The following is a 144179-nucleotide window of genomic DNA, read 5'->3' as shown; positions in this document are numbered from 1 at the left end:
TCCTCTAAATTCAAGACTGTATGAGCAACCAACCGGAAAACTCGGGATAAGCCTTCTGGTACCCACCCAGGCAGAATTAATCCAAGGGTCTTCTCTCAGCACTTTGTTCTTTGCATTAAGTAGAGCCCATCACATTGTATAATAGGAAGCTGGTTATCTGCCTTTCTACCCCCATCTCCACCTCACAAGACCAAACTCCTGGGTGGTGTTTAATATCTATTGGTGTGAAATGCATGAGCAAAGGATTGATGCCACCGCTACCTATTTCCTCTATGTTTCTTTCCATCCGTTAGTACGGAGGAACCTTGCCACTGTTTTCATATATTCAAGCCAGTTTCTTTCCTCTGGCCCCATCCTCACTGCCAGTCTTGAAGCTCAGATATGAGGTCTGAGTCTTGTGCTTCTTCTTCAATTGCTAATAGTAATTTATTGAGGTTATTTAATACATTATTTAATACTATGAGGTTATTTAATACATTTTGGCAATTTGATTGACAGGTGGAATGGGTAAAAATGCCACTCTGTTACCCATTGGAATACAAATAGAAAGTGAATATCAAATAGAAGCTTGAAATAAGTGTTTGAGGTATATGAATATAGATTTCTCTAAACCTGTTAATACTACGCAAGATGAACTAAATGGAATCCTTTGAGAAATTAGTTTTTTGAGTTTTTTCCAAACATTTTTATGTCCCCTTTCCTTTTCATCAAGGCTTTTGGCTCCCACCTTTGGTAAAAGATTAAAAAGCCCTGGTGGTCCTGCTTCTCTCTGTATGTACAGAACAAACAGTGACTCATTGTACAGCTAACATGTCCAGACAAAATATGAAGAGAGATCAAATGTGTGTGTGTGTGTGTGTGTGTGTGTATGCACATAATCCGTATATACTTGTGGGCCCATTCAGATAATTATTCTTTCTCCTGCTATAAAAAAAAGTGAGTATCTCTTATGTCTTCAAACATTTGCTTCCCAGAAAGCCTAAAGAAAAAAAATATTGGAATGGTAAATGCACAATACAATATGCAGATGATGTAGAATTGTATACCTGAAAACTGTATAATTTTATTAGCCAATGTCACCCCAACAAATTCAATTTTTTAAAAAGGGAAAGAAAGAGAAAATAAGTGATTTTCTAAAGACAGTGTTGATGGGGTGGTACTAGAGGATGCAAATTACCTTTGTTCATTTCATCCTTTTGGAGAGTATAATTGATAAAAATTGAGATTATTGTAACAGAGGATTTCTCCTACTATTTGAACTACATAAAATAATTCAAAGTTTAAGGCTTTGTGGTTATTTGCATTTTTTATTTCTTAATATTATTTTGGTCATATTTTTATATTTGTCCTTATAGATACTGGTTTGTATGATCTGATTCAATGATACTGATGACAACATTGATAATGTTTATGGTGATAGTAAGATCCAGGCAAGGTAGCAAGGGCCTTTTACATTATACTTAAGTATTTGACACAGGTTTTATTATTCTCCATTTTACCAATGGGAGACTAAAGCTCAGAGAAGTCAAATGACTTCCTCTAAGTCACTTAGAAAGCTGGGTTCCATCCTGGCATATCACTTGTCTCACTTTATCTAATGTGTCTGATAAAATTCATCCACATTCCATGGTCTCAACTTCTACAAAAATATACTGATGATTTTAACCAAGATCTCTCGGCAAACTTCAGACTTGGATACGCAAGGGCCAGCTGGATATCTCTACCTGCATAGTGCAAAGATCACAAGTCCAGAACTGAATTTATCATCAACACAACATCAAAGTTTTCCCTGCTCCTCTATTCTCTGATTAGTTGATGTCTCCACTTTAAGCAAGAGGAAATGATGGTCAGATTTAGAAAAAATGATTTTTAAAATAAATTTGTTTCAAATATTGCATGAGTTATACTATAAAAAAAAATCCTTGTTTATCTGAAAAGCAAACTTAAGTGTGTGTCTTCTATTTGATCTGGAAATCCCACCACACAGCCCACCAGTAAGTGTGGGAATTGTCTTTGACTTTCCCCTCATCCTATCGCTACATCATCAATCAGCTCCGTCTGATGTTACCTCCTGAATACTCTCAAAAACACCTCCTCCTGTCTGTCTTAAATTCTACAACTACTGCTCCAATTCAGGCCCTCAACTTCTCTAGTGGACAATCATTTCCAAAGTGTTTTCCCTGTTATAAAGCTGACTAGGCCATGCCTTTATCGTATACTCTTCAGTGGCTCCCTGACCCCGACAGCAGCAATGCTCAGCCCTGAGTGCACATCAGCCCCCAACTTCAAAAACAAACAACACAGTCAGGACCTTCTTAGTGGGGCCTGAATATGAACACCTTAAAGATCCCCTGGATGATTCTAATATGCAGCCAGAGTGGAACGCACATTCTTGCCATGCAGCCCCTCAATCACCTTGCCCTTGGGCTCTTCCCTGCTTGCTCCAGGAGCACTTGCTCCTAGTTCTTCCCACATGTGGGCTGGTCCTTATCTCCCTTCCTTTCTCCTTTGCCTGGCTTAGTCTCTTCTCCCCTTTTGTCCCCCCTCTTCTGACCTTCCAGGTTTCATTCGGGTTTAAAGTTCAGATTGGGGTCATCTCCTCTAAGAAGACTTCTCTTATCATTGACTACACCATCTGCCCTGCTCTGTACCCTTTTGCATATCGTTCCACCTTTACACTTGTCCCATCTTTAAGAGCAGCCAGTATGTCTTCACTCATTTTTGTATGTCGAGAACCGTGCTTATTGCCTGACAATGTAGTTGGGTGGATGGATGACTGAGTGACATGACAGAGCCCAGATTCTAACCCAGTCTTTTAAAATCCAGAGCCTGTGTATCTTGATACCACATAGTAAACTCCGTTTTATCTTCTAATAGATTACAATTCTATACACTCTACATTTGCAGAAAGGAGCAATGATCATTTATGTTCAGAATGATGGTCTGGAAACCAGTCAGTCCCCAAACACATCAGGCCCCTTCTTGGTTTCACAATTTTTGCATATGTTTCTCTCTCGGCCCAAAATGCCCTTCTCTCTACCGCTCTGCCACTCATCCTTCAGTATTCAGCTAAAATATTGTATCTTAGGGAAGACTCTGAGATTTTTCTCCCCTCCACCAAACAAAGTCATCCATCCCACTGTTTCTATAGGATTGTGTGACCACTTCAACTGTAGTTCTAATTGTTTGCGGCTGCTATTGTTCAATGTCTGTCTCCCACTGGAATAGAAGCTCTCTTGGGTCTTATGTAACTTTTATGCAATGTACAATATAGGTGTTCAGTATATTTTTTTATTTTGAATTATTATATTCCATAGAATTTTGTTAATTACATTTTATATACTAGTAAACTATTTTTTGAAAAATTGGTCAGATTATCTCATTCCATGGTCCTGTTAAATGCCTAAGAATTTACACTACTTTGATCTGTTGTTATTTTTTAAAGCAGTTTTAACTATTTGGTCAGGATTTTTTACTTACCAGTGAAAGTTGTAAGAATTTAGTAAAAAGAACCTCTAAAGCTTTTTGCACCATCCACTACCTGTCTACCTATCACCCGTTGTGATTGGATTGGACAAAGCTGGGAAAACAGTTTTTGTCGTCCACAACAGGATCCCCCCAATCCTTTTGCCATGGTTAATTTCATACAGCCCAGAAAGCATGCAATTGAGACCAGAGCCAGGAAGAAGCAGTGCACACTTCCCTGCTGGTCTTTGATGTGCGGTCTTGGCTCTGTTCCATCTCCACCCCGGGCGGGAGCCACAGCTGGCCGCCATGTGCAAAGGCGAGCATGGGGGAGGGAGCTGGTCCTCCCTGAGCCAAATGTGGATTCCACAACTGAAGTGGAAAATCCACATCCTCAGTCTTATAGCGTACAGTGTGGGCATCACAGCAGTCAGGCAGTCCTGGGTGAACTCTGAAAGCTCTGTGTTTGAATCCTTGGTCTGTCATCTGTTAGCAGTGATCCTAAGCAAGTTTGCTCAGTTCCCTCAACTGCGATCTGCACAATGCAGTCAACTTTCTCTACCTCTAGTGTTGCTGTGAGGACATATGACTGAGCTACGAGGAAAATCCCTACAAGACATAAATCACAGTAGGCACCTGCTGAAGGTTAGCAGCCTTCCATTCCAATGGACAATTAATAGAGGCCTCTTCTACAACAGGGTGTCCAGCAAGCAGCTTCCATCTTGATGATAACATCTGTCCCCTTGGCATCTGAGAGCAATAGCATGCTCAACCCCTGAGCAGAAAAGAGTCCCCTTCCTTCCTCCTCTGGGTTTTTCCAGGAAAGAGACCCTCAGAGCACCCTAGTTACGGCCTTCCCCTCCTCTTTATCCTGTTTATCCAGGTGGAGTGATCAGCAGCAGGTGACCACCTGAGGGCCAGGTCTGGAAGGAGCAGAGTGAGTGCACAGAGTGCGTGGAAGGGATGGTGTCTTCCTCCCCTCTCTCCATCTCCTGGCTGCTGGGAAAGTATTCGGAAAATGGGTCCTTTGCAAATCCTCAGGGTCTCAGGAGAGAGTGAAATCCAGGCCTTTCAACACAGGATACTCAAGTTAATCTCTAGGCCTAATCCACTTAGAGCATTGCTTTTAAAGCCCATTTGAAGTGACACAGAGGCCAGGACTAAGGCAGATAAGCCCTTCCCACTTGGAGGGGCTCAGCTCACTAGCACCCCAGTCACCCTTTCCAAGGCTTGTCTGGTTGCAGTATCTGTCATGTTATTTGTCACGATTTGATTTCTATGTTGACCCTGGGGACACAGCCCAGAACTGAGTCTCTGTGATGTAAGGTCTTTTTTTTCACCACTGGGAACCAGGGTGGCACTAAATAAATGACTGTTAAACACCATCGTTCTATCAGAAACAGCTCAGAGGCTGCATGAGCAACCAAAGAAAATGCTAAATGCTCTTGGGGGCCACTCGGGATAGTTTCACTGATGTGGAGGAACAAAGGTCTCTCAGGCTGAAGCGGGCGGGGGTGTCGCATTGTCAGAAAAATAATGACCACACTCTAAAAACAAATAGATGACTGCTCTGCTGGGCTAGGAGTTTCTGGCAGATGTTCATTCAGATGCAGAACGTAAACAACACTCTCCCAGCACCCTTCCGGACAGGCCCAATCCCAGTCCCATGAACAGGCAGCAGGCGGCCAGACAGAGCTGCCAAAAAATAAACTGATAAATAAGTAAAATGAAAATAAACCTCCGAAGTTATTATTTCCAAAGACATAATAGAACATGAACAACAGAGACATTAACTCATAGGGAGGAGAAATAGATATTTAAGTCATTTCCTCTTCTGTCCCACCTGACTTTTAAATTGATTTCCACTTTATTTTAAGAACTTGAGCAATTTAAAAAATAATAATAATATTTTAGATACTTTAAGCCAACGTAGGATGTGAAAGTTGGAGTCAACAGTTCTTTTCCCAATTTCCCTTCCCTTTGTAAAAATAAACACGTATGTGCAAATGCCAGTGTGTGTGTGAGCACAGGCACACATACGTGTATCTTTTCTCCTACCATGAAGTTTATAAACGGCTAACCTTACTTTTGGCCCCTGAAACGATGCAGAAAGTTCAATGTGTGATCACATCGTACGATGTTGGGTCTACATGCGAACATTCTGCTTTAAGCACAGCCTGGATGTGACTACAGATACTATCTATGAGGAGCCTTTAACCTATCTGGTACCAGTTTCTCATCCATCAAACAAGCCCATTGGAGGAGACAATCTTGAAATCCACTCTCCTATTAAATTCTATGAGGGCTAGAAAAGTCCCGATTTACCAAGCAGATATGTGAAGGGCTTGCAGCCAGAGCACTTTATGTAGGAAGACCTTCAGCCATGCCCATTTCCAGAGGCTGAAGGGAGGGTCCACATTTCAACACTCATACTGATCAATGACTCAATCTGCCAAAACGCCATTCATTTTAGGAGCATGTGGGTTGCAGTAATCCAGTGGTTCTCAACCTTCCTAATGCCGCGACCCTTTAATACAGTTCCTCATGTTGTGGTGACCCCCAATTTCATTGTTACAAATTGAACATAATTAAAGCATAGTGATTAATCACAAAAACAATATGTAATTATATATGTGTTTTCCGATGGTCTTAGGCGACTCCTGTGAAAGGGTCATTCAACGCTCAAAGGGTCGCGACCCACAGGTTGAGAACCGCTGCTTTAGACTCACCAGAAGCAAGTCAGATCAATTAAAAATTAAACATTGAGGACTTTTTATAAATATGAGAATCCTGAGCTCTCAGTCCCAGAGCATGTCTTTCTTCTCTTGATTTCTCCAGTGCAGCACCTGGATCCAGGAGGTATGCAGGAGATGTTTGTGATTGCATTTAGGCCACTACCAAGTCACAGGTGAGAATCAGACATAAGCAAATATTATCTCACCCAACTTTAGAATGGCTGGTGCCCTTTCATAAGAGTTCATTGCTCTTTGGGGGGGATTAAAGCATTTCATATAAATCCTGTTTATGTTTTCCCAAGAGTGTGTTTAAAGTATTCAGACACAAGTAAATGTGCCTGGCCTCCTAATCTTACCACTGAAGATAAAAGAGACTTTTCCTTTTGAAGTGAGTAGGTAGCCGCTCCATTTATTCTTCTGCTTCCCTGGAAAGGGCCCACTGAGCTGAGGGTGTTAGAATGTGGAAGAAAAAACGAGAGAAGGCAAATCATTCCTACTCACTCCACACCCCTACATCCACACCCAGGCTCTCTCTGCTTTAACTGCCATGGGGTCTGACACCCTCTTCGGGTGGGCTTATGCCTTGCTGATCTCAGCTGGCAAGGCCTGTCCATTTTCCCACTGACCCAAGTTGCCTTGAAGACATGAACCCAACAGGATTGGTTTAGGGGTCCACCACCAGCCTGAGTCAAGGCTGCACCCCATTCAGTGGAAGTGTGATTATGAGGGCCTTAGTCAGGCAAGGACTGGTGGAAATGGACCCAGGCTCCCCAGAAAAGTATGCGTTCATCCCAAATCCTGCCCAGGCAAGTCAGTCTCTCCTTGCTTTCTGAAACTTTTAAGGCTCTGAAACACTGTCCCTCTCCACAACCATCCCCTACACAAACCTCATCCCCATGCCCCCAAAGACCTACATGCCTGGTGCTGGGAGCCCACTAATTTATATCCACATCAAGGTGTAAATTATAGCTATAGGCTCTTTTAAGAATCATTTCGTAAGAAGACTAGAGAAGAGATGATAATATCAACTCCCAAAGTGGTGGGAGAACAGTACAAAAGTGCAGACTGAATGTGACAACCACAGATGCAACCAACCTCCCAACTCTGTTCCCCCAGGAATGATGATCCAAGGACACCATGCACCCCAAGACCCTCTGGATCATATTTCTTTAACTCACCAGAACCCAGTGCTAAGGGTCAAGAAAGGTCACAAGTCTAACCTCTTACAATGAGGGGAGTTTCCCCAGAAGTGTGAGGATGTGGCCCTGCCTTCCCTTGCAACAAGCTCCCTTGCTCAGTGTCTATGCTAGCAAGAATTCCCAGGATGCCTGAAGCTGGAGCAGTTCTTTGGTTGATGCACCTTGCTTGAATAAATAAAAACAGTTTCTTGTTTGTGTTGCTGACTGAGCTAAGTCAAAATTGTTTATTCATTTGCTGCTTTTTTTTTTTTTTTTTTACCTTAAAGGAGATCTAAGAAAGCAGTCTCCATCACCAGTGGCCCCTCCAGATAGTATTGCTGGTTCCCACAGTTTATTTGAAACACAAGGACCTGGTTGATTTTTCGAGTGAACAGCAAATTCTCAATACCTGTAAGTTTTAGCTTACTTGCCCTGCTCATAGTCTAAGAAAATATAACGGAATTTGTAAAAGCCATCTTCACTTGAACTTCTTTACCAAGCCATGGGTACAATTCTCATTGGCGTTCTCTAGGAAGAATTTTTTCCATGCACACCTCAAGTTCTCTGCATAAATGAAATACTGTAATAAAGAAAATAAGCATTTCCCAATTATTAAATACAACTGACTAAAACACCGTGTCCATCCCAGACACCTTCACCAATAAGCAGGGAGGTTGGTTCTATGCTGCGGCTCTTCCAGCGTTCAGAGGAGTGACCATCTGATGCCTCTGGCTGTGTGCAGCTGATACCACCTTCCTCTGTTTCCTGTGATTCCCAAGTAATTTTCTATGAAGCTGCATAAAGACTCTAAATATTTATGAACATGATCACCCACATTCTTTGTTTTGGGCCTCAGTTCCATCACTTTCTAGAATAAACTGCTAATAAGCTCCAAATCATTTTAGTGCTACTAATATTTATTAACAGATAAAATATATTTCTGGAGATATTTAGACATCATGTACACATGCTACATGTTAAACTAGAATGTGTTGGAATGTATATAGAGCATTTTTGCTTTTCAAAAACCAAAATAGAAAATTGTGCCAGAGAATATAATATGAATCAGGGCTTATAGCTATTGGTAGTTGCATTAGAAATTATTAGAAATAAAAATGTGTCTGGAATTATGGTTGGAGTTTACTACTTCATGATCTACTTTATGGAAAAAGAGAAAATGGTTGACCCTGAAGTAATTTTGGGGGGAGATAGCATTTCCACTGATTTGCTGAGGTCAAATATCTCAGCCACTGCTTCCCTTACATTGTTGGTGCTTAAGATTATTTTTCTCTTACTCTACATATTTGGCCCCTCCACCCCCTTCTAGGAAAATATAAGATTACTGATGTGGTGTTTTATAGTTTTCTTCTTACCAATAGATTTCTAGACAGAATTGGATACTCAACAGAGAAGTCCATGTCTTATCAAGCACCCAGCAAGAAATATTGTCCATGAGATATCCAATAAAAGTTAGAAAATTACATTTAGAAAGTTCCCTTTATCGTATTGTAGAAACAAAAGTAAATTTACAGTGAAAATCGGCTGCAGACTGAATGTGGGATACTTGAAGCTCATGTTTAAGGATCCATTTTTCTCTCTATAAGAATGTTCAAGAGCCGCTCAAACAAATGGGTTCATATCTGAAATTAGCCAACTGCCTGCTTACGTGAGGTTCTGGAATCCACGAGGTAGCATTGGTGGAGTATGTATTTACTCTGTCCACACCTCCCACCCACATTCCAGCTGACTCCAAGATCAGGGAGGGGAAGGAAATGGATCTAATTCTGCACTAGGGTGCGGCCCCTGGAAACACCCTTCCACTTCTCCCAGAAGCCCAGGATGGCCACTCGGATGGGGAGGGGAAGAGGGCCCATGGCTGTCTTATTTTGGATTCCTTCTCAAGGGCCTCCATCAGATGTAAGGGAAGCTTGGTCAAGAGATCAGGGATAGGATCCAGGGAATGTTTGCTCACCAAATACAGTCACCAAATTTAGAGACTTGCAGGAGAGGCCCTTCCTATGCAAGGGCAACCAGTGAAAAGGCAACCGCTATTTTGTCCCACAACATAAGGCAACAAAATGACTGGACAAAGGACTGCTCACTGGGACAGTTACACGCACCATTACTTGAATGGTGTGAGAGTAAAAGAGGATAAGGCAGGAGTTCCCAATCTTTCCAAACTTGAAGGTCCCACTTGAACAACAAGTGTGTTTGTGGAATTTACTTGGTGGTAGTTGTATCTCTCGGATACACTGATTGGGAAAATACACGATGATAATCTGACAAAAAGCTGTCATGAATCAGTAATTTTAAGTGGATTTGTATCAATGAATTATGACAGTATCAATACACATTTCCAATACAGTATGAGAAATATCATTTGTTAAGTCTCCAAATGAAGGAAGTATATGCAAGGATTCATCCCCTGGCACCCACTGCTCACACATGGGAAACATGCCTAGGTCATTTTGGACTCTACAGAGCTCTGGCTATTTCACAGAATTGAATGTGTTCTTCAAACCTTCTTTAAACTACACACACACACACACACACACACACACACACGTACACCTTGTCCCCCATTTTCACCTCAAGACCATTTACCTCCTACAGGTCTGTATGTGCAGAAAAAGATTTACTTCTGAGTCCACCAGCTCTGCTGCTTTCACCATTCAATGGGAAACCTGCTCTCACCTGTCACATTTGTGACATTCATGTATTCATATCAAGAGAACTACCCTCTATGTGACAGATAGACAAAGGAGCCTCTAAGGTAGAAACACCTTAGAAGCCCATTATGCTTTAGAGCCCACGTTGTTCCCCAGAGGTAAGTATCTGTCACTTTAGAGATGAATATAAGAAAGCTGACATTAGTTTGCTTTTTCAATACACAAGGGTGGGCCTCATACACTTCCATGAGGAATAGGAAACTGTTCAGGTTAGATGACTAAGGTGCTACCTTGATTGCTTTTGCAAGAATGCATATTAGTAAATGCATTAGAAAACCAAAAGACCATAATGGAACCAAAACCTGCAGAGATGGAGAGGCAGGTTCTAGTCCTCGGAGACAACTGGGGCTGTCTCGAGCTGATTGTGCAGATCCACCCCCAGGAGGCAGCCTCGCTGTGACCCTAGGCACGTGAGTGGTTGGGAAGCCACTGAGGAGAGGAGCCGATGAGATGAGATGGAGAAAGTTGCATTTGCTGCACAGCTGGTAATAGATTCTGTTGTAAGGAGTCGCCAGTCTTAACTGAAATGCTCTGGGCCAACCTGGACTAGTGACCACTTCAGAAGAAGCCGGCCGCTCTGCACAGGAGAAGGGAAGAACTGGAAGGGGAGGAAGGCAAGCGAGATGGCCAGTGCTCTGAACTCTGAACAATCTACTCTCAATATTGAATGACTTCTAAAAATCTTGAATTATATTTTCAGCAAAGATAGTAGCTAAATTTAGTACACATTTACTATAGCCAGACCAAGAACTAACCCTTTATATAGCTATGCTGGTAATAGCTTATGGGTGACTCATCACTTATGATTATCCCTATTTTACAGAAGAAAAAAAGCAAAGCTTGGAAAGGTCATGTATCTTGCTCAAGATCATGCAGCTGGTGAGAGAAAGACTAAAGGAACTTCAGTGACTAGATCCTTTATCTCTAGAATATACCGATAGTTATATAATTCTTATTCTGATTTGGGCATAGCACCGGGCCGTGAACTTCAGCTCAGATTATCTAAAATTCTAAATCTAGCTCTAAACCTCTGGAAGTGGAGAAGCAATTCTATATAATAAAAGCCTAATATGCTAAGTGTCCAGTCGACCGATCGGCTGTTCAAGCAATCAAAGCGTAAGGTGCTAATGATATGCTAAGGCCGCTCAACCGCTCCCTAGGACATGCACTTACCACAAGGGGGCAGACAGTTGATCATTTGACCAGTCGCTATGACATGCACTGACCACCAGGGGGCAGATTGTGAATGCAGGAGCTGCCCCCTGGTGGTCAATGTGCTCCCACAGAGGGAGCGCCATTCAGGCTCATGGCTGGCGAGTGCAGCGAGGTGGCGGGAGCCTCTCCCGCCTCTACGGCAGTGGAACATTTCCCGAGGGCTCCCAGACTGCAAGAGGGTACAGGCCGGGCTGAGGGACCCCTCCTCCCTGAGTGCACAAATTTTGTGCACCGGGCCTCTAGTCAGTAAATAAAAGAATACAGTGGGGCCTTGACTTACAAGTGTCCTGACTAACGAGTTTTTCAAGATATGAGCTGTCTCTCGGCCGATTTTTTTGCTTTGAGTTGCGAGCTAAAATTCAGGTTACGAGCCAGCTTCAAATACCCCACCGCTAGTTGGAGCAGCGAACTTCACAGTGAACGCCACAACATCAGCCCAGCATCACGTGTCTCACTCGTTCACTGTTGATTTGACATACAAGTAATTTGAGTTATGAGCTCCATCACGGAACGAATTAAACTCGTAAGTCAAGGCCCCACTGTATTGAGGAATACATGAAAACAAATAAAAAGTTATGCTAGGGCAACATCAGAGAGACACAAATTAAAATGGTGTAGAATGTCATATTGGGAGAATCTAACCAGCATGGCAAAATGAAAAGGGATTGTCAGCTAATGACACAGAACAACAAGAAAATTCATTGGAATAGGAAAAGTTGTTCCTAATCAGGAAACCCTGCAGGTTTGTGGACACTTTTCCAAAGGCAGGTTATGGAAAGCTCGTTAGCTGAGTCACTGAGCATAAAGCCAGACAAAGAGTTCATGAATCCCCAGGAGCGATCCCTCTTACATTGGTCAAAATGACCTAGTTGATCTTTTCATCTCCCATTGTAAAGAATCTTTTTAGTTTTCCACACAGAACTCCACAATTATTTTATTACCCTTTTCTCTCTTTGGGATTTCTAGAAAATATAAAACTAGAAATTATGCCACCCTAGAATATTCAAATAATTGTTATACTGAATTACCCTAAAATCTTTCTTTTCTGGCAATACAGTAAGAAATAATTTTTTTAAAAAAAATTAAAGAACATGAAAAAACAATTTCATAGAAATACCCTTACTGGTATGTAGCAAAGTGAGGGTAAATGCCCTATGCCAATTTTGAAGGTATCTATGTGACATGATGGACTGAAACCTGATGTGTACAGTGAGAGCATTAAAAGCCAAAATTCCATTATTTCAGAAATACAGTCTTTCTTTAGCTCCCCAGTCCCACCAAGCTGATTATTTAAATTGAGGAGCCTGACATCTATGTACAAGAATTGCCTACTTGTGATAATGAGGGGCTTTCTGCATGGACTATCAACCACAGAACCAAGAGGTCATGTTCCAGGGGCTAACACGGACATATGGACTCAGGAGCTCACGCCACTGGCTCCCCTTTCTTTTACTTTTCCTCCCCCACCTTCTCTTCTCCCCCTCAACCTTTTGCCTCCTCCTCCTCCTGGTTCTCCCCTTCCTTCCCTCTAATGGCACAAATATTCACAGTTGTTCTCTAAAGAATGCTGCAGCCAGGCCACTTTTGTCTGAAGCGTCCTGATCACCTCACCTCGGCTCAATGTCCAAACTTGTTTTGGGTTTCAGGCCCAGGCGCCAGAGTAGGGCACCAATACTAGCTCCCTCCCTTCTGCTGGGCACACAGCTCTCTGGAGCTTTCTGTCTCATCTGCAATTGGCTCTTGCAGACACCACAGAGCTTGGAGCAGCAGCCAGGCCTACACATTGAGGCCCCGTCAATGGCAGAGCAAGCAGCAATTTATAAGTCCCCTAACCAGTGAGCTAGGAACCTAGCAGACCAGCCCTTTGAGATTTTGCCTCCAAGGAGTGTGAGTGTGGAAGGAAGAGGCACTGAGTCGAGTTGTTCAAATCTCCCACCTTGTTCAAATGGGAATCCCGTGAGGGGCTCAGGTTCTGAAGCCCGCTGTCCATTCGCCTTTGTCCCGGGCTAGCTGCTCAGCCTCTGGTGCTCAGCACCCAAAGAATGCTCCCCCCACGGCCGGGACCTCCCATTTCACCCCTACTTCTTCATTTCCTCTCACCCCCATACCTTTTTTCTTCCCTCAGTTACATTGGGCTCAGTCCAGACCCTCTTCATTTGTTTGGGATTTTTTTTAAAAACCATGAGGAATATGAAGAGAAAAAATTTTAATGAGCCATATTTTCTCTACCTAGATGACCTCTGTTAATATATATTTTTAATATAAAAGCAATATATGCACATGATCAGAAAAGTCAAGCAGCAGAGAAAGACATTAATATAAAGTAAAATCCCTCTTCTCCAGGATAGCCATTGCTAACACTTTCTCATGCTGCCTGCTAGAAAAGAAATTATCTATAGGCTAGCATACTGGATGAGGCAAAAGTAGATTTGCAGATGTATTATTTTTCATACATACAACTGTGAACCTACTTTTAGCCCACCCTGTATATATTCCTTTATTTAAAAAAATAATTTTTCATAGTAGGTTTTTCTATGGACAGCATCCATGTATTTAAGTTTTAACTTTTTATTTTGAAAGCATTCAGTCTTACACAAAAGTTGCAAAAACAGTTCAAAAGAATTCTGTACACCCTTTGCCCAGATTTCCAAATGCCACATGTTAACATTTGACCACGCTTGCTTTATCTTTCTCTCCCCACTTCTGTCTATTATTATTTTCCTAAACTGTTTGAGGATAGGTTCCACACATAATGTCTCTTTACCCCTGAATGTTTGAGAAGGTATTTTCTGAACTTAGGAACATTCTCTTGCATACGCATAGTACAATTAGACCCTCAGGGCGTCCACACCGACAGTGCTCGCTTGCATGGAGCACTGACATAGGAGAGGCTGAACCAGGACAGGACAGTCTGATCCAACTGAGCCAAACATGTAATAAGAATCCGTCACACAGCCCTAGAGGCCAGAGATAGCTTCTCCCTACAAAGACCTCCACACTCCCACATGCTTTCTCATCTACAAATGCAATAGTTTTTATTAGTGTCCTATGGGGTAATCGTTATAAGTAAAAAGAAAGCTCATGGGATGGGCTTTTTTAATTTTTAGGATGGCATGCATTTGACATTTAATGCTTTAATGACTTAAAGACCAGACTGCTAGTGGTGTAGAGTCTCAGAGCCCATTGGGTTGTGGTTCAATAGAAAAAAAATGGGGTATAAATCAAGAGAGTTGGCTTTGAGTATTTGTCATCTACCCACCTTGGGAGAGTCACATAATGGCAGTGTCCCCATCTGTAAAATGAGGGCAGGGTTAACTGCACTGTGTATCTGGCTGGGTGTAACACGGATCCGTTAAGTTAATGCAGACTAAAGCACAACATGAACTGCAAGATGCCGCACACATAAAGAAGTTGCTCTTAGCAGCCCAGCACCACCTGGCTGAATGCAAGGTTCTTATTATTGTTCAAGGCCAGGTAAGGGTCCTGCTTTCAAAACTGAAGGTCTCGCATCTTGGAGAGCTCCTCAGTCCCAGACACAGGGCTGGTTGGTGACCCTACAACAGTGGGGGCAAATCAGACCTTAAGTTTGATCCCTCATTGGCCCCAAAGTCATTAGCACATCAAGCCTGTACTTCACTTTGTGGAACAAGGAAATAGGAGAATTAAGAATGGGTTTCTGCCTTCGTGGCTATTAGAACTACCTGGAAAGTATTTATATTTTTTCACGTGGGGTAACCCACCCCAAACCAATTGCTTATCAAATCACAATGTAATTATTAATTCACATTTAGTTATTATTAATTATTAAATGACAATCTCCGGAGGGCGACGCCCAGTCATCAGCGTTCTGCTTGATGTTTTGTTATTGTTGCTGTTGTTTCTCTCCCAGATGATTCCAATATGTAGCCAATGCCCCCAGGTTAGAACTCTGCCCCCACCCACCTTCCAGGAAGTCCCTGATGGGCCAGGACACTGCACCCTTTAGGACATGGTATCTGCAGGTGGATGCGCTCTGGCTGCCTGACCTCTCTTGCGGTGATCCTGCAAGTTTGCTGTACTCGCTGGCAAGAGTTAAGTGTGCTTGTGTTACTGTGGTTGTTGTTAGCATGAGAGGCATGAATGCTAATGGCTTTTATAAGCAACCCATGTATTTCCATGACTAGTTCTGTTGCTAATTAGAAGCAGCAGATGTATTTTTTTTTTGAAATGCCAAGTAAGTAACCAAAGAAGGTGAAAGGGCTGGAGACCAAATTGCCCCATCTATCAGATGTGACTAGCAGCCCCCTCCCTCCACTCCTCCCCCCCCCCGCCCCCAACGCACCTCCCAGGTGTGTGCGCCCAGACAGCCACAGCAGAGGCTCTGGGTCTCTCCCACGCCCCGTCCCCCTTCCCCTGACCCTGCCAGGGAGCCCCAGTGGTTTGGGCAGACTTGTGTGGAGACAAAGGGCTTCTTTCCTCTCTTTGAGAAGGAGGGGGAGGGTAAGCTGCTCTGTAGAACTTTCTGTAAGAATGGGTATGAAAGTATATGCAAAGATGGGACTGAGGTATAAATTAAGTTCACATAAAAAGACTGATTTTAATGCACATTTTCACATTTCAATATGCTATATCCTCCAGGAACCAATACTCAGTGTGGGCCTTGTGATTGAAGAAAAGTCGGTTCTGGGCATTCATTAAACTCAGCAGACCCAGATGGCATCAGACTCCCAGGGAGGTGGGGCCGGGCACTGGCAGGGCGAGGCTTTCCCAGGGTTGTCCCTGGCAGCACCATTTCTGTCCTGCTCTTGCCTTGCTGGTGAGTGACTTCACCCTCTTCCCAAAGTTCTTTTATTGTAAACGGGAAGATTCCCACCGCTCTGCGAAAGGCGAAGTGAGTCAAACTTTGAAAGGCCAAGTGACGCTCTGAGATGCCGGCTCTCGGGAGCAGCCTGTCTCTGACACAGCAAGCATCCCCAGCAGGGTCTGGCTGTGCCCAGTGTTTACACTCCCCGGAGTAACCCTGGTTACCCAAGACAATGCGCCTTCGGGTACGCCTCCCTGGTCCCGGCATACGGGCCCTTGCCCAGTGAGCAGCTGCCCGGCTCTGCCCTCGCTCCGCCAGGCCCCTGCCCAGACTGTTTCCAACCCCGCCCTCATTATCACCCTCATTATCCAGTGCCTGTCATCCTTCAAGCCCCAGGATGTCCCTTCACTTCCCTGAGGCAACCCTGCCCCAGCCATCCCAGGCCACAGTGATAACAACAGGACACGCCCATGGTGCCCCTGCCAGTAGTCTGAAATTCACAAAGCATTGAAACACCAGTTTTTATTTCATTTGTCAGCAAAATGGGAGAACGTTTTTGCAAAGTCTAAACTTCAGCCAGGGCTGGAGAGATTGGCGTGGCCAACACCCAAGCATCAGACATGGTGACCCTGACTGTATGCGTCTGTGGCCCTTCTAACTCTATCTGCAGGTGGCAGCTCTAAATGGCCCTTCTTATATATAAATCTGACGATGACCCCTTAGCATTCCTGTGGTCCTCGAGGTCTGGCCAGGTTCCTGAACATGGCTCCACCCAGCTCCATACCACACCTGATGGCCTTCTGTGAGCTCCAGGCCACAGGCTGTGCATGGTCGTGCCTCAGCACCTTTGCCCACATCATTCCTGCAACTGGAACGCCTGTCTTTAATGCCCCGGCTTCCCCACTCAGCGCGGTGGTCCTCCCACCTGTGCCCGTGCACTGTCGGTGCTACACATCCTCAGCGGAAAGTCTCTGCCTCTGAAGCTGCCTCTGACCCCTACCCTCAGAGAACGCCATCCTCTGGCCACGGTCTGCGCACCATCCCCTGCGGGCCTTGCGTAGGAAACACAGAGCTGGTGCGAGCAGGCCCGAGGAACGTGTGCTGGGCAGAGCGAAGTTCATGTGGCCTGTACCACCGAGGGCACACAAGCCCAGCCCTTAGTGGGCCGCTTCTTCAGAGAAGAAAGGAGACCTCTGAGAAGCACACCAGGCCGCTCCAGGTGGAAACCATCTCCAGGTGCACACTGCGACCATCACAGGCTGTTCCTGCAGGCCTCCTGGGCCCGGGCCCTCGTCACCACCTGTGCAGGGCCCTCCAGGCTCTTTCAAGAGCTCAGCTGACTTCCAAGGGCAGGTACCTGCTTCTCTGTGCCCAAGCACTTTGTCCTGGATGGGAGAGCATGCACTGGTATGTGTCAGGGCCCAGGTGCAGACAAGTAATATCCCTGGGAGCCTCCCTCCACAAGCTACTCTTCATCCAGAGCCTCCCTTGCAGGTGAGCAGGAGGCTGATTTCAGACCAGTTCCCCGGATGTTTTGCTGGGACTCCCCTGGCTCAGCAGTGCACCTCTGTTGGCTGCCTCCCTTCCTTGATATCAGTCTCCACTCCCTCCTGGCATTCTCTACCCAGCCCAGATAAACTACCTGGGCTTGAATCCTCCTCTCCGAGTCCGCTCTTAAGAGAACCCAAACAAAATAGCTTGACACCAAAATCGAGGGCTCTCATGAAGTACCTGCCTTAACCTTTTTTTTTTCCTGCCTGAGCTCACTATACCTCATACAAAATAAAGTTAATACTTTGTTTATTTTTAAGAAAAGTGAAATCATTATTTTCTTTGAGAATGCTCCACCTGCAATATGATTGGTCGAGCCCTTGTTTCCACCAGAACCAGTACGCCAAGGTGCTTGCTGAGCAAGCTGGGAGTGGACAGAGTTCCAGGTACGTAACGGAAGTAATGGATCCTGGACCAGTCCCCACGGGGCTGGTGGAGCTCCATCCCGGAGCTCCCGAGGGACCTCCTTACACAGCCCCTGCTCCAGCAAAACAGTGGCCACTCCCCAGTGGCCTTGCTTTTCTTTTCTTCTTTTTTTTAATATACTTTGTATTGTTGATAGTATTACAGATATCTCCCCTTTGCCCCCCTTAACCTCCCTCCTCTCAGCTCCTACCCACCCCTCCATGTCTTCACTACCCTATTGATCTGTCCATGGGCTATGCCTATAAGTATATTAGGTCTTTGGTTTATCTCTTCTCGTCCCTTCAACCTCACATGGAGGTATGTCCGTCTATTGAAGAGGGTGGGCTTACAAAATGAATTTCATCAGCTCTTAGGAAGCTGATCCATGCTTCACAAGCGAAGCACCCAAATAGTGACGCTGGCTGGAAGGGTTAGCAAGGAAAACCAACCCTGGTGATTTCCAGCTCCATCACAGCAGCAGGGAGCAGCAGGGAGCCCTGGGCTAGCAGAGAGCCTGCATGCGCAGCGTGGTTGCTCTGATCCTGGAAAGGCTTGGGGTCGCTGGCAGCTCAAGGTTTGATATGTATCAGAAAACTACTGTAAGCATCTATTTATTGCACCAGGCCTGGCCTGCAGCAAATGCCCCCACCCACCCCCCATTTGCCATCATAGGTCTGCTGAGTACTGTATATAAATGGGGTTGACTCCTTCAGGCACTGAAATGCCACTGAAATTAAAATGTAATATTTGAACAATAACTCACTTGTGACAAGGACACCATAACTTAAAGCATAAAGTATGATCCATCAAAAAGATATAACCATCATGAATCTACACAGTTTCCCTCCCTCAAAGCAAAAGTGTTCAGAATTATGAAGAGAATATGACAAATCTGTAATCATAGTAGGAGGCATGCCTCTCTGAAAAATTAATAGATAAATCAACAAAAGTTAAGTAAGCTATAAATGTTTTAAGCAATGAAACTTAAGAGTGTGATTTAATATTATAAATAAATATAAATATCACTTACCCAAGGAAGAAAAATACATTCTTTCAAGTACACATCAAAGATTTGGGAGAAAAAAAATGACCACACATTAAGTACAAAAGAAGTGTTAATAAATATCAGAGAATTTTCTCTGACAAACTTACAGTTATATTAGAAATTCACATATAAAGGTTGTTTAAGAAAATATATGTGAAAACACTAAAATTGCTCTCCTGTATAATTCCAGGGTAACTGAAACCTGTAATAAAAATTACAAAATATTTAGAATGGAAGTGAAAGTACTTTGATACTTATTAAAAGTGGTATCTAAAGGAAAATTTACTGCCTTCAAGTATGTATTAAAAAGGAATAAACCCATGTCAGTGGACTAATGGCTCAATTTAAAAGCTTGGAAAAAAAACAATAATATAAACCCAAACAAGGTATAGAATGTAAATAATAAGACCAATAAAAACAAAAACCAATCCTTTGAAACATCTAAGTAGAAGAAACATATAGCCAGACTCAGCTAAACAAAGAGAACAAAACTACACAGTAATTAATAAAGAATTTTTTAAACCACAGTAAGATATTATGAAAAGTTTTCTGCCAACAAATTTGAAAACTTGAAAGAAATGAACAATTTTCTAAAAATTGTAATGTGTAAATTACACATACACTTAAATTTAAATATGAATGCAAATTTTATTCAAGAAGAAATAGAAAACGTAGCTTAAAACATAACCATTACAGAAACTGACCTAGAAATCAAAAGTCTCACACCCAAAGGACACAAGACCCCAGTGGCTGAACAGGCATATTTATGAAAATATGCAAAGGTCTCAAAACCTTTGCAAATTAAGTTCACAGTACCAAAAAAGAACAAAATAAATCATAAAAATATTGCACTTGAGCCTTAGCCCATGTGGCTCAGTTGGTTGGAGTGTCATCCCATGCACCAAAAGGTCACCAGCTCGATTCCTAGTCAGGGCATATACCCAGGTTGCAGGTTCTATCCCTGGTTGGGGCAGGTGTGGGAAGCAACCAATCAATGTTTCTCTCACACGTAGATGTTTCTCTCTCTCTCTCTCTCTCCCTCTCTCTCTCCCTCTCTCTCTCTTTCTCTCTTTCTCTCTCTCTTCCTCTCTACAATCAGTTAAAAAATATATTTGAAAATATTGCACTTGACGCAGGAAAGCGATGACTTGAAATCTGTCTTGAAAGAGAGTAAAAGTTGTAACCTACCTATCGTTGGCCAGCAAGAGCAGTGGGGGTCCAGGTTCTTTTTATTCCCTTTTTTCAGATGTGAAAGAAATTTATGTTGAACATGTTCTAATTAATTAGAATATCTTAAAATATACATAAATCTTGTAATCAAAATACCTAACCTTTTTGAAGCGCATGGTTTATGGCTGCTGTTGCTTCAGTCCCTAAATGATTCACAGGGTGTAAAATGCCTTACAAATGTCTGACCTATAAATTAGAGGAAAGAGGTGAAAAGGCTCAGTCTTTGCCGGGGAAAAGCCTGTGAGTTGGAGCAAACAGCATCTCCATCACGGCTGCGTTCTGCCTGTGAGTGTGCCAGCTGATCTAGACCTTGGGAGGGAGCTTCTGCTTGTTGCCCCGGGCACCCCATCCTCCTTTAGGGCCCCCGGCCTCCCCAGCTCACAGTCACAACATTCAGGCCCAGCAACCAGGGCCTTCTCTTGCCCACAGCACCTACACTCAGAGGTGATGCCTCTGTCCCAGGAAATCACTGGAAGGCTTTTCCAGGAGGCCCGGGGCAGCAAAGGAGAAAAGGTGCCTGTGTTGTTGTTCTCTTTTTTTCCACCTAAAATTCAAAAAACAAATGAAGGAAGGGGGACAGATAGACAAGAAATCTACGCAGCAATTGTTGGTTGTCTTTCAAGTAATCCCTCAATTTTTTTACAATGTTTTCAATACTTATGTGTTGCTGAAATATTTAAACTATGAAAATAGTTACTGGTCCACTGATCAGTGTGGTATTTGATGCCATATTTATCCAACACTTGATAAAATTTTCCCATTATTATATCCCTCCACTATCTATATATACAAAAGGCTAATATGCTAAGTGTCCCTCCTACAGTCCGACCGGTCGCTATGATGCGCAGTGACCATCAGGGGGCAGATGCTCAATGCAGGAGCTGCCAAGCTGCAGTGACTTGGCAGCGGCAGTTCTTAGGTAATGCACCCCGAAACCAGAGAGGAGGGAGCCCGATTCCTTGTGGGGCCACATGATTCCACCTTCGGCCATGGGTTATATTGTTGTTGGGGCACTGTCGGCCCTGAATATGGTTTACTGCACACTTGTGTTTGCGTTCCACACTCTGTACAGCAACTTTGCAGAGTGCCCTCTTGCACTCTGGGACCCCTTGGAGGATGTTGGAGAGCCAGTTTCAGCCGGATCCCCGCAGGCCAGGCCGAAGGAACCCACCTGCCGGAGGGACCCTGCTCACTCTGCAGATACTGGGGAGGGCCGGCGGGAGGGTGGCTCCAGGGCATGTCCAGCCCATCTCAACTAGTCCCGCCCTGCTGGCCACCTTCTAATTAATTTCCTTTCAATGTGCACGAATCCGTGCACCGGGTCACTAGTTATGTTATAAATAGTGGAGAAATGAAAAAAAAATTAATAAACATTATAAATGGGTTCCTGGTTAGCTCATATTATTCCATTAACACAAGTTGAACTCAATCTTATCAGTATCCTTTCCTGGGGTAGGATTCCAAAGTGGGTGTAGAACATGGCAGGGCTCCTGGACCCCTGAGGTGAGGCACATAGGTGTGGAGGGATGGGGAAGAAGGAAAGAAGAGACCACCTTACAAAGAACACAACGTGCCGATGGCCCCATCTGTCTGAATAATCCATCATTTTCATGCCCAGTCCTGTGACACAAATCAGGTAAGATCATTACCTTGAGGAAAAGATAAGCATTGTTCTTTCTCTCATTCTCTGGTCTTTAGTGAAAAGACTAAATCTGTTATCCCATGAAAGCTAAAATAAGTGAAAATGAACTTTTGTTATTAGAGGCCATTGTTTGGGGGTTATTTGTTAGCACAGCTTGCCTAGTAGAAGCTGACTAACAAAAGCACTTTAGCTCAAATTAGCATAGGAAGGCTCTAGTCAAGAGCAGGACCCAGGAAAATCAAACTTGATTGGAATAGAGAGGGGGGAAATGGAAACCCATTTGATTCGGTCTTGCTGAAAAGTGGAAGCTGGTTTTAGCAGCAAGGGAGACCCCTGGGTTATGAGGAGCAGAGCACAAGCTTGCAGGCAGACGTGCACATATCTAAAGTTCACGGCCAGCATTTCTTAGTCTCTTCACAAGGTCTGGGTGGATCCTTAAAAACCAGGAAGGGTGGAGTCAGCAGAGGCCATATGTCCACATCTTCAGCGGAAGAGATGGAAGGGTCCCCAGTAAAGCAGGGAACTACAGTTTGTGCTTATCATTCCATTATCCACATTTACACTTTTATTGTCAACCACTTTAGAAAAAAAAATGTCCAGAAAGTCCCATGGTGCCAAGTTTCAAAACCAGGTAGTCATTAGCATGAGTGAAATTGACATTGATCACAGACTGGTCCTTTTCAGGTTTCTTTTATATCTTCAAAAGCCCAGTCTTCCCATCCCATCTAGGATATTAAAAAAAAAAAAATACACCCAAAGAATAGTCTTTCAAGTTCATTGCCACTACAATTAGATGATTATTATCCTGACTATTAATTACTATTATGGTTACAATTGGCATAATTTCTATGTTTTTCTGTGTGCCAGTCCAATCCTTCACCTCGCACCGCAGCCACCGCTGTGTTTTGCCTGGGCAACAGACGTCCACATGTGGATCTGAACAGGCACGGACAGTAAAGGCAGCAGCCATGCAGATCTAAGCGGAGCTGAGTGTGCTGGAGAACAGGTGGCCAGATCAAAGGCAGGTGAGCAGGTTTTCATCCCTAGGAAGATTAGCAGGCACAGGAGCTAATTGAGAAAGCATAGTTGAGAGCTGGTTGAGAAAGCATAGTTTCATGAAATCATTTCCCCCGGTGATGCCTAAGGAAGTTCAGCCTTCCATCTTTCTTCCCCATCTTCAACTTTCAGAGTCTTTCCCTGGATTCTTAGGATCTGGTCAGCAACAGAGGGGAGGGGAGAGCATAGAAGACCACATGTGGGAAGTCTTTTAGAGCTAGGAATAGCCACATCTCACTTTTGCCACATTGGCCAGACCTGATGACATGGCCAAAGCATCAGAGCAAAGGAGGTGGGGTTGAATGAACACGTGGCAGGAGGCAAGTCCAAGCATCAGCTCCTGGGAGCAAATACGACCATAGAACATGAGAGCTGAGGCCCTGGAGTGGAAAGAGGCCCCACAAGAGGAAACGATTAAAAAACAGGGAGCAGGAGGCGCTCAGGGGGCACAGTGGCTCACAGGGACACGCGGGCCTCTCCCTAAGGATCTGCGCATACCCGGACTGGACCGGACAGGATGGAGATGGCATTGGAAAAACAAGGGGCAACAGTCTTTGGAGCAGGCTCAAGGAAGATGCAACAAAGGACAACAAGTAGAGGACAACAAGAGACAGGGTGCAATGCCGTCCATGCAGGCTCCTGCAGCACGCGTGTCTGTGATGAAGAGCTATTCAGAGAAGCCAAAGCAACTGCTGGCTGGTGGCTTCCAGAACAAAGTAAAGCGAAGAGCTGATGGCTCAGTAGAGTCAGGGAGGCAGAGAAGAGAGGTAGTGGAAAAATTCCCAGCCACTTCTCAAATTCTAGGTTGATAACCAAGACTGTCAAGAGACTGAGAGGCAGCACAGAGAAGTCGGCACCTGAGTCCCACATGTCTGTTCCTGGTGGCTAAGAGGGAGTGGGGTCTGCAGATGCAGGTACCCGTCACCTTGCGGGGTCTCCAGGTGACAATTCACACGTGTGTTGTGTGATGCCTTCCCTTCCACTGACGCTGAGTGTGACTTCGTACTTCTCATGGATTTAGAAATGTCTGGAAAGGAGTGGGGACCGAGCTTAAAACTAATAACCTGAGGGAAGTTATGAAATACGGCATTTTGTGGGGAAAGGTCAATTGGAAATGGACCTCCTTATCTTGTTCAAACCACTTCCAGTGGAAACAATTTCTCAGGATAGGTCTATGGAATATTTTCTGTCTTCTGCATTTGAAGAGTTCCAGGTAATTAAAGAGCAATTAACCAGTTTTCCCTCTGATTTTAGTCCAAATTTCAAAGTTTGCCTCATTCGCTCTTGTCTATAAAAAGAGCTTCTCCAAAATCCATTTGTCAGAAATTTCCGTGTATTGGTGGCCAAATCAAGACAACATTTTTTGAAACTTTGGGAAGAAACCTGGTCATTTGTTTCTCTGCCAGCCAGCCTGGCAATGTACTTAGGGAAGGCAAGAGCTAAAAGACCAGCATGGGCCACAGGCTCTGTCCCCTTAAAGGTGTCCCCTGTGGGCCAGTGCCCATGTGCCTTATTTTGTTATAGTTCCCATTCTCATCACAGGCGTTTCTTCATCAGCAGTTATCGTGCCACAGAACAAGATTGCAGAAGTGGTAAAGTGAGGGCCAATATCCAAACGCAATCTCTCTTTCTTTCATTTCCAATCTGAAAAACCCATATAGTCTAAGCAACACAAAATAAGAGACACACTCCTGGTCTGCACCCCAGTGGGCCTCAAAGGGGGACAATTTTGCCCCCCACCAGGGGTCATTTAGCAATGTCCAGAGACATTTTCAATTGTCACTTTTGGGGTGATATTATAGGCATTTAGTGGGTAGAAACCAGGGATGATGCTAAACATCCAAAATGAACATGTCTTAGGTTGCCATAACAAAATACCACAGACTGTGTGGCTTAAACAACATAAATTTATTTTCTCATGATTCTGGAGACTAAAAAGTCCAAAATCTAGGTCCAATAGGGTTTGGTTTTTGGTGAGAGCTCCCTTCCAGGCTTACAGATAGCCACATTCTTGCTGTATCCACACATGGTTCAGAGAGCAAGAGAATAACATCTTAAGTATCTCTTCTTGTAAGGGCACTAATCCTATCGTGAGGAACTCATCCTCATGACTTCATCTAACTCTATCACCTTCCGAATGCCCCATTTCCAAACACCATGATTTGGGGACTTCAGTGTGAGGACTTCAACATATGAATTTTGGAGACACAAACATTCAGTCCATAAGAGCACAGCTAAGAATTATCCAGCTCAAAATATCAACAGTATTGAGGGAGAGAAACCATACCTATACCTCAAAGTACACCACTTCTGATGCCCACAAAACATCCACAGTCATTCTTCCTTAAAGCAAAGCTACTCAGACAGCCTCTCATCAGTTGAACCATCTCATAAAGAAACCTTGTTATTTATAATCTGGTGGAAACCACTCAATAATTCCATCCAGAAGACCTTTCTAGAACAGAAAGCTCATCTATTTTCTAGAGCAAAAGATGGCTACTGTGTGAACTTATGCTCACATAGCTGTGGGATTCTCTTTGGGAACTTCTTCCACCACCCTTTAGAGAAGGAAGGGACAGGTATGCTTCACCGAGATATATTTTTGTCTGATTTTATTTCTTTCTTGTGAGATGCATGGTGACATGGCCATAAAAGTACAAAGAAGCAAGTGAATGGACGTATGGGAGTGGGCAGGGAATGGGAAGATCTTTGTATCACATGTGTCACATGACCTCCAAGAGTGCGTACCACGGAAGAGGCATTGAATAAAAAGTAGACAAAATGACTCTGTCATTAGCTATCTGGTGCTGGCACGATGGAGGCCACTCATGGCCTAACAGCAAAGACGCCCCACTCATCAAGACGCATCTGACTGTTGCTACTGTTGAGTCTGCCAGCAAGAAAGATGGGAGCTGAGCCCCCAGTGTGACACCATTGCTTGCGTCTTTTTCTTAGTGTCAAGTTGACTACATTGGTCATCCTTCATGCTCGAAGTGCCAGTGGTTGGTTCCCACAGGAATAGACCTGCCTTCTGGGTTTAGCTTTGCCTTTCCTGCCTGCAGAGCCTTAGGGAGTTCCACTATGCCAGGGCTTATGTGGCATTTGACCCAGCATGGAATCCTATATGGTATTGCTTCCAGCCAACAAAGTGTGGGTCTGAGCCCTGACCACAAGATCTACTATCCCCATCGCACATTGACCTCCTAGAAGTCAGGCTAATGGAGCATGGAAGGGCCTACCCATGGCACAGCTGAGGGGCCAGCTGAGATGCAATGCTCTACAAGGATAGGGTACCATGCTCCAGGGATACAGGATACACATCAAATCAGAGATCTTTATATGCACTCCACCCCAAAAGGAAGAATATATAATTCCAAGAATCAAGGAGTAGAAGCAAGAGTGGCTCCATGGCTCCACTTGCCATCACCCCCAATTATCTACTGGGCTCTGAAAGGCAACAAGTTTTGATCCCCAAAGGGACACAATTTCTCTAGGAGACCATTGCAAGAATCTCATTGTATTATAAGTTAGGCAGCCACCTAGGAAGTCAGGAGAGGAGCCACCACCTGGCCTGATCATCAGGCAGAGGAGCTGCTGCTCCACACTGGTGACAGAGAGGAGTACATGCGGACTCCAGGTGACCCAAGCTGGGCCCTGTTTGTGTGCTCCTGCCTGCGTGTGACTATCCATGGACAGGTACTGCAAACCCGGCTTGGGAGGAGCAAGGTAACCAAGAGCATGGACCCCTCAGCAATGAGGGTCTGAGTCATGCCACCAAGTGACACACCAAGTGTGATATCAAGACTGCAGAGGTGGTGGCTGAGGGAGAGAGGACCCCAGACTGAAAGTAGAGGAAGTAAACCCTGAGACCTGCCACAGCAGTGGGTACTGTAATGTGTCCCATGAGCCTCCCTGCTATAGGTTTCCCCTAGAAAGAGAGGTACACCAGAATGCCCCAAGAGTATGGGGAGTCCATCCAGTGGCACAGAAATAGACAGAGGGGACAACAGACGCACAGCCGAGGTTGCCCTTTGGGAAGGATTTGCTGCCCATTCGCCTGGAACATAATCAGCAGACACCTGGCAGGTCAGCCTGGGCCACAAAGAACAGCCTCACTGTCTAGGGCAGCGGACATCGGACTGATGAGGCAAGAGTGGAATTGAGCCCCCTATAGTGACTCTCGCTCCAGTGTTCCTTGCCAGGTTGGCTGAGGCCCGTCAGGCCTCCACTCTTCCTTCTGTTCTTCCCACAGGAGCACTCTTGCATCCCAAACACCATCCCAGCATCTGCTTCCAGATTACCCAGCTGCAGCACAAGCCACTGGATTTTGTGTGGCAAGTTGTCCCCCAATATCCACCTATCAGGAGTATGGAAAGTGAAGAAAGGAATTCTGTCTGCAATGCCCCCACCATGGACCCTAAACTTATTATTCAAGGGTAACTGATCCTCAAAGACTGAATTGGAGATGGGCCGCGAAAGGGCACCCTGCTACCTGGGAGATGTTGTGGAGGGTTAAGTGGAATGATTTCTAGTCAGACATACTGAGGCATTAATGAGGTCAGAGAATATTTTCTGTAAAGGACCGGGTGGTAAGTATTTTTAGCTTTGCATGGACTCTGTTGCAACTATTAAATTCTGCAGTGGTAGCATAAAAAGAGCCACAGACAATAGGTAAAACCATGACTTGGCTGGGTTCCAATAAGCTCTATACACCAAAATAGGCAGCAGGCCAGATTTCACCCGAAAACCATAGTGCCAACCCCTTCATCTCTTTCAACAATCATTTGGATGGAGAAGTTGTAGACCCACTGCATGAGTATGAGCTGTCCTATTTCTAAATGCTTGCTGGTGTGAGTCCTTCCTCCCCCTCTGCCTCGGGCCTCCTCCTGGTAACACCACCCTCTGGAAGAGGATCGGCACTCCTACTCCTGGAGGATGATGGCAGAAGTCATTTTTAAGTCTTTTTGACCGAAACCCACAGTAAGGAATACATTTCACTTTGTAACCCAGTACACACATCCACTACTCGAGGCATGTCATTTTCACATGATGGCTTCAAAACATTAATGAACAAGGAAATATATTTGAAATTAATTTGATAAAATACTAAATAGCAGTAGTTTCATGAATTAATAAAAATGGATAAGAATAGGAATAGAATAGAATAGAATAGAATAGAATAGAATAGAATAGAATAGAATAGAAGAATAGATCAGTGTATAATGTGTAGAAAGGACAAGTTTTTTCATGATATTCTTTTGAGGTTGTATAAAACAAAGAGATCAGATTAGGATAGGATGTAAAGGTATTTCTTAAGGTAAGGCATAGTCAAAAAGTTAGGGAATCACTAGCTTATCACAGTCACCCCCAATTTATTCTCCCCAGGAATAGTAGTAACTACAAGCAGATTTGTTTGCAACCTGCATTTGAGCGATACATACAGCCAACTGGATTATCCATTACCCAGCAATTCTTGTTAAGGCACCTTTTAAAACACTCCTCTTCTTCAAAACATTTTCTTATTCCTTTAAGATTTTTTAACACTTTCTCTTGGCTCCTCTTCAATGTACTTTTTATGACTTCAGTTGCCAATGGAGAGCTCAGGTATCAACTGTGAGACCTGCTGTGATTTCATTCATGTTTAATTAATTCAAGCTGCCTGTTGCTTTCAAGTGTTAGCATGTGTTGGCAGTGTGTCCCTGGAGCTCAGGCCCCAGTGCTGGGGAGAGCCTCTGTACCAGACTCCAAATGGAAGAGTCCCACTTGGACTTGAGAGCCTCCCTGCTGAAGTATTTTCTGTCCATTCCCGCCCTTGTGATGCCAGGCCTGTGTCTGAGCAGATGACCCACCAATAGCTGCAGCAGTGGCCATTACAGGCCAACTCAGGAGGCATTTCTGTATGATCATTGGTTGTGCACACCTGGGGCACTCCCCCTCTTGTTCAAGGCTGACAGATGTTCACACCCAATTCAGCATCGACACATGTCCTCGGTGCCCAGAACCACGCCTTTGAGCATCCCCACAGGTCAGGACTCACATCCACTGAGCACACTGGCCTCCTGCTGCTTCATCTCCGTCCCTTGCTTGGTTTCTAAGCAGTGCCTTGCAAATAGGTGCTTAATACATCTGAGCATAGATGGGACATGCCTGGGACGAGGTAGCCTACTGAGTATCAGAAGTTAATCATGAAAATGTAAGTGAACTAAACGAACTTCAAATACCCACCTAAGGACCAGAGAAGTGTTTTTTCTTAATCCAATGCAACTTCCAAATTGACTCCCAAGAGGTGAAGTAGCAGGATGGGTCAGAAGCTTCCAGGACCATCGGTGGCCTGGGGTGTGCTGATCACACTTACTTGTGTGTGGTTGGCGTCATGTATGGCAGTGGTTCCTCATGATGTTAAGAAGCATGGAGGTATCTAACATCATGACTCAACTGATTTGAATACATCTCAATTCATATTGAGATACGGAAAATCAAACATTTTGTCTCTCTCCCTTGCCATCCTGTTCACCTCCCTTATACTGATAAAACTTCATTTCAAAATGCCTTGAGCAGACATATATAATCTCATGTTTTATTTCAAAAAGTGGGATTCAGGGAGAGACTATCTCTGTCTCACTAGTTAAAGCAGGTGGTTCTGTAACATGAAAGTTACTAATGGAAGTTTCCAACATTCTCCAAATTACTCATTGCTCCAGCCTGAGCTTTTAATCCAAACACCAGCTCATCATTAAAAAATTGGCACAAAATGAATAAATAATTACTTTTCTTGCAGGATGAGTCTTCAAATGAACAGACACAACTTCTTTGTCCTCTCCGTCTGAAATCAGACAGAAACAGCCCATCTGGCAAAGGATAGTCATGACAGAAATCTCTCTGGCCCTCACAAGGATGTCTGTCTGCAGAACAACAACCCCTCCTGAGTTAAGGGCACTGTGCTTTCCTTAAGAAGGGAAGCTCAGGCCAGCCTCTGTGCTCAGATCTAGAGAACAAGAGAGAGGCAGCTTGAAACGGAAGTCTCAGAATCCACTCTTGACTCAACAGTTCAGCAAATGCGCTCGGTTTGGCCGCTTGCCATTTTGTACATTTTTAGAATCTGCGATGAATTTTTAGGTCTCATTCTTGGAAGCCAATAAATGTTTGGCATCTAAATGGTTTTCCTCTTTGTTTTCTAGGGCAAATTATGATATGAACATAATGAATCTTAGCAGAGCTGGTGGCACTCCCCTCCTGCCCCCACTAAAAATAATGTGAGGGCCTCGCCATGGGGATATGCAAGAGCAAATGACTGACTGAGGAGCAGGGCCTGGGCTACGGAGGCCGGTCCAGGGTATGTGGAGGAAGCTGTTGGCCAGCCAGTCCCCAAAACAGTGAGGGAATCTTGCCTCTCAGGATTGAGCTAAACAGTATAGACAGAAAGAGGACCAAGGAGACCACCTCTCCGTTGTGATAAATCAAGACCCCACAGCTCAGAGGGCCAAAGGACCGCTGGCTCCAGTCCCCAGCTCCTGTAAACATTTGTCTGTAGTTTATCTAGAAGCACTGTCAACCACTCACTAGTTCATTCCCACAGCAGCCATGTGGGAGCTGCTCAGAGCTTCCATCGTGCCAGCTGCAGATGGGGAGGAGAGTAATACTGACCTCGCCACACTGTTGGAAGAGGAATAAACGTGAGCATAGCACACATTAAATACACAATAGATATGAGAGCCTCTCACAAAGGAAGTATTTCAATGTAAATTTCCTCAGTGAGTTTCTTCTTTCATAAGGGGGTCTGTGCAGAATGAATGGCTCAGAGCTTGGAAGAGAGGCTGGGTGGCAGGAAATAGGACAGGGACGTATTAGAGGAGATGGAGGGCTATGAAGACCAACTTAGCTTAATTTAAGTGGGTTTTCTTGTGCTGGCAGGATGGGGAAGCAGAGGCAGCAGGTTGCAGAAGGAGGGGCAATGAGAACATATTGCAGGATGACTGGGCTCAGCAAGAACTTGGACTCAGGAGAGGGCACCAGTGTTGTAAAGAGAACAGGGCGCCAAACTGCGTGCCTGGGCAGAGACCGAGGAGGGCCAGCCAAGCAAAGCACAACCCTGGGGGCCAGGCCAACAGGAGAGTTAGGGCCAAGGAATGGGGATCAAGTGCTATGAGTCAGGGATGGTTGAGAATGACAGAACTGGGGGGAAAGAGAGCTGGAAAGCACTTTAAAATCACGTAGCTCAATTTTCACTTAACATTTTACAGAAACTGAAGTCAAGTGGTTGAATGACCAGTCCCATGTCACAAGGAAAAGTTAGGACTCAAATTCAGTTGTTTCCATCTAAATCTAATGACCCAATGCTCTTTCAAAAATAAACAAATAAAAATATAAATGACAGCAAAAAATTCTGTCACACCTTATTTTTGGATTTCTCAGTACTTCAACCTAGAGTACAGTGAGTTTGAATTTGAACACAGGATTCCAACATTGGGCATGACATCATAATGGTCTGCATGACTTCATTACCGGGCAGGGAGAGGCTCAAAGGCATGGAAAGTCTTATTTGCATCCATCCCATGATCTGAAAAATATCAGCCTGTGAGTCACATTGGGCTCCAATGGTTTTATTTCACCACAAGTAGGCAATGTTGTGAACAGTTGAAAGTGAGAATTCCCTGGCCTTTCTAAATATGATGGCTGCTATAGTTTGAATTTATTTATCAGGCCATAGTGATAAAAGTGAAGAATCAGAAACTAAAAAAAGCAAACAACAAAGAAGAGAAACAATGCTGTCATAAAATTAGTTTGTGACTTAGGTAATGAGCAAAAAGTGGAACTTCTTACATGTTCAATAGATAGACTTAACATCTGATATCTCTTGCCAAGTCATTGGTGGAAGAGTCAGAGTGAACATTAGTGGTCTCTCCAGGGACTGAATAGAACAAAACCCCAAGGAGACTCCTAGAATATGCAGAGAAATTCCCCCACTTGACTTTCTTTGATGAACCCAACTGTTGTGAAATCAAAGTGATGTTTGGTTTCCCAGGAGTATGGCTGGCAACCATGCTAACAGTAGCTGGAGCAATATCGCGTCCCCCAGTAAGAATTCCTTCTGTGATAAGGGCTTTGGCTTTGGTTGCCCTACAAGATTTGTGGTCTCCCCAGTGACACAAGCATCAGCCAAACATCCTGCGTTCTCCCGCAGAGTGACTCTCTGAATGTGAGTAGCGGCACCTGCCAGATTAATCATTAATCGAGTCCGGGAGAGAGTTTGGGCCTTTCAAAAACAAACTTCTCTGCACCCTTAGATTTGCTTGATGGAAACAGACCAGGGTGAGCCTCGTAATATGTTCTGCTATTTGGCCATTCGACTTTAGTCTATGGGACTCAATAATCAACCCATCCACACGTGCGAAAACAGTTTCCATTTAGGAAACCTTCATTTCTCTTTTATAATTGTCCAAAGTCAAGGTAAACTTTCCAGGCTAGAGACGACGCAGCCTGAGCTTTCCATAAATTACTCATCAGATGTGAAAGGAGTCCAGGTCAATATCTGGTTAATGTTTATCCTGCTGACTCTGCCCAATGACTGATCTTTTTACATGCTTTCTTCATGAGAGCTGAAAACTACACAGAAACTATTTACAAAATGAAGGGGCCTAAGTGCACATCTCTTTGGCAGGTGATGAGGGCTCCATCAAGCGGGCATGGTGTTTGCCATCGTGGCCCATCCACATTTCTCTGATTTTTGCTACCAGCCCTTCTCCAGCTGCGGTGAAAATTCTATATTCAAACTGACAAAATCAAAGGCAAACAATCTCCCAGCCTCAAGTCATTTCAATTTCTAGGTTACGCTTTGCATCTGACCTGTCTTTGCTGTTATTTCCCTATAAAAAATGGAAAAAAAGAAATGTTTGTAGATTGTGTCAGGATTTACAAAGTGACACTTGTGTAAGTCCTTGGAGTCACTCGGTTATTCAGAGCTAAGCCATACTGTAAATGAAGCATTTTATGATGGATTTTATAACAAATCCAAACTACATATCCAGGGCTTATTTTTCACCCGAAACTAAGATCAACTGCCTCCTGGGCACCTACACACCAACAAACACAAACCCAAATCAATTCTCTTCCTTTCCAATGATCGTCATTCTTTCCAGTAACTTCCTTGCTCCTTCCCTTTGCTCCCTATTTCATAAGTGGAACTGCCATTGGCCCTATAATACAAGCCAAAGATCTGGCAATCCTCCTGCTACCTCCTCTATCAGTCACCAAATCTCGCCAAGTTAGGCTCCCAAATACTTCTCACACTTTTTCTCCACCCCCACTGCTACTGTCTTCACTGAGGCCAGCATCATCTCCTGATTGCATTAGTAAAACAGTCCCCTAACACATTCCTCTACTTCCAGTCTCGGCCCGTCTGATCCCATGTCCATACTGTAGTCAAAAGTGAGGTTTCTAAAGCAAAAGCTCATGAAAAGCTGCCCTCTTTTACGACATTGGTGGTTCCGCATTGTCCTCAAGACAACACCCAAACTCCTTAATATACTATGGAACATTCATTCAGAAAGTACTTATTGAGCATGTACCCAGTGCCAGGTCCTGTGAATGAATGTACAGCACACATGTGCTCTGCCCTCATGAAACTAGATTAGTGGGGAAGCCAGCACAGCGCACATAACCACACCAATCAATACCTGATTACAAGCAGCGATTGGCACTGTGAGAGAAAATATGATATGGGTTGAGGATGTGTAATAAGGGGGAGAGATGGGGTTGGAAGTCTTCCCCAAGATAGTGATGAGGTGGTAGGGGACGCTTCCCAGGAAGAGAAAACACAACTTATAAAATCTCCCTGACGGGAAGGAGCATGTGTTTGAGAAGCTGGGGGGAAAGGTCAACACGGCTGGAGTGGAGAGGACAGACAAAGCATGGTATGAGATGGAACTGCAGAGGTGGGGACTTTTTTGTATTTAAAACAATAGTACCAACATTTACTTTTAAAAATAAAGATCAAGGAATTAGTCCACCAGAGTGTCCTGCAGAATTGCTTAGGCATATCAAAACTCGGCTCTGATATAGCTAAGGAGAAGCTTATGTCGTAAAGACAGAACCTTATAGACGGTCGGTCAGTTTGCAGATTTCAATTATATTCGTGTAAAAAGTGGCCAGTGTTGACCTGGGAATGCCTTCCTCTCAGGAAGCAGCCCACACAGGAACATCTAAATATCCTTTAATAGCGTCTGCACCCCAGAGGGAACAAAAGGGCCAGAGGGCGGCGCGGCCCCTGCCTAGCAGCAGGAGTGTCTGGTCAAGCTCACAGGAAAAGGGTGAAACCCTGCCTGGAGCCAGCAGCCCGCAGGTGACCTCACCCAGCATGGCCCTGGCCTTTCAACTTTTTCATTAAAGGAGCCATTTTTCAAGGAGACATCCAGGAGGCCGGCTTCCCCCACTGGGCGGGGCAGGCACTCACATCGAGGGCAATGCCAGTGGCCTGGCACCGCCCCGCTGGGCAGGTGTGGGGGGCTCGCCCCTGTGCGCTTGCGCTTGCGCGGAGCCAGGCCAGTTTGGAAGTGGCCTGGACCAGCGGCTATCGCTAGGGGGCAGTGTGGGAGGCGCTGGGGCGGCAGGTGCACCCCAGACAACGCTTCCCCCTGCAGTAAATTCCGTAATTACAGGTCACGGAGTGGGCGCCCCTTTGAAGTGAGGGACTTTCTTGTTGTTCCTGCAGCGGATACAATTTGGCTGAGATATCAAATGCAGATAGTAAAAATTTAATTAACAAATCAAAGCCTTTATCTGTAGTTTTCAGAACTGTGGCCAACAGTTTTCTTCTATCTCAAGAGCTCCAGTCAGAGCCCAAGAGAAGAAAGCAGCGCCTTTGTGCTGCAGAAAACCTACAACTTTTCCTGATGATTGCTCCCACAGATAAGGCTCCTATTAACGGCCTGCTGGTTCAGGAAGAGGCTTTCGGCCCCTCTGCAAAGGGGCTGTATTTTTCAAAGCCCTTTGACACTTTGCTCTGGTTAACCCTGTGTCTTCAGGCCCCGGGATGATTTTCCCAACAAGCCAGGCTGTAAGAGATGCTAGGTCTCTAGTGTGGGACTATGTGGACAGGCAACACATCTGTTTGATAGCATAATCAACCCAGAACTTCTTATTGGCAGTTTATTGAGGACTCGGTCTCAGGAGACAAGTAGAGATAAAGTCATGTTAATTTCTGACAGGTAACAATTTACTTTTGGATCAGCCTTTCAACAAATTCACAAGGGAAAGAGCTGAAGCTGCCACCCACCACAGCTGTAGAGGGGGGAGCCGAGAGTCCCAAAGATAAAGAATAGGTTCTGCCTCCTAGTCCAGACAGAACGCTCATGAATAATGCAAGAGAAAATGATGCATGACAACAAGAAATTAACATGTACTTAAAACATCAGAATCCAAATTTGTGGGTATATGTACTCTCTACATAATATATGTTTATATAGTAAAATTATCAAGTTATAATAGCTGAGTGTGACTGAAGGTATTTTTTTATTTCTATAGTGTGTACTTAGCTCTAGCTTTAGGGCGTTTTTTGATTGGCATGTGTTAAATTTATAATAACAAATTGCTACAGCAGTTAATTGAGCTATTGAAGGCAGAAACCAAGTGGCCTCAGTGGCTGGCTCAGGTGCTAGTCAACATGAGGCTTTGGTTTGATTGGACTAGATGGGGTTGGACTGGGTGGGATGGAGGAGAAATAGAGTTCACTCAAGATTGCACACATAGGATATAAAGTGGGTTTGAATGAGGAATGCAACAGAGAAGCAGGGACTTCAAAGGCCCCTGCTGACCAGAGGAAATTTAGAACTTTGTGTCCAGGTAATGAGCGTACCCTGGAGGGTCTAACTATCCTCCTCTAGTTCATCAGCTGTGTGTTGCTCTCCTTGGCTCTGTAATTTGGAGAAGAGTGAACCTGGTGAGGAAGCCGGAAGTGGGAGACAGGGAGGCCCCTGAAACCTGAGTGTGGGACAGAGCAATTTTATGTATTGATTTGATAGCAAGTGTTTCTCACAGGTTACCATGTCTAAAAGAGGCTAAAACTCAGATTGGTTTGGTCAGTTTTGTGGCACTGATACATTTGGATGGAGGTGAGGGGAAACATAGGCAGGCAGTGGAGGAAGGAGTAAGATTAGTCAACATTACATGGCCAATTCAGAAGCAGCATGGCATAGTCACCTTTCTTATTGCATGGAGGCAGACCCCGCTCCCACCTTCGTGTTCCAAGTCTGGGAAGGTTCCAGAATTGCCAAGCCATCGTGGGCAGCTTGTCCCTTGCAGGGAAGTGCCGGACTGACTACCTTGAGACTCCTGTGCCCACGGCTGCCAGAGAAGCCTCCAGGTTAGAAGCAGTTGACCAAAGAAATCCCCTCCTGACTCTGGACTGCAACTCCAGCCTCTAGTCCACCATCCATTCCCTCAGGAGGTTTCCATGCCAACCACTCAAATGTTCCATTTCTGAGCATAAATATGATCTGAGATGCATTTGACAAAGCTATTTATTACTCTCATGATTTCTCTTTTAGGTGGCCATTATGTCTGCAAAACAAAAGAAGATGCCTGTGATGTTCTCAAGATGGGTGCGAGTCAGCAGAAAAACTATAAGACGATGTCATCATGTTTAAAGCATCGCATAGTTCTCAAACATATTTCTTCGTCCTATGATTAAAGGAGAAAGGAGTTTTTAAGGGCTTCAACACACAATAGCATTGTGGGCCTTAATTTAGTTTTACAGTTCACAGGGTCTGCAATGTATTAAAGACGAGAGGCCCCTCTTGCTGGCCTGATTTTCATAAGTGGCCTCACTAATTCACTGTACCTGCTTAATGACTGGGGGCTGCGGAGCAAGGCCAAGGCTGTGGAGTTCTTGATCAGCACTCAGCTCAGCTCATGCTCACTTAGGCATTTGATGAATGTGACCTGCTAACGGGGAAGCTGGCGTTTCAGCTACAAACACTGAAGGGAGATGTCCAAACTCTCAGGTATCCCTAGTAATTTTTTAATGAAATTAATTAAGCAATCACTACCTACTAACTACAGTTACTCTTTATTAGGCACTTACTATGTGCCCAGCACTGTAAGCTATTGTTTAATCCTCACAGCTTCCCTGAGAAGTAGGAACCATTATCCCCACTTTCCCAAAAGACAATAATTAACAATATAGAACCCCTGTTCTGAACCAGTCCCATACTGCCACCACACTACAGCGAAATCTTATATTCCCTGTTGGGGAATATAAAACCATATATCTGTGGTCTCCACCTGCCTGCTATGAATTTATGATATATTTGTGCAGTAAGCTATAGACAGAAACTGTCAGCTCCCTGTGATGGGATGGAAAGTAAGTGCTATATCATTCAAGGCGAGGTGTGTCCCTGTCTGCTGGATGTACCAAGTTTCCAAGAAGAGAGAGCTTGAACTGGCTCTTTGGTGATGAAAACAACTCAAGTTAATGTTTTCATAAGTTTGAGTAGGTTAGAAGGTGATAGAAGCCAATCTCAAAAAACACCTTTACATGTTCTTTCAAGACTTAAGGAGGAAGGATCCATTTCCATGGCTACAGTAGTATCTGAGTTTAAATCTACAGTAACAAGCTCATGATAAAACTAACACCACACCAACCACAGCAGCTACCATTTACTGACGATTTACTCTGTGCCAAACATTGTAGCAATTGTCTCCTTAGATCTTCCAATAATCCTAAATTCCTGTCATATCCCCATTTAACAGATGAGGAAACTGAGGTCTATGGAGGTAGGTAAGTTGCTCATGTTCACCCAGCCATTAAATGGCAGAACTGGAGTAGAACAAAGTCTTTCTGATGCCAAAACATGATGCAAGTCAGCACTTGGCCACTCTACCTCTCTCAAAGCAGAATGAATGAAAGACATGGGTAAGGATTCAAAATTACTCCAAAAGGAGATTCTTGGAAGATGCACTGTGCAAGCAAAGGAGCTTGCACTGGGGATCAGAAGTGACTCTGAAAATAAAAGCAAACCCATAGGTTGGAGAGAAAGTGAGATGAAAGATGGTACCACTCAGAGGTAAAGAATCTTCATTTCACTTTTCACCTCCAAGAGAAGTCCATCTGGCAAATAATCCAAGTCCAAGGACATGGATTAGGATACGTGTGTGTGGCCCGGGGTTGACAGCAGGTGATGCACACAACAGGAGCCTGAGTATTTGCCCCCCAAGGAGGCCCAGACCCTCAGCCTGAGAAAAATGAGCACCCACAAAATGAGATCCAGCTGGTCTGGGAATTTTGGGATTCCGAGTGAAAATACTGGCTTGACGTTTGTTACATGTTATTTCCCCTCTGGGAGGTATATTTATAGTTAAAGGGCCTATTCTGTAGACATCCCCATGGTTCAATACACTCATTAATAGAAAGCCGATGTGAGAATGTCACATGACTCTAAGACTGGCTTTTAGTTTGACCAACACTGAAAGCCTGAGCCAACTGCAGAGGCCTCTGGTAACTGCTGGCCAGGCAGCCCCTCCACAGAGCAGCATTTCCCATCCCAGGAGAGATCAGCTCACACAGCACAGAGCTACCAAGAGGCTTCCTCTCCTCCAGTTTATTCTCTGATCTCTCCATGTCCAGTTTCTTCCTCCCCCAACCCCACAAGGACAGCCTTGGAAATGATGCAAAAATCATGGCCTCAGGAAGGAACTTGGGACTGAGAATCAGAGGTCCCAGAGTTAGAGCTGAGGCTCAACCCCAACCAGCTCCGTGATCTTGAGCAAATCGTGTAAACATAAAACCCACGTGGAGGACACAGAGAGCTCCCAGAACAGTGAGCCTTCGCAGATCCAGAAGAGGGGAGCTTTGAATTTGGGGGACATTTTTCCTCTGGGGCAGATGCCAACTCCAAAAGCAAAGACAGTGGCTGGGAAGCTGAGCAGAGCTTTTTGCAAATTCATGGAGCTGGGGGGTGAAACATAAAGTTCATCTTTAGTGAAAAGAATTGCCTGGGAAGCAACCCAGGTTCTCCATTCAAATCCTAAAAGGCTACACACAAGGAACAAGAGGGAAACAGCCCTCACAGGGACTGAAGCCCAGTTTGCCCCTGAATCATCTCAGTGCCCAGATGGATCAAGATGCTCAGCAACCTCTCAGAAGCAAAGGTACATCCTTCAGGAAGAAACAGTCCCAGGTGGAAACCCAGAGGTGCAGGAAGACACAAAGAGCCAGGAATATGTGGCTAGCAAGTGAATACTAATTACATAATACAATAATCCTGCCCCAAAGGGTTTACATATGCATAACTTTAAATATGCATAACAATAGCACAAAAGGAGGAGGGGGAGGGGAAGGATGCAGTTGGTATAAGTGCTGGACATTAAGCTTTTGATTGCAGTGTAAGTGCCTGACACTGAGCTTTTGATTGTCTAGGTGTCCATTTCAAAGACATCCATCTCAAGTAAACATATTGCCAACTATAAGAAACAGCTACTAGCAAACCAGCTAGAGAAGAACCAGGCCACCCTACCCATGCATTCTCTGTTCTGAAAGCCATGAGTAACTTAGATAACTGACCACTTGAGTGACCCCAATTGTCCCCTCCCACTACCTAATTCTTACTCTTACATTTTAAATTTCCCAGTAAAGAGAGTGAACCCCAAGAAACTCTAAGCACCCCACCTCAGCTGGACCCTAGTAAAGGCAGAACTCAGGGGTGTGTGTGTGTGTGTGTGTGTGTGTGTGTGTGTGTGTGTCTATTCTGAGACCTGTTGGGCCCCATACTGCCATGTGTCCTCCAATTATTGAGCAATCAACATTGTTTTTTCAGTTCCCTGATGGTTACTGCTGAGTCCATCTTATAACCATAAGCGCTGGTCCAGCCACAACTGGACCTGGTTGGGGAAATGTCTGTGGGGCCACCACAAGTAGGACAGCCCAGGTGAGTCCCCAGGTATTCCCAGCTGACAGCATCACTGCAATAAGCTAAAGACCCACACAACAATGGAGTTAAAGTGTTCTAAGGTCCCCTCATCCAGGAAGTGATCAAAGAATGAATTTATATTAGACTTCAGTGAGTCAAGAGAGGTTGTTATCATTTCTATGATAACTGCTAAAAGAAAAGTAAAACAATTTGTAACTAACAAACTAATAGGAGTGAAGGATGAATTTAAAAAAGATTAACCTAAAAAGGGCAATAAAAGAAAGAAAAACGAACACAGACTGGGACAATTAGAAAACTAATAACAAAAGGGTAGGCTTTAACCCAAATATATTAGTAAATGCACATTTCAATTAAAAGACAAAGATTACATGACTGGAATGGGGAGAATAACTAGCCTAATTAGCAGGTTAGGGTGGGTGGGTTGGAAGAGAACAACCAATGAACTTGTATGTATATATGCATAACCCATGGACACAGACAATAGGGTGGTGAAGACCTAGGGCAGGGGGCAGGGACAGGCTAGAAGAGGTCAATGGGGAAGAAAGGGGACATATGTAATACTTTCAGTAATAAAGATTTTTTTAATAAAATAAAATTATATTCAAAAAAAGGGCACCACTTAAATATAAGAGTAAAGAAAGAGCCAGGGGTAGGGGGGTGGGAAGTAGGGGGTGGTGGAGGAGGGAGATGCAATAGTCCAACAATAACTAAAGCAAAGCTGGTATAGCTGTCTTAATATTACACACTTTTAGGCAAGAAGCATTCTTAGAGATAAAGAATACTTTCACAATGATTGCCTAACAATAAACAATAATTTGCCAATGTTTCAACAAGGAGAGAGTCCAGCCATAGAGTGGAAGAAGCTATTTTTCATACATCGTTCTGACAAGGACTTTCCCATTTGGAGTAGAACAAGGACACAGGAGCGGGCAGTGGGGGAGAGAGGGGATCTGGGACGCCCGCACTGGGAGGCAGTCACTCAGGCTCTAAGCCTGCCGGCCCATATTCATAGAGGAGTAAAGAGGTGGCTACTGCATGGGTCCCAGCGAGGATTTGGTGAGAAAACAGAAAACGTGCCAGTATAGTGGCTGATGCTTGGTCAAGAAAGGGGAGTGGTTATGATCCTACTCTTTCAAATCGCCTCCTTTTGTTTCTCCCTTTTTGTTAAGCCCAGCCGAGGAACTGTCTTCATGCATCCACGGGGATTTCTCTGACCCCTGTCCTGTCCTTGCTCCCCCAGGAGAGCCTGGCCTTCATGGCTGCATGCTGCCTTTAGATCAAGCCAGACTTCCACCCTCGGTCTAACGCCTCCACAACCACAGGGGAGTTTTAACTACGAGGTTTTGGAATGGGACTAAACTCCGTCCAGGGCCTTGAAGTCGGAAGAAGAGTCTTATCATGCAGTGCCATACCTGAGCAAGACTGATCAGACAACCCAAAGGAAAGGTGTGTTCCCCTTCACTAAGCCTTCCTCGCTCCCTGGAGAGTTCCCTCTCTTTTATTCTACCGCTGCTTCTATTTCAACTTCACTCGACAAAGCATCAGTAACATTCAAAATATCCTGAGGTGGAGAAAAACAGCCCTTCACCCCGGTCAACCTGGTTTTATGCTTTTCGGGAATGTGACGTGAAACAAGTCCTGTTCCCTAGATCAATACTTTATTGCACTGAAATCTGCAGATGAAAGGGGTGGTTGCCTGCCAAGAAATCTGTGAAAACTATTTTCATCTTTGCTAAGAGGTAAGATATTTGTCTTTAATAAGCACGGTGACTGACACATAGCGTGCGTATAAATAGCTCCTCCAAAAGCGTGCGCACACACGCGACTTAAATAAGAGGAATGCGGGGCCTTGCAAGTACCACTCTGATGCCTCCCAGCCCCAGGTCTGCGGGTAAAGGATAGCTGCCACCACAAACTGCAAAACAACTCGGCCTCTTCCAGAATCACCAGGCCTTGCTAGGAGAGGTCCCTAACTCACCTATGTATCAGGGACACCCTTCTTCCAGCGTTCCTACCAAAGCTGTGGCTGTTTCAGACAAGACAGAGGCAGCGGCTCACATCAGCACAGCTGTCAGTCTCCCGCTGCAGGTCAATTGAACCTTAGGTCTCAGGCTGGGGGGTTCCCAGGGTGACCAGGGCACCAAGTGCAGCAGGAGAGGTTCTGGCTGCATTACATATGCATGTAGAGGCCTCCTCCAGGACTTTACTGAGCTATCCTGTATCAATGATGGCGCTATGTGAACACACACACACACACACACACACACACACACACACACACGATTGTCCAGCTGACAGGATAACGCAGTCATCTGACCATAACTGTTGAAACACCCGTTGTAAGGGGCTCAGATGACAGGCACTGTGAAACCTGAGTAAAACTTGAAGACCCAGGACACGTTCACCAGCCAATCCCCCTCCTTTACTGCAGAGTTAACAGCCATGTGAAAGAAAACGTGTGTTGGCACCAGAAACAGTTGTGTGACCCAGATACCATGGTCTCAGCTTTGCAGACCGAAGCCGGGATGACACGAAAAGCTCAAGGGACAGAGGGAGCTGAGGCCATTAAAGGTATTGAAAGAGAGATTTCACTGCCAGGGAACAATAAATAAACACGGTTCACTAAAGAAAACCTATCTGTCTAGAATTCTTCGGGAGATGGCAACGTCCCAAAGCCCTTCTGGAAGTATTTTTGGCATTCGGTGTCTGCTCCATCTGCGTGAACACATCATCCCTCGGGGAGAGGTTGGGGTAAATCTAATAAAGCCCTCCCGTGCTCTGATTTATAGGTGGAGTGGCCTTTGAGTTGGCCCTCATCCACACCCAGAAATTAATCCTGTGATTTTTCATATGCAATAGAGTGGAGTGAGGGGGTGAAATAAAATAAACCGCCAGCCAAACACACACATATGTACCGAAAGTATACTAACATAGACTCCTCCATAGACAGATCTTTACTTGACACATATGTTGCAATAGGGTTTATGTTTAGTCATGGACCCAGGAAATGTCATGGGCAAGTTTCTGGTTAAAAAAAAAAATGTTTTGTGAAAATTTTCAACAGATAAAGCATTATTAAAATATTCTCAAGTTATACCTAAGTCCTAAACCAAAAGTTGGCTATTAGGTTGAGAGTTTAATTACTTTGCATTTAAACATTAAACGATATAGTTATATATTATTCCTAGGACCTTCCCCATGTCCTCCCGAGGTCACCAGGGAAGGGATTCTGCCTCTGCCTCCACAAACAACATAAACAATGAGATGGGCCATAAACCTGGGGACGGAGGTCTGCGGGGAGGAGAGCTGTGATTTCCTCCAGGTCTCAGGGGAAAAGCAGGCCCAGTATCAGGAATGGGATAGAGCTAACAAAGGAAGATAGAGAAATCCTAACATGAAAGTCTCAGTTCTGTTGCTCTGCAACAATGAAAAGCTGATACTTTCATCAGCATGGCAAACAGGAAGACAATTGTCAGTGCTGCCTCTGGACACCTCGCTGGGCCGGCCCACCATACACACACACACACACACACACACACACACACGCACACACGCGCACACACACACACCGGTCAATGCTTGCAGGGTTTTGTTCCACTCCATAGACAAGCATTTTACTTCTTTTAGTGGTGACATATTTCCATCGTGATCAACAGTAGTTTCTTTCTAGATAAGTTCGTATCATGGGCAACATTGTGCAAATTTCTTGGTAGCAATCTTCCCATAGTAATTGTCTCTGCCCAGCACCCATGGCTTTGCCATGCTCTCACTCTTCCTCTTTCCTTTCTGCTCCTGCCTCCCCTGACCTTGTTCGAATTTCTGAGAAAGGCTGGATACAAGTTACCTGTGAACCATGGTGACAAGAAACCATAGTGCTTCAAAATACAACACTGGTTCAGAACCATGGACAACAGGACTCAGGTGGGGTGGCAAGTCATAGCCATGGGAGCATTTAACTTGCCTTTATATATGACTAGGGGCCCAGTGCACGAATTCATGCACCTTGAAAGGAACTGTGGGCCGCGAGGCTGCAGTGGGCACAGAGGCGGGTTTCAGCCCAGCCTCCACACCTCCGCCCGGCCCCTCCCGCAGCAGCCCCCTGTCCTCTGTCTGCCAGCAGCCCCGCTCCCTACCCCACCCCACTCCCATGTGCTGATGGCGCCAGCCCCACTCCCAACCGCTGAGTAATTGGGGCCAGTGCCAGCAGCAGGTACAAGCAGTGGTTGTTGCCCCGATTGCCCCTCAGGAGCTGGGGGAAGTGGAGAAACCCTCAGGGGCGATCTGGGCTGGCAGCCACCACTCATACCTGCTGACAGTGCCAAGCAATCGGGAACAGTGCTAGGCACCAGCAGTGGGTGCAAGTGCCAGGCAGGACCACAGCACGTGGGAGCAAAGAATTTTCAGTAGCCACCAGAGGCTCGCCCCAATGACAGCGACCCGTGCTCTGCCTTGGTCTGGCAGCCCCGCTCACCTGCTCCATCATCCCGCCTTGGCTGATGCCCACCATGTTCCACATTCTGCCACCTGCTGCTGACGTCTGCCATGTTCTGTGCACGCCCCCTGGTGATCAGCGCATGTCATAGCAACTGGTTGTTCAGTTGTTTCGCCATTTGGTCTATTTGCATATTAGAGTTTGATATATATATATATATATATATATATATATATATATATATATAGATATAGATGCATAAAGGTAAGTTAAATATATATATATATATATGTATATATACCTATATAATACTAGTATATGTAAAATTTCTAACACATAATTTCTGTGCCAATGTTTTAGTATTCAGCAACTCAAAACAACCGCTTTCAGAGATGACTAAGTCTAAACTTTATCATTTGTAACTTTAGTTAAAACTTAGTCTTTCCTTAACAGAAGAACATTATTAAAATTTTCCTTAGATGCTTAACTAGACATTTGAGTCAGAGAGAAAATTTCCTACAATAGGCATCTGAGAAAGAATTGGAAGAAATTAAGGAAAAGGGGGATTTTTGTATGCACATTAGAAAATAGATTTCCAAACATTTAAAAGCCTTGATCTGTGATAGGTGGATGACAGTAGTCTGATGTGTGTATATTTCCAAAGGGGAGGGGGAAACAGTGGTCAAGACCTTGGTCAAAAAGTTTCTCATGTCAACCATGAGGTGGTTCATCTGCCCAGGACTCAGGCAAAAATAACAGCAATGCTAATAAGTAATGTTTATTGAGTCCTTATCATTTACCCAGAACTCTGGGGAGAATTTGTTCTATGCTAACTCACGTAGGAAGAAATTGTGGAAGGTGTTAGATGGTCAGAAGAAATTACTGGACACCTTTTCAATGGACACTCCTCCTGGGATATTTCTCTTTGACTAGACCAGCTATTTTCAACCTTTTTCATTTCACAGCACACATAAACTAATTACTGAAATTCCGCAGCACACCAAAAAAAATCATATTTTTTTGCCAATCTGACAAAAAAAAAATAGGTATAATTTTGTTTCATTCACACCAGACAGCTACTGTTATGTTGGCTGTTGTTATTTTTTTACTTGACAATCCCAGGGAAAAGAGATCAATGCCCCTAACTAAATAATCAGGTATTTTATGTTTTAAAAATTCTTGTGGCACACCACCAGTGTGCCATGACAATGTGTTGAAAATTGCTGGACCAGACTGCTGCACAACTCCGTAGGGATAAAGGTAAGCTTGTAGAAAACTGAGAATAATACAACTTATATCCAGTGGTGTGCAATTGTTTATCATTCTGTGGATATTGGACAGTTCTGCCAGCTTTATATCCATTTGCAAATTCATTTTATCATTCCTTATCTGACTCTAGATATGTGTTTCTTTGACCAGCTGTGCCAACTAGCGAATCCTTCATTAATTAATGACACATGTTCATTTTGAAATTGTGTGAGTCGTGATTTAATTTTCTTTTAAAAGTCGTCTTTAACACTCATCTAGCCTTCATAATAATACTGTGAATAATTCGAATAGGTTAGATGGGGTCTTCTAGCAAATGGAGAAGGGAAGACCGTGAACGACATACCCACACATAGATTCAAAGAAAGGGGCTTCACTATCATTGTAGCCTTACTCCCTCTTAACATATAAGTAATTCTTCTCCAACATTCGTAAGTATCCAGTGCAAGGGACTCGCCACTTAGGAGGCAGTCTGCTCCAGGGTTGGAAAGCCATATTCTTAGGCAGATATTTCTTATATTGAAGGGAATTTCACCTCTTAAAATATTAAACATTCTCCCATGAAAACGTCTACAAAAGGCAAACACATCACATACCCTCAGTCTTCTCCATCATGAGATACTTAAGATATCCTTATCCAAGATATCACGATATCCTTATCCAAGATATCACGATATCCTTATCCAAGATATCACGATATCCTTATCCAAGATGGTTCCCGGGACACCCCACCACCACCGTCTTGCCCTGTCCTATTGCTCTTGAGTTTATAATGTCCCCCTAGAAACGTGGCACCTAGAACAGGAAACAATATCCTGACCCACCGGAACATTGCTCCTGGGATCTGAGCCCCAGAGAGTGCAGAATGTTAGTAAGTCCCAGGTTGGGGGGGGGGGGGGGGGCTGTGATTTGCTAGAGGTTCTTTATATAAATGACACTGGTGCCAGTTCTTTTCGCCTTTGATATATACTTACTATGATGTATACTTACATGTTTCTAGTTAGAGTCATTAAAATCTTTATTTATAAAGCAATCAATAATTCCTTTCACACCATTTTTTAATTGAAAAAATCCTGTGGTCTTCTGTTTATGTTAATATATTTTATCTTAAATTAATTCTAATAATTAAAAATCTATTAAACTATCTATTTGATTTAATAGTCTGCAGTCAGATTATCCAAGCATGTGGTAAAGAATTCCTTTCACTCTTCATACTTGCTGAGAAATTCATGCTGATGGAGCCCATATTCCTGACAGTTCTTCAGCAAGAAAGCGAGCGAGTTGTGGGAACCCAACATGGTGATGACAAGAATCCACGATTCCCTAAGACGCAAACCATGCTGCAGAAGATTATCCCAAGGAAAGAAATACCCCAAAGACCCCCGGGCCTGTAATTAAAGTGATCAACTACCCCCTCCTATAATTCTCCATCTCCCAGCCCCTGGCTGGCCAGGGCAGCCCTGGAAGCCTACCCTGTAATCAGAATGGGGGAAAGAATAACAAAGCAGAGAACAGGAAACTGTGGATATCTTCTCTACCAGATGTCCCTCTGCTCACTGGGGTTTCAAAAAACACAGAGCTTTAAATCTGACTTCTTTCCCTACAGAGCTCAGCGCACCCCCCCTGCTGAGCTCATTCGTGGGCAGACAGACAGACCCTCCCTGAAGGTTACCAGCACAATGTTATTCTTGCTTTTCATACTGTCGTTAATTATGCACATGCAGCACTCCAGCTCTAGCCTATGTTGCCAAGATAGCTGTTGGGTAAAGGAAAAGTACAGTCAGCCCACTAGTTCATTGATCTTTATGATATCTAAACACTGATTTTTTTTTAAACCACATTGATTAAAATAAAGGATATTTTGACTCTGTATAGACAGAGTCTGAATTTTTCAATGTTCTTCGTTATAAACATATTGCTTATCATATAAGTTCTTCATGACATGTAAAGGCCCCTTTGCTATTGTATAACCATCATAATCATGGAGAAACAGATATCGCAAGAGTAGGCAATAGGCCAAAGGTCACTAGCAAGGTCAAGGATGAAATCAGATTTAAGAGTGAAAGTTTCCACTTCATTAGTCATTATTCCCCTGTGCGACTCCAGCACATCCTGTTAGATCTTGTTATGTCTACATTCAAAGTGAATTTTTATTATTAGAAAGCAGGGAAAGCATCTGAATAGTAACATCACAGAACTCCAAGAATCTAATTTGTTTGGATATAGAAATGTGGGTAACTCTTTCAATGTCAAGTAACACCTTCAATGTTTCCCTTTAGTTAAATCTGGCCAACTCCTTAAAACTAAAATAAGCTCCTAGTTTACTACTGATTCCATCCATCCCCTTAGGAGATCCTGAGGTAGGAAATATTGACAGAACTCCCAGACCATCTGTTCTGCCTTCCATTTCTGAGTACACCGCATTTGTACTAATTATTGTACCGTTTTAGCTGATGTTGCGGGAAATCCCTTCATACACACAAGGGAGCCTTGGGTAGACACTGAGGATTTCATTTGAACGGAGAACCAAACTTGCACCACTTAATGCAATGATTTAGCAACAGGGTTAGAGCAATCTTTTGGCTATTCTTACTGTTAGAAGGGAAAATATGGGGAGGCTGTGCATGTGATCTCCATGGCGGAGATAAATCCTTGGCCTACACACAGTGCTCCAGAATGTGGGGAGAGCGCCCTGGGACAAAGCTGTCTTCAGAACAGGACTAGTCCAGGGGCTCATAGCAGCCAAAGACCAGGCCATCCCACACCAGCCCTGCTGATGGAATAAACCGTGTTGCCTTGAGATATTTGTGAAAGGAGCCCCAGGGCGCCAATGCGCACACCAGGAGCTGCTCAGAGCCAGTTGTGTCTAGGCCACTCAGATCAAAGATTGGTTTGGGCAAAAGGAAATTTTGAATTTGACAGGATTTCCCTGGATACATTCAAAACAGGAATAATGTGACAGGCCAGGAGCAACAAACTCAACTGCCTGCAACTCTTAAGGGCAACAAGGTTGAATGCATGGAGGCTAATTCCAAGGTAGTGCTGCCTTAAAAAAAAAAAAAAAAAAAAAAGCCAACAAGGATGAAAACTAGCCCTCAACACAATAATCCCCAAAGCTTGTGGCTAGAGTTAGAAGTAAAAGGAAGGAGGAGGGGAGACAGATTAAAGTAAGCAAACGAATTCCTTGACATATGCCGTATGAGTTTTGACACTTTGATAGGAAGAATCTGTTACAGTGCTTAAAAGTTCCAAGCCTCACCCTGCAGGGTATGGGGGGAGGAGCAAAGAGTTCAAAGTGAATAATTACCTGTTATTGATGTATTATATTTAAAGACCCTGGCTAAGGATTAAAGACACTCTCAAGGCTGTTAACAGCCTGAAGTAAACAAGTCATGATTCAGAGGGGAGGAGGAGAAAAGAATGTCAGACGGATTTCCTCCATCATTCCGGAACTCTGTGTAGGTGAGACAAAGTATGCATGCGTGCATTACACACAGAAGGACACGTTTAAGGCCAGGAAGAAAACCATCAAACATTGCTGGAGCTTTGTCTTGGTCCCTGGAGTCTCCTCCTATGAGTTTTACTCTCTTTCAAGGACGTTGTCTTAGTAACCATTACACTCCAGGCACTACAGAAGGATGGGCAGCCAGTTGGTGCACAATGAACTTGATTGGTTGGTTGGCTGGTTGGTTAGTTAGTTGAACTCAATTGCTTTCATCTTTATACTTTCAGCAAAGAAACAGAGATTTTATTACTGAAATAAATGGTGGCCCACCAGGCCCAGCACCATTTCCCTGGGGATGCGCCCCAGAGAGAAGATGGTTTCCCCCCAGCAAAGTCCCCCAAAGCAATCAGTGGGTAGCTCCCTGGAGGATGCGCTTGAGGAGGCCTTATTTCTGTTCCTGTTTCCTCTTCTGCGGTATCAAATTCTGTGCTCTCTCAGCTGAGGACTATTATTTCTAATGAAAAACACTTCCAGGAAATCAGTCCAAGACAGATTTAATTTGATGTGGAAAAGAATTTCAAATGCACATTGTGTCCGTCGGAAATTATGATCGGCTTTAGCTTTCAAGTACCCAGATCTGAAGATGCCACAGTGCTTTGAAGGAAAGGAGGAGGAGAACTTTATTGTTTTTGTATTTTTAATTTCTTTTAGGAAAAAAATAAAGAAGAAAAAGAAGAGCCATCCTTCCCTCAGGGAAAAGCCAGTTCTGGTCAACATAATTACAACCTGGGTGGATGGGCAGCGCCTGGCTATGCCCTGAAGCCATGAGTCTGTGTATTCCTCCTGGAAACTGTCCGGAAGAGCCCAGCCTGCACAGGAAGGACACCGTCTCCCATGGCACTGCCCTGCTCAGGGCACATTCTCTGAGCCGAGAATCAAGGCGTCCCCAATCCACCTTCACTTGTTTTTCTAAATCCAGCTCCTATATGTGCCCTCAACAAACCATGCCCTGCACCCAGTCTTGTCCAAGCCTGTCTCCAGGAATCACGTTACCAAGCCCATGGCTAGACTTTCTCTCTACCCCTCCATAGCGGGTGATAAAACCCCACATTTTTAGAGCAAAAACCAGACTAACCAATTTTGTATCTGAGTTCCAGAATAATAACATAAAAATATCTCTTATGTAATAAGATGCCACTGACTCTCATCTCTCAGCTTTTCAAGACCCAGCTCCAAGCCCTCCTAGGTGTCCTTCCTCCTTATGTGCTGGGCTTTGAGTACACAGTTAAGTCAGGCATGACTCCTGAGCTAGAAACTTCACTCACATAGGTCATCCCTAAATAGATGATAGATAGATGATAGATAGATAGATAGGTAGAAAGAAAGAAATACATATAACATAAAATTTCCCATTTTAAGCATTTTTCAGTGTATTCTTCAATGGCATTAACATTCACAATGTTGTGCAACCATCACTACTATGTGTTTCCAAAACCTTTCATCATCCCACACAGAAACTCTGTACCCATTAAGCAATAACTCTTCACGCTCCCCTTTCCCCAGCCCCTCTAACCTCTAATCTACTTTCTGTCTCTGTGAATTTGCCTATTCTAGATATTTTAGATAAGTGGAGTCATACAATATTTGTTCTTTGTGCCTGGCTTATTTCACTCAGCATAATGTTTTCAAGGTTTATTGCTGTGGTACGTGTATCGTATTTTCCTTTATTTTTAAGGTTGAATTATATTCCATTACATGTATATCCCACATTTTATTCGCTCTTCCATCCATCAAGGGGCACTTGGGTGGCTTCCATCTTTTGGCTGTTGTGAATGATGCTGCTGTGAGCATGTGTGTATAAGTATCTGTTCAAGTCACTGCTTTTGATTCTTTCAGGTCTCTACCTATGCCTGGGATTTCTGTCATACCTTCATTTATATTTGATGGATGAATGAATGAATGAATGAATGAGAGTTTCCAGCAGAGATACAAATTTTGCGCAAAGGCACGTAGGGCAGCCTGTGTAAGTCTGTGCTACAGGAAGCTGCTTGGAATGGCTGCACTGGGGGACCCAGAGATGAAGCCCCAGGAGCAGGAAGATTCCTGAAGCCCCCACCAGTTCCACCATCTGAATGCACTTAATCAGAGCCTGACCAACGCCCAGGAATAGGTCAAAATGCGACTGGTTCCCAAACTTTCCTCTTCCTTGACACCCAGGACAGAGGTCACTCAAAAAAGCAAGATGTCTCATGACCTGCCACTCCACAAATATCTCAAGCTAAGGAGAATTACGTTTTTCAGAAAAAGTGACCCTAATGTTTTATTTTGAACACCTGTTACCCATCTCCCAATCAACAGTGACACAAGTTACCGGAGGTGGAAAGTTTTGTGCAGCATCTGTTTCAAGGGTGAATGCCATGATGGATCAGCTGACAAACACCATTAGCCAGGACAGAAAATATGGGAAGAGAGGGAATTTGGGGAGATGATGCCTTCATTTTCAGATAGTGACTGAGAGGCAACCCACAGGGGTAGGGTGGAGTCAGATGTCGGTTCTCCGGGAAAAGGTCAGTCTTGAGGGAAAGATGTGGGAGTCATCTCACATGGATGAGATTGTTCAGCTAGGGCTGGCGCTTCAGAAGAAAAGAGGACCAAGACCAGAAGTCTGAGGCATTCTAATACTTAAGAGACAAGTCATCAGAGAGTTGGAATAACATCAACATTTCATCGTAGTCAAGAGAAACAGTTCAAGGAGAGGGTGATCAACATTACCCAACACCAAGGTCACGGTGCAAGCTAAGAATCCCATTGGGTCTGACAACTGGTTGGACCAAGAGGTCTTGAAGCAGCCTCCGGGAGCAGCGATCAGATATCCCTCTCTGAACACTGACAGGAAGGAATGACTGCCACATTTGGTAACAGTCTCAATACGTGGTAGACACTCAAATGCTTATTGCACAAGTATATGCAGAAATAGACCTGGAAAGAAGCAGTTAGAACTGTCTATCGCTGCTGAATATATGATGATTTTTATTAAGGTTGGGAGATGGACATGTTTAAAATTGCTGATGTGTTACAGAAAAGCCTTGAGCTGTTTTAAATCAGATGAACACTATTGAATGATATAACTGTATAGTTGCCCATGTTTGCAATGAATACAATAAACAGGATCATTCAATACTCTGGCTTTGAAAGTGTGATGATCTAGAAAATTAGAACTCATTCTAACTTAGGCAGAGGTTTCTTTTTCTCACCCAGCTAAAGGCAGAGCCAATAGTCTAAATCAGTGATTCTCAACCTTCCTAATGCCGCGACCCTTTAATACAGTTCCTCATGTTGTGGTGACCCCCCATTTCATTGGTACAAATTGAACATAATTAAAGTATAGTGATGAATCACAAAAACAATATGTAATTATATATGTGTTTTCCGATGGTCTTAGGCGACCCCTGTGAAAGGGTCGTTCGACCCCCCAAAGGGGTCGTGACCCACAGGTTGAGAACCGCTGGTCTAAATACTTTTGGACGTCTTAAATGTTTAAAAATACGGATAATAATAAACAGAAAAGACAACAACAATAAAAAGACGAACTAGGATAACCATCTGAATCATGGGCTGGTTTACTATAGAACAAGCTCAAAGGCTGACACAGGCCAAATAAATGAGGCATGCGGCCCGTGGGCCCCGAGTTTGACATGCCTGCTGTAGTGTAGAACTTTAAACTCAGAACCCTCCTTCAACCCTCTCAGTTGCCCCAAGGACTGTGATGTGCTGGGGTCCTGCCCCAACAGGTCCAGGGGTTCCCAAAGGCGTAGACGGAGTCGGCGAAGAAGGAATGACACGGAGACAGCGTTCAGTTGATCAGCAGCCTAGCCAGGATCTCTAGCCAGGATCTCCAGCCAAGTTCTGGTCTGTATCTCCAGCCAAGTTCTGTTCAGGATCTCCAGCGAAGTTCTGGTTAGGTTCTCCAGCCAGGTTCCCCAGGTTCCCCAGCCAGGTTTGGTCACCAGATTCTGTAGCCAGGTTCTTCAGGCAGGTTCTGGCTAGGTTCTCCAGCCAGGTTCAGTCACCAGGTTCTAGTCAGGTTCTCTTGCCATATTCTATCCAGGTTCTGTGGCCAGTTTCTGTCCAGGATCTTTTGCTATGTTCTCTCGCTAGGTTTTGTCTCTAGGTTTTGTGGCCAGTTGTCTTGTTACATTTGTATTTATACCAGTTGATTCCAATCCTATCAATCTCTATTCCAAAGGTTAGGGCATTTCTAATCTCCATTCCAGGGAGTAAAGATTATGTAGCTTAAGCATGATTGTTCATAGTTAAAGTGATTAATTACTCGCCTGGCACTTAGTTAAGGGGTTTTATTCCCTCCCTAACTTCAGGGGAAAATCCCTACCTGGGGAAACAACCTTTCTCAGAGAGGTGACCTTGGTTAAAACACATAGTGCCAAGAAGGTGAGCAAACATATTAAGAACAGTATGCCATATATGCCAGGTCCCTTGAAACAGCAAGGATGGACTGGCTCCCGGCAGTGATGAACTGAGACCTGCTCGCTTGAGGTCGAGAGAAATGACACAAAATAAAATCTCCTATAAAACAAGATACAGATCCTCTTATCCTTCTATCCTACTTTGGTTTAAACAGTGGCTCTTATTGATGACCTGGGAGTTAAAGCAGACAGAACCAGCATTCCACATTTTTGACATTTCAAAAGAGGAGACCAGGAAATAGACCCTCCAAGCTGGCCCTTCTCTCTCCAATCTGTGTCTTGTTTCCACAATTCTGTCAATTTATTCTCCCTAAAATACCATTTTCATCCTGTTACTCTACAGCTCAGTAGTTTTCAATGGCTCTATTTTATTTTATTGTTGACAGTATTACAGATGCCCCCTAATTTACCCCCCTTTATCCCCCTCCTCTCAGCCCCTCCCCACCCCAGGTCCTCACCACAACATTGTCTGTGTCCATTGGTTGTGCATATATGTATATGAGTTCTTTGGTTGATCTCTTCTTTTTACTTCCATTTATAAAAAAAAAAAAAAAATTGCAAACTTCTTGGGCTAACATTCAAGACATTCAAGATTCCCTATATTCTGCTCTCTTTGCGGCAGACTCCCCAGCCTCTAGCCCACCAGTGGGCATAGCGACTCTTTGAGAAGTGACCCCAGGTGCAGTCCAGAGTTCGTTGTTTTGGAGCATCTTCTGGGATGACAGACTTTGGAAAATGCTGCTTCAGACAACAGTCACCTGGCAACAGGGCCAGCCCAGGACTCAGGACATGTGGGCCGGGGGCGGCTGAGAAATCCTTGTTGGTTGCATTTACTTTCTTTCTGAATTCAGAATGTTTTGGTCCTCACTTCTGCTTCAGCCAGGCTGAACCTCAGAAAAAGCTACACAGTAGAAGTTAGAAATTGAAAGGGGGGTGGGGTGTCCCTGTCCCAATCTACATAGACATCAGCATTACCCATCCACCCCCTCCTCAAAACACATCCTTGCCGGGGCCAGTGTGGCTTGGTTGGCTGAGTGTTGTCCCCTGCACCGAAAGGTTGCTGGTTTGATTCCGGGTTATGGGCTCTATCCCTGATAGGAGTCAGGAGGCAGCCGATTGATGTTCTACCCTCACATCGATGTTTGTCTTTCTCTCTCCCCCTCCTTTCCTCTCTCTCTAAAGATCAATAAAAATATTTTAAAATAAAAATTCTTTTAAAGGCACCCTGCCTTTGCAACAGCATGGATGGACCTGGAGAACATATGCGAAGTGAAATAAGCCAGTCCAAGAAAGATAAGCATCACGTGATCTCACTCATTTGTGGAATATAATGAATAACATAAACTGATGAGCAAAAATAGATCCAGAGACATAGAAGCATGGAACAGACTGTCAAACCTCAGAGGGAGGGTAAGGGAGGGTGGAGGGGGCGGGGTAAGAGATCAACCAAAGGACTTGTATGCATGCATATAAGCATAACCAATGGACACAGACAGTAGGGGGGTGAGGGCCTGTGCTGGGGGGAAGGAGTGGGCGGGGAGAGGTCAATGGGGGGGAGGGGGGGGGAATGAGACATATGTAATACTTTCAACAATAAAAAAATTTAAAAATAGTAAAATAAAGAAAAGGCACCCTGCCTGCTATTATTACATTGTGAAGGGATTTGGGAAAGTATTAATGCATATATGCCAGTTGTTTCTTTAGCAGGAACAGTGGCTACAGACAAGAAGGAAGAGGGGCGAGAAGCAGAGCTCTCCAAGGATTGCCTCCTACAAAGGGAATCTGCGGAGGGAGATGAGGCAGAATGAAGACCAGAGGAGGTGGACTAAGTCAGGAAGATCACACAGGAAATTTGCAACAAGGCCAAGAACACAGCCCCGAGAGCGGAGCCAGGGCCTTCTCTGCCATCGTATCGCCAGAAGTTATTTTCGTAGCAGACACTAAAAGAAAATACTCCAGAGCAACGACACTGCCTGACGGCCGGTAGCCTTTTTAAGGATCTCTGCGCAGCACATTTCATTTCCTCCCCGCGGCAGGACCACCTTCTTTGTTCAAACTGCACCCACAGAACCCTAATCCATGCTGCTAAAACCAGCCCTGCCTTCAAAGCGTCACTTGGCAAAGCGAAGGAGCTTGGACACTGGCCAGTAACAAAGTGTTTCCAACCTGGGATTCTGGCGGAGGAGGCACACAGGTTCTGACCACTCCCCCCTTCCCCGGCTAAGCTGGGGGGCTGATTTCGGTGCGCAAGCCTTTGGTTGGGCCCTAGCCTGGTGCCCTCCGGCATCCTTCATGGCACAGACATGTCTCCCACATGATTTTATTTTTCCGTCTTGGGACCTAAAGATGCCTGCGCTGAACCCTTTATGGCCATGGATCTTAATCTCCCTTCTTCCAGAAATTGCACCCAAGGCTGCAAGAAATCCTAACTGCACTGCATATTGCTTTATGAAGCCTTTTCCACTGACATCCGTAAAACTCAAATCCAAAGTTTAGTATCCATTTTTGGGACCATTAAGCATTTTCATCAGAGTTTTTTATTTTTATTTTACTTTGTGCTTTTAAAACAATAAAAGTCCTCTAAACTTGCGCTTGTGTGCAAGGAGTAGGGATTTGGATGGTGTCTCTTGTGATTACTCCACTTAATCAACAACCCCAAATGTGGCCCCCGAGCCTCTTCTGCATTTCTCAGCCATGTGTTTGCAATCGGCAGTGGCTCTTTGAGCACGGCCAGCATATGTTTTTCAGCTTTTGAATTCAATTTCAGCAACCTTGAGAAGGCACACATAGCGGGGCAGGAATTTGAATGGTATTAGCTTCATTTGGGCTCTGTAGAAGCCAGAGAGCCGTCCACCCGTCTGTCTGCTCCAGGGTGTCGATCTGCATGTGCACACCAATTCCTCACTCAGTTCTGGGCCTCGAAGGGGACAAAAACGTCCACCCCCTGTTCCACTGAAGGCCTGTGGTGCAGGGTGTGTCTGCGGGAGGAACAGCCTGGGCATTTGCACGTGATGGACACAATGAGTCCGGCGAGGGTTTTGCCGACGCTGGCTTTTAATTAATCAGTGCAGCTTGATAAATTACTCGGCCCTTGGGCTGTGTCTTTCACATCCTCAAACATCTGGAGGGAAACTGGAAGGGAAATGTTCTGCTCGTCCCAAAGAGCCAGATGTGTGCCATCACACGGAAGGAATGTCCAGATGCCGGACGTCTCCTGCATTCCTCCCCGCGAGGCTCTCCCGCAGGCTTTGAAAGTCAGATGAAGAGCTGCCAATGGAGGTTTACCCGGTGTGGTAGAGAGCACTTTCTGCCACTTCAAATTCCTTAGAAGAGGTGGGAATATAAGTAAATAAACAAACTCATTTTATTGTGAGACTAAGGCAGCCTTTCTTTTCCAAATTATAGTTCTATTTTTAACAAGACCATTACGTAGGTGTATGTGTTTACCTTAGTTTATGAGTATGTGTGTGTTGGCTAGAGCAGGGATTTCAAAAAAAAAAGGTTACCCGTCATCATTACCTGAAAAATGTTCTGGAAATATGGATCTATTGAACCAAAATCTCTACTTTCAGAATCCAGGAATCAGAATTTCTAAAATGCACCCAGCTGGTTCTGCCATCAAAGCACCTAGTAGCATTTGGGAACCAGGAAGCTGGGAACATATACTATTAATACTAGTACTAATACTAATCCTTACTACTGGTTAACTTAAATTGAACTGCCAGGCACTAGTCTAAGAACCTGGCAGACATCTGATTTAGCCTTTACAGGCACCATATCATGTAGGTACTACAGTATTTCCATTTTAGAATTGCAGAAATTGAAGTTCAATCGCAGAGCTGGTAAGTGGTAAAGCTGCTGGTCTAAAGAGTTGGTTCTCAATCAGTTGCAAGCTCTTGCAAGGCCTAGCCAATGTCATTTCCAGCACCCTTCCCCCAGCCCTAAAACTCTCCAGTTGATGAGAGCTAAATCAGGAGATTAATCTAGCCTCTGATCTAATCCAACATATTTGTTTTACGGATGAAGAAACTTTGACCCAGAGAATAAGTGACTCCTGGAAACACCCAGATAAGAACTTAGATTTTTCTGATTTTTATCAGAGCTCTTTAAAAAGCATCACGCCCTTTAGTAACTAAGCTCTCTCCATGATTTAAACATTAAAAATCCCCTCGCTCTGTAAAGAGAGCCAAAGTTAATGGTGCTCAATCAATTTTCTAAAAGTTCTAAAAGTTGAGGGATCTCTGGAACTTAAGGATTAAGGCTCACAGATTTCTGGTCTTCTAGAATCCCATAATGCATCTTTACAGGATCCTCAGTTTGTTTGCTTGTTTGGTTGGTTGGTTGTTTTGGGTCCAGATGAAGAATATTTCCAAATTCATCTTACAAGTCTGCTTTTACTATCCCAGCTCTATGAATGTATATTTAGGGGGTAAAAAGTGGGAGGAAAAAATGGTTATCTGTGGTATTTGGAGACACCAGACACATTTCAACAGTTTTCCCTGAGGCTCCCAACTCACACGTTGCTTATTGCTAAATTTGCAGTTAACACAGGCTGCTTGAGACCTCAACAATCCGCCCACTATCATACCCTGGAAGCTTCATCTCTCCATCCCACACACAATATTTTATTGTTGACATTATTAAATAACTTTCCTCAAACTTAAGTAACCAAGGCCAGTGCATGGGGCTCCTACTGTTTGATGAACTGTAGCCATGAATCTATTTGGATTCACAATTGCCTCTCGGCCTAAAATTGCATACTGAAGGTTTGAGTCACTGAGATACAAACGTTACAGTTAAGATTTCCACTGAGATACGTGCCAGTGTCTGCCCTCAGGGAGCACAGGTGGAAAAGGCGTACACACATCAGTCCCCTGCTCCTGCTGTGCTCCATTAAAATGGCCAGATTTGCTGTCCTTTCTTCAAGGATTTGGTGATGTTATCCTTCACTCCTGAGCTCAGGGTACCAAGGATTCTTATTTACTATAGAAATAAAACTTCACACAACTGTGGGAACAGCTAGAGAATAAGAATCTAAAAGAGGACATCACTCATAGGCCTCCGAAGGCGCTGCACTGGTGGGTGAGTCAGCATTGGCCAGAATGGCTGGGAAACCAGGTAGCGTGCCCATCTGCCCAGGCGGAACAGCAGGGAGTAGCCAGTGCAGAAGTCTCTGGAAGGCAGGCCTAGGTCGCCGCTGGCCAGTCAGGAAGATGAGCTTGGTGTGGAGTGGGCAGAGCAAAGGCAAGGTGGACCCCACCAGCGACTCTCTGACCAGCCCTCATTGAGGAACAGAGAGAACAGCCTGAAAACCGCCCTCATCTCTGCTCTCACCACATCTAACCACAACCATCTTCAGGAGGTAATGGCTGCTGCTTCCTTTCCACCTTTCAAACATCACACGACTTCCTCCTTGTATGGGTCTAAGATTGCTGATTCTCACACAAAGATTCTGGGAAAGGTGAGTTCCAACTTAGCCAAGTTGACACAGTATGCAACCACCACAGTCCACCCCTTTTCAAGCAGACATCATATATACCTTTTTAAACCATTTTAAATTTCCAGATAAGACATTAGAAACACTATTTTTTCACCTAACATGATGGAACAAAGTCTCTCCCCACAGTAGTATACAAAGTCCCAAGTGTTAAGTATTTCCAACCTCCTCCTAGAATTATCAGCTAATTCTGAAATGTTGAGTGGCAGGTAATTATGATATGCTATAGTATATATAATATAATAGCTATATATTATATGTAATGCAACACAATAATTATATATCATATAATTATATAGTTATTATTATATATTGACATAATTATTAATATAATTAACTAGATTAGTATGCAATATAATAATGTTTTCTACCACCTGGTGGGCCATAGAAAATGCCCGTGAGCACACTACGCTTATAAGACAGATCACTTGGCTTGCACAGCCAGTGGCCCTGGCTGCGCTCTGTTTGTACTCTCCTTCGTGGCAGTGAAATTCTCTCTCCCCAACCTGTGCCCTCCACACTTGATGATGGTTGTTTTCCTTCAAGTGCTTTGCTTGGGGTATTAATATTTTTGTGGTGAGAACATCTGCCTATTCCTGGAAAACTCTATGTAAAGCAAAGGAAGCTAATCAAATACCCGAAAAAAAAACCACAGGGAAACCTTCCCCGAGCATTTCCCCCAAGGCTACTGAGAGCTTTCCTGCTGTTTCCAGCCCCGTGCCCCCATCCCGTGCACATGGAAGTGGGGCTGGCAGGGTGAGAGGCCAGTTCTTCCTCTCATGGAGAAAGAGCATGCAAGCTCTCTCTCTCTCTCTCTCTCTCTCTCTCTCTCTCTCTCTCTCTCTCGTTCCCTTTCAGGTAATGGCTATAAAGCAGAAGCAAGCAGGAACTCCCAGCTTCCTGCTGCCCTGAGAAGTCAGTCACTGGCCGGACACCTCCCACCCCCAGCCCCTGCACCAGGAGAACTGAAGGACCAGGAGGAGTCTGGAGAGGGCAGGCGGAGGCAGGTGACCCCGTCACCCTGCTGGCCAGCTGCATGTTGAGAATGCGGTTCCCTCCCCTGGGCCTCATTGCCCCATATTTAACAGGAAAGGCGTTAGCTTTAGGAATCTCCCAGTACCATTCAAGATCTAATGATGTGAAAGGTTGGGGCAATGCAGACTGACGACAAAGATTAGCAACACAGGGCCTCCGTTCTGGCCTCCGTCACCAAATTGGTGACATCTATTTAGAAAAAACAGATTCCATGATTTTCATACAAACCCAAAAGATTTACACAGATGAGGAGTTTGTGCGTATCCACGAATGTTCCGCTCGGTGCCCCCTGCGGGGTTCCTCCTGGTTAGGGCCTCCCATTGCACTCCTTCCTCCTTCACTGGTCTCAGCTTTTATTTATCTCTGGAGTCTGTTCCTGGTTACTACACACCTTGTTAGAAATACGGTTGCCCTCTACAAGCTAAACTGTGACGTAAACATTCAATGGGCCCACTGCAGAAACGTCGCCTTACACACAGGAGTAACAGAAGAGATGTCCTGTGTTCCAGGAACACAGGAGAAAGTTGGGTTTGACCCACGTGCCTGAGGGTGTGAGCAGAAGGAACGCTGGGCCAGGACCAAGGCAGGAGCAGGCGTGTCCTCCAGGCTGCTGCCATCGGCGCAGCTGAGGTAGAGAAGTTGCAGGTGGCAGAGCTGACCTTGAAATCATTGTGGGTCTCTGAGTCCCTCTTGGAGAAGGGCCACTAAGAGAGACCCCTGGTCCCCTTGGACTGTGCCATGAGCAAGAACAAATGTGTTGGTGCTAAGCCACTGAGGTGCTGGGGTTTGTTAGCACAGCAGAGCCTACCCTGGCCTGATGTTTCAACAGGCCAGTCATCAAAGCACAGAGAATGGCTGTTCCCAAAACTAAGGCAGCCCTGCCCCGCCAAGCCATCCTGAAGAAGAGGCCCCAGCCCCGGGACTCTCTGGCTCCCACTGGCAAAGTCTTCCGTGAGGCAGAAACTGATAAGGTTATTACCAGTTCACCTAGTTCCTTCCCCTTGTTATCCGCGGCTCACCAAACACACTTCCGCTTATGATTTTGCATCCAGTATAGTTTTGTGGCTTCTTCATGGGTCCCCTAATGCCCAACACTGTAATGCTCTCAACTCTGTTTGTGGAATGAATAAACGAGTGAAGGAGCAAGACTTCCATCTAATGTGAAACAGGGCTGGGAACAAGGGAGATCACAGCTTGCCCACTCCTGCGCCAGGCGCTGGCCCTGCCCTGGCCTCAGCCTTTCCTAATTTCACATAGAGCAGTGGTTTTCTTCGTGGCTGCATATGAAAAGCACAGGAGAGATTTTTAAAATTTCCATGACCAGGCCACCACACAACCCATTTAAATCAGAACCTAGGGTAGGACCAGCCATGAGTAATTCTTTAAGCTCCTGGCGATACCCAGGTGCAGCCAGGACTGAAACAGCTGAGTGTCAGAGGGGGGCCAGCTCTGCAGGCAGCAGCGACACCTGCAAGACAGACACAGGGGTCCCGATGAGTCATGGATGGAGCTTAACCTGCACTGCCCTGGGCACTGCAGCTCTTCAGAATCAACAAACAACCGGGAGGAACAAGAAACAGATTCTCCCAACCTTGTTATGAAAACAAGGGATTAACTGTGATTGCATAAAAGCTGGTGCCTCCCTAAACCTCAGGGAACCTGTTTCGTCATGAGCTACAGAGAAGCAGCGGGTCCTTGGATGGACCTCTTGGCTCATGAATGACCTGCTCACTGACTAGAGGAGAGCATTTGGCAGCGAGGCTGGCCTAGTAGCCCCTTGAGGGTGGGAGCCGTATCACACTGCGCCAGGAGAAAGCAAAAGAGCACACGGAAAGATTGGGAAAGAGGAGGAGAAGAGACACAGCCGAGCAGGGAAGGGAGAGGGAAAGGCAGGGAGGAGAGGGGCCGAAGGTGAGACTGGCTCCTCAGAGGTGCACTTGCTTCTTGTCATGTGGCTGGGACCTTCCCCCCATCTCCTTACCCCAAGGCGCCTCTCCAGCAGCTGCTCAGTAAGATCCTGGCAGAAAACACAGTGCTCTCTCTCTCTTTCCTCATTGCCCCCCTATGTTCTAGATGCCTCCTCCTCTTCCCCCTCCCCCAGGGACAGGAGGTCATGTCCTTGAGCTGGGACACATGGAAGCCCAGCTGTGGTCCCAAGTGATAAACGCCCGGTGGTTCAGGTAGAGGGGGAAGCAATGCTGGTGGCCTGGGCCACTCCTACTAAGATGGTCTTGTTGGTTTCTCATCAGCCAGAGGGATAGACACTGACTTTGTAAGGTGTTAAAGCCTTCGGTTCCCTGCACCACATCAGTGTCAGGAGGCAAATCTTGACTTTGTCAGAGGCTTCTGTAGCCTCCATAGCTGGCACAGTGGAGGGTGAATGGACACAGACTTCTGGCCTGCGTCATACCATCAAGAAAACACCACGCGACCATTCCCAGTTGTTCCTTCTATGGTGGATACCACTGGCGGTCACAGTGATCACCTCACACCGGGCACTAAAGAAAGCAACCCCCTTCTCCACCAGCCAGAAAGGAAGGAATAAGGAGGTTAAAGAGCTGGAGATTCTGCTTGGGCTGGAGCAGGTCAGACATGCTGATTCAGCTTCTGATGAGCTTTCGCCTCTCAGGAACCTGATGGAAACCCAATCCAAAGTGAGCCACCAACTCTGCAACTGTCCTCCATCATGGGCTGCCTGAGGACCTTGGTGAGATTTTGCTCAGGGCTTCCCCCACACATGCAGTTGAGGGTGCATGTGGCCCTTCAGGCTTGTAGCACACTGTCTTGTTGTTCACCTTCACCCTGTCTATGTCCAGTGCTCCATGCCTCGGGCTGCTGTAAGCCCTGCCTTCCAATCCAGCTCCACATGGTTACAGTGTCCATTCAGCAACCAAGAGGGTCCAAATCAGGCAAATGCCAGGCTGAGCTCTGTTTGGACTCAACCTGCAGCAGCAGGCAAGGCCAGCGAAAGGGGAACAATAGCTCCCTGTACTGTGGGGTTACAGTGAGAATCCAATGAGATAGAATATGAGAAGCACTCGCAGCCCCACCAGGCACGTGGTGAGCCCAATGACTGAGGTAATCCATATCTGCGCTCGCTGTTCCTCAGGAGTCAGGCTATGGTCTGGTTACCGGTCCCTAGTAGCCGCTAGTCCCAGAACCCAATTCTCTTTTTAAAAAGTAATGTTTTACTGTTTTAATGGACACATCAGGAAGAAGATAGCAGCTTATTCTTTTTTTAAAAATTTATCTTTATTACAGATGTCCCCATTTTCCCTTATTTATCCTCTCCACCCTGCTCCCGCCTCCTCCCAGGCCTTCACTGCACTATTGTCTGTGACTATGAGTTATGCATAGATGCATATAAGTTATTTGGTTAATCTCTTCCTGCCCCACTTCCCTTCTCTCTGAACTATGTCAGTCTATTGCATCCTTCCATGTCTCTGGATCTATTTTGTTCTTCAGTTTATTTTGTTCATTAGATTCCACATATAAGTGAGATCATGTGATACTTGTTTTTCTCTGACTGGCTTGTTTTGCTTAGCATAATACTCTCCAGGTCCCTCCATGCTGTCTCAGAGGGTAAGAGATTCTTCTTTTTCACTGCTGCATAGTATTCCACTGTGTAAATGTTCCACAGCTTTTTCATCCATTTATTTACTGATGGGCACTTGGGCTGTTTCCAGGTCTTAGCTATTGTAAATAACACTGATATGAACATAGGGGTGCATATAGTCTTTCTGACTGGTGTTTCAGGCTTCTTAGAATAAGTTCCTAGAAGTGGAATCACTGGGTCAAATGACAGTTCCATTTTTTAATTTTTTGAGGAAACTCCACACTGTTTTCCATAGTGATTGTACCAGTCTGCACTGTTCTTGGCAGAATGTCCGACTCTGGTGTGAAGAGGTTGGATCACAACTTTCCTCCCCTTGCCCACTGCCTGTGGGTTCTGGGGGAGCCTTAATTGTCCAGAAAAGGAGCCAAAAGACGCCACAGCCCGCAGGTCCTGCCTCCCCAGCTGCAGCAACTCCATCCATTCTGATTTGGGAGAGGGTGTAGGGAGCGTGGCTAAGGGGTGTCATGCAACTGCCTGCTTGATCATTCTTGAAGAAGAAGAAAAATCTCATGGTGGGCTAGGTTTTGTTTTCAGAGATGAAAATTCTCAGGAATACTCTCTGCAGCCTCTGCCACATTCACCTACATTTGCCCCCTCTTTACCACTCCCCACCATGGGAGGAGCAGCCAAACTCCAGTGTGGGCCCACAGACTCCGGTTCTGAGGGGGTGGGATAGGTCTGAGCCAGCAGGCTCCTTCCAGGGAGCACCCCACCAGGGCCCTGGCCCCTTGCCCTCTTCCAGAGCCTTTGGAGCCATTGCCCTCACCCTGTGACCTCTCTCCATCTATCCCTTTCCCCTCTCTCCGCATTTTGCAAACCAGTTCATCCTGTGATTGACGCACCAGCTGGGACATCATTGTGTCTACCCTAACAAGCAAAAATTGTTCCCACCGAGGCAGATGGGCCTTTAGGAATAGGAATGATTTTAATTGACCTTGTCTGCAAATACAGTCACAAAAACTCCATGCTGCAGGGTGCTGACCTGAAGACTTCAACTCACAGCTCTCCCTGCAAAATGTCAAACTTTTCCCAGAACACCTCTAAAATGAGACGAGTTCAATATTGCACAGTGGATGTTTATGAATTCAGCTATTTTGAAATGGTAATGCATTGAGAATGAGCCTTTGAGAAATATATCCCGTAGAAATTTCCATGCAGGATCCCAGTTGAGTTTGATTTTTAAATCTTTTAAGAGATTTGAAAATAATAAGTCCCATTCTTTCTGCCATGGGAGTGGGGACAGGGTATGAGAAAACTGTTTCTCTGACTTTGAGGTAGAGAAGAGCATTCCTGCCTACATGGGGATCTATTTATGTTCATCCCTGCCTTCTGATGTCTGCAGCTTCCTGTTGTACAGTCTAGTGGATACCAGGGCCGGGCCTGGCTAGGAAGGGGACAGAGGCATGACTACCATACCTGTCACACTTCCCTGGCCTGTCACCAGGTTACAAAGTCGTTGCTTTTATGAAATGTTTTGATAATGGTTTGACTTTCAAGTCATCAACCTGTTTTCTTCTAAAGCATTGGTTAGAGATTGAAAAGTGCAAGTCCAATGTTTTACTACTTTAATGAACACACCCATAAAAATAACATTCTCATGACACTTTGTGGATTGGATGGCATTTAAACAAAAATCATATTGCTTTATTATCCAAAAAGCCAACAACATAGGAACCGCTATTTTCTCAATATTTTAATCCCTCATGGCAGGTAGAGACACTAAGCAAGTTGTCAAGGTCAAACTGAAAAGGTAGTGGAGTAGGGGCTTAAACAGAGCTCTCCTGTCCCATTCATCACTATTCTTTGACCACAGCCATCTCCCCCCAGGAACTGGGGAGATGTTGTTCTATTCTCCTGCCTTACAGCCACGCCACACTTGCAGAAAGAGGAGAGCCTGTCTATTTCCAAAATCTCCAGAGCACACCCCCCCACAAAGTCTTCCAGTTCTGAAAGTTGGAGGTCTAATGCCCATCCCAGCCGTTTCTTACTTCACCTCCATCCCAGAGCTGCACGCTTGCCTCCTGTTCAGTCATCTTTGGGACAGAGAAGCGTGGGCTTCCTCTTCCTCCCAGTCCTTCCGCTCTCAGAAACAGCTAATATATGTTCAGTCAGGGCGGACCGGAGCTGCAGGCCGTGTTGAGTGATGTGGAATGTGAATTTATTATAGGAATGGCGACCGTCGTGGGAGCTAGATGGTGCCTCTGGGTGAGTCAGCTGCCCCTGGGCCTGGTGCTTGGCCGGAAGTCAAGTAGGGCCAGCCTGCAGGATGGGGAGGAGGGTGTGAAGAGTGGGAGATGAGGGAGACTAGTGACAGATGAGCATTGCATCCGTCTCTCACTGCCTCCTCCAGCTGTGTTGATGTGGGTGACCAGAAGGCTAAAATGAAGACCAAGGGGAAGATTCTTGGGGAGCCGGGCTGCTGCCGCTCTGACTGCTGCCCCAGCCAACAAGGTCAGCAGGCAGGTCAGGGACTTTGGGCTTCATCTGCAACAGGCCTGCCCTACTCCAACCTGTCCCTCCAAGGCCCCCACAAATTTATTCGTTGGTGAACTAATTTTATATACATAATCACCCCATCTACCCCTCTAAGTGATTTGACTTGACATTGATCTATTGCTAGGATCTCCGCATTCACATCACAGATAGAGCCCAAAGGTAAAGCTGATTGCTGTGGGACTGACACCAGACTTGGGAGAAGGTCCAAGTCTGCATGCCAAAGCCTGTTTTGAAAAGACTTCTTTAACATATTCTACCATGTCCTATTTCATACCAACTTTTATGCAACTTTTTAGAGATATAAACATGAACAAAATATCCTTGTTTCTTGCTCGGTCAGCAAAGCTTGCCCCAAAGCACACTTACAATATTGATAAACTGAGATTCACATCTTGTCACTGATGTAGCAAACTGTGGGCAGGCTTTCATAGCAAATGGCCTTTTACTATTCGAAAGTATGGCTTTATAATGTTAAGCCAAAGTATCCATCTACCCCCTCCACAGCGTCAGGGAGTTCATCCTGCTCTGCACTAACAACCCAGGGCTGTCTCGTGCCCAGATCAAAGGCAACGCACACCAGGGCTGCTCCTGAAAAGAAAACAAACTATCTCACTCCTTACAGACTGGTTGACTGAAGCTGGCAAGTCTTCTGTGCATGAGTGTGACACACACATACACTGATGAACAAAATCTGTCCTGATGGGAGAAAACTGTCTGATCTCTGCTGGGAATAACAAAGAAACTCAGAAATCAATAGATCGCCTGAGAGTGTGGTGGCTATTATTTCCATTAGTCGATTGAAGTGCCCAAGCAGTCACGATAAATGAAGCTGACACTTCATTGTGAGAGCGGAGGAATATGTCATGTTACCCCAGGACACCCTTGCAAAATTCCATGTCTGGTTAACTGGGCTTCCTTTTAAGTCTAGTATTCACCAAAACGATTTCACTGCCATCATGGAAAATTTCAGTAAAATATAATGGTCCATTTTCTGCTTTACTCTGTAGCACAGGCCTGGAATATGCTAAGTACAAAAGAGTAATGAGTTAACTAAGTAATTTTTTCATTGTTAATTCAAGATCTTCAAGGGCATTTAAAACCTTTTGAGACAGCATGGATGGACCTGGAGAGTATTATGCTAAGTGAAATAAGTCAGTCAGAGGAAGACAAATACCCTGTGATTTCACTTACATGTGGGATCTAATGAATAAAATAAACAAACAGAATAGAAACAGACTCATAGGTACAGAGAACAGACTGGCAGCTGTCAGAGGTGCAGTGGGTAGGGGCAAGGATTGGGGGGTTGGGTGAAAGAGGTGACAGGATTAAGCAGAAAAAAACAACAATAGCAACAAAACTCATAGACTCAGACAACAGTATGGTGATTATCAGAGGGAAAGGGGAGCAGGGGGAAGTTGAAGAAGGTAAGGAGGGGACAAATGGTGATGGAAGAAGACTTGACTTTGAGCAGTGAACACACAATACAATATACAGGTGATGTATTATAGAATTGTACATGAAACCTATATAATTTTATTAGACAATATTACCCCAATAAATTCAATAAAAATTTTTAAAAGATCTTGAAGGCCTTCAAATTCACGTTCTGTAGGCAATAATTTATTTTCAATACCACAAAAACAGAAGCTATGTATAAATTATTGGCTGTATCTCTAACAACCTTCGAATATGCTTCACAAGATTATTTTAAATAAATCCCCACTATGAATTTGTCTTCTTAACACTTGTTGTTTTTATTTGTTTTGCTTTTTGACAAAGGAATTCCTGCCAGAGGATATTCTGCTACATTGAGGAATTCCAATGACTTATTAATTCAACAGATTTTTAACACCTCCTCTATTATAGACTCTGGATGAGGCCCTGAAAAATATAAATATAAAATCCAGCTTCCACCCTAAGAAAAAAGTATGGTCTAATCAATGATGTAGTAAAAGTAAGCCAGAAATTACAGGACAGTGAGGTAAGTTGCTATGACAAAAGTTTTGAGTGGGGGAGGGGCTATAGTGAGAGTAAAGTTCTTATCACAAGGGAAAAAAATTGTATCTAAATGTTGTGATGGATGTTAATCATACTTATTGTGGTGGTCATTTTGCCATATATACTTATATCAAATCTTTATGTTGTACACCTGAAAGCAATATAATGTTATACATCAATTATACCTCAATAAAATAAATTGGCATGGTCCCCCAAAAAAGCAGTTAACAGTGTTTCTAATAAATCAGCACCAATGGACGGTGTTAAGTGGGGAGGGCTGTCAGGTTGTATTTTAGATTCCTCACTCTGGCTAGACCTGGAGACTAGACAACAGTGGAGAGAGTGGAAGTGGGGAGACCAAGGCTTGGTCAGGCCTGGGGCAGATGGGAAGAGCAGTTGGAAGTTCACTTATAAAGAGAAGTTGTGGGGTTCAGTATCTGATAGGCCTGGGCATGAGGAAGAGGGAAGACTCTAGTCAACCCTGATAATGGCACAATTAACAGGAAGATGAAAGCCGTGAAGGGGACCATGATTCAGATGCAAGAGGGTGGGATGAACTCAGGGCAGGTTGAGTTTGACGTGTCAGAGGGTATTCTGCTGGAACTGTCCTGCAGAGAGACTCAGGCAGCTAGTAGAGGTGGTAGACATTTGAGCAAACGTGATGGAGGAATCAGTCAGTAAGACTGTATTGTCTGACAGGAGCAGGACAAGAACGGAACTCTGAGAAGCACCAGCGTTGAGGCATGGCTTCGGAGGCACCAGAACCCAGGAAGATGGGAAGGCCTCAGAGGGCGCAAAGAGAGAGGCTCCACTCAGAAACCAAGAGAGGAGAGAATTTCCAGGAGCAAATGGACCACAGCAGGGCCATCCAATCAAAATAAAATGCAAGTCACGGGTGTCCTAGGCCCCACCTTAAACAGCAAATCAAAACCAGTGAAATCCATTTTAATAACATAGTGTGTTTAACCCCCGGTAGCCAAAATATTCGAATCTCAAAATGTAATCAATATAAAAACATTGAGAAATTTTATGTTCTTTTTTCAAACTAGATCTCAAAAACGTGGTCTGTTTTTACGCTTGGAGCTTATCTCAGTTTGGTTGCTTAGTTTTCTTCAGAAATACTTCCCCTGTGTTTAGATTTCATAAAACTTACAGTTGAAAAAACTAGATTCACAGATGCAAGTTGTTCCAATCCTACTTAAAAGTTTTCCAATCAGTCCTTGTAAATGTAATTAATATTAAAGGAACAATTCAGGTGCTTGGTGCACTGGCACATTTTCAGTGTTCCAAACCCTTCATCCACTGGCCACCCTTCTGGATAGCACAGTGGACAGCACAGAGACAGAATCAAATGACTCCAAGCAGCCAGTGGAGATGGAGGGCCAGAGGCAGCTGGTCACAGCGGTGGGAGGAAGCGATGGTTTCAGTGGCTATTGGTGGCACATACCCTAACAGTAGAGGGTCAGAGTTAAAAAAAAAAGTGAGGAAAAGTGGGCAAAGTTAATTTATTGGACATTGACTTTGTAAGGAAACAGAGTGTGGTAGCCACAGTGGATGCAGAAACATGGGAGTTTGGATTTTTATTTTTTAAGAGAGAAGAGTCAGGAATATTGACAGTCTAATGCAGTGGTCGGCAAACTGCGGCTCGCGAGCCACATGCGGCTCTTTGGCCCCTTGAGTGTGGCTCTTCCACAAAATACCATGTGCGGGCGCGCACGTACAGTGAGATTGAAACTTCGTGGCCCATGCGCAGAAGTTGGTATTTTGTGGAAGAGCCGGTGTTTTGTGGAAGAGCCACACTCAAGGGGCCAAAGAGCCGCATGTGGCTCGCGAGCCGCGGTTTGCCGAGCCACAGTTTGCCAACCACTGGTTAGGGGGAGGTTTTGTTGTTGTTGTTGTTGTTGTTGTTGTTGTTTAGTGTTTTTTAGATTTCACATATAAATGAAATCATATAATACTATGTTTTTCTGACTTATTTCAAGGTCCAACCATGTTGTCTCAAATGGTAGGATTTCCTCATTTTTTACAGCTGAATAACATTCCATTTTTTTCAATTTCTTTATCCATTCATCCATCAAGGACATTTACGTATTTTCCAGGTCTTGGCAATTGTAAACAATGCTGCTATGAACATGGGGATGCAGATATCTCTTTGTGTTAATATTTGTGTTACCTTTAAGAGATGTAGTCCCAGAAGTGAAATTGCTGGATCATAAGAATATAGTTCTATTTTTAATTTTTAACATTCCCATCAATTTACATTCCCCACCAACAGTGCACAGGGTCCCCTATTTCTTCACATCTCTTTCTGACGATGGCCATTCTCACAGGAGTGAGGTGATATCTGCATGGTTTTAGTTTTCATTTCCCTAATGACTAGTGATGTTGAGCATCTTCTCATGTACCTATTAGCCATTCATATGTCTTCTTTGGAGAACTGTCTATTCAGGTACTTTGCCAATTTGGGGGGAGGAGGGTTGCTATTAAGTTGTATGAGTTCTTTATATGTCTTAAATATTCATTTCTTATCAGATATATGGTTTGCAAATATTGTTTTTCCATCCTGTAGGTCACGGAACGAATTAAACTCGTAAGTCAAGGCCCCACTGTACTTCATTGTTTTTGATACCATTGTAAATGGAATTGATGTCTTCCTTTTTCAGAAAGTATGCTGTTACGGAATCCTAGAATTCGCTCTGAGAAGAAAAGCAGAGACTGGAGTGATCGTTGTTAAATGGAGGAGAAGGTGCTCCGCGGCCTGGGTGCTGCAGCCATGAGGGTGCGGGACTCCCAGTCCTTCCTGATCAGCGTGCTCCATCCACACCGGCTGGGCTGCTACCTGCAGCACCTGAGCTTCAGGCTAGTCCGTGGAGCCAGGGAGTTCGTGGAACAGGAGGTGGCCGACTTCGCCTGATAGAACCCGGGGGTCGTAAATACCATATGTGAACCTGCAGCTGTGTTTTGTGCCCAGAGTCGTGGCCGAATACCTTGACGGGGGGCTGTGCGTGCGGAGAGCCTCAGCTGCAAGCGGGTGGAGGAGATCACCACACTGGTGAAGAAGCCAGCGAACCAGTCGGGCTTGGCCATAACCGCCTCCGCAAGCCCTTCCACACGGGCAGCCCTAGCATCCAGGGCCAGCGGCAGCCCTTCACCAACAGCGTGGGGGGGCTGCGCCCCGAGAGGCCCAGGATCCTGCCCCCGCCCAGGTGCAAGCCCAGCGAAGAGTTGCCCCAACTCAGTCCCAGTGAAGGCGGTTCCTCCTCTTTTGGTTCAGGGGGTTACAAGCCCAGACAGGCAGATGGAGCCCACGAAAGAGAAAGTTGATGCCAGAACTTTTGCTTGGGACAAAGAAGAGCTGCCTGTTTCTTTTTGGTGCCCACTGTGAGGGGCAATGACTTTGTGTCTCTTCATTATTATCCAGTTGACATTACTGAAACCTGAGAGTCTTCTAGGCTCCTCCTGGGCCCTCCTTTTTGAAATCCAAATGGATAATAGTGATCTCAAGTCACAGTGAGGGACTTCAAGGCTGGCTTCTGAAGAATCTCTGATGTCCGATTTCTGCAGCCACTGAGCTAGAGAGCGCTAGCACCTTCTCTGCTGGGAACCTGGCACTGGGCTTGGCTATATGAGTGTGTATACATTACAAAACTGAGATTAATCAACTGGCCTATGGTCAGAAAAAAGAATTGCAATGGAGCCTGGCTGGTGTTGCTCAGTGGTTAAGCATTGACCTATGAACCAGGAAGTCATGGTTCAATTCCCAGTCAGGGCACATGCCCAGTTTGCAGGCTTAATCTCTAGTGGGGGACATGCAGGAGACAGCTGATCAATGATTCTCTTTCATCATTGATGTTTCTGTCTCTCTCTTCCTCTCCCTCCCTTCCTTCCATTATTGCAATGGAGCTAACTCCTAATCACAAGAGAACATAATCACAGAGGAATATGCTAGAATTTAAACTTGACAGGAGAGGCTTCACAGTTATGTCTGCATGATCTTTTGCACTTTGGGCTTGACTTCCTCGTGTATGTGACTGGTACAAAGTAGCTTCTGACACAGAAGCAATGTGGGAACAAGAGCGCGATCCTGAGCCTGCTGTGGCAGTGCAACTGCACCCCCGGGGCTACAGAGGCTTAGCAAAACGCTGCCTGCCAGCAGCACGAGGAGACTGCTGCTCTCGGGGGGCTGAGGATCCACCTCCAAACCCCCATTTCTGTCCACCAGGACCAGAGTATGTGCAAAGTCCTGGGGAAGACCCTCCGTCAAATACTGGAAATCATAAGGATAAGTGATTTATCTGAAGCGGCACTGCAGAGGCAGACAGCTGCTCACACATGCAGAAAACATGTCTAGCCCACTTCAAAGACATTGTGCATGTCTTAACCACCGAAGGAAAGAATTCCAAAAAGAAAGCCATAAATAAGTCCTCAGAGGGGAAGACACATCCAGCCTTTTTGATTGCTTTGTTGAAAGGCAGAGCTTTTTTCTTTTGCTGATCATGAGCCATAAAGCTATTTACATAATTTTTTAAAACTGAGCATTAAAAAACATCTATATAAAAAAGGGTTTATCCATCTGGAATAGCAATCCTGGTGCATGAGAAAGCAGTAACCTTACCTATAGAGAATTTGCTAGCCAGTTCCAAAAGGAGAGAGAGAGAGAGAGACTACAGAATGTCTGGCCAGGGGGCAGGTACCAGAGGGAGGACCTCAGGTGAGAGGTTAATCCCAGGTCTACCCGATCATGGTCTTGCTGGTTTGTTCCAACGGAGAGGATTGGCTCAGGGGATCAGCAGCATCTAGTCAGTATGAAGACCCTATGAGAATCTGCAATCACAGCTAACACTTGCAATACACTTGCCTTGTAGCAAGCACTTTCTGAATCCTTTGCGTATTTACATATTTAAACTCCTTTCATCTTCATAACAAGCCTTACAGAGGAGGAAACTGAGGCACAGAAAGACACCTGACACTAATCACACAGCTGGCCGGGTACAGAGCCAGAGTTTTCACCCATGCTGCTTAGCTCCAAGACTGCAAATGCCTGCTAACCCTAAGTGTTTCACTCCCATCCCACTGTTCTTGCATTTACATCCCAGCGGCCTAGTGAGGCGTCTAACACAATTAAGGAGAAGTCCTGCAGGTTCCCCCAGCTAAAATTTCAACCTCATTGTCTTAATAGATACAAAGATGTCATTTTAAGGATCAAGACTTCACCGAGTTGCAGCTAGATATTTTCCCAGACTCGCATTTAAATACAGTGCTTCTTGCTACCATTTCCAAAGATGGGCCTACTCAGATGGACGGTTGGTGGTGCTTACTGGCCATTAGTCACATCTGCCCCAGAGAATGACAAAATAATGTGAGGCTCCTGGGGAAGGTCCTGGCGGCTTCCAGAAAGAGCCAGGGAACCAGGCACCTGTCGAGGACATCCCAGTGTGAGTGAGCCCAGCTCAGAGGGCCAGGAGTGATGGGAACAGGGGGCCTCTGCTCAGCCCCTTCACCCTTGAAGAAATGGCTGACCTCAGTGGCAGCTCCCAGGGTGGAGAGGGGATGTCACCAACACAAAGAAAAGAAGCTGAACGCCAGCTTCAGAAAAATCAAAGAGCCCCCTGAAAAAGGTCTCTCCCCGGAGCTGTCAGTTTTCTGAATCTGAGATGGCAAATCCCAGGAAATTGTCCCACCAAAGAGCCAGAAAAGGTCAAGAAGTGTCAAAAGTGGCCCTAACTTCCCAGTTGAAGTCAACCGCAACCATGGAGCTAAACCAACTCAACCCCTAGTCGCCCGAGGAAGGAGAGGGGCCCTGGCCCCACCTGGAGGGCAGGGTCCAGCACTGCGGGCTCCCTCATGCGGGGCGTGCTGGCAGGGGCTCCTGGCCAGCTGCTGGACCGAAGAGGGAAACGCAAACTTCTGGCAGCTCAGTGGGCTGGTCAGGTTCCTCGTAACCATAACAAGTAATGGTCATTTTCATGTCCCTGGAGTTCTGGCTCAAGTCTCAGCCACCAAAAAACAACCCAGAAACCTTGAAAGTGGCTGAGATACCTCCCTGCATATTTTTGGGCAACACAGCTTAATGGCAGGACCATTAAACGACACTGGAAAGGGAAGGGGTGTTTGTCAGGCACACAGTGGGAGCTAGGTTTCGCTCACGGTATCCCATTTAACCCTAAAAGCCTTGTACGGCCAGGGTTGTCTTCCCTGTTTACAGAAAAGGAACAAAACACAGAAAGGTAGCATGGCATCAAGCTGTAAAGCGACTTTCTAAACCCAGTCCAGCTGAGTCCAAAGCTTTATTTCAAACAATACGGGTACTTGTATCCACTCCATCTTCACTAGTGACTTCTAGAGCTTGAGAGCTGGGAGAGGCGCCAGAGATCATCTGGCCCAAACCTTCCACCCACAGCGCGGGGAGCGGGTCCCAAGAGCCGAAAGTAGTGACCAAAGTCATGGACACTGGTTTGCTTCTATAGTCACGTGCTGCTCTAACAAACTACCACCACCTGGTGCCCTAAATTGACACCCATTTCTTGCTGTTTCTCTGGGGTAGAAGTCCGGGCAAGGTGTGGCTCAGCTGGTTCTCTAATTAGGGTGCCCCAGGCCAAAATAAAGGTGTCCGAGAGGCTGTTGCCCCTTCCTGGGGCCCTGGGAAGACTCCACTCCACGCTCCCCCAGTCTGTTGGCAGGATCCAGTCCCTGGCTTGCAGGGCTGCCGTTCCTTCTCTCTGTTTGACTCTCTTCACTCTTCCTTCCCCCCTGCCTCTCTGACTTCAGCTGGAGGAAGGTCTCTGCTTTGGAGGCCTCATGGGATTTGATTGGGCCGACCCAGGCAATTCGGGAAAATCTTCCCATTGTAAAATCCAGAATCTTAGTTATATCTGCAGGTTACGTGGTCACACGTTTGGAATTAAGGTGTGAACAACTTGGGGGGCTATGTCGCCCACCTCTGACCAAAGCCAGAGGAGGAAGTTAGAAGTCAGAATGAATGCTTAGCTCCCCAAACCAAGCACCGTGTGCCAGGAGCCGCAAGGCTCTATGCTGCAGTGGCCTCGGACTGGGGGCTCGCGTCAGCCGAGATGACACCCCGTCCCCTGCCTCCGGTGGAGAGGGGAGAACCATGGCGCGCTGTGTTCTTGCTCTCCGGGGCCTGGTCTTCGCGTGCCTTCATCCTTTGGGGAGGGCTGCTGCAAATCCTCAGAACATTTGACAGACAGATGTGCAACTCTAAGTACCAAAACCTGCCGCAAAATATTCATTTGTATGCTAATGTATTCAATTATGCAGTAAACATTTATGGAGAGAGTACTGTAAGCAGGCAATTTGACAAAGCTTTGTGGATTTGTAGCAGCTTTGAGTTATTTACAAGGCAGCTCCCTTGATTAATATGAATAACTGAATTGACCACATTTGGGCCTTTCCATGGGTCAGCACTCACGCAGCCTATGTACACTAAAAAGTCCCAAGGGAACTGGGTTTGGCGGCAAAGTGACCAGACTTCCTCCACAGGTGGGTGGAGGTTGGGCTGAAGATGAGTGGCCTCTACAAGTGGGGTGAGGGCCTGTGATGGCTGTCACTGCTGTTCTAGCCCCGGCAGCAAGTCTTCCTGCCGGGTACCCAGCATGGAGGGGCGGGCAGGGGACAGCGGTCCTGCAGGACAAGTACAGGGCTCTGCGGTGAGGCCAGTGAGGGCGTCCTGTTTACAGACAGTTGTAGGGGGCCACCGTTCACATTCTACCAGAGCCCTTTGCTTCTGTAGTTCAAAGCTGTGCACCCTCAGGACTGACATAAGAAAATCTGAAATTATCAAAACAAGAATTTAGGGAGTAACTATTCACTTTTCAGAAAGATCCAGCATTCATCATGAAACATCTTTCCTTAAATGCGGTTCAATTTAGTAACAGATTCGGCTTTGTAAAGCTGGAAGTGGCCTTGAAATCTAAACTTCTTATTTCAAAACAAGAAACCTGGGCCCAGAGAGGCAGAGTGACTTGCCCAGGAGCACCGCTAGTTGGTACAGGCAGGACTCGAACTCAACCTCTGGGCGTGGGCCCTCTCCCCATCACACAGTCTGCCTCGGACAGCAATGCTAATGGATTGATGTTTATAGTTGATAAATGGTGCGCACGCATATATTATATCCATGTTATCAGCCACGGTGTATCACACCTGCCCCTCACTTCATGCAGAAGAAGTGGCGAGTGCTGGATGATGGCAGGAGAGCTGGTTTCCTGTCCCGGATCTACAGTTAACCACCTGTGTGACCACCGGCAAGCTGGCCACCCTCTCTGACTCCATTTCCCTCGGATGCAAAACCGAGTAAAGTGTAAAGCCTTTCCCATCGCCAGCATCCATGGCTCGATGCAAACGCCTGGTGGGATTAGCTAATGTCACATGCAAAACAGGCGCGGAAGGCAGGGTTTGGGCTGAAAACTGCTGACTTCATTTGTTCTGCGCAAGGAAGGCAGCCGAAGCGGAGGTCAGTCCGTGATGAGCTGTCCCTGCCCAGTCCGCTGGGGACCGTGTGAGCCGTGGGGGGGGGGGGGGGGGGGAGGGCGCTGGGTGGGAACAAAGGAAGTCAGTGGCTCAAACAAAGTGTTGGAGGAAGCGAGGGCCCACGAGGACCCACCGGGGCCCACCCACCCCAGAGCCCACGTCCCAGGAACCACATTCCTCTGGCTGCTGTGGACGGACCTGCGAGGCCTCTCAAGTCACCAGAACCGGCTGTGGGCACACTGTGCGGTGCCCGCCCATCCCAGTCTAGGGTGCCCAGGCGGCAGCTGTGTCCGGGCTGTTGCTGTTCACCTGGCCTGAGCTCTGAGGCATGAGGCCAGGAAAGCAGAGGGACCCCCTGAGCCCAGCGAGCCCAGCTCAGCTTTCCGGCAGACCCCACCCGCACGGACGGAGAAACTCCCAGAGCCTCTCCACTTGACCTTCACCTTAACCCCAGGAGATGGGCAGATGTTCTTCCCATTGATGAGTGAGAAACAGAGGCCCTGCAAAGTGACCTGGCAGTCCTGCTCACCACCCCAGCCTCTTGGGGCGACGTCCATGTGCCTGTCAGAGGGCAGCCTCCTGGCACAGAGGCCCCCCACCAACATCAGAGGCCGCAACAGGAGGGGCCTAGGAAGGCACCTGGGGCCACTGTTTACACCCCGTGCAGAATGCGAGAGGCCAGAAAGGCACAGACGCTGACGATCTGCTGAGAAAGCACATCCCAGTTACTCAAAACCAACGGAGGGCCGTAGCCAAGCCCTCTCTGGCCTCAGTGTGCGGCCGAGGTGCAGCAGGGGTCAGGGACGGGAGGGGGCGGTAAAGACTCTGCAGCCTTCCCTGTCATCTCGCTCACAATCCTTCCATTTGTTCGGCATAAACATAGGCACGTTGAAACCCAAGACGGTAATAAATGCTGTTCAATGACAGAAAGAAGTTTTTATGACTCGGGGCAGTATTCTGGTTTCCACGTGAACACATACCCTCTACTTACAAAAACGGGGCAGAGTGGAGGGGCAGATGGGACTTTTCCTGGCGATTCCCCCCGGCTACTATGGCTTTTATTTCCAGGGGTGGGCTTGAAATCCCACCAGCACAGGTGCTTTCTCTGATCTTTCCCAGCAAAAGCATTTAGCAAATAAGAAGGAAACCACCTTATTAAAAGCAAAAAAAAAACTCTCAAAAGTTAAGAACCAAAATATTTAGAATGGCAACCCCTGAAAGGAAGATTTAAGCGAATTCAATGAATGGAAATTCCCCGTCAAAAGAACAAACGTACTCATCCCAGATGAGCTGGGTTTTACAGATTAGCAGGGAGTGGGAAACGGAGCCATCGCCAAGCGCACTCCTGTGCCCCCCAGGAAATAACCCCCGTGTGGGGCGCTGGGTGCGTGGCCTCCTTGCACCTTTGTCACATCTTCACTGAGTGCAGAATCCAGGTTTCCCTGCCGGTTACAGCTGTGCAGCCAGAAGCATGAGTCCGGGCCTGCCCTTGCAGATCACACTTTGAGGAAACCGAGGAAGGAGCCCTCCTGTGGGCCTGGGTAAGAAGGGGATGCACAGAATCGCAGAACCGGCAGAAACCTGTCCCCTCATTTCACAGAGAAGGGCCTGAAGCCTCAAGGAGGAGAGTGATGAGCCCGAGACCCCCCTGGGGCTTGGTGACGGAGCGGAGACTAGGGCTCAGGTCTTTGGGACTCCTGGTCCACAGGGGCACCTGGCATCTGCAACCATCAACAGTAGAGCCCAGGGCAGGCACAGGCTTTGCCCAGTCCAGCTGCAGCCCCTGTAGGTTCCCTCCATATACCGAGCCTTTCCTTGCCATGTTCCCCAGCTCCCTCTCTCTCTCCGCTCCACCCTCTCTCCCTCAGGCACATAACCTGGAAATGCCTGCTCTGTCACTAGGCTGCCTGGCCACTGTGTACCCTGAGCAGAAGCTCCACCTCACTTGAAAGGCTTGCATGAGGGAGGGGGCATGTGCTGGGGCAAGAGAAGAGGTGCAGGAGGAGGGCTGCAGGAGGTGGGAATACAAAAGGAGGAGGTGTAGGGGCACAGGAGAAGGGGTGTATAAAGAGGAAGTGCATGAAGAGGGAGTACAGAAGGATGGGCTGCAGGAGGAGGCTGGGCAGCAGGAGAAGTGCAGGAGGACGGGGTGCAGGAGGAAGAGGGATGCTGGAGGAGGAGGGGTGCAGGAGGAAGAGGGATGCTGGAGGAGGAGGGGTGCAGGAGGAAGAGGGATGCTGGAGGAGGAGGGGAGCAGGAGGAAGAGGGATGCTGGAGGAGGAGGGGTGCAGGAGGAAGAGGGATGCTGGAGGAGGAGGGGAGCAGGAGGAAGAGGGATGCTGGAGGAGGAGGGGTGCAGGAGGAAGAGGGATGCTGGAGGAGGAGGGGTGCAGGAGGAAGAGGGATGCTGGAGGAGGAGGGGAGCAGGAGGAAGAGGGATGCTGGAGGAGGAGGGGTGCAGGAGGAAGAGGGATGCTGGAGGAGGAGGGGTGCAGGAGGACGAGGGATGCTGAAGGAGGAGGGGTGCAGGAGGAAGAGGGATGCTGGAGGAGGAGGGGTGCAGGAGGAAGAGGGATGCTGGAGGAGGACGGGGTGCAGGAGGAAGAGGGATGCTGGAGGAGGAGGGGTGCAGGAGGAAGAGGGATGCTGGAGGAGGAGGGGTGCAGGAGGAAGAGGGATGCTGGAGGAGGAGGGGTGCAGGAGGAAGAGGGATGCTGGAGGAGGAGGGGTGCAGGAGGAAGAGGGATGCTGGAGGAGGAGGGGTGCAGAAGGAAAGGGGAGCAGAGTCAAGTTCCAGCCTGGAGCACACAGAGGAGGCATATAGAAAGGTTTAAAGCAGTGGTTCTCAACCTTCTGGCCCTTTAAATAGTTCCTCATGTTGTGACCCAACCATAAAATTATTTTCGTTGCTACTTCATAACTATAATGTCGCTACTGTTATGAATCGTAATGTAAATATCTGATATGCAGGATGTATTTAGGCGACCCCTGTGAAAGGGTCGTTCGACTGCCAAAGGGGTCGCGACCCACAGGTTGAGAACCTCTGCTTTAAAGGAAAAGAAGGGTTGTGACACTTCTGGGTCTGGTTGATTTCACAGCGAAGGATATGTGAATGATAAATTAGGGACAGTAAGCGCTCCTCAGTCTCCACAAAAATCTCTCCCCAGGTGGCAACCTCCCCAGGCCAGAAATGTCTGTGTCTCTGCTAGGACAGCAGTGCCTGCGCCGGGGGTCCCTCCCCCTCCCCTGCACTCCAGCAGGGGGTTTGGGTCAGTGGGACCTTCAGCAGCGGCACAGCAGGAAGATTTACAGGCGGCTGCCAGAGCGCTGGTCACCTCACCCTGGTGTTCTGATTCGGTTGCTCAAGAAAACAGGACTTAAAAAAAAAAAAATACCCACAGATTCTAAGAAAAATAGGGAGGAATGACAGTTTTATCCGCACGCAGCTGGAATGTCCGATTGTCAGTTTTAAAAGCCTACATCTATTTATGAGGCGAGGTTTAACCTCTGAGGAATGCGTAGAGTGTACGGATTTGTATTGCTTGATCCTCAGACAACATGAACGTCTGTGCTTTTAGACTAAATGGACAGATGCAGGCCAGGCTTTTAGATCACCTGCAAGTCCATTTGGACCCACCTGCATGAGGGAGGGAGGGAGCCAAGTATTTCCCGTTATTGTTTTCTTTAATCTGCTCTGCTTCTAACTTTTCAAGAAATGTTATATAAAATCGCCTCAGATAATTTCAAAATGACATTAACTTTCAATCTAATTTTTAGAGTCACTATCAGTGATAGAATTTTTGTATCAGTAGTAATGAGTAAATATCAAACATTGTAACATAATATGTATTTTCCTGTCTAAATACATAAACTCACCTTTGAGACTACTTGATTGAAATCTGTGATCATAACTTTGGTTATTGTATACACACTACTCCGAGGCATGGAAATGAAGAATGCACTACTCCCATACGGAGTGAACTCGTCCCTGGGTGAGCTGGGGTTTCCCAAAGGCCTCGCAGTGGTGCTTTCATCGGCAAAATGCTTCCCGTGCCCTTTGGGGCTAAAGGAATCTTTCTTAGCAGCCAAGCTCTGGAGAGAGGGTTCCATGGACTGTTAATACATTTTATGTTTTTTAATATATTTTATTGATTTTAGAGAGGAAAGGAGAGGGGGAGAGAGAAACATCAATGATGAGAGAGAATCATTGACCGGCTGCTTCCTGCACGCCCCCCACTGGGGATCGAGCCCGCAACCCAGGCATGTGCCCTTGGCCAGAATCGAACCTGGGACCCCTCAGTCCGCAGTCTGACGCTCTATCCATTGAGCCAAACCAGCTAGGGCTCAATGGTGGGGGAGGTGGGAAGGGGAGTACTGTGGGCAAATACGTTTAGAGAACGCTGAGACCAACAAAAAGAATTTGACTTGCCATCCAATAACTGGTCAGCTTCCATCCCTCACCCTGTCCATGACAAGAACCTCGGGGTAAATTGAGTTAGATCTCCTTTAGCCGCAGGACTAGCTGAGAGCAGAGACTAGACTATCCAAACCAACAGGTCCCATGCCAAGGGAGAGGCTGGCGCTGGAATGCAGCCCAAGCAAGCTACACCGATGTACTGAAATCTCTGTCTCATGGTCATCCGCTCTCTTCTATCTTTTCACCCCAATCACTAAGCCCAACAGCTGACAACTGGGCCTCTCCCTTAGCAACTGAACATCTAAGTAAACAGTGCTCTGTAGCATCTGCAGATAAACCAAAAGATAGATGCTCTGCATGCGGAGGGTCATCTTTCCCTCTTTCCTACATGGAACGGTGAGGCATAGAGGTTAAATTGGCTGTAGCGATATTCTTGTTGGTATGTCTTTCTATGGTATAATTCCTAAAGCACTTCATCAGTGTTTTGTGGGAACGGACCTGCGTGCATTTCCCCCCTTCTTTCAGAGCATTTAGTATTTCTCCAGCTTCCCCTGCCTTTCTCACCCCCCCCCCCCACCTCGCTCACTGTCTGCTCTGTGGGAATATCTGCAGTATGTTTTGCGTTAACGGAGTGCATGAGTAAGAGAATGGTGACCTGAGGAACATGGAAGACAGTTCTTGCAGCAGCTGTGGCTCAGGTCCCCGACCTCAGAGCACAAGGCCACCAGGCAAGGCGAGCACCGACCCTCTGCTGCAAAGCTGTGTAGGCTTCAGCAGAGCCGAACCCCAAGCTTTCACCCGTCGGTTCCAGGTTTCCCACATTCTGTGGCTGTTTTCAGAAGCGTGAGGTGATTATTAAAGTCCTCACGTTAAGGTGCTAGCCAGTTCTGAAGGAAGTCTCATCTTAGTTAAGCTCTGGTGTCTACTAGTAAGCAAAGGGGTTAGGGTGGAGCCAGTGAGGCCAACTATAGGAGCAGATAAAACTCTTCAAGGAAAACCCTTCCTGCCCAGCATCGGCAGGCTTTGAAATGATAGCATATCCTTTCACACACCAAAGGGAGGACAAAATCAACAGCGCAAATGGAAGAAGTGTGTCTGTTCTGTCCAAAGGAATATCTGATACTTCAGACTTTCAACCTGTATGCCAGAGAGAAGTCCAGTGGTTGACTGATTTCAGAACAAAGAGCAAAACATTTTCCCCTGCCCTCTAATCAAATCTTCTCCTGCTCAGCTGTTTGTGGATAGAACATGACACACCAGCTAGGGATCAAGGACATTGAGGGCAGGCGCTATATTTCTATACCTGTGGGCACTGCCACACATAGTAGGAAACAAAGCAAGTTTGTTGAATGAATACCTACATGAAATTCCTTTGTACCTCTATACCAGTGACGGCGAACCTTTTGAGCTCGGCGTGTCCGCATTTTGAAAAACCCTAACTTAGCTCTGGTGCCGTGTCACATATAGAAATTTTTTGATATCTGCAACCATAGTAAAACAAAGACTTATATTTTTGATATTTATTTCATATCTTTAAATGCCATTTAACAAAGAAAAATCAACCAAAAATATGAGTTCGCCTGTCACCTCTGACACGCGTGTCATAGATTCGCCATCACCGCTCTATACTACGAGCTCCACATGAGCAGAGGCTAATGCAGCTTAGTGGTTCCTGTATTCCGGTGCCTAAACGAAAACTTATCCTGTCACAGTGGAGTAACAAGAACCAGACTGACCCTCTCATCTTAAAAAATTAAAATGCTGGACAACAGAGAACAGTATGGAGTTTCCTCAAAAAACTAAAAATGGAACTTCCATTTGACCCAGTGATCCCACTTCTAGGAATATATCCCAAGAAACCAGAAACACCAATCAGAAAGGATATATGCACCCCTATGTTCATAGCAGCACAATTCACCATAGCTAAGATTTGGAATCAGCCTAAGTGCCCATCAGCAGATGGGTGGATTAAAAAACTTTGGCACATATACACAATGGAATACTATGCTGCAGTAAAAAGGAAGGAACTCCTACCATTTGCAACAGCATGGATGGAGCTGGAAAGCATTATGCGAAGTGAAATAAGTCAGTCAGAGAAAGATAAGTATCACATGATCTCACTCATTTGTGGATTATAATGAACAACATAAACTGATGAACAAAAACAGATGTAGAGACAGAGAAGCATCGATCAGATGCTCAAACCTCAGAGGGGAGGTAGGGGAGGGTGGGAGTAAGGGAGAGAGATCAACCAAAGGACTTGTATGCATGCATATAAGCATAAGCGATGGACACAGACAACAGGGGGTGAGGGTGAGGGCAAGACTGGGGAGATGAGGGGACAATGGGCGATAAAGACACATTTGTAAGACCTTAATCCAGCGGTTCTCAACCTGTGAGTCGCAAACCCTTTGGCAGTCGAACGACCCTTTCACAGGGGTCGCCTAAGACCATCCTGCATAGCAGATATTTACATTATGATTCATAACAGTAGCAACATTACAGTTATGAAGTAGCAACGAAAATAATTTTATGGTTAGGTCACAGCATGAGGAACTGTATTTAAAGAGCCAGAAGGTTGAGAACCACTGCAGCTTAATCAATAAAAAGTTAAAAAAAAAAAAATGTTGGACAACATATAGAAAACAATGGTTTCTAGATACTAACAACAGAGAATACAAGAGAACAATCCCTGAAACGAGGAAATGGGCCTACACTTGTCCCAGTTTACCACCTGAACAATTTCCAGGCTGTCAGGCAGGAGGGGAAACCCACATTGACTTCTGTGTCTCACTATGTTGAGGAGAAAGTTGGGAAGTCGGGGAAGCCAAGGTGGCTGGAGTCCACAGGGCACAGGAGCAGAGAGGAGCTCAGGACTATGTCACATACCCACGGCCCAGGGGGGCAACATCCCAATCGACAGGCCATCAGACAAAGTATCTCAGGAAAATAACTCCTAGGCCAGGGGGGCTACTCTGGCCCCACCTAACAACGTTTAAAAGCGATACTCATAAGGATCAAATAGTGTCCAAGTAACTCAACTGCAGTCCAGAACAAAGCCCAAAATGACTTAAATGAATACCACAAACTCAGTGCTCTACAAAGGGAAATGCAGAGATGAAATGTCTAGTATCTAATCAAAAATTATGAGCCATGCAAATAAACAGGAAAATACACCCCATGATGAAAAGAAACATCAATCAATATACTGTACACAGACTCAGTAATGACCCAAAGGAGAGATTTATAGACAAGAACATTGCAATTTTTGTAACTATATTTCATTTTTTCAAGAAGGTAGAGAAAGGCATAAATGTGTTAAGCAGGGACATGGAAGCTAAAATAAGGACTCAAATCAAACTCCTGGAGATGCAAAATATGATATCTGAAATAAAAATACATTGGGTGAAATTAACAGCAGAACTGCAGAAAAATTGAACCCTAGTAATATAATCTAATATGGAACATTGAATGAGAAACACACTAGAAAATTCCACTGAGTTGTGAAACTTGAAGTCTCAATATATAGGTAACTGAAACCTCCAATGGCAGGGGGCAGAAAAAATATTGAAGAAATAATGGCAACATTTTCTCCAGGTTTGATGAAAACTCTAAATCCACAGATTCAAGAAATTCAACAAGCTCCAAACACAAAAAATATGAAGGAAACCACACGTAGACACATCATAATCAAATTGCTTAAAGCCAGTGCCAAAGAAAAAATATATTATTTTTAATAGAGGAAAGTTTATTTAGAAGGTACAGAGGTAGTAGAAGGGCCCTCAGAGCTTAGGAGAAAGAGGGAGAGAGATACACCCCTTGAAGGACTAAAGGGGAGGAGAGGCGAGGATGTGCTCTGGAAAGAGAGAGAGAGCAAGCACGTCCTAGGGAAAGAAGGGGGTGGGGAAAGGCATGAGCATGCTCCACAGAGAGAGCTGCCAAGAGAAACATCTTAAAAGCAGCCAGAGAAAATTGACACATTACATACAAAGGAAAGAAGATGAAAAGGACAGGAGTTTTTAGAAACAAGGCAAGTCAGAATGAGATGGTTTAACATTTTTAAAGTACCGGGGGAGAAACTGCCAACCTAGAATTCTATATCCAGAAGGGGGGGAAAATTTCCAAAAATGAAGGCAAAAATAGACCTTTTGGAGCATATAAAAGCTGGATAGACTCATCCCCAGTATTTCTGCACCTCAAAGAAATCCTTCAGGCAGAAGAAAAGTGACACCAGATGGAAATGTAGATCTACACAGAGGCATGCAGAGCACCCAAACTGAAAGGGAATCAGGGTAACATTTGTAAACTATTTCCCAGCAGCAGCAGACGCTTTGCTCTCCTTTTCTCTTCTCATATCCCAAAGTAAGATGGTTGCACACAGGACTTAAGAAATTTTATGGAAAATAATAATCAATTAATATTATTGAATATCAAAAAAACTGTTTAGTGAGCCATCACTGATAGCTCATTAGAGATACTTATTAAATATTCTGGGAGGCAGGTAGAGAGGGACAACAACATAGTATTAGAGCCAATATTCACTTGTCAGGTGAGCTCTTGCCAGAACATTTCCCCTTCACTTGCAAGAACTACCATGTCCTTGAAGACTCAGCAGAAAGCCTGGCCTCCGTTCTGAAGATTGCTCATTCTCCAGCCCCTCACTGGGTCCAGGGGATAAAATACACATGAGCCTTCGCGCTCTGGCTTTTAAGGCTGTGGCCTCCTTTCTAAGGACTCATAGGGTATTGGACAAATAACCGCAAAGGAAGCCCTCGACTGAATAAGTGCAAAACCAACAGAATGCTTCTAACACCCACAGAAACGGCCAGACGCCCTGTGCTAGGCTTCCAACGAAGAGCAGGCTCAGTGCATTTCCTGATGGCCGCATTTAAATTAAATCACGCATGGTATATTCATTTTCTATGCCCCAAATTGTACTTGAGGCCAAAGAAACCTGATCTGGCTTGAATATAATGAGCCATCATTAATGCCGAGTCCTCAGTGTAGCCAGGGTAACCACAGCCTTCCAAGTCGTGCCTCTCTTGGGCTCTGCCACCCAGCATCCAGACAGCCAAGCAATTTCATGACAAATTAGTCCACCAGTTATCGAGGAGTGTCCAAACAACAAATTCTTCTGGCATGTTTTTTACTTGTTACTAGTGCACAGGTTCTGTGGATCTTAGGTTTTTTTTCTTTTGCACTGCAAAGAGTGCCCAGTCAAGACAACAGTCAGCTTAGGCAATCAAACACTAGTCAATTGTGTACACTAAAAATAATAATTTCCTTCCCCAGCCAGTGTAGCTCAGTGGTTGAGCATAGACCCATGAACCAGAGGCCCCCGGTTTGATTCCTGATCAGGGCACGTGCCCAGGTTTCAGGCTTGATCCTCAGTAGGGGGCATGCAGGAAGGAGGCAGCTGATCAATGATTCTCTCTCATCATTGATGTTTCTATCTCTCTCTCCCCTCTCCTTTCCTCTCCCTGAAATCAATAAAAACATATTTCAAAAATAATAATTTCCTGAACTTTTCATGTTTGAAATTTCTGTAGTAAATAGATACTGACAGGAGAAGTATCTAAAGTGCCCTAAAGAAAGTTCTTCTGTCCCACTGGTGAGTGAGCCTGTAAGCAGGAAAGGGACCCGTAACAGAACAGAAAAGGGGCCGGCTGAGCTGACCTTCTTAGGCCAAAATAAACAGGCTCTTTGTGGTCATTATCTTAATTAGATAATTTAATCAGTCTTGACATGCTTTCTATACACAGACAAGAGCACGCCCAAACTGCCACAGGGTGGTGATCTTGAAAAGGTCTCATTTTTCCACTCACTCCTGAATATAAAAATAAGGACAAGCTAGGAGAATTGTGTTAACTCTTTTTTTCCTTCTTGCAGCACCACTGATTTTTTTCCCAGAGGTCTGGAGAAGCAAAGAATCCTTAGAAACTTTTTTAAAAGGAAGGTGTTCATTTTGCTAATCTTCAGAAAACAAGGTGGCTGCAGAAGGTCGCCCCACCTGAGCCCCACCCTCTGTGACCTGTCTGGAGGGCGGGGAGGGAGGCCAGGAAGAGGGGGAGAGAAAGGGAGGGGGAGGGCCAAGGGAGATACAAGCAAAGCTGGGATGCTTTAGTTTTTAGAAAAAGCATAATAAACTGGGGGTGGGGGGGAGAACAGTACATATTTTAACACATTTCTTCTTTCTTTTCAGAAGCAACATAATACTCTTGTAGGAAAAGGGATCAAAGTCCAAGTTATTTTCCAGGAAGACTTACTGTTTCTGTTCATCCAAAACTCTTTTTACCCGAAAGGCCGGCTCCATATGGGCTGTTCAGGGACATCTTCCTGGGCCTGCCCCTCCAGGCTGCTCCTCGCTGCTGTGCAAAGGAGACGGTATCTCCCATTCGTCTGAAAGGCTTCATTTTTCTTTACCCAAGTGATCAAGGCCCTGAACTTTCATTTGCTTTCTTACTACTGTAAACTCTGAGGTGCCTCTTACGAAATAAAGTCACCCCAATGATCTGTGTCCATAATCCTCCAACTTATTTTCCTTAAAACAGCTCCCACCAGGAATCTGATCTTAAAAAGGTCAGACCCATTTGTTTTGACATATTCTGGATAGCAATCATTTGTGACTTAACTATATTATAATCATTTTCTTCCAGTTCACTGTTTTTAGTGGTTTTTGATGAACCAAATTTCTAATTTTAATAGGAGTCAGATGTATCATTATTTTTCATTTATTCCTTGTCTTGATGATTTTTTAAAAAAAGAAATTCTCCCCCAAAAGGACATAATGATATGTTGTTATAAAATTTTCTAGTGTTTTAACATTAGTAAATTTCATATTTAAGTTTTTAATACAATTGGTATTAGTTTTTATTATGGTATGAGGTAGCCCATAATGTACTTTTGTCTGTTTGTGTTCAAATGGATAACCATTCATCCCAGCCACTTTTATTGATTAGCCCATTCTTTTCCCACTATGTGCAATGAAATCCATATCATTTATCAAGTTTTTACACTGTGTATCTGTCAGCAAACAGGGAGATTATGGGCAACCCCAAAGAAATAGATGTGGAAGAGAAAGAAAGAATCAAGTCTTCCTGTCTCTCTCTCCTGCATTCAGAGCAGAGATCTGGACTTGGAGCCACCCCAGCTGTGAGCATAGTAGCAATGCAACCTCAAACACAATGACAACACCACCCCTTGGGCAGAGCTTGATTCAGGGGTTAGAATAAGGAAAATAAAGCTTAGGGATGGTGGGTCTTACTATCACAATTGTGGTTCCACATTTATTCAAAATTCTCAACTAAAAAAATTTCATGAAGTTCTCGTTTTCCTGCCAGAAGGGAACCTAATCAGAATTAAAACAAAGAGGATCTTTTTTCTGTCTAGCTTTCCAGGATTTGGTTTGCAGATACAAATTCAATGTATTAATATCTTTGCCACTTTTTTTTAATTTATCTTTATGTTAAAAGTGTTACAGATGTCCCCTTTTTTTCCCAATGACCCCTCTCTCCCATCCCTCCCACCCCCACCCCCCAAGGCCTTCACCACACTATTGTTTATGCCTGTGGGCTATGCATATCTGCATTATAAATTCCCAGATTAATCTCTCCCCATCCACCCACCCATCCCTGCCTTCCCTCTGAGATTTGGCAGTCTATCCCACGCTTCTACGTCTCTGGATCTATTTTGTTTAGTTTATTTTGTTCATTAGATTACACATATGAGTGCGACCATGTGATACTTATCTTTCTCTGACTGGGTTATTTTGCTTAGCATCATACTCTCCAGGTCCCTCCATGTCATCTCGAAGGGTAAGAGATTCTTCTTTTTTACAGCCGCATAGTATTCTACTGTGTAAATGTACCACAGTTTTTTAATCCACTCATCTGCTGGTGGGCACTCAGGCTGTTTCAGATCTTAGCTATGGTGAATTGTGCTACTGTGAACATAGGGGTGCATACATTCTTTGTGATTGGCGTTTCGGGTTTCTTAGGATATATTCCTAGAAGGGAATGGGCAGGCCTTTCTTGCACCTCCCAGGGCCAGGCTGGAAATAAAACTGAAGTGGGGAACGTGTACCCTGAATTTCCAACTGAGGTCCAGCTGAGGAGGAAACATACCAATCAAGGACTGAAAACTCTTGGACACATTTTAATCTATTCCTTAAAAATCACATTGAGTGACTTCAACCCACTTGGAAACCAGGAGCCTGGGATGGCGTGGCTTCTGCCCTGGAAGGCGGCATTCGCACAAAGACAGTGAGGCTCCTCGCGGAAGATGTTGGGGCTTCTCTTTCCACTGAGCCCTGATGCTTTCCCAAGAAGTTGAACTATCCAGAGGGAAACGTCTGGGGGCAAGGCTGGGGGAGGTGAAGACAGTGTGGAAGGGCGGGGCTCCGTCACTTCAAAGCCAGCTTTCCAAGCCTGCGATGAAGGAAGTTCCATTCTTTCCCACATGCCTCTGCCTGGCTAAATATAAATCCATCTTAGTTTATATTATGCTGCCTCTAATTGAATTACATTTTTCATTTGTTTAATTCAGAAACAATAAGCCATCCTGAGCGCTCCCCGGGAAGCCTGCCATGGCGACAGTGGCCTGGTTCCCAGGCACGTCTGGCTGGGGCCTGCCACCAGCATCACTTCTGTGGCCCTCGGGTGGGGCAGAGGGGCAGGACTCAACTGGAGAGGTAGGAAAATGGACCAATTTTAAGAAACCCATTAATATAATTTGCTACACCAAAGAGTGCAAGAGAAAACCTAATAATAACCACTAGATGCCCAAGAGACGTTACAAGCACTGCCCTTTATTCTTGGTTTATGGTTCAGCGTAAGCACTTTTCTTTCATTTGTTTGGCAACAGCTGAGCACCTACTGTGTGCTGGTGGGGGTCTAGGTGCTCAAGACGCAGCAGAGGACAGAGCAGAGTCCCTCCTCTCTCATGCAGCTCACTTTCTTGGGGGGAAGGATGGAAAACAAAGGAATCAATAGATATGTAATGTCCACACGGTGAGATGTCTGTGGTGAAAAATAAGGCAAGTGAGGGACCAAGAACAGGGAAAAGGGGCTGCTATTTTTTAAGGAAAAACAGAGAAGTCCTCTTTGCAGAACTGACCTTGGGTGAAGTCCTGGAAGAAGGAATTCCAATGAGATCCTGAAGAGTGTCCCACAGAGAGGACATCAGGGGCCCTGCCATGGGTTTGAGGAACAGTGTAGGGGTAAGAAAGATGTCAACAGCAGATGAGGCCAGAGGTCACTTGGGGGGAATCCTGCAGGGCCCAAGGGGCCATGAGGAGAACTATGGCTTCTACTGTTTAGAGCAGGGGTCCTCAAACTTTTTAAACAGGGGGCCAGTTCACTGTCCCTCAGACCGTTGGAGGGCCGACTATAGTTTTAAAAAAAACTCTGAACAAATTCCTATGCACACTGCACATATCTTATTTTGAAGTAAAAAAACAAAACGGGAACCAATACAATATTTGTATTTGCATGTAGCCCGCGGGCCGTAGTTTGAGGACCCCTGGTTTAGAGCAGGGGTTCTCAACCTTGGCTGCACATTAGAATCACCTGGGAATCTTTTTAAAATCCTGATTTCTGGGCCTCATCCTCTGGAAATTCTGTTTCTTTGTTACTAATGTTGTGGCCCCAACCCATAACAAAGAAACAGAATTTCCGGAGGATGAGGCCCAGAAATCAGGATTTTAAAAAGATTCCCTGGTGATTCTAATGTGCAGCCAACGTTGAGAACCACTGGTTTAGAGTGTTTTCAACAGAGAAGTAGCATGATCTGACTTTCTTTCTGATAAAAGAGAGTGGGGCATAATGCAGTACCATCTCGCACCCATTAGGATGGCTACTACAAAAAAAAAAAAAAAAAAAAAAACCCAGAAAGAAAAACAAACCAAGGAAAATAAGTGTTGGCAAGGATGTGAAGAAACTGGAACCCTTGAGCACTGTTGGTAGGAATGTAAAATGGTGCAGCCACTATGGAAAACAGTATGGGAATCCCACAAAAAAATTAAAAATTAAATTACTACGTGATTCAGCAATTTCACTTCTGGGTATATACCCAAAAGAGTTGAAAACAAGGACTGGAAGAGACATTTGTGCACCCATGTTCATAGCAGCATTAGTCATAATTAGCCAAAGGTAAAAACAACCCAAGTGCCCATTGACAGGTGCATGAATAAGCTAAGTGTGGTATACACACACAATGGATTATTCAGCCTTACACAGGAATGAAATTGTGACACACGCCACAACATGGATGAACCTTTAGGACATTATGCGGAGTGAAATAAGCCATTCATGAAAGGACAAATATTGTGTGATTCCACTTATATGAGACACCTAGAGTGGCCAACTTTATGGAGACAGGAAGAAAAATGGTGATTTAGTATTTAATGCGTACAGGGTTTCAGTTTTGCAAGGTGAAAAGAGCTCTGCAGATGGTTGGTAGCGATTACTGCACAATAATGAGAGTGTAATTAATACCACTGAATTGAACACTTTAAAATGGTTAAGAAGGTAAATTTTTTAAAAAAATATATGTTATTGACTTTTTTACAGAGAGGAAGGGAGAGAGATAGAGAGTTAGAAACATCGATGAGAGAGAAACATCGATCAGCTGCCTCCTGCACATCTCCTACTGGGGATGTGCCCGCAACCCAGGTACATGCCCTTGACCAGAATCGAACCTGGGACCTTTCAGTCCGCAGGCCGACGCTCTATCCACTGAGCCAAACCGGTTTTGGCAAGAAGGTAAATTTTATGTTCTGTGTATTTTATCACAATTAAAGGGTGGGGTGGAAAAGAAGCAGATTTGGGTTAAGTAGTCTTTATTAAAATGGAAGAGATATCTCTTCCAGTTTCACATATTATATGGCTCAAGTGGCCTCAAATGACAACCCTGTTCCTTAATGCTCAAGTGTCTACAGTGAGCACCACAGGCAAGCAGCCCCTTGCAGAACGCAGCGATAGGGACAACTCCTGATGGAAACACTGCACCCGGCACAGGCCAATACCCAGAGGTAAACTGTGCCCAGAGGCTCTCTCCTGCAGCCAGGCACAGCTCACTATCTTATTCAGAGGAAACACAAGTTGACAGCCAAAGACATGTGAATAGCAATTTAAATATTGATGGCAATCTGAGAAAACAGCAAAGGGAGGCCTTATCCATGACTCACAGCAGAACGTTTTATGGTTCTCTGGTCTATCTCTTTCTCAGCGTCCCTCCTGCACACACACACACACACACACACACACACACACACGCGGTGGCAGGTGACCTCAACCATTCCCTCCCTTCAGATGCCAAAGAAAACGCTCTCCCGCCAGCCTGCCCTGGCCGGCCTCCCTCCTTCTTCTCCAGCTGATCTGAATCTTACACACACCCGCCCCCTCTACCAGAGGCAGAGCCAAGCCAGTCTGGTCACTTCAATTTCCCTCAGCCCAGCAAGGCAGAACCGAGCCAGCAAAGACAGACTTCCTCCTTCCCACACAGAGATCAAGGGGCTGTAAGTACTCCGCCATCTTCCCCCGTGGAAAACTCTATTGGTTGTGCTACTTCATTTTCCTCAAGGTGATCAGATTTTGGGAGGCTGCAAGCACAATGTTTCAGAGACCACACAGTCTGAACTACGAGCAAGTTTACTGTTCACACACCCCCCCCACACACACACACCCCTAGATTGGCCAAGGAACAGCCCCCAGGGTCACTCCATTTATATTAAGACACAGTGAACCTTTAAAGGCACCCCACAGGGCTCTGTTACTGAGCGCCTGTCTCCAGGTCCCTCGATTTGACCTTTGACCCCAGAGAGTCCACTTTCTTCCCAAAGCCCTCTTGTGGTGACTAAAGCTCTTGGCGTATTGGATCTTACCATCAGACTATACAAATGGCCTGGCCTTCCAGAACCGTATGTCCTTCTGATGAACGGTGAAACAGAATCACATTACAGAAAGCTGTCTCAGAATCCCAGGAGTGCCAGTGCAGGCTTCTATGTTGCCCTTCGGTGCTAGAGTCACGCCAGTTTGTAAGTTTTCGGTCCCATGTTTTTGTACTGTTCTTCTTTCCCAGGAGGTACATATGAGAACCTTCTAAGTTAGGGGCATGTGTGGACCCGGGAGCCAGGCTGCCCTTTGCTATCAGGGTGTCCACCCTCTGTGCTAAAAGCTCAGGTGAGACCAGACCCCTTCTGGGCACCTCCTGTGAGGTCACTGCTGGTTCACATCGTTGCAACATCTCCTAACTCAAGGCCAAGCCCAGAGTTTCTGTGGTTCTGGGTTTTCTGTTTGATGTGGTTTTGAAAACACAGCTAATCCTTAAAGAGCATCTCTTATTTCAAACCACACTCAAGGCTGTTTTCCAGGAAGGAGGGTAAACCTGCTCCAAACTTCCTCCTCCCACTTTGATCTTTATGACCAGTTAACTTAGTTTATCACCAAACTGAGCATTGGTGGCAGAGAAGGCAGAAGGTACTCAGGGAAAAACTGTCCCGGTCACCCACTTTCCCTTCCCAAGGCCGAGTCAGACCCCACCGTCTGCGGTGATCCCGGAGCCTCGAGCTGTGAGCTGTCCTCCGCAGGGTGCCTCTCAGGCCGGGCTCAGGCCTCACAGCACCAGCTACAGATGTTCTTTCCCATTCAGCTCTGGACTGCTACGTTCTACTACAGGGGGAGTAGCAGTCACCAATAAAAAGAGGAAATAAAAGGCAATGTTGGCTGATGGCCAAGCAACAGCTGAAAGTTATCACTTTGAATTGTCACATTTTTCTGTCTTTGGATATTTGTTGTAAAAAAAAACAAACACATTTCTCTGTAAAGTGGTTCCACACTGTTTCTCACAGAAAATGTGATGATTAAATGGACAACAATTCTCAATTTAAAGTTTGCTTTCTCACACAGTCCCAGGAGGTGACTTTTTCAAATGTCGTATTTGTGTGCAGTGTAGCTTCTGTGCATAACTCTTACTGGCCAGGTCAAAGCAACACCACCCTTCCCGCCTTGTGATCCATGAGTTCTACATTCTCTTCATCGAGTCACCGTCTCACAGGAATGAGCCTGCGAGGGAGCAGAAGGGACAGTGCTTGGATGCCACTCAGAACAGGAGCCTCCAGCCAAGCTCCCCACCAAAGCCGTATTCCAAAATGAGTGTGGTGTGGGCATACACCTGCTCGGTGTTAAGTAATTGCCGGGCATTGCATTGGGTTAGACTCTTAATATTAGTTCATTTTTATCTTCACAGCACTTCTATGATACAGATCCTCCAGTTTTTCATATAACCTCAGACATCCCGCCTGGATGCCTAGATGCCTGGATTGTGTTATTCCTGAGATCTGGGTATATTAATCCCATAGTGAGACAGGTTGATGGTGGGGACCCATCTGGACCTGGGGGATCAACAACTGAAGAACTGTTCTAAGATGTCCATGGGCCACAAACACTAGGAGCAATGGGGCCAGTGGGATTGGCTGTGGTGATAGCAGAAGCAGCCCTGAGGGGCCTGAACATCAATGGTTTGCTGATAACCACTGATTGGCCATGAAGAGACAGCAGCATATCCATGACCCTTCCCATCAGGCACTGTCAGGCAAAGATGGCATGTCCCAGACGTTACCGCCTGCCCAGGAAGCACTTCAGAATACAACTGAAGGGGTTCCGAATTCATGCAAAAGCTCTGGGGCAAAGCAGTTGTGCCAGCCACGTGAGTTGCCCAAATACCTTGCAGAAGGTTGCCTTGTCTTCACCAGGTTACACTGAGGCAAGGCCGCTGGACACGAGTGCTGTAAATCTCACAGGCACGGGTCTCCAGGGGTTTGGCCCCACAGCCTCAAGCAGGCCTCTCGTTTGAGCTTTCTCTCCATTCACTCCAACCAGCCCTTTCCCAGACCTTTGGACCAGTTCCTCAAGGGGTGTGTTTTTTCTATTTTAAATTTTATTTTCACTCCCAACCAACGCAGGCTGAGTTCTCCAGGCTGTCTGCACACTTGGCTGCTCCCATCCCCAGGCTTCCCCCAGGCTCAGCATCGGTGTTTTCATGCTTCTGTCTTCTAGGTGTGCTTTCGCTATGACCAAAATCGCTCACAGATCACTTTGGATGATACCTTCCAAATGTCTTTTCAAAATGTAGCTTTTGTTTTTCATCTGATTTTAAAGGTAACACATGCATTCAAACAAGACAGAAAAGACAGCAAAGTCACATTAACAAATTTGGCAATGCCAAACCAGTATTTCTAGTCTCTGCCATGTCCACAGGCCAAAGGGAAGTGAAGAAGGTTTGGTTTGGTCTTGGGTCTGTTAGCCAGTCTCTGCAGAGCAGACACACGTGGGCAGCCCCACGGGACACAGACTGGGCAGCATAGTCAGCTAGCCATCTCCGCCACCAACAGCCGAGCTGCCAGCATCCGCTTTGGCTTGGGGAATTGAGACTTGTGCCTGCAAAACTTCTCTGAGCACATTAAATAAACAGTCAGAAATGTCAGGCGGTTTTGTGTGATCTTCCTGCCTAATTTCTGGAGCCTACTTCCTCCTTAGTCTCACTTGCCATTCGTCCCTCAATACCTCTCCGTGGCGTAACTTACATTTTGACACAGATAATTCAGCACTGTAACAAACTTCCACTAAGACAGAATCTCCTTAGTCTCTCCTACACCAAAGGGATTTTTGCAAGAACAGGGTATAAACTCTAAGCGATGTTAATCCCAGCGAGGGAAGTCAGTGACCTGCAAGCGGATGCGTACAAAATTGCCTTCCACAAAGATGAATGGACCTCAGGCCAAGAAGTGGTGTCGCCCCAGTGACAGCATCATTAGCAATCGAGTTTAGCCAGGCTTTGGTATGCCCTATGGATTCTGGGCCCTTTCTTTGCAAGTGAGCTTTTCTAGGCATGACTTCGGCCAGAATTCTCATGTGGCTGCATCTGGAGGAATGGAAGGCAAGGACGGTTGGGCTAGTGGATGGAGGGCATTTCTAAGCTTGGGAAGCGGTCCAATCCCACCCACTGGTGTAATGGGAGAGTGGAGCTCTCTGACTAAAAGGCACTTAGTCCTCCTACTGCCCAATGTTGTAAAGTCATGATGCTGTGATGTCATGCTCTCCCAGGCAAAAACAAAAATGGAAGGAAGGAAGGAATAAAGGAAGGAAGGAAGGAAGGAAGGAAGGAAGGAAGGAAGGAAGGAAGGAAGGGAGGGAGGGAGGGAGGGAGGAAGAAGGAAGGAAGGGAGAAGGAAGGCACATATTTCTGGAAGAGAACAGCACAGATACGCTCAGCTATAATGGCTTAGAGTGATCATGGCTCAGGAAAGAGCCTGCTGGTTCTGGGATTGGTGGGCGCAGAACAGCAGGGGACTGGTGTGTGTGGGGAGAGAGGGGGCCCTAGCATGAGAAAGGACAAGTCAAGCCGATGAACTTGGAAGGAAGGAAGTCCAGGAGCTGGAAAGGAGCAGGGAAGTTTCCTGGGAATCTCTGGCTCTTTGTCTTAACTTCAACATCTAATCAATTGCCAAACCATATCAACTCCACCTTCTGATAAATCTGAATCTACCACCTCTATGGCCATTCCCTCTACTTAGGGCCCCATCACCCTCATTCAAGTTAGAGCTTCTCCCTGGCCCCAGACCTCCACTTTTGCTCTCCAATCTATCCTCCAAAAATTCCCTTGATTAGTGTTGAGGTATATATATATATATATATATATATATATATATATATATATATATATATATTGATGTCACGTACCCTGCTCACAGCCTCCAAAGTGGCCCCCCATCACACTTGCACTGAGGTGCATACTTCCTCAGCATTGCTTACCTGCCCCTTCACCGCCCATCTCTTCCTGCCCCTTAGCCTCAGGTCTCACTCTTCCCAGACTTGCACACAACACTCCTGCCAAACTCATAGTCATCCTGCTCCTCCAGAAAGGCATCTGCACCTGCCTCTCGGCCCCACTCTGCTGTTCTGTTCCTCTGCCTAGATCCTCTTCTGCTACTTTCACCTTGCTCACTCTTAAGTCACTTAAAAGTCACTGACTTGCAGATTCCATCCTGATCCTAGCAGAGTGAGTGGCTTCCATCCCTTCTAGCAGAGGGGAGAGGTTCCTAACTCTGGCTGCACATGAAAATCACCTAATGAGTTTAAACAGAAACTGTACCAATGCTCAGGCTGGCCCTCTGCTAGAACAATTAAATCCACCTCCTGGAGAGGGGGGCGGGGGGAGGGGTGCACCTGGGCCAGGAGAGTCTACCAGAAAGCCAGGTTTGATTGCTATTGGCCTTGTCTATGCCCCCAAGTCATAGATAAGCGCTTGTCGCTGTCATAGCACTTGTCATAAAATGAGAGTGCTTAGCATTGTCATCACATTTTCATCCTTCCTAGCCCAACAATCGTTGGCATGCTATTCTAATATGCATACTTCCCTCTTGATTTTTTGTAAATTTGAAACCAATGCCCATCTTCATCATCAGGCCACCTCCCAAAAGCACTTGACACGGGAAGGGATAACCCCTGTGTGCTCTGTGGCCACCTAACACACCAGCTGCTGCATCTCCATTCAGTTGTTTTGACTCAAGAAACAAAGCCAACGGATGAGGCCACGTATTGGAATGGAGTTTGCGGGAGGCTCTTGGGCTCCGGTTGCAGGAACCAAAGTGTATCTGCACCGAAAGGCTCTCTACCCCGAGGTTTGAACAGAACAAAGAACTGTTCTCGTCCTTGTTTATTATGAAGAGCCTGTAAAGATTCATGAAGATTCCTCAACAGTGCCTGCGACTCTGGCCTCTTGTTGATGGCTGAGTGATACTAGTGTCATTGTTTTTAGAGCACAGCTAATAACATCGGCTAGAATCACTCAGGGCCAGTTAATCAGAAGGAAGAGGCGATAACAGCATCTTTATGATATACAGTTATGTGATAAGATGCAGACATAATGAGAACTCTTTTCTTCTGGAAAAGATTAAAGACACAAAATCCTGGCTTTGGAAGAAAAGGCTCTTTGTCCTGCTGAAACAAAGTGAATGATCTTGATTTAGGCAGAACAGGACCTGATGCTGTAGGACTGAACCCTCATCACTGGGTCTTGGAGGGTTATTTCCCCCTAGTTCCTAGGTTTGTGAGGCACCACTTAAAAGAATCTGAACTCTTCTGGAGCTGGCCTTCCTCCACTGGGAAGTAGTGGCCTCACTCAGAGACATTACCAGGGGACTGGGTCTTCCCAAGCACAGAGAAGAGGCTGGAAGAATGCTCCCTGAGATGCTTTCTAGCCCCCATCCTTTGCCCTGGCCAGCACGTGCCATCCAGAACTAGGTCTCTGCTGGTCTCCTCCATGGAAAGTGTTGTAGTTTTCCTCCCACAAGGATTCATCAAGTGGATACCATCAACTACATCACCAGAATAGAAAGAAAAATCTAGAACTTTGGAACCATTAGCCAGGAAAAGGGTGTTTGTTCTTCCACTCCTACATAAAGAGCTGTGTTGGATGACTTCTCTCTTCTAAGTCGTTGGCCGTGGTGAGAATGAGGTGAAGTTGGGGGTTGGAAGACTGGGAACCTGCCAGTAACTGGCCTGAAGCAAAGTAATTTCCCTTCTCTAAGCCTGTTTCTTCACCTGTGAATTTAGAGGATTAGATGAAAGGCAGACCCTACATCCCTGAAGGCAAGGACTACATCCATTAGGGTTGACATTGGATCGCCAGCACCTTGCACGGTACCTTGGCCACGGCAGAACCTCCATAAAAATTGCTGAATGAAATAATGAATGCCTGCAGGAATGAAACAACCTCTAAAGGGCCCCTTTGGCTCTCAATTCTGTGATTCTTGCCAGATTTTTCAAATCACAGCCTGCAAAATTTACACTGAGCCCTATCCCCAGCAATTTTGTTACTACACAATGAGTCCACAAGTTCTGCCTAAATGCTTAGACCTCTATAGGAATTCCCAGAGAAAACCAAGCAAAACTAACCCAAAGGAGAGAGGGATCACATTTAACAACCTCTAATTTCTAGGCCCCTGAGTGACTGTGGCATGCTCTAGATTTGGAGACCAAAAATGTGATCTGAAACTCGCTTTTGCCAATTACCAGTTTTTTGCCTTCGGATGAGTTGTTTGATCCCTCTGAGACTCAGTTTACTCATTGTAAAGCTGGGTAATGATGTGATAATCACATAGTCACACAGTATTGTTTTGATGATTAAATGAGAAAATATTTGAGATCATATTTTATAGCAAGATAAAAAGGCAATCCCAGTTCAGTTTTTGCTGTTATAGAGGCCAGTGGTTATTTTCAAGACTGGCCTAAGTGGACAGGACATAAAAAGCAATTACTAATGCCGCTTTGAAATCTGACTGAATGGCACATCTTAGGAGCATGCCAGACACTCTCCCAGTGCTCCCAGTTTAGAATTTCTGGACATCAAACAAATCTTCCTAATAACACTGTGATGTTTTTAGCATACATAAATGAAGAACATGTGGGTACAATTCTATTCCATATATACACTAGGACTTCAGAAGAACATCCCGGGTAAGGAATGTGAGATTGGGGAAATCCTTAAGTTTAAAAAAAATACAATAACTCAAAATAAAGGAAAACTACTATTTAATGAGTATGTGGTATTGGCCAGATGCTTCGTATACATCATCTCCCCTACTCCTCACAAAACCTCATGGAATGAGGACTGCTATCCCTCGTTTACACATAAGGCAACGGGAGTTCGGAGAGGATGAGTTATTTACAGGAAGTTACAGTGTGCCAAAGCTGATACTCGAACCCGAGTCTGACTGAGGCTAAGGCCTCTGAAACCTTCTCTACCCCACAATGCTTTGCAAGAATTATCAGCACAGAATAGGGTCACCACTGCCTCTCTATACATAAAATGTCACCTTTCACAGAAAATGTAGACTGTCCCCATGGCCTTCATGGACCTTAAAAGACCTGGACAAGGATGTGTTTCCTTAGTCTCTGTTGGGACTAACTCATAAAATGGCCTCACTCTGAGAATTAATGCCAATGGTCACTGCACTGATGCTGAGGCAGAAACACATGTCCAAGTGCATTTGCTTATTTAGTGAGTATTTATATGCCTCAGGCACTCGGCCACATTCCAGCCAGGCTCGTGAAATACCATATTTGGAAGCTTTACATTGAAGCAGAAAATCTTTGATAAACAGTGTGGAAATGACCATGAAGTTAACGAGGATTTTATCGGCCTTACTGAAAGAATCCGGTCATTCTCCCACCGATTTTCCAGGAGGACACTAGCTGACTGCCTCCCATGGGAGTGAGAGAGACTGACCCCTTCTCCAGCGTTGTCATAGTCTTCCCAGCAAAACAGGCCACACACCTGTCAAGATGGTGGCCTAGCCGAGCCTTCCATCAGTCCTGACGATGCTCACCACTGCACGAAGGAATGGCCTCCTGCTATCTATTGTAGGCTACAGACCCCTTAGATCTGCAACCAGAGCTGGACCCAATGGACAGTGAATGGACACTCCATGTGATATGACCATCCCATACTCATGGGCCTTTTACATCACCCTCTACAGACAAAGATGGGAGGGGCTTATTGAAGGTCAGGACTTATGGACACAGCTTTAGTTGACAGTGTGTGCCAGGACGGAGGTACACATTGTGCTTGACCATCCTGAGGCCATTCTTTTCTTTCTGTTATGAAATGTCTCAGAGTTGCTTGATTACAAGAATTCACTATTAAATAGACCCGAGAGGAATTTCCAAACTCATAGGTGATTTTTAAAACCTCCCAGGGGAAAGCTTCTCAGTGTTGACATTTTAATATTTCACTTTGCATAACAGCTTAAGAAAATAGTTTCTATTTGCATAGCATTTTATAGTCTATAAAGTACTTTCATTTTCATTAGCCTCATATAACCATCAACACAACTCTTGAGGTAGAAGGTGTAATTATTGCTGTTATTATTCTCATTTTTAAGATGTGAAAAATGGTGCTAACAGACATTAAGATATTTGCCAATGCTCCTGGCTTTGGTGCTAAGATTGGAACACAAACAAATCTTCTGGCCAAAATCCTGCAATTTTTTTTCTAGATCTCCCTTGGCATTTCTCTCATCCCTTGGCCAACAGCTTGTTATAAATAAGAATTATGTCTTCTGTGTATTTGTTACAGAGCCCAGTACCAATATAAAATGCAAAATATATGAAGATTTTTTTTTGAAGATTTTAATACTCAGCTTGTGGTGAACACTTTTACAAAATAACTGAATAGATGACATTAAACAATATTCAAAACAATCCTGACTATTTCTGCTATTACCTTCCCATTATTTGCCCACATCATGGTAATCATCTTGAATCCACATTTTTCTTGTGTTTACATTACATGTGTAGTTGTGCCATTTTTATTGGCCACCTAATGTTCCATGATACTCACGCACCATTAATTTACCAATAGATTTCTCCACTTGGGGCTTTCAAGTTATTGTCCCATTTTTCCCTTAAAATAGAGTTATAATGGACCTGGTTCAGGAAGTCCTTCCCTTGTGTGTCCCTGGTTGTGTCTCTACTGACAAGCTGAGTTAGCCAGACAGGAAGAATTCTTGTTTGGACCTGAGTTACTTATTGGAAATTAAAGCTTTTGAGCTCAGGCCAACTGAGGCAGAATGCCTCTGGGAGCACAAATGAGGAATCTTCGTTTTAACAAGCTTCCTGATGATTTCACACACCCTAAAGTTTGAAAAACACAAGTTATTTATGTGAACCTAGATAAAGCTTAATTCTGTAACCTTAGGGTTTTCATTTGACTACCTGAATTTAGTTTAGGTGTTCAAATTCTCTTGTCCTCGTGTGCTGAGTGGACAGGGACAGGACTGGGTGACTTGGTGAGGAATTGAACATAAGGCTTCATCACAACCTGAAGAGGAGGCCACCTTAGGTTCTTTCCCAGGAGAGTGAGTAGGGATCCAATGAGGGGAAGGCTTTTGTTTGAGACTGTCTCTGGCACTTGTCCCAATAAGCAATTACCAACTACTGCATAAACTCTGTTATATGTACTTACACCACCCAACAGAAAGGCAACATTAAGCATTACTTTTGCAATCAGTTTGCCACTGTGTGTGTGTGTGTGTGTGTGTGTGTGTTACTAAATATAAAGGCTCCGAAAACAAAGTAGATGAGATTGTCCCAAAGTGGCCCCCAGAAGAACCCTAAAGAATGTCTGATTTTTTTTTCTTTTATCAAAACATTCATTCGATTGAAACTTGGGAAGTACACCTATTTATTATTTATTTATTTATTTATTTATTTATTTATTTATTTATTTAAATCCTCATCTGAGAACATGCTGAGAGAGAGAGAGAGAGAGAGAGAGAGAGAGAGAGAGAGAGAGAGAGAGAGATCAATTGGTTGCCTTCCGACTGGGGATTGAGCCCGCAACCCAGGTATGTAGCCTGACTGGGAATTGAACCAGCAACTTTTGGGTGCAATCTGGCCAGTGGGAAGTACTCCTTTTTACAAAAGTCATGCACCAGAAAGCTCTTTGGCATCTAGATCCTGATTTTGGAAAGGAAAGGTACAACTCTCCTATGAAATCTACGAGGATGCTCTCAGGTCTGTGGGTACAGATATAAGAGTTTACGCATTCAAATGGCTGTGCTCGTCACTGCAGCGTGAGTCTGGGAAACCACTGCAATTTGAGTTCCCAATGTCAAAGTTACCCCTGCTTAATGTGTGGAAAAGCAAAGCAGGAGAGCTAAGCTCTTCTACAGTGATTTCTCTCGTGGTCTGGCTTGATGGGTGGCCTTAGAATGCTATTCAGAAAAGCCTTCTGGTTTTGGAGTCAAGTAGACCTGGATTCGAATCCCAGCTTGGCATGATCTTATGCGGGTCAGCTAACCACTCAGCTACTCTGGATCTGCTTCTTTTCCTTCTATTTCATCAAAACATATTAGTCCTGTGGCTCATTTGCTCAACACCTTATTTCAGTAAAAGCCGTCTTGATAAACTATTTACAGAAAGTACTAATGGATTGATGTTTCACCCTTTCCAGGAAAGCATACATGTTCTAGAAGTAGCCTTAATGCCTTAAACCAGTAACTTTCAAAATGATGACCCCAGGTTTGGGGGCATGCCTTAAGCAGAGGCCCTAGTGGTAGAGCACCAACCTTCCCTCCCCCTCGCCACCCACAGCAGCTCAACCTTGACTTGTTCTATTTAGCAGAACTCCACCTAAAGCATATATTTGAAAAATGGGAAAAAGAAAAATACCACTGCTGTGGTAGCCAGAATTCTAAAAAATGTGCCTCCATCCCAGGATTCTGTGCCTAATTTCCAGAACCCATGAGTATAATGAGCTACCACTCCCACGATTAGGTTATCATGGCATAGATAAAGGTCATATGGCATAGTGACCTTTAGGGAGAATATCCAGTGGTCCTTAAAAGTATAGCACTTTCTATGGCTGATGGCAGAAGAAGAAGGTAGAGAGATTGGAAGCAGGAGGAGAATTCTACATGCAACTTTGCTACTTTGAAGATGGAGGGAGACTAAGGATTATTAAGCACCTAAGATGTGCAAGGCATTTGCCCACACGCCCACATGAAGTATGACAATCCACTCCCATTTCATAGATGAAGGAAGAGAATTCAGTAGAGATTAAGAAATTTCCAAAATAGAAACAGACTCATAGATACAGAAAACAGACTGGCAGCTGTTAGATGGAAGAGAGTTTGTGGGGCTGAGTGAAAAAGGTGAAGGGATTAAGGAGGGGGAACCTCATAGACAAAGGCAATAAGGTGATTACCAGAGGAAAAGGGAGCTGGGGCGGGGGAGGAGGTAGAAGAGGGCTCCTATGTTCTAAATAGCATAGATGCCCATTGATTTATAGAGATTATTTTTTAATAGAGGCTGGATCATTTTACACGTTTAGTTATTTAGCCAACCTTTAGCTTTCTAAGCTAAATGTAGCATAAATACAACAATGATAATAATAACTGCAGTTACTGAGGAACTACTTGCCCTGTGTTTTGCAAGTTTTATCCTTTGCTCTTCCCAAGGAATCCAAGGCCATTCTCCCCATTTTGCAGATGAGGAAACTTGAAGGGGTGAGGCAGCTAGCCCAAGGCCACACAACAGTGTGTACAGGGTGGGGCTGACACCCAAGGCATGCCTAGACCCATCCTAACTTACAAAAGAGATATGCCATATTCTGTGATACTTGTGCTTCCCCGGAGGTGTTTCATTCAGGTTCATTTTAAAGTCACTTTTCTTATTTGGGGCATATTTCCATTTTCCCCTCTAAGATTACACCTTAGGGGCAGGGAGCTGGTGGTCCAGAAGCAGCAAATGTGTCTCTAAATGCACTGACCTTTAATGGAAACTTGGACAGAATCCAGGAACAGCAGCGTTATTCACACATCCTGTGTTTTCCTAGACTGGAAAGAGGGATTCTCCTGCCTCAAGTAACTCTGTGGGTAGGCTTGATGGGACTTTCCCAGTTTGGGCACTGAGAGTCCCACATCCCAGGAAACCTCCTAGCCCAGTGGTTCTCAGCCTTCCTCATGCCGCGACCCTTTAATACAGTTCCTCATGTTGTGGTGACCCCCATCCATAAAATTATTTTCGTGGCTACTTCATAACTGTAATTTTGCTACTGTTATGAATCGTAATGTAAATATATCTGATATGCAGGATATATTTTCATTGTTGCCAATTGAACATAATTAAAGCATAGTGATTAATCACAAAAACAATATGTAATTATATATGTGTTTTCCAATGGTCTTAGGTGACCCCTGTGAAAGGGTCGTTCGATCCCCAAAGGGGTCGCGACCCACAGGTTGAAAACCGCTGTCCTAGCCCCAAATAACATGACGGTTGTTCACCCCATCTGTAGGGGATGAGGAGAGAGCAGACAGCATCCTGAAGTCAGCTGGGGGTAAAGGAGCACCAGTCTCCACCAGGCTGTCAGTGGCATATTGCACATTTTGACTTCCTTTTCTGCTGAGGAAAAATCCTCTTTTGTCAAGAAAAAGACACCCCTTCATCAGGTAGGTCTTGGAACAAGAACTTCAGGGTCTGGTTTTATTCCAAGATCCAGGACAATGTCCATGAAGAGCCCCTGAAAAGGAGGGTTTTTTCATTTCTCTACAAGAAAGCAGCACATGCCTGACTCAGGCTCCCACCCCAGGTGTGGCTAGACATACTCTTCATTCTGGATGTACGACCACTTAGGGGGTGATCTGACCAGCTCAAATCTGCCTCGCACTTGGATGCCTAGATGTTCATCACTGGGGCAGCATCCTGGGTGTGTGTACAGATCCTAAATGTCAGCACTAAGAAAAAAACATCAGACCAAAACTCAAAGTCACCCACCAGCTTAAATGTTTGGTGTTGTGTTGACAAAACATGAGATGTTTTTACTGAGATCCCCAATGCTGTCCTCTCGCCCTTCCTTCCTCTGTAACTCAAAGACCTCCTTCAGATCCCAGCATAAGCTTCACTTCCTCTAAGAAGACTTCCCAGACCTGTCATGGCTTACCGCTTACACACTCACATGGCACCAGGCGCTCTCCTTTTACATCTCCACATCATCGGGCAATCACTTGCTCATTTGTCCTGATAGATTCTAGGGACAAAACTGTGTCTGCCTTCATTCACAGTTCTACCCGCAGCACCTCGCACACAAGTCCTAGCACAGCATGGGTGCACATTAAATAGCTCTGTATTCAGTTCAACTGAGTGTTCTTGAACTAAACCTTACAAGTGCTTGTCATGTTAAACTTTTCAAGAAACCAGATATCATTTTTACTCTTATTGGGATGTTTGTCTCTGTTCTTCTGGAAAAAAAAATAAAGGGGAAAGTGAATGAATAACTACTGGCAGAGTGATCCCAATTGACTACCACAGAGCTCTATGAAGTATGCAGGCTATGTATTATTATTTCCATTTTATAGATGAGGGAGATGAATTGAGAGCCACATGTGGGAAAAGAGGAGATGGGGATAGCCCCCAGCTGCCCTGGGGAGGGTGGGGCACAGCTGCTAATAGAGCACGAGTGCTCTCAACTACGGGTTCAGTCTGAAACCCAGGGGCAGACAGCACGTGATCTCTAGCGGACTGGATGGGAAAAGTCGAGCTAGGTCTCTTCACTAGCACTTGTAGGAATGTCCTTCTATTTTACCTCTCGCCCTCTTAATACTTATCCCCAGGCAGGCCAGGAAGCCAAACAGAATGGAGAGCAGCTGAATTTAAAATATTTTGATGCCATTATTTTTTCTAGTTTAATAAATTAAAGACATACAGGTTTGGTTTCAAACTGATACACTTGGGCTTAGGATTAAAGATTTTGTTTTCTTATTTGGTTGGACTTTTTTTTTTTAATAACATCGGTTGCATTCATGGTTGAGTAAACAATAAATATTTGATTTCAGCTAAGTGTTCAGTAAATTAGCGTGGCTCACTCCCTTATCAGTTCACAGCTCACTTCATTCCTAGCCCCTGAGAAAAACCGCAATTCCCTGCCCACCACACCACATCACATTGGCCCCAGGCTGGAACACCTCGCGTGTTAACACACAGAGGGCAGCCCCTGACCACTGGCGGGAAGGGTGACATGGAGATCTTTGCATAAATCCAGCTCAGGCTGCCAAGGGGCTCCCAGATGCCCCAGACGCTGGCTGGTGACAAACCACACCAAGTAGCACTTGTTTCAGGAAGATAAATTGAAGCAGGATGAGTGGGAGGTAGAAAGCTTGTCCCAAGGTATTCACTCCGTTAGACAATCCAGAAAAATGTTGGCTTTACTATCCCAAGTTTCTACCTGCCAGATCAGCTCTGGCACAAGACCACCAAAGCTCTCTTTTCATCATCTTTTAAGAGGCTCAACATAAATAAGGGACGGTTTGCTGACACAGAGAAACAGCATCCTAGGAACACCTTAGGATACCTTCTTCCCCAGGGAGCCTTTCCTGATCACCAAGGCAGAGCTTGAGGTCCCTCCTCTGTGAGTCTTGTCTCATAGTTCTCTATGTTGTAAATTGCATGTTGTCATATTTGCCTCCCCAACTAGACTGTGAACTTGGGGACAGAGGATTTGTCTTAGTTACCTTTCCGCTCAAGCACCAGCTCCTACCAAGAACCTTATGCATGCCCTGAGTTCAATTGTACGTAGAGCTCGGGATGTATGTCTCAGCACTGTGGCTGATGCAATGGTGTGAGCACACTCCACCATGACATGCTTCCTCGGCACACCAGGAAGTAGCAACGCCCGCCTGAACGAACTCCTAGAGCCATGTGCACAGTACCCCAGCCTTTCAGCCATTGGTCACCTGTAGCAACGTGTCTCCCTCTGACTGGTCCCCTCATGCTAGATATACCCCTGTAGTTCCACAATAAAACAGATCTGCATCACCGAACCTGGTCTCCGGAGTCGTGCATGCAGATGCCCTAGCGCATTGGGGCTCTGTCATCCTCACCCCCGAGGAACCCCCTGCTTCATTCAATGACCTGTATTTAGATTCTACCTACATACAAACATCCTACGCTCGATAAACATTTGTTTACCTAAACCAAGAATGGCTATGCCCTGGACAGAGAATGTGCTTTTCAGAAACTCTAACAACCAAACAGGTTTAAAACAAATCTTTATCCTTGACTTAAGCATGGAGTTTCTATTCACATGGTTTTGGGTTTTTCAAGACTTTCTTCTTCCTTTTACCACTGAAAATGCCACTGCCTTGCACCATCCAGGGTGCAGGCCATGGGTGTTTGGTGGACATGTGCTGATTAATACATCTACACTCAGAATTAACTAGCACTTTCTGATATCGCCAGTAAGGAGAAGCCACACGGCAGAGCCTCAGATGTCAAGAGAATGCATGGGACGCCCCTATTTTATTTTCTTCTCCCAAGGAAAGAGTTTTGATCATAATGAAGTGTGTGAATTCATGAGGCCACCTGTATTGTGTACTTACTCAGATGTGAGTGTGGCAACCCAGGGAGCAGCCGTCTGCCTGGGGTAAGGCCGGGTGTGTCCCCATTCTCTAGTTGGCATATCTTTACCTGCTCACAGCACTTTTAGACAAAACCACCAGCCAAGTTAAAGCCCACGTTATTGGTAAATTTCATTTTTATGTCACCCTCACCCATCACTTATTCATATATTTAACAAGTGCTTATTGAGCATCAACTAAGTAACTTGCTAAAAGTCATATGGGTACTAAGGTGAAATAAAACAGGGTTCTTCCCCAAGGTGCTGACAGGACAAGCTTGCATAAAAGAAATTATTAAAATCATGGGGTTGACATAGAAAAATATGTTTTAAAAATAATAAGGGCAAGAACAGGTCCTTGAGAAAGACCTGTGTGCAAAGGGTGGGAGGAGGAAGAAGAATCTGAGTAGGAGAGACAGAAGGAAGAGGAGAATGCCCACTGTGAACAGCCTGCTGGGGACTGGCTTGGTTTGTTTATCCCACGATGCTTGTGCTAAGTTCAAGAACACAGGGAGATGAAGCAGGGTCGAGATGCCAAGAGCCAGTGCCCACAGGAGCCCAACAGTCATTGTGAGAAAGAGCTACAGGCCAGATGGGAAGCAGCTGACTGTCCAGGTCCAGCTCTGCTTTTGGACTAACCAAGGGCGATGTTTTGCAGAGGATAGCAAAATGAGCCCAATATTCAGTGGCTTATGCTAGCTTACCTGGAGACTGATTATAAAGATTTTAACTAGGTTACTCAGTAACATGGTTTACCCTACAATAGCTGAAGCTCACATTGTGTTCAACACGTGTCCAACTTGTAACCATGACTCTAAGTTATAGATCAGTGATGGCGAACTATGACACGCGTGTCAGAGGTGACATGCAAACTCATTTTTTTGGTTGATTTTTCTTTGTTAAATGGCATTTAATTATATAAAATAAATATCAAAAATATAAGTCTTTGTTTTACTATGGTTGCAAATATCAAAAAATTTCTACATGTGACACGGCACCAGAGTTAAGTTAGGGTTTTTCAAAATGCTGACACGCCGAGTTCAAAAGGTTCGCCATCACTGTTATAGATCAAAACTGACAGAATTCTCAGGATCCCCCAAACATGCTTCCCACATTGTCCCTCTATTTCTCTCCAACACCACAAGTTACTCACATGGGTAATTTGTCTCACTACCCCAGACCTTGGCGGGCAACATAGTTTGTTAAGGCCAGTTTATGTCCTAAGGGCTCACAGCATGCCATTCCGCCTCCACAGGCTACTCACATCCCACATTTGAAATGCATCTTTGATCCTTTCTATGACAGTTTTCTGCGTAGGTGTTGTAGTTCAATTAAAGGGGAAAGAATGAATGAGATCAATGAGATCCAAGAGAAGAGAACCAGAACAACCAAAAGCATTTGAGGGAGAGAAGATAGAACAAGGAGCCTTCATAAAACTTTACCAAAGGGCTTTGAACCATTCCTTGAGCAACTCAGATGCTTCATGCCACATTTTTCTCATTTCTAAGCCATGGCCAGGAGTTTTGAACTAGGACCATGTATCCCCTTCAATGGAAATCATTGAAGTACTACCTGGTTTCTTCTTCCTGAGTTTCAAGTGTTTAATACGCATCACGTGTGTTCATTCTCATACTGGAATTCATAGAATTGTCTTCACTTTATATCATGTCAAAATTTAAACATTAAAAGAAAAAGGAAAGTTCATTGAAGACAAATGATGGTAGCAATGCCGAGAGGTCAGGAGGAGAAGGGGATGAGGTGAGACTGGAGGTCAGCCTGTATAATCTAAGGGTAAAATCATGTCACACATGCACTAACTGACCCTCTAGCCAGGACAACTGTGTGTCTTTGTAGAGGCCTTCGGTTTCTGGGGCGCTCACTGAGCCAGACTCCTGAAGGCAAGCGAACAAAGAGCTGTTCTGTCTCATATTTTTGTTGGACACCCAAGTGCCTTTGAAAAAGGACGAGTATCTACTAGTAGATTAACATGAAGAAAAAGTCAGGATTAGGAAGAGGAAAAAATAAGAGAGGCTGTGTAACTGTAGTTCTGCAGTAAATCAAAAGCTCAGGCCAACAAACTCCTGGCCACCAAGCAACTCCTGCTCCCCTTAACACCATTAATGGTCACGGGGCAGAGGGGGAGACACATGGAGCAGGAGGGCCACCGAGGCTGCAGAGGCAGCAGGAGGCCACACTGGGCCCCAGAGCGCTGACCCACCCTTCCAACCCTGCCCCTTCCAGCATCGCTCAACCCAGTCAAGCCTGTTCATCAATTTCTTTCTGAAATAGTCTCTTTGATGCAGCTTCATTCTGTGTTCAGTGACATGAAAGAGATACTGATGCTGATTATCAAAGGCATGTGCTCCAACACCAAGCGGCGAATGCCTGGGGGGTGTAACTTGATCTCTTCCTCTGTCTTCAACATCCTCCCTGGGCTGTCTGTGCAGGGCTGGGTCCGGTGGTTAGTAGCACATCTTTTTTTCCCCTAAAAATTTCACAGCAGATATTCATCTGAGTTGGGGGAGGGTGGGAAACATGAATTAATACCTTAAGCTTGTAGGTCACACTCCAGCAAACATGCTCCACTGAGCTAAACGCCATGGACACTGAGAGAAAGCTGACACCCCGGGCTCCCAAGGGAGCAGGTTTGATAGCAGAATCCTCTCAGCATCCAATCTCTTTCTCCACAGATTCAATCAGGGGGAGCGTGCCCAGATGTCCTCCCGTGGAAGTCTGGGTCCATCACCTCCTCAGAATAAAAGATCAGGCACCTTCCTGTACTGAGCTAATCATTTTCTGTTCTAGATATTTAAGATATGAAATGTCTGACCATATGGGTATTGGGTAAATCTGCAAAGTGACAATGGAATAGCATACAACCATTAAAAATTACGTTTAGAAAACTATTCCATGATGGACAAAAATGCTCATCGTATATCACTAAAGGAAAAAATGGAATACAAGACGAAATGTGCAGAATGATTTTAGTTTTCTAAAAATTAAACACAGTAAACCGAGTTGAGCATGGCTGTGTCTGCACAAAAGAACATCTGAAAGGAGTTCTGCCAAACCAGCAGCAGTGGTCATGGCAGAGCAATGGGACTGTAGGTGGTGCCTTGGTCTTTCTCTGCTTGTAAATACTTTCTAATTTGTCCACAAAGTGCATTATTTCCTTAAGTTATAAAAGTTTAGGATTTGACTGACTGATGCAAAGTAAGGAAAAGAAAACTGACCTTTTAAAGAAACTGCCCATGTGTGTGGATAGAACATTAGAACATGGCCATAGACAAAGGGATAAGTTTTAATTACTTTTTATGCATTTTTTTAAAAGAGCCAATAACACAACACACTTTTCACACCTGCTAATTAGACCTGATGAGTCACCCACCTCTTGGCACCAGCAGCCAGCAGGATAGAAATCTCAACTCAATTGTGAAAATGAGGTGGCCAAAATTGTTCCTACTGTCTACCTCAGTCACTTCCTCTTCTTGGAGGAATGTGTTAGGATCACACACCTTTGTTGCTCTGGTTCTGGGATCAAATGAGGTAATGAAGGGAAACTGTCAATCCAACCTCACCATGCAAAAATGGTTCTTGGTTCTGTCATCAGCTGTGTGTATCTGGGAATGATTCTCACACCTGCCTCATCCCAGCCTAACCCTCTATCTACCATGAACCTTTTCTGTTGAGGCGGGCGTAAGTTTTAGATCTGAGTAGATGCCTCTTCTCCATGGTCTCAATGAAGATGGTTAGGCCATGGAAGAGTCTGAGGGGCTGGAGAACCCATCTAATAGCAGAAGGACACAGAAAGGAGAAACCCAGGAAAGATTAAGAGCAAAGGAAGTTAATAATTAGATGAGGGTCTTCAGTGTCTGACCCATTGAAGTCATCATTGCAACGGACAGGATGAAAAAGAAAATATTTGTTGGATAGCATGACAGTCAAAATTCTACTGGGATTTCTTGCCATCTAGACACACACACACACCAGGACGCCCACACTATTTTCCTCTTCAACAACTGGTTGGTTAAGGCTATTTCACTGTCAGTCATGAGGTTCCCTGGGCTTTCCAGCATTAAATGTACCAGCAGGCGGGTAAACAGCCCAAATACTAAAGGCCATCTAGGCAGCCAGCTCCCAGCTCCGGGAGTCTGGTGTCCTACTACTAGATTTATCGCAATGGGAATGGGGAATGAACATTGCAAAGAGCACTTCTCTCACCCTCACTAAACTAATATTTGGTCTCAGGCCCTGGGAACAAAGCACAGCCTCAGCATCTGTTGGCGACCCTGTGCATAAAAGTCTAGTCAAGTGTAGAATTAGAGCCCAACAAAAAAGGGAGGAAACTAAGTGCATTTCTCATTTACTGTGTTTTTAAAATGACTCTTTACCTTCCTAACACGGACCAAGCATGAAAGCCCAGAGCCTCTCCTCACCTCACAAACAATGGCTCCACCCAGCACCCACACCTTTCCCACCAGGGCCCAGGGCCATTCAGGTTTCCCCAGATAGCTCACCAGGCTGCTCCACCGCTCCCCTGCACATTAACTCAACACTCAACTGGCCCGGCAGGAGGGCATTGCCCATGGTCCTTTGCTCTGAGGGGTATCTAGCCAGAGCAGAGACCCTCTCCCATCTCATTAGTTGAGAGTCCTGCCTATCTTCCTTAAATTCATGGCTCACAACAGTGACTCACTGAACCAGACAAGGCCAAGCCACGCCATACTCAGGCCAGGCCCTCCTGCAGGCCCTCCTTTGCCGTGAGACCCCAGTGGACATCTGCTACCTTCTACTGCCCCCAAGTGGCCAACAACAGAGACCCAGTGGCTATGGGGTGGAAGGTTTCCAAGTGCAGGTGTTGTCCTGCTTTCCCCCAACGTGTCCCTTCAGCAGCATGTAAATCTGATTCCAACTATTTACTCTCCCTTTAGGAGGTCCATAATCCCCTGGACATTGGCTCAGCCACACTCCTGCATGCATGCAGCCAGGGGCTCAGCTCCTGGGAGGTTTTCCTCATGAAGCTCCACATGACGAAGAGAAGAAAACACAAAACTGCAAAGCAAAAGAACCAAGTTGTCATCCTGGCCACTCCTGCCTTCCTAACAGCTCAAGCCAAGTTAGGCCCCCAATGTTTTCTTCGTGAGAAGAACAGAAATAGTAACACCTTTTCTACCTATTCAGAGAAGGGAGGTGAGAAATGTGCTCTCCCCAAATAGGATTACCAAATAAAATGCAAGATGCCCACTTAAATTGGAATTTGGATAAACAACAAATAAATGTTTAGTATAAGTACATCGCAAACGTTTCATGGGACATATTTATAGCACAATGTTTTCATCATTTATCTCAAATTCAAGCGTAACTAGGTGTTTGATTTTGCAAGGTTTGATTTGTTTGTTTGTTTTGTTTTCCAGGGTTTTTCCCCCCTAAATCAGGCATCCTTACTTTCGCAGGAGTAGAACTTGTTAAACACCTCCACAGTCTGCCTCCCAGCAGCATTCTCACGTGGTTGACACAGGGCTAGCAGGGCTAGCTGGGAGGAATGGAAGTGGCCCCAGGACTTCCCGCTGGAGGGCCCTGCACAGGGAGGTCTGCAAGCCCCCCCTCCTTCTGCGAGCCGCCCGCCCCCCCTTCTTCTGCTTATGCCAGGCACCTTAGGATAAAGTCACCAGCTGGCCTCGGGAGTTGTCTCTTATCTGATCCCAGCTGATATTTTTTTCAAAGTCAGAGATTAAAAATACTTTTAAGGCCTCAACATCTCCCAGACATCTGTTATTCATTTTCTTTGGTCTTGATTTTGTCTTAATCTCATATAAGGGTTCAGGCACGCATTTGACTATCTGATTTGAGTTCTGAGCCAATGGCGTTCTGAAGTTGGTATTTTTCTCTAGATGGGCAAGATAACACCTGTATTTGCTTCCAAAGCTGTTTGACACCCACTGCCTCATTTCACCTTTATACATTGGGAGACAGTGTGGTGCAGGGCAGGAGACCACAGCCTGGCGCACATCATACCCCAGACCAATGACATCAGCATCTCTGGGGTTGGGAACCCTGACATCAGTGTTTTCCAAGGTCTCCAGGTGACTCCATGCTGACTTCAAGGACCCCTATTGGGTGGAGATAAGTCCAAGACTCTAGGGACAAAGGTAAGATCTGAGTCAAATAAAAGGTTGATGATGATCAAATTGGGAACAAATGGGCCATTTGTGGAGGAAATGCATCTGTTCAGGTTTCAGTATCCAGAGGACAGTGGATTGTTAAAAACTGCCAGGGAACAAGAAACAGAAGGGAGGAAATAATACTGGATGTCATCTACTCAAAACCTGAGACAATAACTAAGGAATATTGCAGCACATCACACAATGCCCTATGTAGATTGTTGTTTAACAATTTTTAAATGACGATTATATATCTCAGAGAAAAGCATGGAATAGATAACATAACCTAGAGCAGCAGTTCTCAACCTGTGGGTCGCAACCCCTTTGGGGGTCGAACGACCCTTTCACAGGGGTCGCCTAAGACCATCGGAAAACACATATATAATTACATATTGTTTTTGTGATTAATCACTATGCTTTAATTATGTTCAATTTGTAACAATGAAATTGGGGGTCACCACAACATGAGGAACTGTATTAAAGGGTCGCGGCATTAGGAAGGTTGAGAACCACTGACCTAGAGAGTGTATTTAAAAAAAAAACACATCTGAAAAAGATAATCATCACTGCAAACAATGCCCTCTGAAAAGGGTCAGAAAAAGGGACTCCAAGGAATATGTGGTTAGTGAGCGTAGAGTAGAAGACAATGAGAAAAGAAAAGTTTAAGGAAGTCATTTTGGAGTCTAGAATGAAACACAAATATTTTAGCAAGGATTTGCTTTGATCAAGTATTCAAGCTGCATCCAGGTTTCAGGGTAGGGGTGCCTGCTAAGTGCTGAATGGGGTGACAAGCAATGTTCTGCTCTGGTAAAGGAGGTGCCTCCTGGGAGGGTTCAGGAATCCCTAACAACAGTAAGTTTGCTTCCCTTGCTCTAATGTGAGCAGACAGTTCTCTCTTACCATGTTTAGGAGTCAAAAGAGAAAACTTTTCAAACACACAAGGAAAGATGGGGTGTCGGGATATAAGATCCTAAGCGTGGTAGACACCCGAGATCACCCGACTCGACGTCCCAGAACCAGCTTGCATCCTAGGGAGAGACTGTGGATGTCAACAAGAGGCGTGTTGCCAGCAGGAAGTCTGTCAGTGCCCCAGGTAGAACAGACTAGAAAACACCACCAGGCCCTTGTCCTACTGTACAACCAGATCGCCTCTCTGAGCCCGATGCTCTCTGCACTCCCCTCATGGAGAGAGCAGGTGACACCACTCACTGAGTCCATGAGTCTCTGGGTGTAGTATGGGGGCTCTAGACCTACCTATCCTGGGGTCCGGCTGTGCAAGGCTACCGTTGAGTGAGGCTGGAGGAAGAGGGAGCCAACTCCCTGGGACATAGGGCAACTCCACAGACAACAGGAAAGGCCAGGCTGCTGACTCCCTCTCCCCAGAGTCAATTCCAGATCTACCTTCTCTCCAGCAAATTCTTTAAGTTTCTACTTCCTTATCTGTAACACGGGGATGATGATCATTCTAGAACCTTCCTCTGTGGGTCGTGCTGATATGTTCTTTCAGCAAGAGGAAGTCAGGCCCCAAGTCATGTGGTCCTTTCAAACAGCCAAGAGACAATGGACTACCTCAGGATAAAAGTCAAAACCGATAGAAATCAAAAGAACCCAATGCAGAGACAGAGGGCCACTGACCCTCAGAAACGTCCCGTCACACACCCATCTGTCAGCATGGGCTGGTCGTGGAGATGATGTTTACTTGGAGGGAGCAGGCGATGTCCAATTTTTGTGTTCCCCTGTGAGGCTCAGAGGGCTGTACCGAACAAACATCTTGGACCAATCTGGCAATGATCTCGTTTAAGAATCATCCATTTTTGCAAATGAAGCATTTGGAGAAATTACTCAGATGATTATGGATGAATAAAGGCTTTCTTCAATAATGAAAAACAAAAATATTTTTGATGTTAGAAAAATCTTCCTCACACACATACACAGCAGAAAACTGCAAATGCTTCAGAACATGAAAAGAATACCATGTGGGACGGAGAGGGGTCCTGTTGCTTTTCACACAAGAGGACCTTGTTGTCAAAAAGAAGAGGCAAGAATGAGGCAAAACTTACAGATTTCAATCATATATCCAATCAACCTTGTTGGTTGGGAGGTGGAATGTCAGGAAGGGTATCCTGTGAGCCTGGGCGAGTGGATGCCTAGAATGAACAACCCAGGTGAGTTGACGGGTTTCTTCCTTGACTCGTGATATTTTACAGCATTTTTTTTTTAACTGTGGTAAAAATTTACCATCTTAACCATTTTTAAGTGTGCAGCTCAGTGGCATTAAGTACACTAACATTTTTGTGCAATCGTCACCACCACCTAGCTCCACAACTCTTCTCATCTCGCAAAACTGAAACTCTATACCCATTAAACACTAACTCCCCACCCCACCCCCAACCCATCTATTTCTGCTAGTCCTTGGCAACTGCCTCTATGAATTTGATAACTCTAAGTATCCCATATAAGTGGAATCATACAGTACTTGTCTTTTTGTGACTGGTCTATTTCACTCAGCATAATGCCTTCAAGGCTTATTCATGTTTTACCATACATTAGAATTTGCTTTCCATTGCAGGCTGACTAGTATTCCACTATACATGTATATCACATTTGTTTATCCATTCATCCACTGATAGACACTTGATTGCTTCCACCTTTTGGCTTTTATGAATAAAGCTGCTATAAACATAGGTGTGCAAATGTCTCTCTCTGATTCTGCTACAGCTCTTTTAGATATATACCCAGAGAGTCTTTTTAATTAGTGATTGTTTATAATGGCTAAAAATTTAATGACAAACATTGACTTTTAGTGAAATGTGAAATGTATTCAAATTCCACATATTCATATCATATATATATATGTATGTATGTATATATATATGTATATATATATATATATACCTCTATAGATTGAATAGGTGTTCAATTAACTACTACTTATCAATAGTCTGAAGAGCCACATAAATTACGGTGAAAAAGAAGTCTTTTACTTTCTAACCTTTGACTCTTCCCACAATATGAACATTTTCATTTAAAGCAACCCAGGAAGTTAAAACTATAAAATCAATACTATGTTCACCACCTACATGAATGTCCCCTGCAATTTTTTTAATTATGGAAAAATACATAACATAAAGTAGTTTTACGTATATTCACATTGTTGTGCAGCAGATCTTCAGAACTTTTCCATCTTGCAAAATGGAAATTGTACCTATCAACTCCCCATTCCACACGCCCCCACCCCTTGGCATCCAGCACTCTACTTTCTATTTCTATGAATTTGACTACTTTAGATACCTCATTTAAATTGTATGGGTTTTTTAATTTAAAACATTAAACAGAATCTCTGGGCAATAAAGAAAATTACCTATTTATTGAGCATTAACCACTATATATATACACACACAGAGTGCTTTGGCAAATTTTATACAAACCTCTCATTTGCTAGTGACTTAAGAATTCTAACTCCCTCTGAAAGAAAACTACTCAATTTTAATCAAATATTTGATGAGCAATTAAAAGTTTTATGTCAGAGGCCTATCTACTTTAATCAATAAAAGGAAAGTTATTTTGAGAAACACCTGCTATCGTTTCAGATTTCTTTCATGGTTGATATGTCTTAGCCAGAGTTGGCCTCATTTACTGTGCACCAGATGTGTGAGGAAGGTTGCCCAGCTTAAAGAGCCTGGAACACTCACTAATGGTTAAATCACTCTTTTTCTGTCTAAGATTTCTTTAGGATTCTTGCAAGGAAGTGGTCAGCAAGGTGAAAAGTAACTTGAATATCTTATGGACAAGATCATGATGCTGGACACGGGAGGTCAGTAGAATTTTGAGGAAACCAATTATTATCTTTCTGCTTGGGAATTTCCACTGGCAAACATCAGGGATACATGGAATTCATAAGTCGCTCCTCAGTCGCCTCCACACCATGTAAAAAGAGCAACATTTTGCAAATAATTTTGAAGCCCAAGTTCCATAAGTTCAGGTCAGCCTGTGCTTGTGCTGGAAGGCCAAGTTCTCACCAGCTCCCATTATTCTCTATGGAAAAGCTCACATGGGGCCTGATACTGAATTCAAAGTGCTGTAGAAACACCCCTCACCCACCCTGTCTTCCTACCCCACTCTCCACCACAACTTATTTATCCTACACCTTCTCACCTCAGACCTTAGTTCTCTCCTGCATGACCACACATCCTGAAGTATCAAAAGGAGACTGAACCTGTGCTGATGTGTATGAGTGAGCTGTAGCCTACAGGATACAACCTCAGAAGACAGACTCGTCTGAAAAACTTCTACCCATGACATTCAAAAGGCATTCTAACATACAAACTCAATCTCAACTAGTTGCACTCTAAACTTAATAAAAAGTAATTTATTTTCTTCAAAACTGTGAAAGGTGTACACTGAAATAGAAATCTGATTTCATTATGTCAGGAACCCATGAAATACATAAGTTTCCTACAGGATCCTGAAAAAAAAAAAAAAAGACCTAGAGGTGGAAATGTTAGGATTATTGGAAGAAAATGCTTATGAGAAGACATTCAAGTCCTCCTAATCATACAATGAGGCTAATTGATCTGCCCAGGCTACTGCCAAAGACTTTATCATAATAAACACTTTACCTACAGCCTTATGTATGCCACCACACCAAAACTTATATGTCCTCACTCTGACTCTATGAGGTAGGTGAAGTGCATATAATTATTCCCATTTTTTAAATGGCAAGAGTGAAACACCTAGGGGTTCGATTACTTGCCCAAGATTAGACATTTAGCAGGAATCAAAGCTGGAATCAAACCTATGACTTCCACCTCATTGTCAAGTTCTATTACACAACTGTCTCTGAATCCTCCATATTTTTGTAGGAAATTACTGGAAAATCTGGTCAAAAAAGGAAGAGAAAAACAACTCAGTTACTCTTTTCTTTTTTAAAAAAATATATTTCATTGATTTTTTACAGAGAGGAAGGAAGAGGGATAGAGAGTTAGAAACATCGATCAGCACACCTCCCACTGGGCATGTGCCCGCAACCAAGGTACATGCCCTTGACCGGAATTGAACTCGGGACCTTTCGGTCCGCAGGCTGACGCTCTATCCACTGAGCCAAACCGGTTAGGGCTCAGTTACTCTTTTAAAAAGTCCAGTCTGGTGTGGACCTGCCCCATATACATAGCTAGGTGGGAAGGTGGGCAGGTAAGTAGGAAAAAAACACATGCACATATATCCATAAGCATCTGAGGCAACCACAATATACAAATGAAAAAACGAAGAATAAAATCAGAATGAGCCGAAACCGGTTTGGCTCAGTGGATAGAGCGTCGGCTTGCGGACTGAAAGGTCCCAGGTTCGATTCCGGTCAAGGGCATGTACCTGGGTTGCGGGCACATCCCCCAGTGGGAGATGTGCAGGAGGCAGCTGATCGATGTTCCTCTCTCATCGATGTTTCTAACTCTCTATCTCTCTCCCTTCCTCTCTGTGAAAAATCAATAAAATATATTTTTTAAAAAAAATCAGAATGAAACTCAGTTGAAAGGAGAAAAAAATGGATGCCACCAGTCACCAAGATGTGATAGCTGCTGCCATTAGGGGCAACACTGAGTCCTGAGTCCTCTGTGATAGTGTCGGGTATACTTGTCACTTTAGGTCAACCTAATGTTCATTTGGAGAAACAAACCTTTTCCTGCCCCACAGGTTCTTATAAAAAGGACTTTGGGTAACATGATAGAAAAAGTCCTCCACTGTACTTCTGTAAAATACCCAGATTTGTTCTTCAAAAGAACATTTGTGTGTCAGCTGCCCTCTATAAAAGCTGAAGACATGACATTAAATCTTGATTTGTTGGATGCTTTCCTGTGGGGAGCTAAGATAATGAGGTCCAGGTACATAGCTTTCGGATGACCTAACTCAGAGCCAAGGTGTACGTGGTCTTTTGCCCTGCTTTCTGTCGTTTAACATCTAATTCACAGAGACAGGAAGAGCTCTCACTGTGTAGGTATCTGACACCCCATAAACATCCCAGCTGAAAAACTGCAGATGTCCTAGAGTCAGATACCCAGGAGTTAGGAAATAAGGCAGAAAAGAAAATCTGAAAATAAATGGAGAAAATAACAAAGGCTGTTATTTTCAATCACAAATTGAAGATTCTAGATAAGATTATGTTTTTATAGTCCATGCAAAACAATATAGACATTTTCCAAGTACCAATTACATCAGCTTCTTAAAGGCTTTGATTCTTGTATGCATTTGGGATTTTCTACATTAAAGCACATTTAACTTCTGTGCCTTTGTTTCATTGGTTTATCTTCCAACGTATCTAACAGTTATTGTCTATTTGACATTATTCTCTTGAGCTGATTTCCATGCTTCAGCTGCCACCTGCCTGCTCACTCTGACACTTCTTCATTTGGTGGAAATAAATTTGCTTTTCAATTCCAGTTGCAATCCAGACCAACAGGTGTGGTCTCTGAAAGAATAAATGAGGAAAGAAAATACAAATTGACTTGTGGTTGAATAAATGTATAGTCAGTCCAACAAATGTTACTGAGCTCTATCTATGCAAGAAACTGTGCTAATGTCAAGCTTTCAAAGATGAATAAAGCATGGCCTTCCCCCACAGTGAACTCACAATTTAACAGAAGATTCTTAAGAGGAAATCCAGCCCTTCAGCAAACACATTGTCACACTCTATGCTGTGTGTGCTATGATAGAGGAGCGAATGGAGTCACTGACTGGAGAGACCCATTCTGATTTGGAGGATAGGTGAAAGATTTTTCAGAGGGATAGCGACCACTTACTCAACATTCATTCCGCCACCCCAGTTCCTTGCTGACTTTGTTCATGTATCCACCGAAAGAGAAGGATGCAACAGGAGTAAATTCTGACTAGCCTAAACCTGTCATGGTAATTCCATCCCTCTTGCCAGGATTAGTTTAGGCATGCCAATGTGCTGAAATTCTGGCCAAGGAGATATGAGATGAAGTGAGCTGGGTAGAAATCTAGAAAAGACTTTCTTGTTCTTACAAAGAAATGCCCCTTTTTCTTTAGATCTGATGACCTACTGGTAACTACGCACACACACACACACACACAAAATCCAGAACTGAGACACATAACAAAAAAAAAAAAAAGGAAACAGAGGGGAGAAATCATAGAATACCATCAAACTAAAACAAAAGACAGAAACACAAAAGAAAAGAAACAATAGAGACCCAGATCTACATACCAGAAAACAAAAGATGAAATGAAATCCTACAGGGAAATCCTCATCCATCAATTACCACCTTCAATGTGAAGGGACTGAATTCACCAATGAAAAGGCACAGAGTAGTATATTAGATCAAAAAACAAAACCCAGCATTATGCTGCCTTCAGGAGATACATTTTCAGCTACAAGACAAATATAGACTCAAGTTGAGAAGGTGGAAAATTATTATCCAAACACATGGCATCCAAAGAAAAGCAGGTGTCGCTGTACTTATGTCTGACAAAATAGATTTTAAGATAAAAAAGTAACAAGAAACAAAGAGGGACATTTTTAATGATAAAGGGAACACTATACCAAAAACACACAACACTTGTTTACATAGATGCACCCAATCAGAGAGCACCAAAATACATACAACAACTACTAACAAAACTAAAGGGAGAAACTGACAACAAAAATAATTATATATAGTAGGGAATCTAAATACACCATTGACAGTTATGAATAGGTTATTCAAACAAATAATCAATGAAGAAATATCGGGCTTAAATGACATTAGACCAAATGTACATAATCAATATATACAGAGATTTTTCATCCAGAACACCACATTATGCATTCTTCTCCAGTGCACATGGAACATTCTCAATGATAAACCATATATTGGGAAACAAAACTAGCCTCAACATGCCCTGACCTGTTTGGCTCAGTGGATTGAGTGTCGGCCTGTGGACTGAAGGGTCCCGGGTTCGATTCTGGTCAAGGGCATGTACCTTGGTTGCGGGCACATCTCTGGTGGGGAGTGTGCAGGAGGCAGCTGATCGATGTTCCTCTTTCATCGATGTTTATTACTCTCTATTCTTCTCCCTTCCTCTCTGTAAAAAAAATCAATAAAATATATTTTTTAAAAAACTAGCCTCAACAAACTTAAGATTGAAATCATACTAAGCATATTCTCCAACCACAATGCTTTGAAATTGGAAATCAACTACAAAAAGAACTTAGGGAACACCACAAATATGTGCAGATTAAACAACGTGCTACTAAAGAACAACTGAGTCAAAGAAGAAATAAAAAGAGATCAAATATACCTAGAGCAGGGGTGGGCAACCTTTTTGTGAGTACATGCCAAAACCAGCAAAATCTCTGACTCAAAATTCTTCTGCGTGCCAACCCTAATTTTTTGAGAACATGTTACGCCTACTTGATATCTCTTAAGGTGTATGTATGTGAAGAACCTTGAAGAAATAAAATTCATTCGAGCGACAAAAACACAGTATATGATGATGAAAAATACATTTATTTTTTAATGTATACATGTACACTGATAGTCCGACAGAAAACTTTATGACTCGGTTTGATATTATCAGTGGGACTTTTGCTGCTGCATCACTGATGACAGAGATTTTACATCAGGTTATATTTTGTGACCTTCAGAGATATGCACGAGCTACTACTTTCATCCGTCAGGCTACTCCTATTACGAGACTTAACAAATTTCATCACTGAGAACAAAGATTCACAAGCGTATGTGGATGAAACCAAAACACTGGTCGGATCTAGGAAGGCAGGGAGAGTTAAGGCAGAGGCATAGAAATTGCTCTTCCCCTCTCTCGTCAATCCATGTCTATGGTCTTTAAGATAACTTGTTATGTAAAATTATTTATTTATCTAAGATGCACCTACACTGAATTTATCTGAAAAATAAAAAAGTCAATATTAAGAAAAAAATTGTAAATGGAAGATTATAAGAGAGGGTTTCGCGTGCCAGCAAAAGTTACTGGCGTGCCGTGTTTGGTGAGCGTGCCAGAGGATACCCCCCCCCCCCCCGACCTAGAGACTAATGAGAATGACAATTTGTGATGCAGCAAAAGTAGTAACAAGAGGGAAGTTTATATCATTACAGGCCTATCTTAAGTAAACAACCTAACATTACATCTTAGAGAAATTAAGAAAAGAAGAACAAATGCAGCACAAAGTCAGCAGAAGGAAAGAAATAATACAAATTTGAGCAGAATTAAATGAAACAGAGAATAAGAAGAGTACAAAAAAAGTAATGCAACAAAGAGCTGGTTCTTTGAAAAGATTAATAAATTTTTCAAACCTCTGGCTAGACTCACTAAAGAAAAAAGAGAAAAGACTCAAACAAAATCAGAAATGAAAGAAGAGAAGTTACAATGGATGCCACAGAAATACAAAAGATCAGACAAAAACACTATGAAAGACTATATGCCACAAAATTCAATAACCTAGAAGAAATGGACAAGTTCTTAGAAATATATAACCTTCCTAGACTGAATCACAAAGAACTGGAAAATCCAAATAGACCGATCAACAGTGAGGAAATTGAAACAATCACCGAAAACCTCTCAAAAAGTAAAAGTCCAGGACAGATGGCTTCACTAGTGAATTCTACCAAATATTTAAAGAAGATTTACTATCTATCCTCAAATTCTTCCAAAAAATGAAGAGGCAATATTTCCTAACACATTTTATGAGTCCAAATTACCTGGATACCAAAACCTGGCAAGGATAACACAAAAAAGAAAACTGTTGACCAATATTTCTAATGACTACAGATGCAAAAATCCTAAACAAAATATTAGAAAATACATTTTAAAAGATAGTACATCACAATCACGTAGGAGTCATTCCAGGGACACAATGAAGGTTCAACATACACAAATCATCAATATGATTTTACATTAACAAAATTAAGGGTTAAAGTAATATTAATAGATTCAGTAAAAGCATTTGACAGGTTACAATATTCATTTATGATTAAAACACTCAATAAAATGGGTATAGAAGAAAAGTACCTCAACATAACAAAGGCCATATATTGACAAAACTTCAGCTAATATCTCTCAATGGTGAAAACTGAAAGCTTTTCCTCTAAAATCAGGAACAATACAAGGATGGGCCCTTTCACCACTGTTATTCAACTTAGTCATAGAAGTCTGAGCCAGAAGGAAAAAGAGATAAAAGGCATCAAAATTTAAAATGAAGAAGTAAAATTGTCACTTCTTGCAGAAAATAATTTTTATAGAAAATTATTCTTTATATAGGAAATCCTGAAGATTCCACCCAAAAGACTATTAAAAACAATACATAAATACAGTAAAGTTGCAGGATATAAAAATCAACATATAAAAATCCATTACATTTCTATATAGTAACAATGAATTTTCAGAAAAAGAAATGGGGAAAAAAAACCACACAATTCCTTTTGCAATTGCAACAAAAAGAATAAAATACCTGGAAATCAATTTAATTTTATACACTGAAAACTGTAAGACATTATTAAAAGAAATTGAAGAAGACACAAAGAAAGGGGAAGATATTCTGTATTCATGGACTGGAAGGATCAATATAGTTAAAATGGTCATATTAACCCAAAGCAATATATAGACTTAATGCAATCCCCATCAAAATCCCAATGGCATTTTTAAAGAAACAGAACAAAAAAAAATCATCAGATTTGTATGGAACCACAAAAGACTCTGAATTGCCGAAGCAATCCTGAGAATAAAAAGAACAAAGCTGGTAGTATCACACTCCCTGACTTCAAATTATACTACAAAGCAACAATAATCAAAACAGCATGGTATTGGCAGAAAAACAGGCACAGAGACTGATGAAGCAGAACAGAGAACCCAAAAATAAATCCACATGTATATGGGTAAATAATTTTCAACAAAGGAGCCAAATATAATAGACTTTTAGAAACTCATCAATAAATGGTGCTGGGGAAGTTGAAAAGCCACATGCAAAAGAATGAAACTAGACTGCTATTTGTCACCATACACAAAAATTAACTCAAGTGGATCAAAGACCTAAATACAAGACCTAAAACAATAAATTACATAAAACAAAACATAAACTTATAGACTTTGTTCTTAGAGAGAATTTTATGAATTTGACCTCAAAGGCAAAGGAAGTAGAAGGAAAAATAAATGACTGGGACTACATCAAACTGAAAAGCTTCGCACAGCAAAAGAAACGATCAGCAAAACAAAAAGACAACCAAACTAATGGGAGAATATATTTGCAAACAACATCCCCGATAAGGGGTTAATATCCACAATATATAAAGAACTCATACAACTCCACAACAACAAAAAACACAATCCAATTTTTAAAATGGGCAGAGGACCTCAATAAACACTACTCCTAAGAAGGCATACAAATGTTTTTAATTTGCATTTCTCTGATAATTAGTGACACTGAGATCTTTCCATATGTCTATTGACCATATGTATGTCCTCTTTGAAGAAATGTCTGTTCATGTCCTGTGCCCATTTTTTTAAATTTGATTGTGTGTTTTTTTGGTGTTGATTTTTAAAAGTTGTTTATAAATTTTGGATAGTAACCTTTTATCAGATGTATCAGTGAATACGTTCTCCCATTCAGAGGGTTGTCTTTCGTTTTGTTGATGGTTTCCTTTGCTGTGCAAAATTTTTTTAGTTTGATATAGTCCCACTTATTTATGTTGATTATTTATTTTTCTTGTCCGAGGAGCTATATCAGGAAAAAATTATTGCTGAGAAATGTCCGAGATTTTACTGCCTATGTTTTCTTCTAGGATTTTTATGGTTTCAAGTTTAAGATTTAAGTTTTTAATCAATTTTTTTGGTTTACTCTGTTATGGTATAAGTAGGTTGTCTAGTTTCATTGTTTTGCACATATTTGTCCAATATTCCCAACACCATTTATTGAATAGACTATCCTTACCTCATTGTATGTTTTTGCCTTCTATGTCAAATATCAACTGACTATAAAGGCATGGGTGTATTTCTAGGTTCTCTAGTCTGTTCCATTGATCTATATGACATTCCACACTGGAAAAGTCTTATTGGTATTATTTGCTCATCTTTGGATCTTTGCCCATCAAAAAGTCCAAAATGCATCATGAATATTTGACATCTTAAATATTCATCTTTAGTATTTTTAAAATGAATCAGTCTTTTGAGCGTTTTTTTTTTAATTTCAGGGATTGTTTTACCATTGGCCACATCCTTTCTCCACATTAGCGTAGCAGACATTTAACTGTATGCCTTTGCATAATATAGGGCAAGCTTCAAAGAAACATAAATACTTAATCATTCATGGAAAGTTCTTAGTGTGTTTTTTTTTTCTACATACTTATCTATTGATGCTTAACTTGATTGAGCCTAGTGTTTCCAGGCTTAAGGATATCTTGCTTTGAGTAATCTCCCTGAACACAATAGCTTCTGGAATGTTTCAGAGGTGCAGACAGCTGAGCATTAGATCAGCTGCAGGCAAACTCTTTATCATAATTCAGGCAAATGATTTTGACTGCTCAGTTTTGGAGCACAGCATCAGTTTTACATAGCGCTTCCCTGAGATTGGAAACCAAAAAAAGTATCATGTTTTGCCTTTTATTACTGTTCGTTCTGTAGGAGTTCTTTGGTTCTTTCTCCGGACCCACCAAAGTGAGAAGTCACAGTGGTGCTTTGCTTCCCTAGCTGGGCACACGCCTCTTCACACTTCAATAAGAGTGACTGTTTCCTGCCATATTAAGAAAGTGTTTCCCAATAAAATACATACAAGTAAACATGGGCACCAAACCTATGAGCCTTGGTCTCAGAGGGGATTTTGTCATCTTACCAGGGGTGGGCAAACTTTTTGACTCGAGGGCCACAATGGGTTCTTAAACTGGACCGGAGGGCCAGAACAAAAGCATGGATGGAGTGTTTGTGTGAACTAATATAAATTCAAAGTAAACATCATTACATAAAAGGGTATGGTCTTTTTTTTTCTTTAGTTTTATTCATTTCAAATGGGCCGGATCCGGCCCGTGGGCCGTAGTTTGCCCACGGCTATCTTAGCCCCACACGCTGCAGCCCTCAGAGCTCCATCTGCTGGGTGTGGGTCACTGCTGCTCCCTTGGTCACCATCCAGGACAGGGGTGTGCTCACGGAGGGGCCCACACTGACCGTGAACTCATCTGGAACACAGCGCCTGGAATAAAACAGTTCTGACTAATCCAGTGCCTTTGGAATCAGGAAAGCGTGGACTTGGTTCTCTGAGCTCTTGCCTGCTTTATCACATGACTTCAGGCCTGTGTCTCACCATATCCATCTGCTCCTCCTACTCCAGAACCTTAAAATTAAAGGGAGGCCTGAAAGGCGTTCAATATTGAGCTGTGTGTTGTTTTCACACCTGCAACTCCATCGAAGAAGAACCTGTTAACAGAGAGTGTTCCCTAATGCTTCCACTGCACAGTAACCCATCCATTCACCTGGGCAAAACCTGGCATTGACTTCAAATCATCATTTCAGAAGTGCTCATCCCAATGGTTTCTGTTGTGCAGCATCAAAGAAATTTTAGATCTTGAGCGAAAGACTGTGTTTGTCCTTGTAAATTTCCAATGTAACTTACAAGGGGCCCACTGACCCCAAACGAAACTGCTATATCCTGTCAGTGGTTTGCTTTTTGCACCATAAAAACCAAAGTCAGCAGAATTCACCAGCCCAAGGAGCCTCACAGACGAGCCAGTGGGAAGGGTACAGGGACATGAGATTGAAGCCGTGAGACAAATCTGAGAGGAAATAGGCAACTGTTACCCTGATGGAATGAGAGGTGATTATTCTTAAAGTGGCCTTTGCTATTCTCATATCGTTTCCACAATAAAATCAGAAAGGGGGGTGGGAAGCGCTCATTGAATTACAACCCTGGCTCCACTTCTGTGGTTTTCTGGATAAAGCACTGAGAACTTTCTTCACCTGCAGAACAGGGACGGTGGTATACACTATGGTATCTGACCCACAAATCTCCATAACTCTTCTCTAGTAAGAGCATCTCAAATCCATCTTGGGGAATAGCCTTCCTCCACTCTGGCCCCTCTGAGCCCTCCCCAATGATCATACTGGCACGACTCTGTCAGCAAAGGCAGGGTGGGGTGCTGACCCAGGTCGGGCCTGTTAGACCCTCTCCCAGACCCTCAAGTCCTAACCATAGAGGTCCCCAGGATGGACACTTATGCACCAATTCATCTCAGCCTGGTTCTTTAGCTGTTCCTTCAATCATCTGGGCCTTCTTTATCCTCCCCATAAATTTACTTTTTGCTCCAATGAGCCAAAATTGGTTCCTCCTGCTTGCCACCAAAGAATTCTAATTATATTGCACTTGATAATTGCCCTGGCAACTCCATGGATTGTTCTGAGAATCAAATAGACTGTGGGTGTGAAAGCATTTTACTAACCACAGAGTTCTGCATGGGTTTTGGCATTTGTACTATGTAGAGTCAAACTCTCGGTGTGTGCACACTGGGCGACACAAGTCCTGGATACTCTGGAGTTTCCATCCTGTTGGTACAGTGGAATTTGGGATACGCTGTGCCAAGGAATCTCCCCTTAGGAGAAGAACAGTGTGCAGCTGGCCAGGCAGGTTTGGTGGGTGCCCACTCCCAGCAAGCAGGACTGCGGGCATCAGGAGCTGGATTTATAGCACACGGATTAGTCGGGATAAATTCCCCTAGCCCTCAGAGACCAACTATATAAACAAGGGGAGAACATAATGTCAGCCTGAGCTTTACAGCCTAAGGGACCAGACATGGGCAGTATGATGCTAGAGCTATAATTACCCTCATTGCAATGCTTTTTAAAATGCTCAGCAGTTTTGATGCTGATGATTGAGCTTACTGCCTTCTTGGTTTTCCTTTGTGGCTCTTTCCAGTCGTGATATATGTGCCCAGAATGCTAGGTTTGTTCTTTTAAAAGAAAGAGCCTGCGGTGAGAGTTCGGGGTGGGCTTAAAGTCTGCTTACCCAGCTGAAGGGCTCCAGAATACCATTTCAAGAGGTCCGTGCTGGTCCCAGTGGTTTCTGTTGTGCAGCATCAAGAGGAATTTAAAGTCTTGAGTGAAGGGCTACTTTGAGTGGACAGACATGATTATATGCATGAGCCATCCCTACCTCTTTAAGGCGTTCTTGTGTGGTAGGCAGTTAGACAGACATGTGCAGAGCAAGGACGATGGGCCAGGCACAGAAGGTCACCAGGGCAAAAGTCTCAGGTGACAAAACTGGGAAAACTCGGGTCACAAGGGACAAACCTGGGAAAACAAGGAGCTCACCCAGGATATTGCTGGTCATACGGTTCATATCCCCTGACCTTCCCTCCCCTGGCATGTTGCTAGACGCGCTGGTTCAAATCCCTTAGAGGGGGGACAAACAAGAGGGCCAGAAAACGGTCCCTAAGCACTAAGCCCCCAGGACAATCGGGTTCTGACCCGCATCAGATACACCTAGGCCTCAGTTGTGTGTCAGCTCCAGGCCCAGAAAAGCAGCAAAACCAGACAAGCAACACCATGGCTGACCTCAGGACCAGATGCACTGACTAATGACCCCTGTGCTGGCGTCAGTCAATCAATGGAGACCATGACCCTGAAAGGACACACCTGAAAAGATGTTAAAATATTCTAGTAAGATCCTCTCCTGGGATCTCCCCTAAAATACCCACCCTTAAAAGTCCTTAGGCCTGAGGACCCGGAGGACCTAGTGTGCTCTCTCTCCTGGGAGCACTATGAGCTTTTCCCCTCCACTCCCCCGCTTCCCTCTCAGGCATGTCACCTTTACCCTTCTCTCTCCTCACTCCAAGGACCTTTCCTTTGCCTCTGGAACTTGTTTCCTGAGCCCATTTCTTCTACCACTAACTTCTACCTCTGTGATTTTCTAAATAAACTTCCTCCTATAGATTGAGTCATGGCTCTAAATTATTTCCTAGCCAGAACTCAAGTGGCAAATTTGCTGACTCCACTGGTCTAAAACCTGGTGCTGTTCTCGCCCCTGCCAACGCTTGCATAGGAGAGACTGGCAGAAGAGGCACTGCACTTCTCGATTTACTGTCTAGTATGTGCAAGGTACTGTGCCTGATGCAAAATGCCTGTCACAGTTCCTGCGGGCCAGCAGAATATCGGCTGGAGGGAGAGATGGGCCCTGTGCAGAAACAGCTTTACTAATCAAAGGTAGAAAAGCGAAAAGTGCCACCAGAGAAGCCAAGACAAATTTTCCTGGACGTTTCACAGAGAATGCTGAGAGGATTTATATGGGCGTTGCCTCTGTGAGTAGAGCGCGAAGGGATGGTAGGATGTGCTGAGATGGTGGAGGGTGGAGAGGAATTTCAACTGAGAGGAAAGTTGTGTATAAGGGTGTGGCAGCTAAAAATATGAATCTAGAGTTTAAGTGGGGTAACTTGGGCAATGCCACTGTTAAGAAGTAATAATAGCCAAGTTTTAAGCCCGGATCTCTGTAGCACTTCCATAAACCAGAGAGAACTCAGCGGGCACTTCATGCTTTAGAACCTCACGTGTGTATGCAGCATTGCCAAGTCTACAGAGGACTGAGGCGCCTCAGCGATGACCTCGGACATCTGAGCCCTAGATTCTAGCCGGGGAAGCAGGGCAGGCATCTACAGTGTGTGCAGAGAAGGCTGCCCCCACCTGTGCCTGTCCTCTCTGTGCACAGGCTGGACCTTCAGCAGCGCCATTTCCAGATGAAACCAAGACACAAGGCGTCCAACTAAGTTATTCCATGTGTTGCTGCCTGATAAAGCCACGAAGAACAGGCCTTCTCCTGGTCCCTGACCGTTAGACTCTGGCCCATGCCTGCTGAGGCTCCACATGGCAGGAAGCAGCAAGCAAGGACCTTTGAAGAACACTAGGGCATCCCAGCTCTGGGAGACGTGTGCAGCCTCATGGAAATTTATAAATTGGAAATTTCAGATACAAACTCCACTTCCTTTCAGTGTGTTCGTGGTGCCGCTTGCCTATCTGGGCAGAAGATGGGAGACTGTGTGCCGTCTACCTCAATGTGGACACCTTCAGCTTGGAAGGTGCTCATTGGCTCCCAGGATTCCCTAAAATAGCCCAGATTTTGTGCAGAAGGGACCTTGAAGATAACCTAACCCAAAGCTGTCATTATAGAAGTGAGAAAACTGGTGCTAAAGAAGAGAGATGATTTATTGAATATTTATAGTCTGTTGGCCTTGGGGATTTCAAAATAGACAGTGCATTTGGCAATAAACAAATAAGAATGTGCATGAAATTCTAATTTATGAATTCTTTTGAGGCCACAGATGGGAAGAAAATGCAAGAGTGCTGTTTATCAAGTGCTGCTGCCTGTGGCAACACAATAGTGTCTCTTAACTAATGAGGACTTGGGGGGAAGTTATCCATTGAATCTAACACGCAAGTTATGTTCTCCGCCTTCAGTCTTCAGGCACAATTCTCTTTTGATTTTGCTGCAAGGCCAGATGGCAGGATGTGGCTGAAGAAAGATTAAAATATACTTTTTACTCCAGGACAAAGGAACTGTGAGCATCTCAAAGCCCTCTCATTAGGCCCTTCTCCCTTCTCTCTACCCCACCATAGCTACTGCACATTAATTCGTATGTTTCATACACACTTGCCAAGTGCAAAGCAAGCCCTGGGACAGCAGTCTCGGGCATAACTCCTGACCTTTAGCTAACGAGGTGGAAGACAAAGTCCACCGTAGATGAAAATATTGGTAGATTCACTCCCCCTCGAAGCTTCTAAACATAAAGCTCTGGAGGTGCAGCACAGACTGTGCTAAGGAACTGGAGGGGGCTCTAGGGCGCTCCGTGGCCTCTGTTAGACGGAGTCCATGACCAGCTTAGTGGAGTCGGGCCTCACCAGCCACATATGAAACCAGCTCTCTCTTGGAACATTTTAGGAGATAGTGAGGAAATGGAGCAGCAAAAGGTTCCATGTGCAAAAATGGAGGGCTCAAAATATGACATCTGGAGGCTTCACCCTCTCCAGTATTTGCTTTTTCCTTTGTGTTATGAGCAAATAACACAAAAGAAATGTGTTACCATCCACATTCTTGTAAGTAATTATGACTTGAAATATTCTTATTATCAGCGTGAGATTTATCTTTGCCCCACAAGATAATAGAGTGTTTTCTCTTATGCCCATGAAAATAATGAGCTGAAAGATTTAAGAACATAAAGAGAAAAAAAATTGAATTAAAATCAATGCACAATGAATGATCCCCCATAATATGACATATGTTGTGCTAGGTATTGGGTATACAAAGGTGATATGGAAGTCAGTACTTACCTTGAATAGTTTAAAAGAATGAGATGGTGAATATAAACTACTTATTTCTCAACAAGTGGAAGCTGTTAGGGTGCAGCCTTGCCCTTGAGAATGTCACAAATTAGACCCACTGTTCTCTGGGCCCTGGTGTAGCCTCCTGCCCATGTACACTTTGGGGAAAGGGCATTGCACACAGAGCATCCTAGGGCAGCAAGGTTTTGTCCATCTCCTGAAGGACAGTCAGCATTTTCCCAGGACCCAGATGGAGGAACTAACCAAGTCTCCTCTGCATCTGCCATTCTGATGATGTGTGGAAGGTGAGAATCCCCATGATGCACCTGGCCACCCGAGCAGTGGCATCCAGGTGGCAGGAAGATGTTGCCTGAATAAGCTGAAGAGTGGCACAGCGTGGCCCCCTGTGACTCACAGGCCTGCCATCTTCACTGGGGTTAGTGGGCCATTCTCATTATGTAACTAAACCTCTTTTTAACGCCCCCAGCATTACAGCTTTCAGTTAATTAGTCAGCTGCAATTATGGATCTTAGAACATCACATAGGCAAGAGTTTCAGAGCCTCTTCCTTCATCTGTCTGGATAAAGAAACAGTACTCCGTAACGAATGGTCACTTACGTACAAACTCAAGGACACTTAACATCCACCTGGGCCTAATGCAGAAGAGGCACTGGGCTACCTGCTCCGCAGGCTGAAAGGTCACTATTGCCATGGCTCAAGGAAAGCTACGTATAGTGCAAAATAGCTGCGCTACCAAGTAAGTGTCATAAGAAAAATACAAAACAAAACTGGGAAAGACTTCACGCAAGAAGGGCCATTTCATGTTGACCCGGAAGACCAGGGCAAGCCCAGTTCTACCAGGATTTGATTTTTCATTCATTAAATCAGCCACGATTTCCCAGCACATGGTGTGCGCCCACTAGTGTGTTAGAGCAGCGGATATTCTTGCAGATGGGATCAGAGAGAGAGAAGCTGGGTCTGCATTGGTCATGTGGACTCGCCATACCTGGAAGAGGATCACCTGAACAAAGACCTTCTGTTGATGCACCAATCCTGCACTCACCCCCAGACCCAAAATTCCCTTTAATTTCCTCTGTAGGCCGTAGATTTTTTAAAATTTTGCTCTTTAAAATTCCATTTGAAAGCACTGGAGTGAGTGCCTGAGCAGTTTATGCTCCCTGCAGTGGAGCCCCTTGAGCAGACAAAATCACCAGTTGTGGTTTCAAACCACATTTGTACAAACCATCATTTTCCCTTCTCGGGTTTCTAGGTTCTGTTCTCATATGCATGCCAGGCTTACGAAGTTGTGCAAAGCTTAGGAAGTAAATTCCTCTCTAACAAAGTGATTTATAACGTTACAGCTGTGGGCCCGCACACTGTCAGAATAAATCTGATTCCATGTTTCTCCAAGTTCTTCTTCATCATTTATCTCTCTCTTATTCCCTCTCCCTTTCTTGTCCAATCCACCCAACACACACGCATACACATGCACACACAAAAGGCCCACAGCCCCTCAGATTCATTCTCATGTCACAGGGCTGTGGTGTGTCCCCACCCCGACCCCGGGGGGGCCGCATTCCTACTTCAATGGTCCCACTCCCTAGCGAGCCAAATGCAGAGCCTGTGACCCAGCTGGAAAGCCTGGGCTGAAATGTCAGCCTCAAGGGGACTCCACAGCGAGAGTCTTCAGATGAATATTGTCCAGGCATTGGCCAAACCAACTGAAGTCAGCAGAGCCTTTCTGGAAGTCCCTGACTCTCCACGTGGTATTGTAAATAATTTGAAAAGGCAGCTAACAAGCGAGAACTGTGTGTTCCTTTCTCATGGCAGAAGCAGGACCAGGTATCCCTGCCAGGAGCCACAGCACTGTACCCAGTGAAGTCCATGCTAGAAGGGGCGTCTGTGCCTTTAACAGGAGGATAGCGATGGCTCAGTGTGAGGACAGGTTATCTGATTTGGTCCGATATTTCTCCCCAATATACAAATGCTGCCTGCCTATTTTAAACAGGGGAAGAGGTAAATAGTTATCCCCAAGGTCATTTGCCTCCTGTCCCTTCTTTTCCTTGTAGCCTACAGAAGCATTTACACAGCCTTCGGAGACCCCTGACAACCAGCTCTGACTCTCAATCTCTTTGCAAGAAGCAGGAGTGTCACCTACAGAGTTGAAACATCCTGCTTCCTGGCCCCAGATCAGAACCGTGGAGTGACTGGGTTTTCAGTTCCATCCTGTTTGTCAGATTTCGGGAAGACTGCTGGGATTTCTCTCCCGGGTGCCAGCCAGGAAGGAAGTGCTGGCCTGCTGTTCTCCAAATCATCGTCAGCCCCCTTCTCCGGCTTTAACTGGTAAAGGCAGAGAAATGTATTGAATTCTGGCAACATGTTCCCTACCAATTGTTCGATGTCCAACAAATGGTGTGAATAATTAATCATCTGCTGCCAGCAAGTAAATGGCTCCGTGAGAACAAACTGGGCATGTCGAGGGGGCACTCGCGGGTGGAGGCTGCCTACTGAGCAGGCCTCATGCTCATCAAAAGGTCCCCTGGGCGAATCAAGCACCAAACTGGGGAGTCGTCTCTAGGAGTAGGGAGACTGAGATCGCACTGAGGGTTGGTCCAAGCAGCTCTTTCGAAATTACCCCGGAGCATGCTTGCTCCTGACCTGCTCATCAAACTTCACTTAACCCATTAAAAATATAGACTGCCCCATTTCAAAATCATGAAGTCTCGTGGCTGGACAAGACTTTAAAGCCAAGGATTTCAGCTTTCTGATGTTGATAAATAGGGTGGTTATGCAGAATTCTCAGAATGGGTTCCTCACTGCCACCCAAAACTCAGTCCCCCTTGAAGAGCTGTGGGAGGCTCCCCCACACCGAGGCAGCACCCTCAGGGTCCCGGCCCAGCCACATGAGAACCATACCCACACAGTGCAGTGGTCCTGCTCACATCTGGTAGCCCTGCAATTCCCTTTACAGAGATATGTGCACCCACATCTCTCACGCATTTGCATGCAGCATGGTTTGGGGTGCCCATGAGGTCCTGACCTCCTTTCAGAGTGTTTTCATTCACTTATGCCCCCTTCAAAGAGAGGTGTCCTCACAGAACCCCCCACACTCCACAGGTGGTCCCACTAGGCCAGGACAAGATGATCGCTCCTCTCCTTCTAAATCAGCGGTTCTCAACCTGTGGGTCGCGACCCCTTTGGGGGTCGAATGACCCTTTCACAGGGGTCGCCTAAGACCATTGGAAAACACATATATAATTACATATTGTTTCTGTGATTCATCACTATGCTTTAATGATGTTCAATTTGTAACAATGAAAATACATCCTGCATATCAGATATTTACATTACGATTCATAACAGTAGCAAAATTACAGTTATGAAGTAGCCACGAAAATAATTTTATGGTTGGGGGTCGCCACAACATGAGGAACTGTATTAAAGGGTCACAGCATTAGGAAGGTTGAGAACCACTGTTCTAAATGCTGCACTTTCATTAACACAGCAGCAGCACAACAGTCCAGTACTAAATATCACCTTCATTCTCAACCAACCTTTAGCCTGTTTTACTCCTGTTTCCAATAAATCCCACTGCCCCACCCTGTACTTCCGCTATTTGTTTTCTGGACTCAAGAGCTGAGTCCTTTGTTTGCTGGGTATTTTAATTTAAGAGTAAAGAGCTAAACCACAAATCAAACTTAAGGCACACCCATGCATGGCTTTTTAAAGTTGCTTCAGTACATACCACACAGAAAAACCCAACAGGAGAACAAGAACTGTCAAGCTGAAATGAAGCCCAAACCACATTTCATTTAGACAATTACTGCCCCATTAATTTTAGTCAATTATTAATTCAAGCCCCTTGGTAACCAGGCAGCCTGAAAAAAATGAAGCCAGCTATCAAAGCAACTACTCGGTGACCATGACAATGGGGCCATCCTCTCCCCTCGCTCTGGAGAACCACCGGGGCCGCGGAGAGCGGAGGGGCCAGGCACACCCCCTGCCCTCACAGGCCTCCTGGTCTCAGGGAGGCTGGCAGAGAGTCAAGCGTATCAGTGGTCTCCCACACAGACCAGTCTGCCTGAGGCTCCCATGCCGCGAGTGGGCTCCCCACCCAATCCCACCACCAGAACTCATCAACACCACCACTGGGCTGCCCACTTCAAGTATCAAGATGTGCAAACTCCCTTCTTTTTTCCCCTTGATGTTCAGCCTCAAATTGCAGTGATAGGAAGAGAGGAAAAGAAATAAGGGGGATACGAGGAAGAAAAAGAAAAGGAGGAGGCTAGTCACAAATATATGTCTGGCACCTCTTTTAAAACATGGACAAAACTTCACATCCTCTGACGTTTTGTAGGAAAGCAAACTTGTCCACTGACTCCCGGCTTGGGGGCGAGAATAAACTCTCCCCTTCCAGCATGCGCTGGCGGAAGAGGCTGCCCCTCAGACATCCAGGCCACCAGTCAGGGGTCAGGTGCCCTGCACACAAAAAGGCAGATAGGCGGGTTATCCGAGAACTCCAACTAGTGTGACCCTGAGCTGTCGCCCTGCCTGGAGCAAGGCTGGTTCCCATTCACGGTCAGGGTGAACCAGAGTTCTCGCCTGCTAACTGGGGCTTATAAATTAATTGATCACCAGAGATTGTTCTTCCTGATGATCCTCTTTTCTCCTCCTTGGTTCATAAATCACTTTTAATTACCAACCCACAAGCCCTCCTTTGAACTCACTTCTTTGACATGGCTTTTGGTTAAAAGGAAAATCGAGCACAGTTAGAGAAGTGCAGTTAGGGCTTTTTCCCCCCCGAACACTCCCATTACTTTGTTGTTGTTATTACTCTGATGTGGGGTCTGTGTTGGCCAGAGGCACCAACTCCACTTACACACAGCTGGCAAATGAAAACAATATCAGAACATCTCCGTTACACAGCAGGCTTTTATATGGTGATGTTTCATATTTTACTGCCGTTTCCTTTGGAAATGCTCAAAGCAACGACATCTGTTTCCTTTCATTGGGATTTTTATGTTCTTTCAGCCAAAAAGGAGAGGATAGAGTTCATTAATTCAGCATCGTAATAATTACAATATCCACATAAATTTTGTTGGGTTTGGTGTTTTTAAATATTGAGGATGCACCATCCCCTTCCCCTCCCTTCGTTAAGAAGTGAAGATGAAGAGAAAACTGGTAAACCTCAGGGTAAGATTCCAGAGGTCTTTCTGGCTCTCAAGAACTGGCCCCGGGCTTCCCAGAGGTGAGGCGGCATTCCCCGCCTGCCACTGTCCAATCCCTCGGGACTACAGAAGGAGGTGCCATTGGCCAATCGCCACGGACAGAGGGAGATGGAGACTGCCCCACATTTTATTTCTTGAAGAAAGTAAAATAATATGTCACAGATAAGCAAGGGCAAGAGATGGGAGTGGAAGGAGGAAGGACCAAGACATGAAAATCCACATACGTTAAGAAGTTTGAACTTCTTCCTAAAAGCACAGAATCCACTGTAATTTTTAATCAGAGGAGTGACTTGATGACAACACATGCATTTTAAAAAGATCACTCTAGCTGCAGTTTGGAAAATGGATTGAAAAAATACGAAGATTTGAGACAGAGCAACTTGGGAGGCAGGCACAGTGACCTGGGCAAGAGCTGATGGGGCCCCGATGCGGGAGCCAGTGGGCAAAGGGACACATGCACGGATTTGAGAAGCATTTGGGATACAGAATTCACAAGACATGATGATTGGCTGGACGGTGGGGACACAAGGACAAAAGGCCTGTGAGTTCATTCAGTGTGGAACAAAATCACAGACTCCCATTTAAAAGTCACATCTAAGAGATACAGGAAGACCCCAGAGGTGATCAGACATGGGAAGGCTCCAGATCAATTGCAAGGGACAGCTTCCCCTTTCTCCCCCAATGCCTCAATCTCTGATGACAGATTGTTTCCCAAAGTGCCTGGGGAGAGTGGGGGGTTCCCCAATTAACCTGCCCGGGGTGACTGGCTACAATATTTTGGTCGATATTTTGTCCAAATTCTCTCATCACACAGTTTAGAAATCTGTTCTGTGTTTCCAGCACATCAGACCCTGAATATTGGGTTTAAGTGCAGTGGCAAGAGACCTGCAAATGAATCCATTTCAGATTATTATTCATTTCTGGTTTAGGGTAAAAACTGGCAAATAAGACTGTCAGCAGACTAAGTAAGCAGCCAGGATTGAAGGCAGGAATGGAGAAAAGTGTTGACGGAAGGACCAAGCACTTCCGCAGGAAGTGAAAGCTGGGCTTCGCTGAGGATCCGCTCATACTCTTGTTGCCTTCTGATTGCTCCTGCAATCTCAAAAGTGCTTTGCGTGGCTTTACTTTCTGCAATTTAAAGGGCAAGAGAGTTCATGACAAGAAATTTCTTCAAAGTTGTGATAAGCTTCTGCCTTTGACTATTCTCAATAACTTGCATGTAGAAAAATCCTGTTTATGTGTCTGTGTTGGGGGAATGCTATCACTTATCTTGCCCAAGTGGGCTCAAGACCACACACCTCAAAGTGACTGTCCCAGGGAATGGAGCCCACTGATGGTGCCTCCGGGAGCCCTAAGGCCCCTTGGTGGCCAAGGCCAAGTGTGCAGAGTGGAAAGCAGACTGGCCTTGAGAGGAGGCCAAGTCACACCCACCAAAGGTGGGAAGGGGAAGGAGCCCACGTCCCTTCGTGCCCAGAGTCAGTGTGTCAATTCATCGCACATTCTCAGGGCCAGTGAAGCAGTGTCAATGAGATCAAAAGGCCTGTGTTTGCACAGAGAACAAGTCCTCGTGGACCCTCACAATTTGTCTGCATTCTCATGGCCGCAAATACACCCGCTGTCAGAGACAAACAGCGGGCACCTTGTTTGTGAAGATGGTAAATTGGAGAGGAAATCAGGGTTTATTTTTCCTCCCCGTGTTTAATAAGTTGTGTGATAGGTAAAGAGTGGCAGAAATAATGCTTCTAATAATATAAGCTTAATCGGCATTAGCTAAGTCAACAAAACAATGGTGCCAGTGGTCTAGATATGTCTACAAGGAACACAGGAAACATTCCCATGTTTGGAGTTGTTTTCATACAAAATATACATGGCAAAGGCAGCGGGTGGTACCAGCTCTGTGTTCTGAACAGCGTGTCAGGGGTGATGGGTTGTCCCCAAACCTACTTCAGTCGGCTCTTTACAGGCACCTCGGCCTGGGATCCAGCCTGGCAGCGACGCTGTGCAGGCCAGTCTTAGCGGAGCTTACAGGTCATACCTGGCCCGCCTCGGCCTGGCATGGGTGGGGATCTGAATTCTCTAAGAATAAGCTCATGAGATGAATCTTGCTAAAGAAAAATGGTCAAGAGTTCAGGGCCAACAGTGATAAAGAAGAGGATCCATTTAATTCTGCTGGGTCCCCAGGAAGCCTGGTATCCTGGTTGGGGCACAGGACTTGAGGTGAGAAGACCTGGATGGACTCCTCTGCTGCTTTGCTGAGCAGGGTGGAGGGAATCAGCTTCACTCCTGTGGCCTGCGCCTCCTCACCCTTGAAACAGAGCCACAAGCTGAGATGAAATGAAGCTAATGCAAAGCCCCAAAACTGGAGCCCAGTACAAAGGAGGATTTCCTTTTCCTGTCCACCTAGAGATAAACCCCTACCCATTGTTCTTCTTTCTTGTTGTTGATTTTTATTTTTTTTTTTTTTTTGGTTAATCCTCACCCAACGATATTTTTCCATTGATTTTTAGGGAGAGTGGAAGAGAGAGGGAAATCAGAGAAACATACATGTGAGAGAAACACATGATTGGTTGCCTCCTGCACAAGCCCCGACCAGGGCCCAGGCTGGGGAGGAGCCTGCAACCAAGGTACTTGCCCTTGACCAGAATCGAACCTAGGACCCTTTGGTCCTCAGGCCAATGCTCTATCCACTGAACCAAACCAGCTAGGGCTCCACTATTCTTAAATAGAGGATGCATAAGAAAAAGGAACTAGCGATAAGCCATGAGTTTTGGGGTCCTTATAAATGCACTTTATAATTTATATCAATAATAATAAATATACTTAATGTTACATATAAATATAATTTTATAAATATAAATTACATTGCAAGTTATACATTTTATAATACATTCTATATAATAAAAGGCTAATATGCAAATAGACTGAACGGCAGAACAACCGAACAACCGGTCACTATGACGTGTGCTGACCACCAGGGGGCACACACAGAACATGGTGGGCATCGGCAGCAGGCGGCAGAGCATGGAATATGGTGGGTGTCACCTCGGCAGGATGGTGGAGCAGGTGAGCGGGGGCATCAGACCAAGGCGGAGCACCAGTCACTGTCATCGGGGTGAGCCTCTGGTGGTTACATTAAATTATTTGCTCCCGTGTGCTGTGGTCCCATCCAGTGCTCACACCCACTGCCGGTGCCAGCAGCAGGTGTGAGCAGCAGCTGCCAGCCCAGATCGCCCCTGAGGGCTTCCCCACCTCCCCCTGCTCCTGAGGAGCAACTGGGGCAGCAGCCACCGCTCGCACCCGCTGCTGGCACCGGCCTAAATCACTCCACACCATCAGCAGGTGTGAGCGGGGCCCGCGCCATCAGCACATGGGCGTGGCGGCAGTGGAAGTGGTGGTGGCGGTGGGAGTGGAGCTGCGGCAGACAGGGGACTGGGGGCCGCGGAAGGAGGAGCCAGGCAAGGGAGTGGAAGATGGGCCAAGACCCACCCCTGTGCCCACTGCAGCCTCGTGACCCACAGTTCCATTCAAGGTGCACAAATTCGTGCACTGGGCCCATAGTGTAGTTATAAACATATATAATATAGAAACGTAGTTTATATATTATATATTTTATATATTTGTAAATATGTTTACATCTTATATAATATATAATTGTATTCTATTATATAATTATATATTCAGTATGTTATAGATTTAATATATTATTACATATATATGTGTGTATCTCTATATATATAAAAGCCTAAGCAACCGTTATGACCAGCTGGTAGCTATGACACTCACTGACCACCAGGGGGCAGACCCTCAATGCAGGAGTTGCCCCCCAGTGGTCAGTGCACTCCCACAGCCAACCTCCCGCACATCCTTCCCCAGCCAGCTGGCCCCCATTGGCCCTAATCGGGACTGAGCAAGATGGTCCCAATTGGCCCTGGTCACCAGTCAGGCCAAGGGATTCCACCTGTGCATGAATTTGTGCACTGGGCCTCTAGAGTGTGTGTGTGTGTGTGTGTGTGTGTGTGTGTGTGTGTATGGCACAAGTACTTGCTAGGCTATGTGCTAAGTGCTTATACTCCTAACAACATGTCATTATCCCCATTGTATAGATAAAGAAACTGAGGCAGGAGTTTCAGGAACTTGCCCTAAATCATCCAGACTCTTTCCCTGACCCCCTGGCAATGAGAACTGCAGAGAAAGAGGCTTTGGTGTCAGCTCTCGCTCTTCCCAGCTGAGGAGCTGCCCCCACCAACAGCAGGTTTGAATGTGAGTGAGAAGTGATCCTCTGCCGCAAACCACAGGCTTCTGCTGCATCCAGAGGGCCTGTGACACTCTTCCCCCGTCCTTGCCCTCTGATGAGAATTGGTCTTTCACACTCACCAAAGCACACCCTCTGATGGGCCCGCATGGTCCCCAGCTTACACCAACCTGAATCCCACCTCCTGGCGCTTTTCCACCCTATGCACACACACCCCTGGAATGCCCTCCTCCCTTCCTTCAACCTCTCCAATCCCTACTATTCTTTCAGGCCAGGTCAACCTCACCCCTCCATAAAGTCTGAGAAAACTCTGGCCCGCACACCTCTGCCTTGTCAGAAGCCCGGCTGTCCTCAGTCCAGCCCAGCACAGCTTGATTCTCCCGCAGCCATGCCATGGCTCCCGCACAGACTCAATTCCTTGAAAGTAGTGACTGTCATTCATCGTTTCTGTTGTCTCAGGCGCTAAACCTGGTGTGGAGCACACAGTTAACCCAGACAGATTCTGATAAATTGAATGAATTGATTGATAGGTTTTAATTAAGCAGTAACAGCACCGGGAAAAAATGAGAAACAACTGGCGGCATTTGATAATGACACCAGGAAGGCTGGTTATTTGTTATCAGAAGTTCCATAAACTTTTAGCATGTGCTGCTTCTGTATGGAACAACCTAATTAGTTTTCTCATGAAAGCATCTGGGTGTACCTTCTGGACACTCTTCAGGGAAGCAGTCACAGACTTACGAAGAGGTGAGTTCATTTACCATCATTATTAGCCAGTGACAGCAGTGACCTGAACCCCCACGGCAGGCGGCAGGCACGCTGCCCCCCCAGTCTCACTGCCCTGCGCTCCTGCGGTCAGAGCAAAGCTGGAGGAACCTGATTTCTATCTGTTTCCAGCACTCATAAAGTTCAAGCTCCTAAATATATGCAACCTGTTATGGCCTTACGAGCTGCTCCACAGAGGGCAATTGAACTCTCCATTTTTTCGCTCTCTCGGTTAACTAACTATAAAGATTTCTTTGTGCTCATGTAAAATACTAGAGCAACAAACGCAAAAATAAATGAGTGGGACTACATCAAACTAAAAACCTTCTGCACAGTTAAAGAAACCACCAATCAAATGAAAAGGCAATGTTTGTTATTTTAAAATCTATGTTTTCTGACTAAATCCCACATCACCAATACATTAATAACCCCTAAAAATACAAGGAAAAACAAAAAAAATTAATTGAAAGTCTACTATCCTAATATAAACACCATTGATAATTTGGCCATCCTTCTTTCATATAAGCCTTTATGCATACGTATATGCACACGTAATGCTACCTAATTGAATCATGTCATACATAATGGTATATGAAGAAAACCTTTTAAAATATATCTCTAGGTCTTGTTTGTCAAGTTACATATAACCCATTTTTATTTTTCATAAAGTTTTGGCTATTCTCATTTTGTTTTCTAAATATAATTTTGGAAAAACTGACATTCTTATGATAATAAATCTTTTCATCATGAGATATATTTCTTCATATAAGTACTAATATCTTTCATATTAAATGTACTCATAATCATTTCATTGTGTAATTTTTACTGCTATTATGAATACTTCCTATTTCATTATCATGCAAGGTTTTGCTATTTGATAATGAATGGACTTTTGCATATCTATCTTATTCAGTCATTTTACCAAATTATCCTATAAATCCCAATTATTTTTACTAATGTTGCTTGTAGTTTCTGGGTATATGATCATTTTGTCAGATATATATATATATATATATATATATATATATATATATATATTGTCCAATATTTATACCAATTATTTCAACTTTATATCATATTGCATTAACTACAGCCTCTAAAACAGTGTTATTAAGTGATAATAGTGGGGACAGCTCTGTTGGTAATTGAAATAGTTTAGGATTTTATTACTTAGAATTATATTTGTAATGAGATATGAGTAGACAAAAGTTTTAGCCAAGAACATAGGTCAGCAAACTATGCTCTGTGGACTAAATTTGCCACCCATTTTTTTTTTTTGTAAATAAAGTTTTATTGGAACACAGCCCTGCTTGTTCATCTATGTATTTTCTATGGTTGCTTTTTGCTATAATTGAAGTGTGGAGTCATTGTGACAGAGACCATATGACCCATATT

This window comes from Myotis nattereri (genome assembly GCF_964212035.1).
Source record: "Myotis nattereri genome assembly, chromosome: 8".
NCBI classification, from domain to species: domain Eukaryota; kingdom Metazoa; phylum Chordata; class Mammalia; order Chiroptera; family Vespertilionidae; genus Myotis; species Myotis nattereri.
Note: the sequence above shows the minus strand (reverse complement) of the source record.